Below are 144,179 nucleotides of genomic sequence, written 5' to 3' on the forward strand. Positions count from 1 at the left end.
ATGTCAAGCCCCTTGGGCCAAGACGCACTGGCACACGAGTGACCACAGCAGCTCCTATATGCTTTCCCACCACTCCCGCTAATTCTGCCCACTCTCGAGAGGATCCTCAAGGAGGGTCACAGGGTGCTGTTGATAGCCCCCTATTGGCCAGGGAGAGTCTGGTTCCCTACCCTGTACGGGTTGCTGCACAAGGAGCCTTGGTGTCTCCCTGCACGGATGGACCGCCTCTCACAGATGGAAGGTCAAATTTGGCATCCGAACCCAGTACGGTTGCAGCTGTGGGTGTGGCCTCTGAAGGGCCCGACCCACTGCTAGCAGAATGTGAGTCGACCGTTGTGCGGACCATCCAGTGTTCCCGCACACCTTCCACTAATGCGCTCTATGCCAATAGGTGGAAGCTCTTTGTAAGTTGGTGCCAAGCACGCCATCAGGAACCGGCATGTTGCCCGATACCGGGGATTCTCAGCTTTTTACAGTCTTATCTGGACGAGGGCCTTGCACCCTCCACCATTAAGGTGTATGTAGAGGCTATATCCGCAATGCACAACAGGGTAGAAGGGCTGACTGTGGGATCCCACACACGGGTGAGCCACTTTCTTAAAGGTGCTCAGCGCATAAGACCCCCTCAACGCAGTCCAAGACCAGCTTGGGACTTGCCTCTGGTTTTAAGTGCACTGTGTAAACCTCCATTTGAGCCCCTACAGGGGACGGAGCTCAAGTGGCTATCTTTAAAGACAGCCGACGTCATAGCTAAAAGGAATGCTAAGAGAGCGGGTGAACTACACGCCCTGTCTATCGGCCGGGAGTGCTTACAATGGAGCCCGATGGCACGGGTGTAACATTGTGGCCTAATCCTTCGTTTATGCCCAAGAACTTCTCCTCCTCTTCATACACCAATCAGCCCCTCAGCCTGGAAGCCTTCAGACCACCACCTGAGGAGAATGAGCAGGGCCAAGGTCACGTCGTTCTTTGCCCAGTTCGAACACGGAGGGCATACATTGAAGCGACTGCTTTCAGCAGTCGGATGCACTGTTTGTGGGCCACACTGGACATAGGCGTGGCCACGCGCTGTCCAAACAGACTGTCGAACTGGACCATGGAGGCCATTAGCAGCAGCCTCCTGGTCCCTCCCCACATCCGAGGCCACTCCACTCGGAATGTGGCTGCATCATGGGCGGCTCTACGTGGAGTTCCACTCTCTGATATCTGCGCCGCTGCCTCATGGGTCTCAACTTGCACGTTTGCAAGGTTTTATAAGGCTAATGTGGCCATGCACAATCCACTGGCCACAGCCACCCTTTTCAGCCATTCATAGGGTAAATAGGTCTTCCTCGTGACCCTGTTGGTATTAGACATCTGGGTGCTTAAAGCACCGCCTCTGGCAGTCAGGAGAAATAAAATAGAACGATGGTGTTAGGGTTTTGCTGGGATTCGAACCTGGTTCGTTGGTGTGATGATCCAGCAAACCCCCACTAGGCCACCAGGGGAATGACTCAAATGCAGAGGCGTGAGGTGGAAGTAGAAAAAGTAACAAAAGGTTTATTTATACTATGTACACTATATACAATCCAGGGCAAAAAAAAAACAAAAACAAAAACAAAGAGTATAATTCAAAAAGAAAAAGGCAAAAATGCTAAAGCTCAGAAGATCCACAAAACACAGTACAAAGGAAACTGGAGATAAACATAACAGCACAAAGACTCCGTGACAAGAGGACTGAACTCAGGGGTATAAATACACAAACTAATTAAGGACACAGGTGAAGATAATTAGGACTAACAGGCAATTAACAAAAACACAAAACACAGGAACAGTGGCGGCCTCTAGAGGCCAAAATAAACAAGACACGAAAAGGAAATAACAGCGGCCTCTAGAGGCCAAAACAGTCCAAGTCCTAACAGGACCCCCCCTCTAGGAGCGTCTCCTGACGTTCCCAGGGCGATCCGGATGGGCCGAATGGAAGTCCCGACACAGTTCTTTATCTAGGACATCCCGAGCAGGAACCCAGCAGCGCTCCTCAGGACCATAGCCCTCCCAGTCCACCAGATATTGCAACCCGCCGCGGACCCGGCGGGAGTCAAGCAGGCGATGCACAGTGAACACAGTCTGCCCCTGGAAGATGCGGGGGGGGTGGGGGGTTCCTAGGGGCAGGGGCATACGTAGACGTCAGTACAGGCCGTAACAGGGAAACATGGAAAGTGGGGTTGATCCTCAGAGTCCGGGGCAACTGGAGCCGGTAGGAGACAGGGTTCACCCTGCGCACCACCTTGAAGGGGCCAATGTAGCGAGGAGCAAGCTTGTGGTTCTCCACCCGCAGCGGAAGGTCCTTAGTGGACAGCCAAACCCGCTGCCCAGGGCGGAAAGTGTGTGCAGGTCTTCTGTGGCGGTTGGCCTGAGTCTGGTTGGTTCTGGAGGTCTGTATGAGGGTCTTCCTGACCTTGCTCCAGGTCTTGCGACACCGTCTCACATATTGGTTGACCGAGGGCACCCCCGCGTCCTCCTCCTGGTCCGGGAACAGAGGTGGCTGGAACCCGAATTGGCACTGGAATGGCGACAGCTTGGTGGCCGATGACTGCAGGGTGTTGTGGGCGTACTCTGCCCATGGCAGCCAGGTGCTCCATGATGTCGGGTTATCCATAGCCAGGCCTCGCAGGGTGGTTTCCAGGTCCTGGTTGAGCCTCTCCGTCTGACCATTGGACTGTGGGTGAAACCCAGAGGAGAGGCTGGCAGTGGCTCCGATGACCTTGCAGAACCCGTGACACACTCGGGAGGAGAACTGGGGCCCTCGGTCTGAGACGATGTCCTGTGGAAGACCAAAGACTCGGAAGACATGATTAAATATAAGTTTCGCTGTTTCAAGAGCAGAGGGGAGTTTGCACAGAGGTATGAAGCGGCAGGCCTTGGAGAATCTGTCAACAATGACCAAAATGACCATGTTACCTTGTGACTCAGGGAGACCCGTGATGAAGTCGACTGCCACGTGGGACCAGGGACGCCGGGGAATGGTCAGAGGATGCAGGAGACCCTGGGGACGCTGTCGTGGGTTCTTGGTTCTGGTGCAAACCTCACAGGACAGGACAAATGACCTTACTTCCTGCTCCATGTTAGGCCACCAGAAACGTCTTTTCAGGAAGTCCAGGGTCCTCCGAGCTCCCGGGTGGGCGGTGAGAGGGGAAGAGTGACCCCACTGGAGAACCTTGGCCCGGGCTTGATGTGGGACGTACAAGAGGCCCGGTGGCCCCGTCCCAGGACCGGGGTCCTGGCGTTGGGCTCGTCGAACAGCCTCCTCAATACCCCAGCGGACAGGGGCCACAATCCGGGACACCGGGATAATAGGCCCGACTTCATTCTCCCTGTTAGTGGCAGAGAACAGCCTGGACAGTGCGTCAGGTTTGGTGTTCTTGGAGCCAGGACGGTACGAGAGGGTGAAGTCAAACCGACTGAAAAACAGGGCCCACCTAGCCTGTCGAGGGTTCAGTCTCTTGGCTTGCTGGAGGTACTCCAGGTTCTTGTGGTCAGTCCAAACCAGGAATGGATGTTGCGCTCCCTCCAGCCAGTGCCTCCACTCCTCAAGGGCCAGTTTGACCGCTAACAGTTCTCGATCCCCCACATCGTACCGGGACTCCGCAGGACTCAGGCGGTGGGAGAAGTAAGCGCAGGGGTGCAGCTTTCCTTCCGAACGTTGAGAGAGTACCGCGCCGACACCACTGTCCAAGGCGTCCACCTCCACGATGAATGGTTGGGAGGTGTCCGGGAGGACCAGAATGGGTGCCGTGCAGAAGCGGGCCTTGAGGTCTTTGAACACCTTTTCTGCCTGAGGAGACCAGCCATAAGATCCACCTGTCCCTTTGGTGAGGTCTGACATGGGTGCTGCCACAGAACTGAAGTTCCTGATGAACTTGCGGTAGAAGTTAGCGAATCCTAAGAACCGCTGAACCTCCTTAACGGACTTGGGAGTAGGCCAGTCCCGGACGGCCAGGGTCTTGGCAGGGTCCATTTGGAGTTGGCCTGTCCGTACAATAAATCCCAGAAAGGAGACCTCGGGAACATGAAATTCGCATTTCTGGGCCTTGGCGAACAGATTGTTCTGTAGCAGCCTCTGGAGAACCTGGCGGACATGGTGGCGGTGCTCCTGCATGGTCTTGGAAAAGATAAGGATGTCATCGAGGTAGACAAAGACATACAGGTTAATCATGTCCCTTAAAACGTCGTTGATTAGGGCCTGAAAAACAGCTGGTGCGTTGGTGAGTCCGAAGGGCATCACCTGGTATTCGTAATGCCCAGACGGGGTGTTAAAGGCAGTCTTCCACTCGTCTCCCTGTCGGATACGGATGAGGTGGTATGCGTTCCGTAGGTCCAACTTGGTGAAGACGGTGGCGCCTTGGAGCAGGTCGAAAGCAGTGGACATCAGCGGAAGGGGATATCGGTTGCGCACAGTGATCTTGTTCAGGCCCCTGTAGTCAATACATGGTCGAAGCCCCCCATCCTTCTTGCCGACAAAGAAGAAGCCGGCACCAGCAGGTGAGGTGGAGGGTCGAATGAACCCAGAGACCAGGGCGTCTTTGAGGTATTCCTCCATAGCCTTGCGTTCTGGCTGAGAGAGGGAAAACAGTCTGCCACGAGGAGGGGTAGTCCCAGGGAGCAAGTCGATGGCACAGTCGTAGGCCCGGTGCGGAGGAAGAACGGTGGCCCTGCTCTTGCTGAAGACCTCCTTGAGATCCCAGTACTCTGTGGGAACTTGAGATAACTCGGTGAGATCAGGGGGCTCGGCAGGGGACACAGGAGAGCTAGAGAGCAGACAAGAGGCATGGCATGCAGGGCCCCATTCCACAACCTGGCTAGTTACCCAGTCTATGCGAGGGTTGTGGCGAGTAAGCCAAGGAAGGCCTAGAATAACTGGGAACTCAGGTGAAGGAATCAGGTGCAGGGATATTTCTTCCTTGTGACCTTGAGACTGGAGGAAGACTGGAGAAGTAACTTGGGTGACTCTTCCATCACCTAACGCTTGGCCATCGAGGGCAGACACAGACAGTGGGACTTCAAGAGGTGCAGTAGGTATATTGATGCTTTGGGCGAAGTGAATATCCATAAAGTTCCCAGCCGCCCCTGAGTCTATCAAAGCTTGACAAGAGTGGACAGACTCACCCCAGGAGATGGAGACCGGGATGTAGATTCCTTGACCAGGGAGTCCGGGAGAGAGGGTAGGCCCCGTCACAACCCTCCCTTGGCTGGACGGGGCGGTCCTTTTCCCAAGAGTTCGGGACATGATGCTCGGAAGTGACCAGGCTTGCCACAGTAGATGCAGCACTTGTCCCTCCTTCTGCGCTCCCTCTCAGATGCGGAGAGGCGAGTACGACCCACTTGCATGGGTTCTGGACAGTCACTGAAGGAGGTAGATGGTCTCCAGGTAGAGGTAGGGAGGCTGGGGGGGCTCAAGGCTTGGTGGCGTTCTCTCATCCTGTTGTCCAGACGAATAGCATGTGAGATGAGGGTTTCGAGGTCACTTGGGGATCCAATAGAGGCCAGACCGTCCTTGATGGGGTCAGACAGACCATGGTGGAAGGCTGACACCAGGGCAGTCTCGTTCCATCCACTTACTGCTGCGAGTGTTCGGAACGAGATGGCGTAATCTGCGATGCTTCCTCCTTGCCGGATGGACATGAGCTTTCGGGCTGCGTCGGTACAGATGTCTGCCTGATCGAAGACCCGAAGCATCTCTTCAGAAAACAGCTGGAAATCAAAGCACTCAGGTCCCTGTCTTTGCCAGATAGCAGTAGCCCTGGCTCGCGCCTTACCAGCTAATAAGGTGATCACAAAGGCAATCGTGCGGCGATCCGTAGTGTAGGTGGTAGGCTGAAGCTCAAAGGTGAGTTGACACTGGGTAAGGAACTCTCGGCACTCACTGTGCTTGCCATCATACCTCTGTGGTGCAGGAAGGCTGGGTTCGCGAGGTGAAGAAGGCAGCATGGCAGGAGGCACTGGAGCAGGAGTGGGAGCTGGATCAGGAGCAGGAACTGGATCAGGAGCAGGAGATGCAGGCAGAGATGTCAGCTGTGCCAGGGTTTTCCCAATTTGCTGAAGCAGTTCCTCGTGGCGAGCAAGGGCCTCACGTTGGCTGGTGAGCGTACGTCCATGAGCGTCCATGGTCGCTCCGAAGCGTGTCAAAGCTGCCATAATTCCCTGAAGGTTGGCCGGGTAGACAGTTGAAGCAGCCTCTGCTGAGTCGGTCATGACGGAGTCTTTCTGTTAGGGTTTTGCTGGGATTCGAACCTGGTTCGTTGGTGTGATGATCCAGCAAACCCCCACTAGGCCACCAGGGGAATGACTCAAATGCAGAGGCGTGAGGTGGAAGTAGAAAAAGTAACAAAAGGTTTATTTATACTATGTACACTATATACAATCCAGGGCAAAACAAAAAAAAAAACAAAAACAAAGAGTATAATTCAAAAAGAAAAAGGCAAAAATGCTAAAGCTCAGAAGATCCACAAAACACAGTACAAAGGAAACTGGAGATAAACATAACAGCACAAAGACTCCGTGACAAGAGGACTGAACTCAGGGGTATAAATACACAAACTAATTAAGGACACAGGTGAAGATAATTAGGACTAACAGGCAATTAACAAAAACACAAAACACAGGAACAGTGGCGGCCTCTAGAGGCCAAAATAAACAAGACACGAAAAGGAAATAACAGCGGCCTCTAGAGGCCAAAACAGTCCAAGTCCTAACAGATGGTTACGTATGTAACCGCGGTTCTATGAATTTCGGATGACCGCCAGAACTTGGCCGTCACTCGGAAGGCTGATGAGAAGACTGCCAAGAGAACGCTTCTGGGGTGAACGCACCTTAAGTACCTGTGCAGTGACATACGTCACCCCCTGTTGCAAGCGACCTTGTTGGTATACACACACTCGAACTGCATGCGCATGTGATGGACATCCGGGTGCTTAAAGCACCGCCTCTGGCGGTCATCCGAAATTCATAGAACCGCGGTTACATACGTAACCATCATTTTGTAGGTATTTCCGTAGGTCAGATATGGGTATATTAAGCTATTATATATGGTGATAAAAGGTTTGTTGAGTGAGAAAATGTTTGATTTTTCCCATAAGTCCAATAGTTTTAGATATTTTATTAAATAACATGGCTATATGTGGTTTCCAGGTCAGTTTGTCATCTATTATTATGCCTAAGAATTTAGCTTGATACTCTTGAGAAAGGGGTATACTTTTTAGTAAGATTTTTGCATTATTTCTATTGTAGGTTTTATTTTTATTACAGAAAATAAGGGAGTATGTTTTTTTGGCATTGACAGATAATTTGTTAGCCTCGAACCAGATAACAACTTTTTCTAATTCTTGATTAGCTAGTTTTATTAGAGTACTAAAGTTTGATTGTGAAAGGAAAAGATTGGAGTCATCTGCAAATAAGATAAAGATGATGATTGTGGAAGCTTGTGGAAGGTCATTGATGTAAAATAGAAATATTAAAGGTGCTAAAATTGATCCCTGTGGTACTCCGCATTGTACTGTTTTAAGTGTAGATTTAGTGTTAATTGTTACATATTGTTGTCTGTCAGATAGATAAGAAGAGAACCATTTTAATGCGCAGTCATTTATGCCATACCGTTTTAGTTTGCTTAGTAGAATAGAATGATTTACTGTGTCGAATGCTTTAGATAAATCGAGAAAAATCCCAATGGTGTACTCTTTGTTGTTTATAGCTGAGGAAATTTTGTCCATTAACTGAATCAGTACCATAGAGGTGGAATAGCCCTTTCTGAAGCCATATTGGTGTTTGTATAGGATGTTATTATGATCTAAATGTTTCAGAAGATGGTTATATATTAGTTTTTTGAGAACTTTAGATATACAGGGGAGGACAGATATGGGTCGATAATTGTTGATATTAAGTGGATCACTACTTTTAAAGATGGGAGTTACCTTTGCAACTTTTAGTGAGTGAGGAACAACTCCATTTTGCAAGGAAAGAGTAAGAATGTGTGTAAGAGGGGCAATGATATAGGGCAGGGAAAGTTTTAGAACTTTAGCACTTATTTCATCATGCCCAGCAGCTGAATCTTTTAGATTTTTGACGATGTCTGTGATTTCGGCATTAGTTGGTGGTATAAAGGTCGATAAATTAGATTCTACTTGTAAGGTAATGTAGTTCAGAGGGTCCTGTGGTCCTTTTTGTATTTTGCTTTCTAGTGAAGGCCCAATATTGACAAAAAAATCATTGAATTCATCACATAGTTCTTCTTTATTTTCGATAGTTTTATTTCCAATTTGAATTTTGTTTGGACCGGGTGTTTTTATTTTGTCACAATTTAAGATGTCATTTATCATTCTCCATGTTTGTTTTATATTAGAAGCAGCTTCAGTGATAGTAGTCTTTCTTTGCAGTTCTAAGGAGATGATTTAGCTGATTTCGGTACTTTTTGTAGACACTGTGGTTAAGGGGTGTAGGGTTCTTGACGTACTTAGCATAAAGTTTGTTTTTTCTGCGTATTGATTTTAATATTCCGCTACTTAACCAAGGGTTTTTTTGAGAATGGTTGAAATTTTTTGCGTTTTTCTTAGGAAAACATTTTTCATATAAAGATCCGTACGTTTCAAGAAACTGATTGTAAGCTTTCTCTGTGTCTGCCTCGCTAAGTATGTTGTCCCAAACTATACCTGATAGGGATTCTGTAAATTTCTGAATGTTTGTCATGTTAATGAGACGGTAAGATATTTTGTCTGTCTTCCTAGTTGGTTCCACTAAATCAGATACAAGAAATATCGGAAAGTGATCCGATATATCTGTTACCATAATCCCAGCCGTGTAGTCGATGTTAAGTGTGTTTGTGTATATGTTATCAATTAAGGTAGCAGAGTGTGGGGTAATCCTGGTGGGCTTGTATACAAGAGGGAAAAAGGAGTTAGAGAAAATGTTATTAATGTGATCAGTAGTAGGGAAATGCGAGGTTTTAAGTAAGTCTATGTTATAGTCTCCAAGAATGTAGCAAGTACTCTTTTCTTTGTTGATGATATTCAGGCGTTCTGTCAATTGGTTATTAAATTGTTGAATGTCTGTATTAGGAGGACGGTATACGCAGCCAATGACGATTTTTTTCCCCTCATTACCATTTGAAAACAGTTCAACAAAAATACACTGCGTGCCTGATTCATTGATTACAAATTCCAAGTCGTTTCTTTCTATATAAGATAAATCATTTCTTATGTATAGAGAAACCCCCCACCTACCTTGTTCAGTCTACAGTGATGAATGCTTTTATACCCGGGTATGTTATAATTGTGGATTGTATTTTCAGTTAGCCAAGACTCTGTGAGAGCAATTACTGAGAACCTTTGTTTTATATAGTATAGGTATTCATTGAGCTCCTTGAAGTGGCGCGGAAGGCTCCTTACATTTAAATGAAACATAGAGAGAGAATTGCTTTTTCTTGATTTGCATGTATTGATGAATGAGTCATTGTTGTAATACTGTGTGGTGCTCTTAAAAGAACTATAGTAGTTATTAAAGAAATTTAAATCAGGGTCGAGAGATGAAAAGTGTGATTCATAAACATTTTCATTTAAGTCAAAGGGGTTAAAAACTAGGGTACATAAGTCAAATCAAATCAAGTTTATTTGTATAGTGCTTTTAACAATAACCATTGTCGCAAAGCAGCTTTACAGAATTTGAACGAATTTAAACATGAGCTAATTTTATCCCTAATCTATCCCCAATGAGCAAGCCTGTGGCGACGGTGGCAAGGAAAAACTCCCTCAGACGACATGAGGAAGAAACCTCAAGAGGAACCAGACTCAAAAGGGAACCCATCCTCATTTGGGCAACAACAGACAGCCTGACTATAATATTAACAGTTTTAACAGGTATAACCCTCAACTGTCCTCATGGGGCCATCCTTCACAGGAGCGGTGCGATAAAACTCCGACCAGACACAGGGCACCAGGATGGATCAAGCAGGTCCGAGGGGCAGAAGAGGCCAGCATCTCAATCCCAGGATCAACATGTAACTCAGAGGGACAGATTGGGGGGGAGAGAGAGAGAGAGAGAAAGAAAACACGTTGTTAGGTATGCCCTAAAAATGACAAGTATTAAATCTGTGTGGTAGGCTCTCAGAGACGAGAGTCTTTACATCAGGCATAACACACAACAATGGCATGTTAATATGGTAAAATATATCATGACCTGCTCTGGCTGGATGCTTGATTGGGTGATGGGAGCACACTCCTCAGCAATGATGAGATGCAGATGGGACCCTTAGGGCTGGCCAAGACAATTCAGTTACATTTCACCGGGTCTGGGACATGCGACAGAATGTCTGACGGCTGATTTCCTGCAGGCTACGATAGCCAGTCGAGGTCTCCACCCTCTCCACCAAAAGATTTCCTGTTGACTCCATGTAACTCAGAGGGACAGATTTGGGGTGGGGGGGAGGGAAAGAAAACACAGGTGGTTAGGTATGCCCAATGTCACCTGAATAAGTAGGAACAGTATACATATTGCACCGAGTACAAGCAGGGACTCCGGCAACTAACTATGACAGCATAACTAAAAGGAGAGAGCCAGAAGGTAACACAGGCATGAGGGAGCCCCGGGACATAAAGCAGCCAGCCACTACACCATCAACAAACTCGAGTGAGCAAGCGAGTGGGGACTGACAGCATTCATACATCCCAGTTTACCAAAACACTCTATGTCTGAGGACCCTCCAGATCTACTCCTTTACCTCATAAACACCATTAACAAAAGGCTTGACTACACAGATATGTTTTCAGCCGAGACTTAAATGCTGAGACTGTGTCTGATTCCCGAACACTACTTGGAAGGCTGTTCCATAACAGTGGGGCTTTGTAAGAAAAGGCTCCGCCCCTGATGTAGCCTTCACTATACGAGGTACCAGCAGATAGCCTGCACCTTTTGATCTAAGTAGGCATGGCGGGTCATAGAGGAGCAGAAGTTCACTCAGGTACTGTGGTGCGAGACCATTTAGTGCTTTAAAGGTCAATAGTAGTATTTTATAATCAAAACGAAATTTGATTGGGAGCCAATGCAGTGTGGATAAGACAGGCGTGATGTGGTCATATTTTCTAGTTCTAGTAAGGACACTTGCTGCTGCATTTTGAACTAACTGGAGCTTGTTTATGCACTTATTGGAACATCCAGACAGTAAGGCATTACAATAATCCAACCTGGAGGTAAAGCATGGACCAGCTTTTCTGCATCATGCAATGACATTAAATTTCTTATCTTTGCAATATTTCTGAGATGAAAGAAAGCTATCTGGGTGATGTTATCAATGTGAGTTTCGAATGAAAGACTGGGGTCAATAATCACTCCGAGGTCTTTTACTGCTGCACGTGAAGAAACAGAAAGGCCATCCAGAGTTACTGTGTAATCAGAAAACTTACTTCTAGCTGTATGTGGTCCTAGTACAAGTACTTCAGTCTTGTCAGAGTTAAGCAGAAGGAAATTAATAAGCATCCAGTGTCTAATGTCCTTAACACATTCCTCAATTCTATTAAGCTGGTGTCTCTCATCAGGTTTTGCAGAGACATACAACTGTGTGTCATCAGCATAACAGTGGAAACTAATACAATGTTTACGAATAATATCGCCCAGAGGTAACATATATAGAGAAAAAAGCAGTGGACCCAAGACAGAAAACTTGTGGAACACCAAACTTTACCTCGGTACGTCTAGAAATATCACCATTTATATCAACATACTGATAACGATCAGTTAGATAAGACCTGAGCCAGGAGAGGGCCATTCCCTTAACTCCCACAACATTTTCTAGTCTATCCAGAAGAATGGAATGATCAATGGTATCAAATGCTGCACTAAGGTCAAGCAACACAAGTAGCGAGACACAGCCCTGATCAGACGCCAACAGTAGGTCGTTTACTACTTTAACCAGTGCTGTCTCTGTGCTATGATGAGGTCTAAATCCTGACTGATACATTTCATGGATGTTATTCCTATGTAAATATGAGCATAACTGCTGTGCCACAGCTTTTTCAAGGATCTTGGAGATAAAGGGGAGGTTTGATATTGGCCGATAATTGGACATCTGACAGGGATCAAGGTCAGGTTTTTTAATCAGGGGTTTGATAACTGCTAGTTTAAAGGATTTGGGTACATAGCCAATCATAAGAGAAGAATTTATTATTTTTAGAAGCGGTTCAATTACTCCAGGCATTATCTGTTTGAATAGATGTGTCGGTAAGGGATCTAGTACACAAGTTGAGGCTTTTGATGTAGAGATTAATGAAAGTAATTCAGTTTCTTTTAGGGGAGTAAAACATTCTAACTGATGATCTGATACAGTTATATTGTTAACTACAAGGTCACTTTCATTGTCTAACCTTAAATTAGTAGTTTGAATTTTTTGTCGGATATTCTCAATTTTGTCATTAAAAAAATTCATGAAGTCGTTGCTACTACATACTGCAGGTGTGCATGTGTTGATAGTGGACTTATTCCTGGTTAATGTTGCTACAGTATTAAATAGGAATCTAGGATTATTTTTGTTATCTTCTATTAGGGAGGAGAAATATGTTGATCTCGCAGCACTAAGAGCTTTTCTATACTTCAGGAAGCTCTCCTTCCAAGCTAATTTGAACACTACCAATTTTGTTTGACACCATTTACGTTCCAATTTTTGAGTGGTCTGTTTTAATGTGCGAGTGTCATCATTATACCAGGGTGCTAATTTTTTGTCTCTGACCATTTTCCTTTTTAGAGGAGCTACATTATCTAAGGTATGGCGGAATGTTGACTCTAAGCATTCAGTTGCCTGATCAAGTTCTGCAGGGGCTGACAGTGACCCAATCAAAGTTGACAGCTCTGGGAGATAATTTATAAAGCTCTGTGCAGTAGTTGATGTGAAAGTATGTTTAATACAGTAGCGTGGTGAGGTGCATATATTATTACTCAGACATATTTTGAATGAGATGAGACAATGATCTGAGATAACTTCAGACTGTGGAAGTATGACTATATTGTCTACGTTTAATCTGAATGTTAGTATTAGATCAAGGGTGTGACCACCATTATGGGTCGGTCCTATGACATTCTGCTTAATCCCGACTGAATCTAAGATGGACACAAACGCTGTTTTTAAAGGGTCTTCTGGGTTATCGAAGTGAATATTAAAATCTCCGACAACTAAAGCTTTGTCTAAGGAAATAACCAGATCTGAGATAAAATCTGCAAATTCAGAAAGAAACTCAGAATATGGCCCCGGGGGCCTGTAAATAATAAGCAATGGAATTAACTGGGTAGACTTATTTTTCGAGGCTACATACATTATATGAGTATGAAGAACTTCAAATGTATTAAATTTATAACCAGGTTTGTGTGTTACACCTAGATAATCGTTATAAATAACCGTGACACCTCCTCCTCTGCCAATTAGACGAGGCTGGTGTATATAACTGTATCCAGGAGGACTCGCTTCATTTAATGCTATATATTCATTTGGCTTAATCCATGTTTCTGTTAAACACAGTACATTAAACTCCTGATCAGTAATGAGTTCATTAACCATTAGCGCTTTAGATGCAAGAGATCTAATATTTAATAGCCCCACCTTTAGATCAAAGGTGCTGGCAGCAGCTGTACAGTCAGTATGATCTAATTTTATATTGATTAGGTTACTGGAACAAACTCTCTGAAAATTTCTACCTTTTTGTTGAGCTCGGGGAACAGACACAGTCTCGATTTAGTGGACCCTGAGTGACGACTCTGTGCAGCTAGCAGACAGTCGGTTTAGCCTGTTCGTCTGCTCCCTGGCCTTGGCTCTGGATTGTCAGAAATTAACTAGGCCTGTTCTGAGACTATGACCTATGCTGCAGGAAATTAGAGCAGCACCTTCCTGAGTGGGATGGATACCGTCCTGCCCTAACAGGCCAGCAGTGCCCTCAAAATTAGCCCAATTATCTATAAAGCCCACACTGTTTTCAGAGCACCACCTGGACAGCCAGCAGTTCAGCGACCATAACCTGCTGTAAACTACATCGCCACGCCGCATTGGGATGGGGCCAGAGCATACTACAGCATCTTACATCGCCTTCGCTAATTTAAACACCTCTACAAAGTTACTCTTAGTAACCTCAGACTGACGAAGGCGTATATCATTAGCTCCTGCATGGATAACTATCTTTGAGAACCTGTGCTTGCCTAGGACCCTAAGATTACCTGCTATGTCCGGTGCCCTGGCTCCCGGTATACACCTGACTAAAGCTGCTGGTGCCCCTAAAGGCTGAGCTAATTTCACGTGCCGTATGATAGAGTCCCCTATAACCAGAGCTCTTTCAGGTTTCTCAGTGGGTGCATCACTAAGGAGAGCAAACCTGTTCGACACGTGACGCGGAGAGGAGTGGTGCTCCCGTGGGCAAGCCTCAGCGGTAGCTTTGGCTCTATGCTTATGCCGCCGAGCCGTCACCCATTCGCCCCGCTGTAAGGGCTCTAATGCCGGAGTTGGGGGATTGCTAACTCCACCTAGGGCGTCCAGACTTTCCCTAACAGAAACTACACTGTTCTCACGCTCACTAACTTGCTCTAAAGCCTGGACATGTGCTTCTAGCACTGTAATCTTCTCCGTCAGAGAGCTAACTAATCTGCACTTATCACAAGTAAAGCTAATAGAGCTATCGCTAGTGACGGAGGAAGAATGACTAAACATCCTGCACTCAGCACACTGAACAGGCTGAAGGTGTGCCATGATGAAAAGATTCATGTACCTTAAATGAAGATCTGTTGATATTAAAGCAGATCAGATGTGGATGGCCTCCGCTTGTGGACTTTACACAGGAGGAGAGAAAAAGAAAGCTTCCGGTCTCGGCATTCTTCTGAAAAAAGAAAGAGAAAAAAACGGGAAAAAAAACGGAAAAAGGAAAGCGAAAGTGAAAAGTACAAAAATGAAAGCGACAGTACAATAAAAATGAAGAGGATACTGGAAATTTATTTGTTTATTAAGTCACTGTTACTTATTTGTGAAGGTAGAGATGGCTGTTTTTCAGTAGTGGAGATCATGGGGTTTGATTACCGGTGTGGCAGCAGGGGCGTGGTCAAGCGCCGGTCTGTGACAGGAGGGCGGAGTTGGGGAAGGTAAGTGGCAGAATCGCTACACCTGAGTGTAATTAACCTGTGTTTTGTGTGTGTTCTCCCCAGTGAACCGCCCTACTTAAGGAGGGAAAGGGAGAGCGGAAGGGAGCTTCTTCCCCGGCAGAGACGACAGTGTGTGTGTGTGTGTGTGTGTGTGTGTGCGTGTCTCTGCCTATTGGTTTAAATATTGTTAGACTGAAAAGTTTGGCAATAAAGCCTTCTGAGAACCTTGATCTCTGTCCTGCCGTCCTCTGTGCTCCACCCACACGCTACTCTTGCTACAGTGGTGCCAGAACCCGGGAAAAGGTGGAGCATCAGTCCTGCAGCCCCATGGAATCCTCCCCGTTCGTGGACTTGGTCCACGCCCTCGCCACGGCTCAGCAGAGCCAGCACCAGGCACTCATCACGCTCCGGAAGGAGCAGGAGCGCCGCTTCGAAGCCCTGGTGCTGGCTCAGCAGGAAGATCGAGCGGCGTTCCGGCGTCTCCTCACGTCGGCGGGGTCCACCAGCGCCCCGGCCACGGGCCCGTCTCCCCTCACCTTAACTAAGATGGGCCCGCAGGACGACCCCGAGGCTTTCATCACGTTGTTCGAGCAGGTCGCCGAAGCCTCGGGGTGGCCGATGGAGCAGCGCGCGGCGCGCCTCCTCCCCCTCCTGACGGGAGAGGCGCAGCTGGCCGCACTACAGCTCCCCGCCAATCGCCGGCTGGCCTACGCCGACCTTCGCCGGGCTGTCCTCCAGCGCCAGCGCTTCCGCACGCTGTGGATGGAGGAAGTCGGCAGCCCGTTCGCGTTCGGCCAGCAGCTCCGGGACACCTACTGGCGGTGGCTGAGGGCCGAAGATCGCGACACCGAGGGAATCATCGACCAGGTGGCGCTGGAACAGTTTATCGCCCGCTTACCAGCCGGAACTGCGGAATGGGTCCAGTGCCACCGCCCGGCGTCGCTGGATCAGGCTGTGGGACTGGCGGAGGATCATCTGGTGGCTGTTCCGGCGGCAGGACAACCACCGACATCGTCTTCTCTCTCCTCTCCTCTCTCTCTCTTTCTCTCCCCCCTCCTCCCGTGTCCCGTCCTCGCCCCATTCCCCCACCACAGAGGCGGGGGCCGGCTCCACCCCAGCCGGCCCGCTGCACCCGTGGTGCCCTCCCGTTTCTCCCTTCTATGTCTGTCTCTCCCCCCCCTCAGGTGAGTGAGCCTCAGAACACAGCTGCAGAGGGAAGGCCCGGGCCGGTTTGCTGGCGCTGCGGGGAACCGGGCCACCTGCAGCAACAGTGTGCAGCGATGGAGGTGGGGGCGGTGGTGCGGATCCCCGACGCGCCAGAGGCTGCCCTCGATCGGGCCGGAGCGTATCGCATACCGGTAAGTGTACAAGGGGCTACATATCAGGCGTTGGTGGATTTGGGCTGCAATCAGACCTCGATCCGCCAAAGCCTGGTGCAAGACGAGGCATTGGGGGGAGCACAAGGGGTGAAGGTGTTGTGTGTGCACGGGGATATTCACAGCTACCCGTTGGTGTCGGTCCACATACATTTCAGAGGGGAAAAATCAATAGTGAAGGCGGCGGTTAATCCTCGCCTTACCCACTCTTTGATCTTGGGGACTGATTGGCCGGGATTTCGGGGTTTGATGGCATGCCTAGTAAAGAGTGGGTCCTGCTGGTTGATAGGGGAGGGTCCCGGTGTCGCTTTGGCTGGAGCGGCGGTCGCAGAGCCGTCTACGTCATCTCCGCAACAGAGTGAGGAGCCCCCGGCCCCTCCTCTTTCTATTGGGGAATCCCTCACGGATTTCCCACTGGAACAATCGCGAGACGAGACTCTGCGACACGCGTTTGACCAAGTGAGAGTAATCGATGGTCAAACGCTCCAGCCGAACGCCACCCCGCCCTTCCCCTATTTTTCTATTTTGAAGGATAGGTTATACCGAGTGACGCAGGACACTCAGACGAAAGAGCGGGTCACCCAGTTGTTAATTCCAAAGAGCCACCGGGAATTGGTATTCCAGGCGGCTCACTTTAATCCCATGGCTGGACACCTCAGGCAGGATAAGACACTCGCCCAGATAATGGCCCGATTCTATTGGCCGGGGATTCGCGGCGACGTCCGTAAGTGGTGTACGGCGTGCCGCGAATGCCAGTTAGTAAATCCAGCGGCCATTCCAAAAGCGCCCTTGCGCCCCCTACCATTAATCGAGACCCCGTTCGAAAGAATTGGAATGGATCTCGTCGGGCCATTAGACCGGTCAACACGTGGGTACCGCTTTATATTGGTTCTGGTGGACTATGCAACGCGATACCCGGAAGCGGTGCCTCTTCGCAATATCTCAGCACGCAGTATTGCAGAGGCCCTCTTCCACGTCATCTCCCGGGTTGGAATCCCGAAAGAGATTCTGACTGACCAGGGCCCCTCGTTTATGTCACGAACACTGAGCGAACTGTATGGGCTACTGGGTATTAAGCCAATCCGCACCAGCGTTTATCACCCACAGACGGATGGTTTAGTTGAACGGTTCAATCGCACCCTCAAGAATATTATCAAAAAATTCGTAAGTGAGGACGCACATAACTGGGATAAGTGGCTCGAACCCTTGCTGTTTGCAGTGCGAGAGGTCCCCCAAGCCTCCACGGGGTTCTCCCCATTTGAATTATTATATGGGCGTAAGCCGCGCGGCATCTTAGATGTACTGCGGGAAAATTGGGAGGAGGGACCTTCACAGAGCAAAAATGAAATTCAGTACGTTATGGATCTGCGCGCAAAACTGCACACGCTCACCCACCTAACTCAGGAGAATTTGCGGCAGGCCCAGGAATGGCAAACCCGCCTGTACAACAAGGGCACGCGCCTTAGAGAGTTCACTCCGGGAGATAAGGTACTCATCCTGTTGCCCACATCGAGCTCCAAATTAATCGCCAAGTGGCAAGGACCCTTTGAGGTCACAGGGCGAGTCGGGGACGTTGACTATGAGGTTAGGCGAACGGACAGGGAGGGGGCGCTACAGATCTACCACCTCAACCTGTTAAAACTCTGGAAAGAGGAGGTCCCCGTGGCGTTGGTGTCGGTAGTTCCGGAGAAGGCGGAGCTGGGGCCGGAGGTCCAAAAAGGGACATTGGCATCTCGTACCTCTCCGGTCCCCTGTGGAGACTACCTCTCCCCGACCCAACTCACGGAGGTCACCCAGTTGCAGGCCGAGTTTTCGGATGTATTCTCGCCCCTGCCCGGTCGCACTAACCTCATAGATCACCACATAGAGACGCCCCGGGGGTGGTAGTGCGCAGCCGTCCTTATAGATTACCCGAACACAAAAAAAAGGTAGTTCGGGAAGAACTTCAGGCCATGCTCGAAATGGGCATCGTCGAGGAGTCCCACAGTGACTGGAGCAGCCCGGTGGTCTTAGTTCCTAAGGCTGACGGCTCGGTCCGGTTCTGTGTGGACTATAGAAAAGTCAATGCGGTGTCTAAATTCGACGCGTACCCAATGCCTCGTATTGATGAGCTGCTCGATCGACTAGGCACGGCTCGCTTTTACTCGACACTGGATTTGACGAAGGGATATTGGCAGATCCCCTTGACTCCATTATCCCGGGAGAAAACGGCCTTTTCCACACCGTTCGGCTTACACCAGTTCGTCACACTTCCGTTTGGGCTGTTTGGGGCGCCCGCTACATTTCAGCGGCTGATGGACCGGGTCCTCCGGCCCCACGCCACCTACGCGGCCGCTTATCTAGACGACATCATTATTTATAGTAATGACTGGCAGCGGCACCTGCAACACCTGAGGGCCGTCCTTAGGTCGCTGAGGCGGGCGGGGCTCACTGCCAACCCGAAGAAGTGTGCGATTGGGCGGGTGGAAGTACGGTATCTGGGCTTCCACTTGGGTAACGGGCAGGTGCGTCCCCAAATTAATAAGACAGCAGCGATTGCGGCCTGCCCGAGGCCCAAGACCAAAAAGGGGGTGAGACAGTTCCTGGGGCTGGCTGGCTATTATCGTAGGTTTATACCTAATTATTTGGACGTCACCAGCCCGCTGACTGACCTCACTAAAAAGGGGGCGCCAGATCCGGTCCAGTGGACGGAGCAGTGCCAGCGGGCTTTCTCTGAGGTAAAGGCTGCACTGTGTGGGGGGCCACTTTTGCACTCCCCTGACTTCTCTCTCCCTTTTTTGTTGCAGATGGATGCGTCGGACAGAGGGCTGGGGGCCGTTTTGTCCCAGCAGGTGGGGGGAGAGGACCGCCCAGTGTTATACATCAGCCGAAAGCTGTCAGTGCGTGAGGGGCGCTACAGCACTATCGAGAAAGAGTGCCTGGCGATCAAGTGGGCGGTCCTCGCCCTCCGTTACTACCTGCTGGGGCGCTCTTTCACCCTCTGTTCAGACCACGCGCCCCTCCAGTGGCTCCACCACATGAAGGATGCCAACGCGCGGATCACCCGTTGGTATCTGGCGCTCCAACCTTTCAACTTCAAGGTGGTCCACAGGCCGGGGGCGCAGATGGTCGTGGCGGACTTCCTCTCCCGTCAAGGGGGGGGGGGGAGTCAGCTGCGGGCCGGACGGGCGCCCGGCCTGAGTCGGGCGGTGGGGGTATGTGGCAGCGGGGGCATGGTCAAGCGCCGGTCTGTGACAGGAGGGCGGAGTTGGGGAAGGTAAGTGGCAGAATCGCTACACCTGAGTGTAATTAACCTGTGTTTTTTGTGTGTTCTCCCCAGTAAACCGCCCTACTTAAGGAGGGGAAGGGAGCTTCTTCCCCGGCAGAGACGACTGTGTGTGTGTGTGCGTGTCTCTGCCTATTGGTTTAAATATTGTTAGACTGAAAAGTTCGGCAATAAAGTCTTCTGAGAACCTTGATCTCTGTCCTGCCGTCCTCTGTGCTCCACCCACACGCTACTCTCGCTACAACCGGCGATGACTTAGTCGAGTCTGGTTTCTTCATGTGTTGTCCCTCCTTGGTATGTCTCTTGATGGGTGCACGACCAGCCGATCGTACCGTAAGTATCCCACGTTTCCTCTCTCTCTTGTTGCCCACATTTCCAGGAGGAGTTCTTTCCTCTTTTGGCATACTGCTTCTGAAAAGTCTTCGTTGATGTAGATGTTCGATCCTTTGAGGTACTTTGCTCTCTACATGATGGCTTCTTTGTCTTTATATCGGAGAAGTTTCACAACAATGGGTCGTGGCCGGCCGTCTTCCTGGAATTTTCCATTACGATGAGAAAGTTTGATTTCAATCTTAAGTGGGTCAAGCTTGAGTTTGTCCTTGAGGATTTCTCTGGCTTTCTGTTCACATTGGTACCAGTTCTCTTGTTTGTTGTCAGGAACGCCGTCGATCAGAATGTTATTACGACGAGACTGGTTCTCCAAGTAATCGGATTTATGAAGGATCGTGTTGATGTCAGCTCCTAGATGATCTATTTTCATCTCACCTTCCTTGATATTGTGGTTCTGGTCATGTTGTTTTGCTTTACCGTCTTGGATTTCTGCCTGGGAGAATTGTAGACTGTCCTTTATTTACTGCACCTCACAGATGACTGTCCATTCTTTTGTTGTTAGTATCCATTACTGTTGCGATAAAAGACTGAAAGGTGGATTGTTGTCTCATCAACAGGTCCTCATATTTTGCCCTTTGTTGATCTAGCATTTCTTTCTCAGTACCAAGAGTGACTACGTCCTCATCATTTAGTTGTTTTTGTCCTCGAGTAGGCATGGTATCGATGGTATGTGGGAATTTAGAGATCACACAATTCCTACCTGGGTAGATCTAATTAGCGGAATCCGATGTAAATTTGGCGGGAGTCGGGATGGACACACCACGCCGCGGGGGCTCCTTTTAAGCCCGCTAAGGTTAATCTGCGTGAAACAGAAGTGTAGACAACTCGCTGCCGGGCTCGCCAGGCCGATCACTAGTTGTTGGGACAAAACTGGCTTCAAGTCGCTTCAAATTGCAAATGACGGTTTGAAAATGATCTCCGTGGTCCTTGAATGTCCAACTTACAAGGATGTCTTGTTAGTTGAAGTAAAAGTCGTAAAAATTCGCCTTTTTTTTTTTGCTGATAGTTACGGAGCTGTAAAAACCGGCGTCTTTAACCTCTGGCGCATGCGCACTTCCAATGTTAATGTTATTAAGAAATGGCAGTTAACAAACAGTGGAGATCAAGGTGAGGTCTGGAAGATGAAGAAAACTTTCTGAAAGAAATGCTCATTGGATTGCTAGAAAGGTAAACCCCCTGTTTGACTGCAAAAGACCTTCAGAAAGATTTAGCAGACCCTGGAGTGGTGGTGCACTGTTCTACTATGCAGAAACACCTGAACAAATATGACCTTCATGGGAGAGTCATCAGAAAAAAACCTTTCCTGCATCCTAGCCACAAAATTCAGCGTCTGAAGTTTACAAATGAACATCTAAATAAGCCTTGTGCATTTTGGAAACAAGTCCTGTGGACTGATGAAATCAAAATAGAACATTTTGGCCACAATGTGCAAAGGTATGTTTGGAGGGAAAAGGGTGCCAAATTCCAGGAAAAGAACACCTCTCCAACTCAAGCATGGGAGTGGATCGATCATGCTTTGGGGTTGTGTTGCAGCCAGTAGCACAGGGCACATTTCATTGGTCGAGGGAAGCATGGATCCAAATAAATACCAGCAAATTCTGGAAGCAAACATCACACCATCTGTAAAAAAGTTGAAGTTAAAAAGAGGATGGGTCCCTACAATAAGACGATGATCCAAAACACACCTCAAAATCTACAATGGAATACCTCAAGAGGCACAAGCTGAAGATTTTGCCATGGCCCTCACAGTCCCCTGACCTAAACATCATTGAAAATCTGTGGATAGATCTCAAAAGAGCAGTGCATGCAAAACAGCCCAGGAAACTTGTAGAACTGGAAGCCTTTTGCAAGGACGAATGTGTGAAAATCCCCCAGGTAAGAACTGAAAGATTATTAGCTGGCTCCAAAAAGTGTTTACAAGCTGTGATACTTGCCAAAGGGGGTGTTACTAGGTACTAAGTATGCAGGGTGCCTAAACTTTTGCTTTGGGCCCTTTTCCTTTTGTGTCATTTTGAAAATGTAAAAGATGAAAATAAAAAAATTGTTTTTGCTTAAAATATAAAGGGAATGAGTCATCTTTAACTTTATGCCTTTTGGAGATCATTTCATCTTCAACTTGCTTAACTGTTCACAGTAACAGCAATTTTGACTAGGGGTGCCCAAACTTTTGCATACCACTGTAGACAGAGATGTTTTTGCTTATTACATTCAACAGCTAATGGGCCATACAACACCACAAGCCACACTGCTAGTTATGTTACAGTAACAGCTAGCACAAACATGCCAGATGTTGGATTAGCATTGTTTATTAGCATGTTGGGTTTTTCCATTCTAATATCCATCCATCCATTATCTGTAACCACATATCCTGTTCAGGGTCGCAGGCAAGCTGGAGCCTATCCCAGCTGACTATGGGCGAGAGGCGGGGTACACCCTGGACAAGTCGCCAGGTCATCGCAGGACTGACACAGAGACAAAACCATTCACACTCACAGTCAATTTAGAGTCACCAATTAGCTTAACCTGCATGTCTTTGGACTGTAGGGACAACCGGAGCACCCAGAGGAAACCCACGCAGACACAGGGAGAGCATGCAAACTCCACACAGAAAGGCCCTCATTGGCCACTGGGCTCGAACCCAGGACCTTCTAGCTGTGAGGTGACAGTCCTAACCACTACACCATTGTGCTGTCCCCATTACAATATATTCTAGCATATAAAAACTTCCTGTATAATGACTTTCAAAATCTGGAGAATTATTTTTTATCCACTTCTGTTTGATGTTAACCAGATGTAGAGAGGTTTTCCAGTTTTGCAAACAGGATTTAATGGCAAATCCAAAGGAGCCATGCAGCAACACTTAGACCACCACTGGTTTTCTGTTGCGGTAACAGCTAGCATAAAACTTCCATCTTGAACATTAGCTTTTTTTTTTTTTTTCATTACAATAGCAGAATGCACAAGACCGCTTCAGGTGAATGGCTCCCGAAAGATTATTATTACTCACTTCACGTGTCCTGCTTGATGACTACCAGACAAAGTGAGCTTTTTTCACTAACCCTGTCGGCTTTAAATGAACATCTGTTTTTTTTCAACATGTTTAGCTTACCCTGAGGACACAAATGGCTCAGCTCTATTAAAACAAGTCTGAGCGGAAGAATTCACACCGCTTTATGATCATGATAATGTAATGCATGCTAATCATTTTTTTTGCCTTTCTTGAAAGCTTAGCAATAATGAAGGGAATGTCAGAAGTATCATTCATGTAGTCATCCAGCTGTTCTTCACACACAGAAATCCTTTTCACAGAAATTTGTTCAAAAGAATGTGTATTTTTATGATGCAGTCATAAAAACAGGGCAACACGGTGGTGTAGTGGTTAGCACTGTTGCCTCACAGCAAGAAGGTTCTGGGTTCAAGCCCAGTGGCTGACAGGGGCCTTTCTGTGTGGAGTTTGCATGTTTTCCCTGTGTCTGCATGGGTTTCCTCTGGGTGCTCTGGTTTCCCCCACAGTTCAAAGACATGTGGTTAGGTTAACATGGGGATGGCCTTGGGCTGAAGTACCCTTGAGCAAGGCACTTAACACCCAACTGCTCCCCGGGCCCACTGCTCTGGGTATGTGTGTGTGTGTGTGTTCACTGCTTCAGATGGGTTAAATGCAGAGGCTGAATTTCATTGTGCTTGAGTGTGCATGTGACAAATAAAGGCTTCTTTTTGATCTCAACTCCATCCCATGACACCAGTTATCTTAACTACAGTGCACAAGCCTCCACTGTCTTGCCAAATGCACCAGGGATGTTAAAGAAATGACTGAATACAAATTCTAAGCCGACAAAGGTCAGCACACCCAGGAGCAGTAAACCACGCAATGCAAAGAACCCCAAAAGTATTCACATTAGACTCTTGTCTAAAGTGCACATTATTGTAAAATATAAATAGAATATAACTCAATCTTGTCCTCTATCCAGGGCCAAGACTTTACAATGTAAATGAGAACTTGTATTGTTTAGCTAATAAGACCCTAATGCACTAATTACCTAGCATGTTGTCTAGAAGAGTGCATTGGGACTATTTGTATAATCCCATTCCCACCCACTCCTAAGAAACTCTGACCTATTCTGCCTGTTCCCGCAAATGCTTTTGACCAATCCTGCCCACTCCCACAGAAGGTCTGACCAATCGTGCCTGCTCCTGCTGCAATGTTTGGCCAATTCTGCCTGCTTCCACAGAAGGTTCGACCAATCCCACCTGCTCTTGCAGAAAGTTTGACCAATCCCACCCACTCCCCTTGAAAGTTCAACCAGTCCCACCTGCTCCTGCAGAAATTTTGACAAATGCCACCTGCTCCGGCAGAAAGTTTGACCAGTCTGACCTACACCTACATAAATTTTGAATCCCACCCACTTCCACGGAAACTGACCAATCCCACTGTCTCCCACAGCATGTTTGACTGATCCCACCCACTCCTGCAGAAAGTCTGAACAATCCACAATAGTTATTATTGCAGGCACCTTTCCATAATATTTTCTGAATTGGTCTTATTTCTCAAAATATCTGTGCTTTAGAGTAGAAAAGTAAAAATCATCTATATCTCTGACTTTTTTGTTGGGTTCAATGGGGTCCGGGTCCAGTGCATACCTCTCGACTCATGTAGGCAGGATTGGCCAGTCAGATATGAAGCTTGTGGGGGAAAAAGAACCACCATATAGAGCATTTTTGGCATGGTGCAGGTGCAGTTTTTCCAGTCTTCAACTGTCTGGTTTCTCTGTGCCCTTTCTGTCAGCTTGAACTAGTCTGGCCATCCTCCTCTGACCTCTCATCAACAAGGCTGTTTCATCTGCAGAGCTGCCATGCACTGGATGTTTATTTTAACCAATCTGTGTAAACTCTATTGACTGTTATGCTTGAAAATCCCAGGAGATCAGCAGTTTCTGAAATATTCAAACCAGCACATCTGGCAACAACAACCATACCACAGTGAAAGTCACTCAGATCCCTTTTTTATTTTTTACCCTGTTCTGAAGTTTGATTTGCAGTCTAACTGAAGCTTTTGACCTATAGCTGCATTTATGCATTGCACTTCTGCCACATGATCGGCTCACTGCATAATCCTATTAAAGTGGACATGAAGTGTAGATACTGTATATATCAAGAGAGGAGTGGGAGTTACACTTGTTAGGAATAGGCTCAAAGAGAGATGAATTATGTAATAGTGAGAGTTCTTAGAGACCCTTCATCTCCTAGCTGTTTATAGTTGAGAGAGGAGTAAATGTGTGGAAATTTGATCATTTCTTCATATTTTAATACTACATTTCTTTTGTCTGGAAATTATTCATAATCAAGGAGAACCTCGACTCGGTCAAAGGCTTAACATTTTTTTTTTCACTGAGCAATCAGCATCTATTTTTGTGGTCTGTTCCTGCATCATAACTGAATGCACTGACAATCCTTATCCCTTTAGTACGGTGGCAAGGAAGCCCTTATCAAAAATAAGTATACTTCAAGTTCATTTTATTAAGTATACTTAAGTAAAGTTAAAGTATATTTCCTGAAAGCAGATATGCAGAACCTTTATTTTTAAATAAATTTCTGAGTGGATAGTATTTCCATCCTTGACTTGTATGCTGCATAAATGGGAATAAAAAATATATTTTTTTTAAAGTTAAAATCGAACACAAAGTTGGCATTCGAGCTGCTCCGCTGAGCTAGCCAGCCCTGAGTGTGTGACGTCACAGTGGTAACTGGTTTTAAGGCCGAGGCCTTTTACAGCTATAGACCAAAGTCATATAAATAAAAATTTATGGTGAAAGTAAGAAATACCGTTACCGACTTGCTCAACTAAGACTGATTTGACTTCATTGATTGTGGGTTGACTCTCATTAAAACAGGATAGGTGTTATAACTTATGCAACATACATGTACATGCATGCATTTTCACTGATAAAACGTAAAAGGCTAATTAAATAAAATCAGATGAACTGGGCCAATCACATTCTGAAGCAAATTAAATAATCTTATACCTGTAACTTAAATACACAATGCAAGTTACATGTATTAATCTAAATGCAGGTAAACAACAATTGTTGTTTTTGTTGTTTTTTATCCAAATGAGAGTTGGAGCTTACCCGTCAAGTCAAGTTTATTTGTATAGCAACAATAAACATTGTCGCAAAGCAGCTTTACAGAATTTGAACGACTTAAAACATGAGCTAATTTTATCCCTAATCTATCCCTAATGAGCAAGCCTGTGGTGACGGTGGCAAGGAAAAACTCCCTCAGACAACATGAGGAAGAAACCTCGCGAGGAACCAGACTCAAAAGGGAACCCATCCTCATTTGGGCAACAACAGACAACATGACTATAACATTAACAGTTTTAACATGAAGTCAGTTTCATTGAAGTTATAAACTCTTCACTGATGGAAACTTGAGTGCAAAAACTGTTCATGACATCTGCAGTCCTAAAGTTAGCAAGTCAACTGTAGTCCTCAGGCATAAAAGCATTACTGTAAGTGTCCAGAGTGTCCTCCAGGTGTGACTTTCAACTGTCCACATGGGGCTGTCCTCCACAGGAACGATGTGATGAGACTCCAACTAGACACAGGGCAGCAGGATGGATCAGGCAGATCCGAGGAGCTGAAGAGGTCAGCATCTCGATCCCAAGACCGACGACATGTAACTCAGAGGGACAGATTTGGGGGGGGAGGAGAAAACACAGGTTGTTAGGTATGCCCAATGTCACCTGAATAAGTAGGAAAAGTATACATATTGCACTGATTACAAGCAGGGACTCCAGCAACTAACTATGACAGCATAACTAAAAGGGGAGAGCCAGAAGGTAACACAGGCATGAGGGAGCCCCATGACATAAAGCAGCCAGCCACTACACCGTCAACAAACTTGGGTGAGCGAGCGAGTGGGGGACTGACAGCGTCCATACATCCCAGTTTACCAAAACACTATGTCTGAGGACCCTCCAGATCAACACCTTTACCCCATAAACACCATTAACAAAAGGCTTGACTAAACAGGTATGTTTTCAGCCGAGACTTAAACACTGAGACTGTGTCTGATACCCGAACATTATTTGGAAGGCTGTTCCATAACTGTGGGGCTTTGTAAGAAAAGGCTCTGCCCCCTGATGTAGCCTTCACTATACGAGGTACCAGCAGATAGCCTGAGCCTTTTGATCTAAGTAGGTGTGGCAGGTGATAGAGGACCAAAAGTTCACTCAGGTACTGTGGTGCAAGACCATTCAGTGCTTTAAAGGTCAATAGTAGTATTTTATAATCAATACAAAATTTGATTGGGAGCCAATGCATTGTGGATAAGACAGGGGTGATGTGCTCATATTTTCTAGTTCTAGTAAGGACTCTTGCTGCTGCATTTTGAACTAACTGGAGCTTGTTTATGCACTTATTGGAACATCCAGACAGTAAGGCATTACAATAATCCAACCTGGAGGTAACGAAAGCATGAACTATTTTTTCCGCGTCATGTAGTAACATTAAATTTCTTATCTTAGCAATATTCCTGAGATGAAAGAAAGCTATCCGGGTGATGTTATCAATGTGAGTTTTGAATGAAAGACTGGGATCAATAATCACTCCAAGGTCTTTTACTGCTGCATGTGAAGAAACAGAAAGACCATCCAGAGTTACTGTGTAATCAGAAAACTTACTTCTAGCTGCATGTGGTCCTAGTACAAGTACTTCAGTCTTGTCAGAGTTAAGCAGAAGGAAGTTAATAAGCATCCAGTGTCTAATGTCCTTCACACATTCCTCAAGTCTATTAAGCTGGTGTCTCTCAAGTTTTGCAGAAACATACAACTGTGTGTCATCAGCATAACAGTGGAAACTAATACAATGCTTACGAATAATATATCACCCAGAGGTAACATACAGTATATAAAGAAAAAAGCAGTGGACCCAAGACAGAACCTTGTGGAACACCAAACTTTACCTCAGTATGTCTAGAAAAATCACCATTTACATCAACATACTGATAGCGAGCAGTTAAATAAGACCTGAGCCAGGAGAGGGCCGTTCCCTTAACTCCCACAACATTTTCTAGTCTATCCAGAAGAATGGAATGATCAATGGCATCAAATGCTGCACTAAGGTCAAGCAACACAAGTAGTGAGACACAGCCCTTATCAGACGCCAACAGTAGGTTGTTTACTACTTTAACCAGAGCAGCAGTGGCGGCTCCTGAATTTTTTTTCGGGGGGGGCAATTTTCCCCCGTTATGTCTACACAGACCATAAATGTCCACAGGACTGAAGTAAATTGACCTAGGTAGCAAGTCAACTGTTCTACAGAATGTTCTGAAAATAGATTTTGTACTTCAAACTCCATGACTAACAAGAATTTTACAGACTGTGCAACTTAAGGACAAACAGGAAAGTGCACTTACTGTAACAAAACTGTAAATACTTGGCTAACATAACAATAGCAGTTGAATGAATAGATGAGTGGATCTTTAGATCTTGCAATTACTGGTATTTACCAAGGATATTACCAAAGTGCTAACTCTTAGAGCAAAATGTGGCAAATATAAAAATGCACATTGAAAACATCAAAAGTGAACGGATTCTGTGACTGTATGTGTGTGTGTGAGTCACGAAGTCAACCAAACCCAGAAAAACACCACGGTGACTGGAGCCCTCAGTTTCGTCTTTGCCTCGTAGAGCTAACTCGAACACTCCACAAAATTTCACGCATTGGGTGAGCCGGTTTAATATGTGCCTGTTCTTGCTCACCTCATCGTTGTGGCGGTGAACTGCTAGCCTGTAGCCCTCATCTGGTTGTGTAGCGATGTTCACTCTCCCAAAAGCCGAAAATTTCAGGCAGCTGCCCATGTGAATCTTTGATGACTCATGTTTTTTTTTTTTTTTTCTCTGACAAATGATGCATGTCCAAAACTCCAGTGACCGTCCAAGCAGTGTTGTCCATGGAGCCACCTCCAGGGTGGAAAAGTAAGCAGGGGGAGCAGAAAACCGCTGAGGCGTCCTCGCAGCCAGCTCGCCAGGATTTGCGCTGGGACCATGTTGAAGTAAAACCTCGAGTATATGATTTCCCCCCCTTGTTGAAATTTGTTTTATGTTTAGATTTGGTCGAGGGGGGTCCAGCTTGTTTTGTTGCCAATTTAGCTCGATTTGATCGCTGACTAAATGGAACTTCTTTTAAGGACCGCACTGAATTGCTTTCCGCATCCATCTCACCTCAGAAACTGAGCGGATCGAATGCAACTTTGCCGCGCTTCGCAGTGACGTAAGCACGTTAGGGCAAGCCCCCCCGGAACCCATAGAGATTGCATTGAAGTGTCAGTCAGGAGAAAAAAAATATCTTAACATGGGACTCTATCAGTGAACTCTTGGGCGATTTTCAGCGTGACTGAAATCGCCCCAAAAGGGGCGGTACTCTAGAAGCAAGACCACCCTGATTGGACAATCACTACGTTTACATGCACATAGAGAGAATCGAATTTCTGCCGTTGCTCGACTGAAATCGAAGTTCAAAATGCCATGTATACACCTTAATTCGGCTGAAATTGAACTGAACTTGATTTCTCGGAATCGAGCTACACAACCTAGTTTATGCGATTTCTGCCGAGCTACTTTGTGCAATGTATACCCTATCGAGCTAGTTGTCGAGCTACTTCCGGAAGTGACGAGTGACGAGACCACAAGCGGGAAACACAACAGCCTCGGTCGGCATGACAACAGTAGTAGCGAGCAGCAGAAGAGGTCAGGAGGAACAAACGAAGAAGAGAAAATGGCGATGTAGAGCTCTCTGAAGTGTGGGTGGAGCACAGAGGACAGCAGGACAAAGCTTCTGGTACTAATAGGCTTTTTATTGTCAGACTTTTCAGTTTAACAGCCTACTTTTATTCTTGAGAGAAAAACACGCACATGCACGCGCTGTGTTCTAGTCCCGGGATGAGCTCTCCCCTCTGCTCTCCCTCTGCCTCCTTAAATAGGGCGCGGTTACTGGGAAGACACACAAACACAGGTTAATTACCATCAGGTGAAGTGATTCTGCCACTCACCTTCCCTGGCTCCGCCCTCCTGTCACAGACCGGCGCTTGACCACGCCCCCACTGCCACAGGCAAGCAGAAACGTGCACTTCTGGAGCAATGAGGAGACAGAGTTCATGCTCATTCAGATTAAGGAGTTGAATATATTAAAATTCATGGACGGGAGAAAAACGCGCAATGGAGAACACGGAACTGATAACTTTGTTTACACTCTTGAATAGCTCTTCTTCATGACGACAACCGGAAGTGTACCAACACGATGGGGCGTGTTGCGCCACCTGTGGCTCGGGTGCACAATGCACCTCACACAATAGCCCGATTTCATTGTGTGCATGTAGGATTGGATTTCTCTGGCACCCTGCTGGGACCTTCAGCTCGATTACCGACAGCAGCTCGATTTGGATGTGCATGTAAACGTAGTCAATGATACCCAGAGACAGATTAAAACGGCCTTGAGCAGCGCTGGTGAAAGTTTGTTTTAAAAAAAGAAAAAAAAAAATTTTTTTTCGTTTTAGCAGTGCGTCACCCAATCGCCCTTATGCACCAGCCGCCCTTGCAGAGTGGTCTCTGTGCTATGATGAGGTCTAAATCCTGACTGATACATTTCATGGATGTTGTTCCTAGGTAAATATAAGTATAACTGCTGTGCCACAGCTTTTTCAAGGATCTTGGAGATAAAGGGGAGGGGAGGGATCAAGGTCAGGTTTTTTAATCAGGGGTTTGACAACTGCTAGTCTAAAGGATTTGGGTACATAGCCAAATCGTAAGAGAAGAATTTATTATTTTTAGAAGCGGTTCAATTACTTCAGGTATTATCTGTTTGAATAGAGGTGTAGGTAAGGGATCTAGTACACAAGTTGAGGCTTTTGATGCCAAGCTTAATGAAAGTAATTCAGTTTCTTTTAGGGGAGTAAAACATTCTAATTGATGATCTGATAGTTATATTGTTAACTACAGGGTCTGACCTTAAATTAGTAGTTTGAATTTTTTGTTGGATATTCTCAATTTTGTCATTCAAAAAATTCATGAAGTCATTGCTACTACATACTACAGGTGTGCATGTGTCTATAGTGGACTTATTCCTGGTTAATTTTGCTACAGTATTAAATAGGAATCTAGGATTATTTTTGTTATCTTCTATTAGGGAGGAGAGATATGTCGATCTAGCAGCACTAAGAGCTTTTCTATACTTCAGGAAGCTCTCCTTCCACGCTAATTTGAACCCTACCAATTTTGTTTGATGCCATTTACATTCCAGTTTTTGAGTGGTCTGTTTTAAAGTGTGAGTGTCATCATTATACCAGGGTGCTAATTTTTTGTTTCTGACCATTTTCCATTTCAGAGGAGCTACATTATCTAAAGTATGGCGGAACGTTGACTCTAAGCATTCAGTTTCCTGATCAAGTTCTGCAGGGGCTGACAGTAACCCAAAGTTGATAACTCTGGGAGATCATTTATAAAGCTCTGTGCAGTAGTTGACGTGAATGTACGTTTAATACAGTAGCATGGTGAGCTGCATATATTATTACTCAGACATATTTTGAACGAGAGGAGACAATCTTAGATAACTTCAGACTGTGGAAGTATGACTATATTTTCTACGTTTAACCCGAATGTTAGTATTTGATCGAGGGTGTGACCACCATTATGGGTCGGTCCTATGACATTCTAATTAATCCCTACTGAATCTAAAATGGACACAAACGCTGTTTTCAAAAGGGTCTTTTGGGTTATCGAAGTGAATATTAAAATCTCCGACAACTAAAGCTTTGTCTCAGGAAATAACCAGATCTGAGATAAAGTCTGCAAATTCAGAAAGAAACTCAGAATATGGCCCCAGGGGCCTGTAAATAATAAGTAATTGAATTAACTGGGTAGACCTATTTTTCGAGGCTACATACATTTTATTAGTATGAAGAACTTCAAATGTATTAAATTTATAACCAGGTTTGTGTGTTACACTTAGATAATCATTATAAATAACCACGACGCCTCCTTCTCTACCAGTTAGACGAGGCTGGTGTATATAACTGTACCCAGGAGAACTAGCTTCATTTAATGCTATATATTCATTTGGCTTAATCCATGTTTCTGTTAGGATTGATGGAGGTGTGGTGAAATTAGGATCCAAGAGCAGAACACAGACAGTAATCTAATAAATAATGATTTAATTCAGGGAAAAAAGGGCGTGGCAAAAAGTAAACAAACAGGACAAAAAGCAAATGGCAAAAATAGTCCGGACAAAATGAGACAAACAAGTTGACAAAAACATGAGACAGGCAAAGACAAAAACACTAGTGCAAAAAACCATGAACAAGAAAAGACCCTTAGTGCAAGAAACCAGAAATAACCCTTAGTGCAAAAAAACATGACCCAGAAGAAAGCTAGTGCAAAAACCATGAACAAGAAAAAGTAGCTAGAGAGAAAAACCATGAGAAGCAAGAGAGGCACAGAAATGGCTAGAGAAGCAAATGAGACAGTCTGGCAAAGTCAGAGTCTGAGAACGGCCTTTAAATAAGCAGCAGTAAAAACCAGTTCAGGAGAGAAGGAATTCCTGTCCCGGATCTGGATCGGTGCTGGCGTGAGCGATCTGTAATCTCCGGAGTGGATGTCCGGGGCGGAGCATGACAGTTTCAGTTAAACAAAGTACATTAAACTCCTGATCAGCAAGGACGCGTTATCCTAATGGGCTTCATGGGCAGCTGCCCAGGGCCTCGGCCACTAGGGGGCCTCGGAGGTAGTGAGATCGGAAAATATGAAACTATATTTTCAGAAGTTTTGATCATATTGATAACATTTTTGATGCATTTCGCCACCCGTAAGGAAGCCCACCTTGTCCTGTCGCATAAATCACCCGTCATTGTCAATATGATCACTGTCCACCATGTCTTCACACGCTACGCCAGCTTGAGTTCAATGATTTAATTAATGACTTCGCTTTCCAGAAAAGTAGGAAAGTGCCCTTGTAAGTTGACCCATGGCTGTCAAACTGAATGCGCAAAGCTGTGTGCCACTACTGTTTGGGACATTGTGTGTGTGAAAGGATGAAATGTTTCACATAGCCTAACATTTTGAGATTTATTTCTGAGAAGCAAGATATTTTTCTTTCTTTGTTATCGCTCTTTGTTTTCACAAGTTAAAAGTCACCTGGATTCCAAAATAAAAACGAATGGTTATATACCAAATGAATGTTCTTGTTCTGAATACTAAAGAAACTGTTGTAGGCCGAGGTGATGTTCTTGACATGTTGTTCATTGACTCACTCATTCAAAGGCTTCTTGAGGCTAAACTTTAGTTAACCAGACTTGTTAACCATGATGTCTGATGGCTTTTTTTCACCATGCAATTGCCTATTTCACCATTGCTTTTTCTCAATTAAATAGGTGTTGATGGATATAAAGTTTTATCGTTCAATAGTATTTCTAATTGTGCCACTGTCATTATTTAAGTTTCTGTGTCTAGCTAGATAGGCACGTCTGAGGGGGTGAATTTGCTGAGCGCAGTTGACAACAGGCGGGGGTGGGGCCTCAGGGGGGTGTCTGCTCAGGGCCTCGGCTAGGGTTAACGTGGCTCTGTTGATCAGTAATGAGTTCATTAACCATTAGCGTTTTAGATGCAAGAGATCTAATATTTAATAGCCCCACCTTTAGATCAAAGGTGCTGGGAGTGGCTGTACAGTCAGTATGATCTAATTTTATATTGATTAGGTTACTGGAACAAACTCTCTGAATATTTCTACTTTTTTGTTGAGCTCAGGGAACAGACACAGTCTCAATCTAGTGGACCCTGAGTGACGACTCTGTGCAGCTAGCAGACAGTCGGTTTAGCCTGTTCGTCTGCTCCCTGGCCTTGGCTCTGGATTGTCAGAAATTAACTAAGCCTGTTCTGAGACTATGACCTATGCTGCAGGAAATGAGAGCAGCACCTTCCTGAGTGGGATGGATACCGTTCCGCCCTAACAGGCCAGCGGTGCCCTCAAAATTAGCCCAATTATCTATAAAGCCCGCACTGTTTTCAGAGCACCACCTGGACAACCAGCAGTTCAGTAACCATAACCTGCTGTAAGCTACATCGCCATGCCGCATTGGGATGGGGCCAGAGCATATTACAGAGCCTACTACCCATCTGTGTTCTCGCTTCTTGAAGGCTGATCTTGTGGTCAATTGTTTTGAAACAATCTGACTTTCAGTTGTTCGTTCAGTTCTCCATTCATTCACTTCTTCCATGTAAGGGTGAGATGGCAGGAATATCCAGTTTAGAAATAAGATGGCTGGTCCACTCATTCTCTCCATACTGTGTATTCCGTTATTACTGCTCGGCTCAGGCAATTACTAAAACCCGGGACAGAACAGGATGTCACCAGTTTTAGCAACAACCGCGGGGAGGTCACTCCTGGAGCGATATGTCCCATCCTGTTCTGTCCCGGGTTTTAGCTCATGCTCCAGGAGGACTGGTGCAACTGAACTCACTTAAAAAAAAAATAAATAAATAAATACTTTCCTTTTCTTGTTTTATTTTTCTTTAATTGTTGGGACTGCTCCCTCTTTCAATACAGGCTTATAGCCAATGCTCCTCAACAGATCAGAGGTTTCGTACAAGTCTTCAGTAAAATGTGCAGAGCAGAGGAGAGACCACTTCATCGCCACCTAATGTGTCCGTGAATTTCTCACAAAATGCATCCAAATCTTTGCAGTTTGAACATTTTTGGCCCATGAATACAACCTAAATCCACCTTCTGTCATGTTGCTGCACCAGCCAAAAACACATCTACGTGGCATGGCAATAAATTAGCTCAAAATGGAGGATCGGAGTTGCAGTCAGCTCTGTGTTTTAGTATAGCAGAAATGGTGATGAGGCCAATAGACTTCCTGCTGTGATGTTACAGATGTCAAGGTCATTCACTCAGACCGCTACCTATATAAATCACTTTAATCATAAAAATTATTATTTTAATTTATTGTTAGTGCTTAAAACTATTCCTGTGCCATTCTTGAGGTTTCAAGGCATTTATAAACAAAAGTGAGGCCATGGCTCTGCATACATGCTTTAAGTATACTTTTGTGTACCAAGTATACTGATGTCAATGTACTTTCAGTATAATTGTAATTAGACTAATCTAATACTTCTTGGGACTAAATTGGCCCACTTAGTTTATAAAAATATATTTTAAACCTAAGAGAAGTAAACTCTGAGTATACAACTAGTATTTTTTTTTTATTTTGTACTGCAAGTATACCACAAGTAAACTTATATACTAATAGTTTGCTAGTTCTATACTTGTAGTCCACTCTTTAGGTTCTGGGGGACAACATACCCCGCTGTCCTCTACTCATGGCGGCTTGTGTAGATTTAGCGACCAGGTGCTCCTCTTTAGTTAGCAGCTATACATTGAGAAGGACTTATACCCGAACTGAACTTATCACCGTCAAACAACACTGGACCGGCTGGACCCCGGAAGGGTTTGACTTGTTCCCGGAGAGAATACACCGGCGAGAACGGACAGAGAGGAGGCGATGGTGGCGCTGCAAAAGACGCCTGAAGCGGGGCAAACGAGCCAGCATTAGAGCTAGGCTAACCAAGACCCCACAAACCAGCAGTTCCAAGTGTTTTTCTCGCCAACGTCCGTTCCCTGGCCAACAAGATGGACGAGATTAAACTACGGGACGTTAACAACCGGATAGACATCATGGTGATAATGGAGACTTGGCTGCATGAAAACATCCCGGACCTAGCTGTGGAGCTAGCAGGTCGTACAATCTTCTGGGCGGACCGCACATCAGACTCGGGTAAGATGAGAGGAGGAGGTGTGTGCGTCTATATCAACAATAGTTAGTGCATGGACACTGGCGTTATTGAGAGACCTTGCTGTCCAGACTTAGAGTTTTTACTGTTAAAGTGCAGACCTTTTTATCTGCCCAGGGAAATCACTCAAATGTTTGTAGCTGCTGTGTATATCCACCCAAGAGCTAAAACTAATGTATCTATGAGCAGGCTGCATGATAGCATCAGCAGGCAGCAGAACAAACACCCAGAGGGCTTTTTCATCGTGGCTGGGGACTTCAACCACACCAATTTAAAGACTGTGCTCCTCAGATTCTATAAGAATGTGGACATTAAAACAAGGAAGGGCAGAATACTAGACCAGGTCTACACCAATATTTCTGGAGCCTACAAAGCCCGCCCCTCCCCTCACACACTCATGCTGCCTTCACGTGGTATGAGAAAGATGATCCTTTCCACTTGTGAAGTGGAAATTATGAGTGCATTGTGTTCAAGTGCTTTTGTTGTCATAGTTAAGTGAAACATGGCAGACCCAGAGTTTACCCTGACCTGTTTCTTGGCTGCAACTGCATCTCGTTGTGCGAACGAGCACTCACCTGATTCAGCAGATCTGGGTGGAACTATTTGCAGAGCAGTGGTGAAATCCTGATCCATGACCAACCTGCCATCTCCTTCCCGTTGATACAGAGTTTGGGCTATGGGCTGGGTCATGTCCTGGTCCCAGTACAACATACTGTCACTGGCGTACACTACAGACCAAATAAAGTCACGTGAGAAAATTGCATTCGAGCACGGACCACACAGTACTAGCCTACAGGAGGCTATAACGTTATCCTCGACTGACTGCTAGCTTGCATCTGCTTTTTAAAACCAAATAATAACGGTATTTTTAAAGACGGCAACAAGTATAAATGATGTTATTACAATTGTGTATGCCACAGCATTATGTAGGCTACAAACTAACCAACTAACAGCAGTAGAGGATGTTTAAGAATGCAATGCTTACCATTCACAAAACTTTCGCTACTCTCCGCCATGTTGAAAGGTCAAAGTTTATCTCATCTCAGCAGCTCATGTATCAAAAAATTCTTCCAGCTTTCCAGTGGAAATTACGACGTGAGTGGGTGTTCATGTGCAATTTTGACATCGTTTTTTGGTATTTACTATAATTACCAGAGGATGTGAAGGCACCATCAGGCCATCTTTCCCTATTCCTGACACCAGCTTACAAGCCCCTCATCTGCAGGTCTAAGCCACAGTACAAGTCCATGCAGTGCTGGACTGAGGAGGCCACACTATCCTTGCAGGACTGTTTTGAGGACACCATATGGGAGCTCATTGAGGAACCAGACACTGAGCTCCACACCTCCTCTGTACTGTCATACATCAGTTTCTGCATGGAAAATATTCCCCAACCAGAAACCCTGGTTTAACACCAATATCAGAGCATTACTCCAGGCCAGGGATTCAGCACTGAGGTCAGAAGATGGGGAGGCCTACAGGAAGGCTAGAGTTGTCCCCCACTGACATTTCTCTTCCAGACTAACTTAACATTTTTTTCTCCTGCTTTGAAGAGGACAGCAAACAGGCAGAGGACACACAGCTGACACCATCAGAGCATGACCAGCCCCCCACCATCCACCAACACCAGGTACTGCGAGTCCTGCGAGGCATTGACACCAGCAAAGCACCAGGACCGGATGGAGTACCAGGGAGGGTGCTGAAATCATGTGCCCATCAGCTTGCTGCTGTATTTACTAACATCTTTAACTGTTCACTGCAGCAAGCCATAGTCCCCACCTGCCTGAAAACTGCCACCATAATCCCCGTGCCCAAATCCTCTGCCATCACAGAGTTGAATGATTACCGGCCTGTGGCCCTGACACCAGTGATTATGAAATGTATGGAAAGACTGGTGTTACAGCATGTCAAGGCCCATATTCCACCTGGCTTTGACCAACATCAGTTCGCCTACAGGTCCAACAGATCCACAGACGACGCCATCTCCATCGCCCTCCACACCGCTCTCATCCACATTGAAAGTCCCAAAACATACATTAGGATGCTGTTTGTTGACTTCAGTTCAGCATTTAACTCCATCAGCCCCAGCCAACTGATCACCAAACTGCAGACACTGCAACTTGGAACCTCCCTCAGTCTGTGGATCAAGGACTTCCTGACTAACAGACCCCAGCATGTCAGGATGGGCACCTCCACATCCTCCACCATCATCCTCAATACCGGTGTTCCTCAGGGCTGTGTTCTGAGTCCAGTCTTGTACACGCTGTACACCCACAACTGTGTCGCCACCCATGGCTCCAACACCCTCATTAAATTTGCGGACGATACAACCATTGTTGGATTGATCAACAATGATGATGAGGCACCATACAGGGAGGAGGTCCAAGCACTGGCGACCTGGTGCACTGACAACCACCTCAACCTCAACACCAAGAAGACAAAAGAACTCATCATTGACTTCCGGAAGACAAGGACCACACTACACTCAGGCCTGAGCATCAATAGGGAAGAAGTGGAGCGGGTCAAAATTCAAGTTCCTTGGACTGCATATCTCAGAGGACCTGGGCTGGACTGTGAACACCACCCACATTATTAACCTTCCTCTAGTGTTAGGGTCGGCACTGACCCGTTTTTAGGTTTAGCATGCATAAAAGTACTACATAAATTTGTTTATTGCATCAAGACTTTTTGACTTTGTCAGGAACTTTTAAACAAAATAAAATCCAAAAAAATAATTTTACTAAATTATAAAATGCTCTGGTGAAAATTGTGACCTTTGTGTTGTTAGGGTCAATTTCGACCCAGTTAAAATATAAGATTATAAAACAATAATAAATGCCAAAACTGAAATCATAAACACACAATCAGCCAACAGCCTACAGCCAGCTCTTCCTCCAACCACTTGAGCTTCAGTCAGGGGCTTTTCTCTTTGCCTGTTTGACAGAACAAACAAAGACAGACATGTCCAGGCATGTAAGGCCAATTGAGTTTAGAGTTGGTGACTTGCAGAGTACACATCCCCAATTTACAGCATGCAACAATGAGAAGAGGACTGAATGTAAGCCAAGCTCTGGATCATATCTTTGCTGATAATGAGGCAGAGGACACAGAGCAGTATAGATGAGCAGGTCTCTGAGGAGGAAGATGATGTGGCGTATCAACCGGAAGACACAGACACATCTGATCAGTCTGATGAGGAGGTCACCGGTGCTGAAGCTGCTCCTGCTGAAACATTCAGACCCAAAAGTGGCAACATCTGTTGGAGCTCAGTACCTCCTGACGTACATGGCAGGACAGCTGCTGCAAATGTCATCAAAATGACCCCTGGGATCACAAGGTTTGCTGTGACGAGAGTAAGTGACATCAAGTCATGTTTTGATCTGTTTATGCCATTGTCACTAAAAAAAGTCATAATTGCTATGACAAACCTTGAAGGAAAAAAAGTCCATGGCAACATGTGGAATGACATATTGATGAGGAATGCCTGGATGCCTACATTGGAGTTCTTCTCCTTGCTGGAGTGTACAGATCCAGCAATGAGGCCACTGATAGTCTCTGGGACGCATCGACAGGCAGGAATATTTTTTGAAAAAAAAAAAAGACTTGTTTCTTGCCCTTTTCTTGAAGTAAATATATATGGGTCGAAATTGACCCGAAACACCATAGATGTTACTATAGTTGATAATATTAAATTTAAAATCTTTTTTTTTTTAACATTTAAGAGATGTGATCTAATACCCCTCAGTAATAGTCAGGCAACAGAACAACCTTTTATTTGTTTACATTATTCTCTTGTTCATTTGACCACTTTTTTTATATTGAAAACGAGGGGTATGCTGTTAAAAGAAAGGCCCAGGGGGCCACAACAAAAATATTAAAACCAATCTTTTCATGGATAAGGGAGCGTAACAAGGTAACCAAGAGATAAGAAACACATTGGATGATAAATAATTGTTTTTAGGGTATTTTATGGCTGATTTAAGACACGGGTCAAAACCGATCCATTAACAAAGAGATAGTAACAGAAAGCTAACACCCGAGCAAGGTTAAAAAGGCCCAGCAGCAGCTCTTTTTCCTGAGAACACTGAAGAGGAACAAACTCTCTCCACCTCTGCTGAAAAACTTATCACTGCACAATAGAGAGTGTCCTGACCTACGGACAGTGTGGTATGCCAGCTGCACTGCATCTGAGAAGAAACAACTGCAGTGGGTCATCAAGATTGCTCAGTGGATCGTCGGCTTCCCATTCCTACGCCTAGAGGAGATCTACTCGAGCCGGCTCCTTCGATGGGCCACAAAAATCCAGGATGACCCCACCCACCCAGGACACTCTCTATTTTCCAACCTCCCCTCTGGCAGACTCAGTCATGAGAGCCCTCACCAAGAGACTGAAGAACAGCTTCTTCCCCATGGCTGTGAAGAGACTGCTGCAGGAATCATGACCCCACACACACACACACACACACACACACGCACTACTACCTCCCAGTCAGTGGACAATAACTCTTGCACCTCAAATATAGACTGCACTTTTAATCCAGACTAATATATATATATATATATATATATATATATATATATATATATATATATATATATATATATATATATAAACATTTTATCTGCACTTTACTGTTTACTCATTACACACTTCTAGTCCACTTTTTAGTTTACTAAAGCATACTTCATAGTGTACTGGGAATATACTATTGGTTTACTCTTCTAGTCCACTTTTTAGTTTATAAAAGTATACTTTATAGCATATTGGAAATATACTATTAGTTACTGGTTATATACATCTAGTCCACGTTTTAGTTTTGAACTATACTGCAATTACCCTTCTGGGTATACTATTAGTTTTCTAACCCTTACCTCATGCACACTACCAGTAGACAACTTAAGTGTTTTGTACCTTAAGTTACAATAAAGTTATAAAGATAAGAATTCACAAAATAACAACAGATACTCAGGATTAAGAACATATTCATTTTCTTTAAAAATCAAAATTTACTACAGGGCAAGTACACTTAAACATAAGGCATAAATATTTTAAAACTTTATTACACTTTTGTTAAGCACATCTTGATCAAAAGTTTAAGTATAAGCTTATACACTTACTTTTCTATATACTTTTCAGTTTAAGCCAAGTATACTTATGTATAACTTTATTAAGTATATCTCTGATAAGTAAATAAAAAGTAAATTGAACACATACTCTCTTATTTTAAGAAGTATACTAGAAGCACACTTGAATAAACTTATTTTTTTGTAAGGGAGTTCAAAGCAAAATTACAAAATGTGAAAGATGTTTACATTTTATAAAACAAAATTACAATAGCAAAACACTTTTACCAAGGATAAAACAAATTTACATCTTAGAAAAAAAAATTGACAAGATGTGAAACACTTTTATGAGCGCTGAGACAAATTTACAAATGGCAGAACACTTTTACCAGTCCCGAAACAAATTTACAAATGAGAACCCTCACGGAAGGGGAATGTACCAAATACCTCAAAAAACCCGGAAGTACGGTGGGCGGGAAGTGATGGCGTGAGCGGTCAATTCGTGTTGTCTTGTTCCCTGTGGGCTTGGTCCTTCTGTCTGGTCCATGTCCTTTAAAAATTCTTGAGACCATCCACACGAAAAGCAAAGCTGCATTAAGGGGTTCATGTGTTTTCCAGAAAAGAGGCAAAACATCATTCGGTCACTGTCGACATTCTGTCACCATAAACTCCGTAGAAGACAACACAAATTGACCGCTCACTCTATCACTTCCGGGTCGCTCGTGGCATTTGGTACATTCCCCTTCCATGAGGATTTGCATTCGTAAATTTGTTTCAGGACTGGGAAAAGTGTTCTGCCACTTGTAAATTTGTCTCAGTGCTCGTAAAAGTGTTTCGCATCTTATCAGTTTGTTTTCTAAGATGTAAATTTGTTGTGTCCTTGGTAAGTGTTTTGCTAATGCAATTTTGTTTTGCACTTCCCAGCCACCGTACTTTAGGGCCTTTGAGCAATCTAATTTCTTTTGTATTTTAACTTTTAAATAGTATGTTTTTAGTTTTCTGACCCATGGCTTGAGTTTGAAGTTGTGAGCTGACAGTGCTATAAAACCTGTCAGCATTTGGCAGTCCACATGCTCTTTGTGAGATGAATGGCTCACAAGTGGAATAGCTGAGGTGAAAACGGGGGTATTGGAGAGAAAAGGCATAAGGAGTGTTTTCAGTTTTGACATAGTGACTTTGGCCTCCAACAAAGCAGTCAAGACATGTAGAGTGTTCTTTTTTTTTGTATGCTCACGTGGATGAGCTTACCAGAGACGCACAACATCATGTTCATTGCCTTGCCCTCTCTTCATAAACACACACACACACACACACACACAAAAAAAAAAAAAAAAAAAAATATATATATATATATATATATATATATATATATATATTTCATTCAAACCAGATCTGTATACAAAAACCACACAGTGAACACTCACTATATAAACACACATCAGCTGAGAAAAGGCTGAGGTGACCAAGTGGTACAAAAATAGTATGTGCCATATATTGAAAAGGGATGAACTCTGGCTCTTTCAGAGGCAAGTGTGTAGTAGTACATGTGGGTTTATTTGAACAAACACTATTTGCCTCAGTATGGTCAATGACATGATTACAATTCATAAAAACTACAGAAGGTCAGACAAAAATGAGTTCAGCAGCAGTTAGGAGTAAATTGCACTCGCTGCACAAACAGTACTATGTGTGCTAAGACCACACATAATGTGGAAGATGCTTAGAGAGAAGTAGAGTCGGTGTGTGTGTGTGTGTGTTGCATCAGATGGACTCAGCAAGAAGATAAGCTGCTTCTCTGTGTCCACACACAGCACATACCGGTAGGTCTGTTACACAAAGAGCTGACATGTGAGGAAACACTTCATGGCAGTACTGCAACTGCGAGACACATTTACAGCACTGTGCAAAAGTCTCAGGCACATGTAAAGAAATGCTGTAGACCAAAATAGCTTTAAATAATTAAATGAAATGTTTCACCATAAAAAAAATACTATAAACAACAAACCATAGGTGCTAAAGAAGGCAACTGGACTTGCTTGAAATTCTTGAAGATGTTTCCCCTCTCATCCGAAAGGCTTCTTCAGTTCTGTCTGACTAGTGGGGAGTTCCAGGTATGTATTTATCCTCTAGTGGACCAAAAGCAACCCTAAGGAGAGTCATTGAGGTCACATGGGTCGTTGAGTCATCCTGTAGGTGTTAGGGTCACTGGAGGCCAGGTGCGAATGGTGTTAGCAGCCTAGAGAGTCGTTAAGGTGATCTGTGGGTAGTTGGCTCTCTCTGCAATCATATGAATCATTGAGTCTTGGTGTGGATGTGTATTCAGTTTTCTGGGAAGTGTGCCAAGGACTGCACTGTAGGTGGCTGATAAGTGGTGTCTCAGATCACCTCCTCTGTTCAGCGATGGTCCATTCCTACAATGGATAGTCCAGAAATGTAGGGAATGACAATGCTCTTGCATATGTTGCTGTTTTCTTCCCTGTCTGTTATGTTTCTTTTTCTGGTCTTGACGAAAGCCCACTTGGGATACCTGCACTTCTGAAGTGCTTCCTTGATGTCTGTTTGCTCCTTCTCTTTTCACTCTACCATTGTAGGATAATTGTTTTAGTATAGATACACAGGTGATCATTGAAAAAAAAAAAGTATTAAAAATAATTTCAAACTTCAAAAGTGGCATGCAAATGTAATAAAGGCACGGCACAGACTTGTGCTACTTATCTATGTTGAGACACAAAATACTTTGTTTTGAAATAGATAAAAAAAAAATCACAATTCCACCTTACCTTTGAACAGTTTTAGACCAAACTTCATAGCATCTTTAGTGCTTTGAGGAACAGCATTTAAAGTGGTAGGCATGTTGTGTAAATCAAATGGTGCTAACCCCCCAAAAATCCATTTTAATTCCAGCTTGTGATGTGAAAAAACAGGACAAACACCAAGGGGGATGAATACTTTTGCAAGGTGCTATACATGTTTGTTGTTGTTTTTCACCAGAACCAAAGCAATTCTATGCCATTAAATTTCATCCACAATTCTATATTTGCTGATTTGCTTCTAGATATTATAGTAGCATTAACTAAAGGACACAACAACTCAAACTGCATTTGCGATAGACAGATAAGATTTCAAACTACTCAGGCTACTCTGCCACAATGATAACTTCTTTTTTTCCCCTCTGGTATGTTTGGGCAGCTGGAGAGTATGACCCTGAGAAAGAAAGAGAGCATGGATTCACTTAAAAGACCTAATTAAAGGTTCCGTGTAATGATTTCAGCCCCTCCATCCTCAGCTTACAGGCCTTTTGAGTGGACCATGTACCCTGGCCATGGAGTGTTGTTCATATTGACAAAGGATTCATGTCAATTGTAAACAATTATTTTAGAGAAGAGTTGATGCTTTTGTGTGGAAAGGGTGTGATGCCCTTGGTCTTGGGCAGAAGATTTCTACAGTGCTTCTGGATCCCTGCACTCTGGGCTGCGTGCTGTGTCACGCTTCGGTTTCCCTGGCATGTTAGCCAAGAACATGCTGAGGTGTTATGTCCCAGTATGTGTGTGCTTGTTTGTGGCTTGTCTGCTCTTTGTTCTCAATTGTTCCTTTAGGTCGCCTCAAAGGCGAATGATTGGGGTAATTGGTTACTCCGCCTACGAAATATGATTGTTGCTTCACCCTATAAAAGGGTTCCATTCTCCATTGTGCTTCTGGATCCCTGCACTCTGGGCTCAACTCCTATGCATGCAAAATTAGGGTTTTAACGAAATCATAATCAGAATTCTATTCCACAGTGAGTGCTGCATAAACATCCTTTGCCTTTCCAGTTAATACGCACTGCAGTAACAGCATCCAGACTTCACCGGGCCACCTTAAAGGAGAACTGAAGTCATTTTTAAACTTGCTTTATTTCTTAATTAACGTGTTATTCAATTAAGTTTTCGGTTTTAGTAACCTTATATTGTGATTCGTATTGGCAACTAATGGCAATTAAATATTATGCTTATCAGCCTATTTGGTTTTTAGCCATGTTGAATTTAGTTTGTTTGGTCCATGACAGGCATCACTTATCCGTGTGATCTTCATGAGACTTGTGCGAGACTTTGAAACGTGAAGTGTCAGCCAGGTGTCGCCATTTTTAAAACTGTTTTCCAAATGAAATATTGCACAAAAACAAGTTTAAATGGTGATTACTGCCTATTTTTTTTTCAAACTTTCCTGATTGCTATTAAAATAAACAAAACATCCAGCTTGATTACATCAGCATTCGAAAGAGGGTGCACGCATCTTTTGACAATGTTGGCAGATGTTGGTCACTTTGATTTCCACTGTACGTTTTACTTCTGTCCTACGATGTCTCACACAGGTCTCAACGAATCTCGTTTACCTCCATTGCTTTGACATATGGACTGATATATTACATAGCATATTTCAAACACTCATAACTTGCTATAGCAGTGACAAAATAGCTATAAAAAATGCATTCCTATATCTGATAAAAGATGATAAATAGAATTTTGATAAAAAAAATTACCTTCAGTTCTCCTTTAAGATAATGGCAATGCGTTCAAAGTGTGCAAAATATTTTTCAACCTCACGTTCACTAAATAGACGAACTATACGGATATTCTTGCTCACATCAAATGTTTGATCAAATGAAAGTATAGGCTGGTCTAATGGAGGAACTGGAGAAATGCCTAAATTTGTAGCTCCTGGAGCATTTAATTGAGCAGCTGCCTGTGCAGACCTAACAGGGGAAGAAGCCAAAGAACTAACAAAAGGAGGAGGAGCAGAAGGAACACTGGGAGGGAAGGTAGGCTTCCTTACAGCCAACTCTAGTTCAAGTTTTTTCAATTCGAATGTGCAATTTTCACATTCACGTTCTCATTGAAATTCCCTTTTCCTCTCATTCTCTACTGCTTCCTACTCCAGTTTCTTCAGTTCTAATTCTCTCTTGATCTCAAGTTTCTTTAGCTGAATCTCCTAATCCAGTTCTCGTTCTCGGAGACCCCGTAAATCATGGTCAAATCTCAGTTTTGCTGCATCTAACTGCATTTTGTGCTCTTGATGGGCATACTTGCATATTTTCAAATTGATTTCAGAACTCAAGTCTTAGGTGAGGAGGCTTGAGGAGACCCTGGGCCTTCATCACTAGCCACAAAGACATTCTTCTCCACTAAGCCCTTCTCTACAGCTTTAAATAAAGTTTATTTTAATTTTCTCTCCTTACTAGTGAGATTAATCAAAAAGTGCTCCGCAATAAGCACAAGCTGCTCTTTCGTACAACATAATAAAAAATCCTTTGAAGGATTCTTGTAAAATCCCTCCACTAAAAACATGCTTAAACATGAAGTACCCTATATTGTAAGGGAAAAAAAACTTCAAAACTACCAGTCTAGCCTGCCACAAAAAAAAAAAAATTACTCTGCCATTTATTATTCACGAAACCAAGCTGTCACCACCACAAAAGTTACACAAAACGAAAAAGAAATTAAGGGAACAACCCAGCAACCAACAAAACTTTAGGCTTCAGAAACTCTGGTCCTAATTACCTATTCAAAAGCCTAAGGCCCCGGTCACACTGCCCGAACTTTGCTGGAGCGTTCCTGGAGCGGTGAAAAAAATTCATCACCGCTCGTAACTGTTCACCACCGTTTAACAAAAGTTGGCCCCCGTTAAAGCAACGCCGTATACGCTCGGCCACCGCTGATGTTTCTCGAGGGGCCCTCCTACCGCTCCGAAAGTTTTGAGCTGCACAAAATATTGCGAGCGGTGAGGAGGGGGCAATTTTCCACCCTGGCAAAGTTCACCCCCGCTCCACCAATGCCCAGTCAAAGTTTGGCACCACTAGACGCAAGTTTGTGGACGCTTGGGTCCGCTAGGCCAACGCAGAAATCTTGAACGCTGGACCACCGCTCCTTCGCCAGCGTTGCCCGGGCGGCGATTAAACGTTGCACAAACTTCGGTGGAGCAGTTGTAAGCGTTTTACGAGCGGACACGGGGTTGCTGGAACAGTGTCGGGCGTTGAAGCAGCTATCCATGGCGGCGATGAACTTTGGTTTGACGTTGGTATAGAGGTGTCGGAGCAGGACCAGAATTTGGCTATAAATACGGGGAGAAATGGACCAGGAGCTCATTTGGAATCGAGCTGCCGTTGAGTTCAGACCTCATCTATATCAAATTTGCTCAAAGTTACAGTAAAACTGTATCACCATGGATGCTGAGAGACTTGCTATGATTGGTGCTAAACCAACTTTATACCCCCGCCGAGCCAAAGCCCGCATGCGCAGAACGCCGCTATACCAACGCTCGCGTCACCGCTAAACCAATGCTCGCTACCGCTAAACCAACGCTAAAGCAACGCCGGCTTCAGCGGTGCACCGCAAAGCCAATGCCCGTGTTTTCGATTTTTTTCCCATTTTGTGCGCGGTGACGAGCATTGTCGAAATTCGGCCCCCCCCCAAAGCGTTCAAGGAACGCTCCAGCAAAGTTCGGGTGGTGTGACCTGGGCCTAAGCTGAGCCTTTCCTAATCTTCGGAAGTGTACCAATTGAAGGACACTTTAAATGCTAAACATCACGAGTTGCCTTTTAACCAAAGTCAACTCTTCCAACAGCATACCTCCCCCCAGAGTAGCTTTCAAAAATTAAAAAGGAAAACTAACAAGCAAAACAATAAATGCAGTGCTCCATCGGAAGGATTTAAGCAACCCAGCTGGTGACACTCTAACTTACCAGAGTTTCCAAGATCAATCAGCTTCCTTCAAAAAGTGAAAAACAAAAAATGCCAGAAGAATACCAGAAATGCCAGATTCCCGAAAGAAAAAGAAAAAAAATTCCAGATGGCCTCCCAATTTTTGTTACGTTCCTGTCTAGGGTCAGGAAATGTAAACAAAAAGGGGGTTGGTAGTGAGGGCCTGGTGGAAAAACAAATACGGCAAAACACGATTATGATAATGTAAGTTTATTCACGAAAGATAATAAAGATAAGAAAAATAAACTAAGAGAGATAGAACTAAACCAAAGACTTGCTAACAGAAAAAAAACATCCAAAAATAATAACAATTATAATGATAAAAACAATCATGCAGGTGTTCTCAGCATGTTCTTGGCTGACATGGCAGGGAAACCGAAGTGCAACACAATGCGCAGCCCAGAGTGCAGGGATCCTGAAACACCACCCCTGCACAATGGAGAACGAAACCCTTTTATAGGGTGAAGTGCCAATCATATTCTGTAGGAGGAGTAACCAATTTCCCCAGTCATTCGCCTTTGAGACGACCTAAAGGAACAATTGAGAACAGAGAACAAAGAGCAGACAAGCCACAAACAAGTACACACATACTGGGAAGTAACAAGTATAAGATGTCAAGGATTAGAACTATGATAGTACGCAAACAGTCACAAAGGATATCTCAACTTGAAGTAGCTGTTTGACTTCAATGACATGGAAATGTGGGGTTTTTTTATATAATTTTGATGAGGTTAAATTACTGCAAAGATCACATTTGATGAAGAGTTTCAGATTAACAGTGAAAAAACAGCCAGTCTCCATAAAGCTGTCTAAAAATCTTGCTAGTGAATGTGAAACAGTGAATGTCATGTTTTGATCAAGTTGTTGCATAGTTACTATATTTGTTAAAGGGGAACTGAAGGCATTTTTTTTAAAGCAAAATTCTATTTCTCTCATTTTATTAAATATAGGAATGCATTTTTGATAGCTATTTTGTCACTGCTATAACAAGTTATGAGTGTTTGAAATATGCTATGTAATATATCAGTCCATATGTCAAAGCAATGGCCGTAAATGAGATTCGTTGAGACCTGTGCAAGACATCGTAGGACAGAAGTAAAACATACAGCAGAAATCAAAGTGACCAACATCTGCCAATGTTCCCTGTGTCCAAAATCACTCACTCATTCACTTCTCCCTACATAGGGAATTACTATATAGAGGACTATATAGTGAACTCATTGGTAAAATGAAAAAAAAAAAAACGCCTTCGGACACTGGTCCGTCATGCTGGTATTTACATCATTACTGTTGCACAATTAAAACGTGCCAAGTCAGGTGGCTGGTGGGTTTTCAAAATAAATACATGCACGTATTTTTGTGATACAACCCCAATTCCAAAACAGTTGGTATGCTATGTAAACTGTAAATAAAAACTGAATATGATGATTTGCAAATCATGGAAACCCTATATTTCATTGAAAATAGTGCAAAGACAACAGATCAAATGTTGAAACTGAGAAATGTTATTGTTTTTTGAAAAATATATCCTCATTTTGAATTTGGTGTCAGCAACACATTTCAAAAAAGTTAGGACAGGGGCATGTTTACCACTGTGTTGCATCACCTCTACTTTTAACAACACTCTAAACGTTTGGGAACTGAGGAGACCAGTTGCTGTAGTTTTGAAAGAGAAATGTTCCATTCATGCCTGTTATACAATTTCAGTTGCTCAACAGTTTGGGGTCTCCTTTGTCATATTTTGCACTTCATAATGTGCCAAATGTTTTAAATGCGAGAGAGGTCTGGACTGCAGGCAGGCCAATTTAGCACCCAGACTCTTTTACGACAGAGCCATGCAATTTTAAAGGACCCATGGCATGGTGGTTTGTTGATGCTTTAAACGGGCTCGTGGAGGCTTCCGGATGTTATATCTGCAGCCTTTCTCGAAATGAACCCTCGGCACATAGATATAGCCTCCTGGGAGAAAGCCCCATTTCAGCGCTTTTCCCAGTGCGTCATTTTGCTAATGAGAAGCAGGAGGCAGGGAAGGGTAGAGGGTGGGGGCGGGTCTTATCATTAATATTCATGACATGTAAACGTGTTACCTCTGATTGGCTAACAGCACTGTGACGCTACCTCCAGTGGGTCAGAACAAGCAGATGTGGGTGTCTTACTATGGCGAGAGAGAAGGAACAAACCGCGAAGGGAAAAATACAGCGTGCTGACATCATTAAGGTGCGACGCGAGGAAATAAAATAAATTCAACAAATGTTTGGGTTTTTACTGAACAAACAAACAAATAAAATGAACGAGTGACTTAAAAAAAAGAATGTGGGTGTCTTTGTAAAAACTGTTTTGATTGGCTATTATAACAGAGCATGCTGCATGCTTTTTGGTTTTGTAGCGCAGAGTACCTGGCTAACTGCAGGAAGCGGTTAGCTGCACAGCTAATGTAGCCATTGCAAGGCTAACGTGGCACCGATTTTAAAACACGGCAAAACATAAGCTCATAAGTTACAGTCAATTTCCAGACTAAACTCAGTTTAACAGAGCATGCTGCATGCTTTTTGGTTTTGTAGCGCAGAGTACCTGGCTAACTGCAGGAAGCGGTTAGCTGCACAGCTAATGTAGCCATTGCTAGGCTAACGTGGCACCGATTTTAAAACACGGCAAAACGACTTAACAGTTATACACTTACTTGTTCGCTGTTTGTGGCTGATGTGGCAGGGATGCTTGGTACGGACCCAGGCTTCAGTGACAGTTGATGTGCAAAACCTGCCCTGTACTGTCCCAAGTTGTGGAAACATTCCTCAGGAAAATGCTTCCGACAAACATACACCGTCTTAGGTAGACTCGACGGCGTATTATTGAAGTAAATAAAATTAAGCCACTGCGTCTTCAGGGGCTCTCCCGTCAGCAATAAAAACGGACTCTTTTCTGTGTTGTCACATCCATGTACAACGCAATTTCCATGTTTCCCTCGCTTAGGTGATGCCATGTTGTGTCCTCTATGATCTCCTCGCTACAACTGGGTGGGCAATTCATACAGTGGGTGGGAATCCAGAGGGGGGGCGTGGGGATCATCTCCCTTGCTGACGTAGTAAAGGGAAGAGTTTATCAACGCGCCGTTTTGACGCGCCATTCTCAAATGTTGGGCATAGTTTGGTTTACACATTATGAAATTTCTAGCCACTGGGGTGACTTAAGAAGGTCAGAGGAACTCATTTTAACGTTAAAAAAACCTCAGAAAGTGAAAATTTCATGCCATGGGACCTTTAATATGTGCAGAAAGCAGTTTGGCATTGTCTTGCTGAAAGAAGGAGGGCCTTCCCTGAAAAAGGTTTTGTCTAGATGGCAGCATATTTTCTGAAACGTGTATATATCATTCAGTATTCATGATGCCTTCCCAGATGTACAAGCTACCCATGTCATGTGCACTAATGCACCCTCATACCATCACAGATACTGGCTTTTGAACTGTGCACTGATAACAAGCCGGATGGTCCCTCTCCTCTTTAGCCTGGAGGACGTGGTGTCCATGATTTCTAAAAAGAATTTCTACTTTTGATTCGTCAGACCTCGGGACAGTCTTTCACTTCGCCTCAGTCCATTGTAAAAGAGCTCGGGCCCAGAGAAGGTGGTGCTGTTTCTGGATATTGTTTATATCTGGTTTTAACTTGCATTTGTGGATGCAGTAATGAGCTGTTTTCACAGACGATGGTTCTCTGAAGTGTTCCTGAGCCCATACAGTGATTTCCACTACAGACACGTGTCTGCTTTTAATGCAGTGTCTCCTGAGGGCCTGAAGATCACAAGCATCCAATGTCAGTTTTCAGCCTTGTCTCTTGCATACAGAGATTTCTCCAGATTCTCGGAATCTTTTAATGATATTATGTGCTATAGATGATGTGATCCCCAAATTCTTTACAGTTTTACATTGAGGAACAATATTCTTAAATTATTGCACTGTTTGCCCACGCAGTCTTTCACAGAGCGGTGAACCCCTCTCCATCTTTACTTCTGAGAGACTCCACCTCTCTGGGATTCTCTTTTTATACACAATCATGTTTCTGACCTGTTGCCAATTAACCAAATTAGGTTTTTTTAAGCATTACATAACTGTTTCAATCTTTTGTTGCCCCGTCCCAACTTTTCTGAAACGTTGCTGAAATCAAATTCAAAATGAGCATATATTTTTCAAAAAACAATAAAATTTCTCAGTTTCAACATTTGGCATGTTGTCTTTGTATTATTTTCAATGAAATATAGGGTTTCCATGATTTTGCAAATCTTCACATTCTGTTTTGATTTATGTTTTACACAGTGTGCCAACTTTTTTGGAATTGGGGTTGTAAATCCATATTATACTGAGCGTTTTTCCCACATTAATCAATACAAAGTACCTGCATCTTTCAGGTTTTTTTTTTTAATCAAGGCTGAATGCTTTCTTCTTTGCCATTGTTTTTTTATTAAATCAAATTTGAGACTTTTAATTTGATTTCTTTCAGTGTGACTGCAATGCATGATGTGATGTATTGCTTTGGTTAGTGACCATCGGTTGTACACTACTTTTCATGAGGCATTGTGGGATACTTTGAGTGCACTATATAGGGTGTAAATAATCCTCACTAAGGTTTCGGACAGCACTACAAAATGGCGTCCTCACTATATAGTGAGTAGGGAGCGATTTCGGACACAGGGGTTGTCAAAAGATGCGCATGCCCTCTTTCGAATGTCACTTTGTAACCAGATACCAATTTTCAATAAGCCCAGAATGTTTTTGTATCACAGTTGGATTTTTTTCCCCCCATTGCACTTTTGAGGCTAAGAAGACTTTAAAATGCTAGAACCTTCCAATTGTGATGCAAAAGAAAAACATTTCAGTTCGGAAAAATTTGTAGTTTGCTTTGTGAAAGCGCCGCCATTAAAGTCGTGCCATTAGAAATTTGATTTAATACAGAACTCGGTGTTTGACTCTTTTGCTTGCAAGTTATTCTGATGGTATTGTGAAAGTCAATATAAATATGTGAATTAATGGTGAAACTGAATGGCTTAAGCTTGCTTTATGCTAGATGCTAACTGTTCTGAGTTTGCTGTCATACATCATAAAGGATCATCTTTTGTCAGGAGTTGCTGAGATCGGAAGTCTTAGAACATGTAATGTGATGAACTTACCAGCAGGTGATTTTGTGGCCAAAGATAGCCGATGCCAAAGTTCTGGTAGAGTAAAAAAAAAAAAAATGCATAAAATCTCAGTGTGAGTGCTGCTATGACATCATCATCATTGAATTTCCCCACATGACAGGCGGTCAGCCTTAGGTTGTGCTTGCTTGGCTGATGGAAATCATGTGTCCAACAAGTGTAGGAAGTCCTTTTTGATTCGCATGACTTTGAGGGCCAGCTGCTTGTCCACTCCAAGGAGGTCTTCCATCCTCTTCCAGCTTCTTCTTTAATCAAACATAATTTACTTTTGTATTGCATTATTTTCCATCCTGCATACTGTACACTCACCAGCCATAGTAACTTGTTCTTGATTGTCAGATTCCTGTTCTTGTTTGCAGGAGTGGAACCCAATGTAGTCTTCTGCTGTTGCATGCTGAGATGCTTTTCTGCTCACCATGGTTGTAAAGAGTGATTATATGAGTTACTATATCCTTCCTGGCAGCTCAAACCAATCTGCCATTTCCCTCTGACCTCTCTTATCAACAAAGCATTTGTTTCCACCCACAGAACTGTCGCTCAGTCAATGTTTTTTTGTTTTTCGCAGCATTCTGTGTAAACTCTAGAGACTGTTGTGTGTGAAAACCCTTAGTCTGAAATACTCAAACCAGTCCATCTGGCACCAGCTGTGAAAGTCACAGAGATCACAATTTTTCCCATTCTGATGTTTGAAGTGAACATTAACTGAAGCTCCTGATTCGTATCTGCATGATTTTATGCATTGTGCTGCTGTCAAGGGATTGGCTGATTAGAGAACCACATAAAATAGCAGGTGTATGGATGTTCCTAATAAAGTAGCCGGTGTGTGTCCATGCGCGATGTATTTCAAATATTGAATATGGCAAAATTCTTGAATCGATTCAGATTGGGTTATTTGATTCAGTTTCATATTTGAACTTTTAAAGGAGAACTGAAGTCATTTTTAAACTTGCTTTATGTCTTAATTAATGTGTTATTCAATTACTTTTTCGGTTTTATTAACTTTATATCATGACTCGTATTGGCAACTAATTGCAATTAAATATTATACTTATTGGCCTATTCGGTTTTTAGCCATGTTGAATTTAGTTTGTTTGGTCCATGGTAGGCGTCGCTTAGCCACACAATCTTCATGAGACTTGTGCAAGACTTTGAAACGTGACGTGTCAGCCAGGTGTCAGTGCCGCCATTTTGAAAACTGTTTTCCAAACGAAATATTGCATAAAAACAAGTTTATATGATGATTACTGCCTACTTTTTTCAAACTTTCCTAATTGCTATCAAAACAAACAAAACTTCCAGCTTAATTACATCAGCATTTGAAAGATGGTGCGTGCGTCTTTTAACAACGTTGGCAGATGTTGGTCACTTTGATTTCCACTGTACATTTTACTTCCATCCTACGATGTACTGATGTATTACAGGTACTGATATATTACATAGCATATTTCAAACACTCATAACTTGCTATAGCAGTGACAAAATAGCTATCAAAAATGCATTCCTATATTTAATAAAATGAGATAAATAGAATTTTGATGATAAAAATTTTGCCTTCAGTTCTCCTTTAAAGGCCCAGTCAAGCTCTTTTTCCATTTGAGATGTTAGGTTGACACCCTTCTAGCAAATGCTTTGGTGTGGAACATTTTTCTGTGCATATCCCACAGCAATCATTTTTCTTAAAAAAACATTATCACATAAATCTTCTGTAGCTCTGTACTTGATAATTCCCATGCTTGGACATTGTACAACAGACGGGAGCAGACACATGCTTTCAAGATCTTGATGCAGATACTCATGTAGAGTTCATGATCTGTGAGAATGTTTTTGTTCTTTCCATTTTTCAAAAGCTGAGGATATCCTTTGATAGAGGAATGCTGATGGTTTGTTAGAATTTGATATCAGATTCCCAAGGTATCAGAACTTCCTTATGGTTTTGATTTCAATTCCCTTAATAGTCAGTAAGCTCTTCTGGTCTTTTATGTTCTCGTCCACATTGAATGCCATCATCTCTGTCTAGAATCCTCCAATAGGAGGACAGCATATGATGACACCCACAAACTCACAAAACAGCTACAAGTGATGATGAAATTTATATACAAAACATACTGGTTTTCAAATAAGAGCAGTTTGTTGAATTGCAGCAGCAGACAATGTCTCTAAAATGCAGTGGTGAACCATTACTATTAGAGCTGGGACCTCAGCTCAGCCAAAACCTAGCCAGACACACCAATAAAAGCAACAGGGCAAACGATTTTGCAAGGGATTTGTGGCAGGGTGCCAGGTAGCTCTGTTGTGTGTAGTTGTCGATGTTGATTTTACAACCCCGATTCCAAAAAAGTTGGGACAAAGTACAAATTGTAAATGAAAATGGAATGCAATAATTTACAAATCTCAAAAACTGATATTGTATTCACAATAGAACATAGACAACATATCAAAAGTCGAAAGTGAGACATTTTGAAATTTCATGCCAAATATTGGCTCATTTGAAACTTCATGACAGCAACACATCTCAAAAAAGTTGGGACAGGGGCAATAAGAGGCTGGAAAAGTTAAAGATACAAAAAAGGAACAGCTGGAGGACCAAATTGCAACTCATTAGGTCAATTGGCAATAGGTCATTAACATGACTGGGTATAAAAAGAGCATCTTGGAGTGGCAGCGGCTCTCAGAAGTAAAGATGGGAAGAGGATCACCAATCCCCCTAATTCTGCACTGACAAATAGTGGAGCAATATCAGAAAGGAGTTCGACAGTGTAAAATTGCAGAGTTTGAACATATCATCATCTACAGTGCATAATATCATCGAAAGATTCAGAGAATCTGGAAGAATCTCTGTGCATAAGGGTCAAGGCCGGAAAACCATACTGGGTGCCCGTGATCTTCGGGCCCTTAGACGGCACTGCATCACATACAGGCATGCTTCTGTATTGGAAATCACAAAATGGGCTCAGGAATATTTCCAGAGAACATTATCTGTGAACACAATTCACCGTGCCATCCGCCGTTGCCAGCTAAAACTCTACAGTTCAAAGAAGAAGCCATATCTAAACATGATCCAGAAGCGCAGACGTCTTCTCTGGGCCAAGGCTCATTTAAAATGGACTGTGGCAAAGTGGAAAACTGTTCTGTGGTCAGACGAATCAAAATTTGAAGTTCTTTATGGAAATCAGGGACGCCGTGTCATTCAGACTAAAGAGGAGAAGGACGACCCAAGTTGTTATCAGCGCTCAGTTCAGAAGTCTGCATCTCTGATGGTATGGGGTTGCATTAGTGCGTGTGGCATGGGGAGCTTACACATCTGGAAAGACACCATCAATGCTGAAAGGTATATCCAGGTTCTAGAGCAACATATGCTCCCATCCAGACAACATCTCTTTCAGGGAAGACCTTGCATTTTCCAACATGACAATGCCAAACCACATACTGCATCAATTACAGCATCATGGCTGTGTAGAAGAAGGGTCCGGGTACTGAACTGGCCAGCCTGCAGTCCAGATCTTTCACCCACAGAAAACATTTGGCGCATCATAAAATGGAAGATACGACAAAAAAAGACCTAAGACAGTTGAGCAACTAGAATCCTACATTAGACAAGAATGAGTTAACATTCCTACCACTAACCTTGAGCAACTTGTCTCCTCAGTCCCCAGACGTTTACAGACTGCTGTAAAGAGAAAAGGGGATGTCTCACAGTGGTAAACAAGGCCTTGTCCCAACTTTTTTGAGATGTGTTGTTGTCATGAAATTTAAAATCACCTAATTTTTCTCTTTAAATGATACACTTTCTCAGTTTAAACATTTGATATGTCATTATGTTCTATTCTGAATAAAATATGGAGTTTTGAAACTTCCACATCATTGCATTCTGTTTTTATTTACAATTTGTACTTTGTCCCAACTTTTTTGGAATCGGGGTTGTAAAAGTAACTAAGTAAATTACATAGGGAAATGAATACTTAGTGAAAAATCTGAATGAAAAATACTGTGGTGAGCATGCATGGAAGAAGAGTCTGGTGACAGAAATCTTAGTTTCTTGGTCATTAGCTTGTGCTACTTGCTCTCAATAGATAGCGCTGGCTTGACCGCTTTATTAGCATTCACTAACACTACTGATGAAGGCTACACCAGCTGGAAGGTTACTTCTCTGCTGTGCCAATGGCGCTGACTCGCGGTTAAGCTCACATTGCCCTTTGAGAAGGCCTAGGGTGATAAATTTGTGGTCCCTCCCACTTTAAATCAAAATCTAATTGGTTAATTCATCGGTCACTTCCTACATAAACATACACTGCCATGGCCTTCTGCCCCAGTAGTGAAGTCCAAACCAATGAGTGAGCCAGCTCTAAACTCTTCTCAGCCTAGACACAACAAACAAAAAAATCTCATTGGATAATTTTATTTTAATGTTTTCAGGACAGTAACCCATTAATTTCTGAAGCAAATTTGATAGAAAATGAGGCCGAATTAGAAGAGAATAATTCTCATTAAATTGTGAAAGAATGAAAGCAATTAAAGAATGAAAGAAATGAAATATAACATTTGAAATGCTGATAAGTTTGAGGCTTCTCTGAAGGATTAGAAGGTCCTGATGGTTCCCCTCTGCTAAAATGTCTCATTACAGTTATCGTTTGTTAACAGGATAAAAAGGGATGTGACACTGAAAGAAACAGAGGCTGAATTACAGCTTCCAGGTGCATAGCTAGCTAATTAACATGCAAACACTATTTATATAGTTTTGACAACATGAAACTATTTTTATGCTTTCCAATTGACAAGCAACAAACCTGTGATGCAGCAGAACATAGTAGCTATCTTCATCACTTAATCTGACATGTAGAACACGTTATTTCACACATATGTTACAGAATTCCTATTGGGATCATCTCATACGGTATAATGCGACAAGTAATAATCGTAAAAGACAGCTGGAATCACAGTGTAAAACTGGCTTTAGGCATGTAATTAGGTCAAAATTTCAAAATTTCAACTGCACAAAACTTCAGATGTTTTGTGCAGTTGAAAGTTAATACACATTTAACTTTCAACATTCAATATTTAACATGAAAGATAACTCACATTTTTGCATTTGAGTTCAAATTCCTAATAGCATGATTCTAACTCCATTGCACGTTTCATATCCACAGCTACAGAGTAGCTTGAGTTCATTTCTATAGTGACAAAAATAATCACTGGTTGGAAAAAAAAGGGGACCAAAATTGGCGTGAAATTATGCCTCCTTGAAAAACTAAGAGATAATAAATGTTTGTTTGTTTTTTCTGAAAGAAAACAGGAAATAAAGGTTACTCAAGAAACTTCATCATTCTCATGTTATTGTATCATCTGAGTTTAGGCTCCATCAAACCCTCATGGCCTTATCTGATATCTGTATAGACATCCAGATGATTCAATTTTCTAGTAGTAGCGAATCAGATTGAGTGGACTAAGTAATACATTTAAATCTTAGAAAACAAAACAGATCACATGATGAGGACAGAGAGTGGAGGAATGAAAGGAAAGGAGAGTTCTGTCAGAGATGGTTTACTGGGGATGAAGATCCTCCCTTTGGATTGTTTTCATTTAAAAATAGATGATGACAGTCAGCATATGCCAGCTACATACACTCTCTCCTCTGAGAAACATAATACACACACACACACACACACACACACACAGTACTTTTCCCTACAGCCCTTTCAGTCAACCCATACTTACTTGTCAAAACAGTCTAACTGGGGCAGGGGTAGTTTCATTCTCGAGGAACAAATCTACCAGGACCCTTTTACCCCTCAAATGCTTGGTTCTACTGAAGAGACATCAAAAATACTTCATATTTTCTCACTGTAGTCAGTAAATACTGACTAGAATTGTCACACATAACTGAGAACCTGCTGACTCAAAACTCCTCTATAATGGAAGTCTGTAAGCAGTTGTTAAATTCTATCACTACAAATTTTAAAATCCTGCACCATCCATAACCACTTATCCTGTGCAGGGTCACGGGCAAGCTGGAGCCTATCCCAGCTGACTATGGGTGAGAGGTGGGGTACACCCTTGACAATTCACCAGGTCATCGCAGGGCTGACACATAGAGACAAACAACCATTCACACCATGGTCAATTTAGAGCCACCAGTTAGCCTAACCTGCATGTCTTTAAACTGTGGGGGAAACTGGAGCACCCAGAGGAAACCCATGCAGACACAGGGAGAACATGTAAATTCCACATAGAAAGGCCCCCGTTGGCCACTGGGCTCAAACCCAGAACCTTCTTGCTGTGAGGCGATAGTGCTAACCACTACACCACCATGCCACCAATCCTGCATTATATAACATTAATTCAAATCAATAATCATATGAGGAGAAGACAAAACTGTTCTTATAAATTTTTATCCATTAATTTAATTTAAAAACACTTGAGACTGAAGAACTCAATGAAACTTCAACTGCTGAGGCAACAGTAAACATTTATGCAAAACTTATTACACAAAGAAACTTTAATATGGGCGGCACGGTGGTGTAGTGGTTAGCGCTGTCGCCTCACAGCAAGGTCTGGGTTCGAGCCCCGTGGCCGGCGAGGGCCTTTCTGTGCAGAGTTTGCATGTTCTCCCCGTGTCCGCGTGGGTTTCCTCCGGGTGCTCCGGTTTCCCCCACAGTCCAAAGACATGCAGGTTAGGTTAACTGGTGACTCTAAATTGACCGTAGGTGTGAATGTGAGTGTGAATGGTTGTCTGTGTCTATGTGTCAGCCCTGTGATGACCTGGCGACTTGTCCAGGGTGTACCCTGCCTTTTGCCCGTAGTCAGCTGGAATAGGCTCCAGCTTGCCTGTGACCCTGTAGAACAGGATAAAGCGGCTAGAGATAATGAGATGAGATGAAACTTTAATATTATATTTATTGATACCCTAACAACTGCTCTTAAACTTCCTTTATAAGTGATCTACAATGGTGTTTATGCCTGCCCCATCCTGCATGAGTTTCCTAAGCAATCAGTCATAAGGAAAATTTTCTGCTAAGTGAGACAGCTGTAGAACTTGGCTTGTTGGTTAGTTTCAGTATGTTTAATAACACTTTTCGAATGAATGCAAAGGCACATTAATGATGAAAACAAACCTTAATAATTCTTGAGCTACCTTAAACTAATGTAACAAATGTAACTAGTTAGCTAATGCAACAAAAAAAAAAATTAACCAGCTAACTCATGAAAAAAATCAACTAGCAAATCTAATAAATCAAATCAATGGACAAATTCTCTAACTAGCTAATTTAACAAGCTAATTCCCAAAATTTAACTAGCTAGCTAAAGTAAAGTAATAACCTAATGTCCAAAACTTAACTAGTGAGCTAATTTAATGTATAAAACCTAGCTAGCTATTTTAACCAGCTGAATTACAAAAGTTATCTGGGTAATTTGCCAACTTATAGTTAAACTACTTCAACATACTTGGGATTTGAGATTTGTAACAAGTACTTTGAAAGCCAAAATGAATGTTTTAAAGAAAACAATTCATCTTTTCAATCATAGTTGAGCTCATGAAAATTTACTTGAGTAAAAAAAAAAACCAATTCTTTTCAATAGAGTGGCAGCTACAATTATCGACACCTTTTCAGATTTACCAATTAAAAAAAAAATTATAAAGGTGAGTTTCAGTTACAACAGTTATTATTGGTTAATTAATCAACTGGAAGACCCCCCTCACCCTTTGATCTTGTCATCTGATGACACAGCTCATTACCTGAGATGGAATTTTTTTTAGCACAATCTGCAATTTGATGAAAACCTGGACATTATCACCACAGGTAAGCAGGGTGGAAAGATCATGGACATGTTTTTACTTATCAAATTCACCGATATTTCATGATCTCCTTGTCAAAACCTACTTTGTTTCTTAGTCTTTCATTTGACAGTTGCTTTTTTGTATTTAAATGCACGTTTGAGAAGTCACGTGAGGTGTCGATAATAGTGATCACTTTCACCGGTGTCCACCATTATCAACACCCTGTGGAATTAAGTGACATTTACAGCTGTTATGGATTGATCTTTGTGTAACATTGTTGAAGTAGATGAAGTACTTTGATAAATAAAATAAAAGTGCTGTGATTTATAATAATTTTCTGATTCGTAACAGAATGGAATGATTATAGAGTATTTGGAATAAATAGAATTAAACCATAATTAAATTCTGAGCATGTAAAAAAAATACATGCTTGAAATATTCAGATTTTTCTATTCCATTCAGAAAATATTTTTTGCAGTTTGTTGTAAATATCTACCACATATTACAATATCAGTAAACATTTTATATTTTGGTTCGAGGAATGACATGAGTCCTTTGACCTGGATTTTCATGTGTCAATTGCCTGTTGACATTTATTGCTAAACTACAAAATTAGAAATTAATACGAATGATTAACAAAATGTGATCAATGAAAATGCTTAGAAAGTGGAACAAAAAGATTTTCTGACAGGTTAAACATTATCAGTTCATTTGTTTACAAACATTAGAATTACTTCCTCATTTACGTAAGCACCGACATCAATATATTTCTATAAAAATATATTTTATACCAAATATAAGTCTATGTAAAACAAATTTTAAATAAAAACTAATATTTTGTTAACTTAATATCACATACTGATTATTATTATTATTATTATTATTATTATTATTATTATTATTATTATAAATAATCATCTGGATGTTGATAACTGTGGACAAAGGTGTCAATAATTATGGAACAGTGTCACATGATCTGATACGCTAAGTAATCCGGAATCAACTCATTTTTTTTTCCAGTGGAAGTTTGAGTAATTATTTATGCACAATTTACATATTTTCTACTTTTGCAACAGCCAAAAGACTGTTAAGGTCTCGATAATTGTAGCCACCGCTCTAGTAATGAAGTACATTAACAAAGTACATAACTGAACCTTGGGTAACATCAAGAGGACATCTTTTGGACCTTTAGTATGAATCGTTATAACTTTAGAAATAATGTTAGGTACATAATTGGGCCTTAAAGTCCACTGATGTGACACCACATGTACCCTTGAGAGTGTACCACCAGATCAACAAGGAAAAGTACATTTTGTTACTGTTATTTTTGGGATTTTAGTAAACTCAGATGTTTGGGAAAGTTCACCTTTACATTATTTAATGTCTTCCTACAGCATCCCTGGTGGCCATGAATATGTAATACACAAACAAACCCCCAACTGTTTTATCTCGCTGCAACCCACAGTGCTCCAGTCCACAAAACCACAAGTTAAATTGTTTTCTGAAACAGCGGGTCGTTATTGGAGCTGGGTTTTAACGTCCCAACTTCACCGCGGCCATTTTTCATGTGGATGTCTGCAGCAGGCATCTGGAATTATAGGATATATGATCCTGTGCCCCCGATGCCTTTTTCTGATTACTCCATGGAGTAGAATTCCAAGAACAAAAGCGAAGCCGTGACATATCTGGATCATTTAGTCCAGCTGATTCGAGGTCTGCTCAAAATGAAAAGGCTGTTGAAGACTGTGATTTAATTTAGTATTCCATCTTAGATGCTGTGGCTAATAATACACACGCGTAATCCTTGTCAAAGCAGGCTCGAGCAGCAGCTTGGCGTGGGTGAACGTGTATTTAGGAGTGAGCCAGCTGAGCTCAAACCTGTAATGATTATGCAGAATGAGTGTGTTCGTGTTCAGCGTGGTGCGGAACCCCATCCCTGGATAACGCACGCATTAACCATGGCCTGTAAGTGCTTCCTTTTGCTTCAAGCAGCTGCTGCAGTCCTTTAGATACACACACATACACTTATACACTGTGCCTTAAAGGAGAACTGAAGGCAATTTTTTTATTAGCAAAATTCTATTTCTCATTTTATTTAATGTAGGTGTAGTGGTTAGCGCTGTCGCCTCACAGCAAGAAGGTCCTGGGTTCGAGCCCCGGGGCCGGCGAGGGCCTTTCTGTGTGGAGTTTGCATGTTCTCCCCGTGTCCGCGTGGGTTTCCTCCGGGTGCTCCGGTTTCCCCCACAGTCCAAAGACATGCAGGTTAGGTTAACTGGTGACTCTAAATTGACCGTAGGTGTGAATGTGAGTGTGAATGGTTGTCTGTGTCTATGTGTCAGCCCTGTGATGACCTGGCGACTTGTCCAGGGTGTACCCCGCCTTTCGCCCGTAGTCAGCTGGGATAGGCTCCAGCTTGCCTGCGACCCTGTAGAAGGATAAAGAGGCTAGAGATAATGTGTGATGTGTGATTTAATGTAGGAATGCATTTTTGATAGCTATTTTGTCACTGCTATAGCAAGTTATGAGTGTTTGAAAAATGCTATGTAATATATCAGTCCATATGTCAAAGCAATGGCTGTAAACAAGTTTCATTGAGACCTGTGCGAGACAGAAGTAAACCTGTGCGGGACGGAAGTAAAACGTACAGCGGAAATCAAAGTGATCAACATCTGCCAACGTTGTCAAAAGACGTGCACGCCCTCTTTCGAATGCTGATGTGCAACCCCGATTCCAAAAAAGTTGGGACAAAGTACAAGTTGTAAATAAAAACGGAATGCAATGATGTGGAAGTTTCAAAATTCCATATTTTTTTCAGAATAGAACATAGATGACATATCAAATGTTTAAACTGAGAAAATGTATCATTTAAAGAGAAAAATTAGGTGATTTTAAATTTCATGACAACAACACATCTCAAAAAAGTTGGGACAAGGCCATGTTTCCCACTGTGAGACATCCCCTTTTCTCTTTACAACAGTCTGTAAACACCTGGGGACTGAGGAGACAAGTTGCTCAAGTTTAGGGATAGGAATGTTAACCCATTCTTGTCTAATGTAGGATTCTAGTTGCTCAACTGTCTTAGGTCTTTTTTGTCGTATCTTCCATTTTATGATGCGCCAAATGTTTTCTATGGGTGAAAGATCTGGACTGCAGGCTGGCCAGTTCAGTACCCGGACCCTTCTTCTACGCAGCCATGATGCTGTAATTGATGCAGTATGTGGTTTGGCATTGTCATGTTGGAAAATGCAAGGTCTTCCCTGAAAGAGATGTCGTCTGGATGGGAGCATATGTTGCTCTCGAACCTGGATATACCTTTCAGCATTGATGGTGTCTTTCCAGATGTGTAAGCTGCCCATGCCACACGCACTAATGCAACCCCATACCATCAGAGATGCAGGCTTCTGAACTGAGCGCTGATAACAACTCGGGTCGTCCTTCTCCTCTTTAGTCTGAATGACACGGCGTCCCTGATTTCCATAAAAAACTTCAAATTTTGATTCGTCTGACCACAGAACAGTTTTCCACTTTGCCACAGTCCATTTTAAATGAGCCTTGGCCCAGAGAAGACACCTGCACTTCTGGATCATGTTTAGATACGGCTTCTTCTTTGAACTATAGAGTTTTAGCTGGCAACGGCGGATGGCACGGTGAATTGTGTTCACAGATAATGTTCTCTGGAAATATTCCTGAGCCCATTTTGTGATTTCCAATACAGAAGCATGCCTGTATGTGATGCAGTGCCGTCTAAGGGCCCGAAGATCACAGGCACCCAGTATGGTTTTCCGGCCTTGACCCTTACGCACAGAGATTCCCCCAGATTCTCTGAATCTTTTGATGATATTATGCACTGTAGATGATGATGATATGTTCAAACTCTTTGCAGTTTTACACTGTCGAACTGCTTTCTGATATTGCTCCACTATTTGTCAGCGCAGAATTAGGGGGATTGGTGATCCTCTTCCCATCTTTACTTCTGAGAGCTGCTGCCACTCCAAGATGCTCTTTTTATACCCAGTCATATTAATGACCTATTGCCAATTGACCTAATGAGTTGCAATTTGGTCCTCCAGCTGTTCCTTTTTTGTACCTTTAACTTTTCCAGCCTCTTATTGCCCCTGTCCCAACTTTTTTGAGATCTGTTGCTGTCATGAAATTTCAAATGAGCCAATATTTGGCATGAAATTTCAAAATGTCTCACTTTTGACATTTGATATGTTGTCTATGTTGTATTGTGAATACAATATCAGTTTTTGAGATTTGTAAATTATTGCATTCCGTTTTTATTCACAATTTGTACTTTGTCCCAACTTTTTTGGAATCGGGGTTGTAATCAAGCCAGAAGTTTTGTTTGTTTTGATAGCAATCAGGAAAGTAATCGTCATTTAAAGACCCACTGACAGTCATTTCGTATTAATTTGTAAACAAACAATATATGACTCCAAAGATAAATTCTGGTTTTAATTCTTGGTTTAACTGTCCGTTTTAAACATCAGAAGTAATTTTAAATTTCGCGCAGGGAGATTGACCTGGATATGAACTGGGGTCATTCAGAGATGCCGGAAGTGACGTCACATCAGTGTGTCATTTTTGTTTACAAGTCACTATGTTGGTTCAGTTCTCACAAGTCTTGTGATATTGAGCTGTGGTTTTGTTGTGATTTCCTTGCGTGAAAAAGTTAAATGGCGTCTAACCGAAAAGGGATTATATGTGTGGCTTACGGGTGTTCTAACACCACGTCGGAAGGAGTGAAACTCCATTCCTTTCCTTGGAAAAAACACCCTGAAACAGCAAGAGAGTGGGAAAGAAACGTTTCCAAAACAGGTGCGAACTGCAAGTCAACAAAATGGTCACGTCTCTGTTCAGCACATTTTGAGGAGCACTGTTTCACTTTGTCATCCAGAACTCGAAGAACGTTTGATCCAACTTATCCACTGGTGTTGGAGGAGTCAGCTGTGCCGACGTTGTTTGACAGGCCCGGGCCGAATCAATCTGTCAAAAGAGAAACAGATGACAGCAGACCCCCCCCGAAGGGGCGGTCAAAAAGTGAAAGTCCGGTGGTGCCTTTGCCAAAAGAGAACGAGCCAGGGTACGTGGCTATGTGTTGTTATTCAATACATGTATGTTGTTTAAAATTTGTTGTAACGTCACAAATGCGTCTTATACCATTGCATATTACTTATCAATAGGCCAAAGCAGCTAATACCAGTAATGTACAACAACTGAAAGGCCAATACCTTGTTTCATATATTTCAGGGATGCAAACAGCGCGCCTTTTGGCGGATGGCGCCTTTTTCATGGCTGAATCGTGCAGATCCAAATTTTTTTTTTTTTTTTTTTGGGGGGGGGGGCATTGGAGTGTCTGATTATAATTTCAAAGTAAATTCTGTATTAAAATTACTAAATAAGCAAATCCGTTACAGTCCATGAAACAGGAAGTATAAGGATGAGGAAAAAACAGTTTAAATCAGGAAGCTGCACACATTTGCGCAGTCCTGCCGCTCAGGCTGCACAAATGTGCGCAGCTTCCCGATTTAAACTGTTTTTTCCTCATCCTTATACTTCCTGTTTCATGGACTGTAATGGATTTGCTTATTTAGTAATTTTAATACAGAATTTACTTTGAAATTATAATCAGACACTCCAACGCCCCCCCAAAAAAAAAAATTCAGATCTGCGCGATGCAGCCGTGAAAAAGGCGCCATCCGCCAAAAGGCGCGCTGTTTGCATCCCTGATATTTAGTTAGGATAATATACATGATATATGTGTGGAGTGATAGATATAAGATGTCATCCGGCATGTTTTGAAAGTTTGTGAACCCTTTAGAGTTTTTGATATTTCTGCATAAATATGACCTAAACTTCTGGTAGCTACTGTATCTAACAGGAGCTTAGACATGATGTTTTTTGGAGTGGGACCAATAGTGTGACATGACCAGGACCATATGTTTAAGACATTATGCTGTTTAAACAGAATCTTTAATAGACGTGAGGGCAGACAATCTCGATAGCTTCCCTGCTTCAAGTTTTGTTTTCATGCAATCCAGAACGACATACACTGATGTGACGTCACTCGCCCTAGCGGCAAAAACGGGCAAATGGCTCATGGCGCTTGTAGAAGCCGGGGCAAAAAACACAAAATCGGCTCTGAAATTCTTGATTTTCTACAAAGACGACCCTTTATTCAAGTTGAGTTTTGGATATTTTATTTCACAATACAGCAATAAAACAATAAATACACATATTACGTGGTGTAAAAAGTTGTGTCAGTGGGTCTTTAAACTTGTTTTTGTGCAATATTTCATTTGGAAAACAGTTTTCAAAATGGCAGCACTGACACCTGGCTGACACTTCACGTTTCGAAGTCTCGCACAAGTCTTGTGAAGACCACGTGGATAAGCAACGTCTGCCGTGGACCAAACGAACTAAATTCAACATGGCTAAAAACCGAATAGGCTGATAAGTATAATATTTAATTACAATTAGTTGCCAATATGAGTCACGATATAAGGTTACTGTGGCAGCGAGGGCATGGTCAAGCATCGGTCTGTGAATGGAGGGCGGAGTCAGGGAAGGTAAGTGGCAGAATCACTGCACCTGATGGGAATTAACCTGTGTTTGTGTGTCTTCCCCAGTGACCGCACCCTATAAGAGGAGATGGAGAACAGAGGAAGGGAGTTTCTCCCCAACCTGGATACTTGTATGCATGCGTGTGTGTATATGTGTAGTTCAAGCTGAAAAGCTACAATAAAAGAGTCTTTGAGAACTCAGTTCTGGCCTGCCGTGCTTCTGTGCTCCACCCACCTAGAACACTTGCTACAGTGGTGCTGAAACCTGGGAACAGCCCCATGGAGTCCTCCCCCTTCAAGGACCTGATCCATGCCCTCGCCATGGCCCAACAGAGCCAGCACCAGGTGCTGGTCGCCCTCTGGAAGGAACAGGAGCAAAGGTTCGAGGCCCTGGTGCTAGCGCAGCAGGAAGATCGCCAGGCGTTCCGGCACCTACTCGCGTCGGCGGGGTCCACCACCTCCACCGCTGCGGGCCCTCCCCACCTCACCCTAATGAAGATGGGCCCACACGATGACCCCGAGGCCTTCCTCGATCTCTTTGAGCAGGCAGCAGAGGTGTGGGGTTGGCCGGTGGAACAGAACAGCGCGTGGTGCGCCTCCTCCCCCTGCTCATGGGCGAGGCGCAGCTGGCTGCGCTACAGCTCCCCGCCGACAGCCAGCTGGTCTATGCGGACCTCTGCAGGGCCGTCCTCCAGCGCATGGGTCGCACTCCGGAGCAGCAGCGGCAGTGCTTCCGCGTGCTGCGCCTGGAGGAGGTCGGCCAGCTGTTCGCGTTTGGCCAGCAACTCCAGGATGCCTGCCGCCGGTGGCTGAGGGCCGACAACTCCGATGCCAAGGAGATCATTGATCTGGTGGCGCTGGAGCAGTTCGTCGCTCAACTTCCAGAAGGAACCGCGGAGTGTGTCCAGTGCCATTGCCCAGTGTCGCTGGATCAGGCCATTGAGCTGGCGGAGGACCATATGGCAGCCGTTCCAATGGCAGAACAGCGTGTCTCCCCTTCTGTTCCTCGCCCCATTCCCCCACCGCGGAGGCGGGGGCCGGTTCCACCCCAGCCGGCCCGCCGCACCCGCGGTGTCCTACCGTTTCCAACTTCCATGTCTGTGTCTTCCCCCCCCCTCAGGTGAGTGATATCTGGAACACCAGTGCAGAGAGAGAGCCTGGGCTGGTGTGCTGGCACTGCGGGGAGCTGGGGCACCTCCAGCATCAGTGCTCAGACTAAGGAACAAATAACCCAACTTGTTATCCCAAAGAGCCGCCAGGAATTGGTATTCCAGGCAGCTCACTTTAATCCCATGGCTGGACACGTAGGGCAGGATAAGACACTAGCCCAAATAATGGCCCAGTTCTATTGGCCAGGGATTCGCAGCGATGTCCATAGGTGGTGTACGGCGTGCCGCGAATGCCAGTTAGTAAATCCAGCAGCCATTCCAAAAGTGCCTTTGTGCCCTCTGCCATTAATCAAGACCCCATTCGAAAGAATTGGGATGGATCTCATCAGACCATTAGATCGGTCAACATGAGGATATCGCTTTATTCTAGTTCTGGTGGATTATGCAATGCGATATCTGGAAGCAGTGCCTCTTCGCAATATCTCAGCACACAGTATTGCTGAAGCACTCTTCCGCGTTATCTCCCAGGTCAGAATCCCCAAAGAGATTCTGACTGACCAAGGCACTACGTTTGTCACACACACTGCCCGAACTGTATGGGTTACTGGGAATCAAGCCGATCCCCACCAGCGTTTATCACCCACAAATGGATAGCTTAGTTGAACGGTTTAATTGCACCCTCAAAAACATAATTAAAAAATTTGTAAGTGAGGACGCATGCAACTGGGATAAATGGCTCGAACCCCTGTTATTCGCAGTGCGAGAGGTCCCACAAGCCTCCATGGGGTTCTCCCCATTCGAATTACTATACAGGCATAAGCCGCATGGCATTTTGGATGTGCTATGGGAAAATTAGGAGGAAGGACCTTCAACCGGTACAACAGGGGCACGCGCCTTAGGGAATTCACACCGGGAGACAAAGTACTCGTGTTATTGCCCACGTCGAGCTCTAAATTAATCGCCAAGTGGCAAGGACCCTTTGAGGTCACATGGCGAATCGGGGACGTCGACTATGAGATGAGGTGACCGGACGGGGGGGAGGCGTTACAGATATACCACCTCAATCTGTTAAAACGTTGGCATGAGGAGGTCCCTGTGGCACTGGTGTCGGTGGTTCCATAGAAGGCGGAGGTGGAGCCGGAGGTTGAAAAGGGAAAATTGGCATCACCCACTGCTCCGGTCCCCTGTGGAGCCCACCTCTCCCCGACCCAGCTCGCGGAGGTCGCCCGGTTGCAAACAGAATTTTCTGACATGTTCTGGCCCCTGCCCGGCCGCACCCACCTCATAGAACATCACATTGAGACGCCCCCGGGGGTAGTAGTGTGCAGCCGCCCTTACAGACTGCCTGAACACAAGAAAAAGGTGGTTCGGGAAGAACTCAAGGCCATGCTCGAAATGGGCATCATCGAGGAGTCCCACAGTGACCGGAGCAGTCTGGTGGTCTTGGTTCCCAAGGCCAACGGGTTGGTCCGGTTCTGTGTGGACTATAGAAAAGTCAACGCAGTGTCTAAATTTGACGCGTACCCAATGCCTCGTATTGATGAGTTGCTCAATCGACTAGGCACGGTTCGTTTTTATTCGACACTGGATTTGACAAAGGGATATTGGCAGATCCCCTTGACTCCACTATCCCAAGAGAAAAGGGCCTTTTCCACACCGTTTGGCTTACACCAGTTTGTCACACTTCTGTTTGGGCTGTTTGGGGTGCCCGCTACGTTCCAGTGGCTTATGGATAGGATCCTCTACCCCCATGCCACCTATGCGGCCGCATACCTGGATGACATTATTATTTATAGTAATGACTGGCCGCGGCACCTAAAACACCTGAGGGCCGTCCTGGGGTCGCTGAGGCGAGTGGGGCTCAGAGCCAACCCGAAGAAGTGTGCGACTGGGCAGGTGGAAGTACGGTACCTGGGCTTCCACTTGGGCAATAGGCAGGTGTGTCCCCAAATCAATAAGACAGCAGCGATTGCGGCCTGCCTGAGGCCCAAGACCAAAAAGGGGGTGAGACAGTTCCTGGGGCTGGCTGGCTACAATTGTAGGTATATACCTAATTATTCGGATGTCACCAGCCTGCTGACTGATCTCACTAAAAAGGGTGCACCAGATCCAGTCCAGTGGATGGAGCAATGCCAGTGGGCTTTCTCTAAGGTAAAGGCTGCACTGTGTGGGGGGCCACTGTTACACTCCCCTGACTTTTCTCTCCCCTTTGTTTTACAGATGGATGCATCGGACAGAGGGCTGGGGGCTGTTCTGTCCCAGGAGGTGGAGGGGGAGGACTGTCCAGTGCTGTACATCAGCTGCAAGCTGTCGGTGCGCGAGGCAGGTACAGCACCATAGAGAAGGAATGCCTCGCCATCAAGTGAGCAGTCCTCGCCCTCCACTACTACCTGCTGGGGCACACTTTCACCCTCTGGTCAGACCACGCGCCCCTGCAGTGGCTCCACCGCATGAAGCATGCCAACGCGTGGATCACCCGTTGGTATCTGGCACTCCAGCCATTTAAGTTCGAGGTGGTCCACAGGCCAGGGGCGCAGATGGCTGTGGCGGACTTCATCTCCCGTCAAGGGAGGGGGGGGGAGTCGGCTGCAGGCCAGACAGGTCCCTGGCCTGAGTCGGGCGGTGGGGGTCTGTGGCAGTGGGGGCATGGTCAAGTGTCGGTCTGTGAATGGAGGGTGGAGTCAGGGAAGGTAACTGGCGGAATCACTGCACCTGACGGGAATTAACCTGTGTTTGTGTGTCTTCCCCAGTGACCGTGCCCTATCAGAGGAGAGGGAGAGCGGAGGAAGGGAGTTTCTCCCCAACCTGGATACTTGTGTGTGTATATGTATAGTTCAAAGCTGAAAAGCTACAATAAAAGAGAGTCTTTGAGAACTCAGTTCTGGCCTGCCATGCTTCTGTGCTCCACCCACCTAGAACACTTGCTACAGTTACTAAAACCAAAAACATAATTGAATAACATGTTAATTAAGAAATAAAGTATGACAGTTCGTGTAAGTGGGTGGAGCACAGAAGGATGGCAGGACAGAACTGAGTTCACAAAACTCTTTTATTTCCACTTTTCAGTGCAAATCTTTCTCTCTCAGCCACACACGCACGCACACACATTCCAGTCGTCTGGTTCGGGAGAAAGCTCCCTCTGCTCTCGCTCTCTCTCCTTAAATAGGGTGCGGTCACTGGGAAGACACAAACACATTAATTAATGACAGGTGTAGTGATTCTGCAAATTACCTTCCCTGACTCCGCCCTCCTGTCACAGACCGATGCTTGACCACGCCCCCACTGCCACATACCCCCACTGCCCGACTCAGGCCGGGCGGCTGGCAGGCCTGCAGCTGACCCCCCCCTTGACGGGAGAGGAAGTCCGCCACGACCATCTGCGCCCCCGGCCTGTGGATCACCTTGAAGTTAAAGGGTTGGCGTGCCAGATACCAACGGGTGATCCGCGCGTTGGCAGCCTTCATGCGGTGGAGCCACTGGAGGGGCGCGTGGTCCGAACAGAGGGTGAAAGGGCGTCCCAGCAGGTAGTACCGGAGGGCGAGGACTGCCCATTTGATCGCCAGGCACTCCTTCTCGATGGTGCTGTAGCACCCCTCACACACTGACAGCTTACGACTAATGTACAAGACTGGGCGATCCTCCCCCTCCACCTGCTGGGACAAAACAGCCCCCAACCCTCTGTCCGACGCATCCGCCTGCAACATAAAGGGGAGAGAAAAGTCAGGGGAGTGTAAAAGTGGCCCCCCACACAGTGCAGCCTTTACCTTAGAGAAAGCCCGCTGGCATTGCTCCGTCCACTGGACCAGATCTGGTGCCCCCTTTTTAGTGAGATCAGTCAGCAGGCTGGTGACGTCCGAATAATTAGGTATAAACCTACGATAGTAGCCAGCCAGCCCCTGGAACTGTCTCACCCCCTTTTTGGTCTTGGGCCTCGGGCAGGCCGCAATTGCTGCTGTCTTGTTAATTTGGGGACGCACCTGCCCGTTGCCCAAGTGGAAGCCCAGATACCGTACTTCCACCCGCCCAATCGCACACTTCTTTGGGTTGGCTGTGAGACCCGCTCGCCTCAGCGACTTAAGGACGGCCCTCAGGTGTTGTAAGTGCCGCTGCCAGTCATTACTATAAATAATGATATCGTCAAGGTATGCGGCCGCATAGGTGGCGTGGGGGTGGAGGACCCTGTCCATCAACTGCTGAAACGTAGTGGGCACCCCAAACAGCCCAAAAGGAAGTGTGACGAATTGGTGTAAGCCGAACGGTGTGGAAAAGGCCGTCTTTTCCCGGGATAATGGAGTCAAGGGGATCTGCCAATAACCCTTTTTTAAATCCAGTGTTGAGTAAAAACGAGCCGTGCCTAGCCGATCGAGCAAGTCATCAATACGAGGCATTGGATACGCATCGAATTTAGACACCGCGTTGACTTTTCTATAGTCGACACAGAACTGGACCGACCCATCGGCCTTGGGTACCAAGACCACCGGGCTGCTCCAGTCACTGTGGGAATTCTCGACGATGCCCATTTCGAGCATGGCCTCAACTTCTTCCCGAACCACTTTTTTCTTGTGCTCGGGTAACCTGTAAGGGCGGCTATGCACTACCACCCCTGGGGGCATCTCGATGTGGTGCTCTATGAGGTTGGTGCGGCTGGGCAGGGGCGAGAACACATCCGAAAGCTTGGTCTGCAACTGGGCAACCTCCGCGAGTTGGGTCGGGGAGAGGTGGTCTCCACAGGGGACCGGAGAGGTACGCGATGCCAATGTTCCCTTTTGCACCTCCGGCCCCAGCTCCACCTTCTCCGGAACCACCAACACCAACGCCACGGGGACCTCCTCGTTCCAGAGTTTGAGCAGGTTGAGGTGGTAAATCTGTAGTGCCCCACCCCTATCCGTTCGCCTTACCTCATAGTCAACGTCCCGACTCGCCGTGTGACCTCAAAGGGTCCTTGCCACTTGGCAACTAATTTGGAGTTCGATGTGGGCAACAGTACGAGTACTTTCTCTCCCGGTGCGAACTCCCTAAGGCGTGTACCCTTGTCATACAGGCGGGTCTGTCGTTCTTGGGCCTGCCGCAAATTCTCCTGAGTTAGGTGCGTGAGTGTGTGGAGTTTTGTGCGCAGGTCCATAACGTATTGATTTTGTTTTTACTTGGTGAAGGTCCCTCCTCCCAATTTTCCCGCAGCACATCTAGGATGCCGCGCGGCTTACGCCCGTATAACAATTCAAACGGGGAGAACCCTGTGGAGGCTTGGGGGACCTCTCGCACTGCAAAGAGCAAGGGTTCGAGCCATCTATCCCAATTACGTGCGTCCTCACTTACGAATTTTTTAAATATGTTCTTGAGGGTGCGATTGAACCGTTCAACTAAACCGTCCATTTGTGGGTGATACACGCTGGTGCAGATCGGCTTAATACCCAACAACCCATACAGTTCATTCAGTGTACGTGACATAAACGAGGTGCCTTGGTCAGTCAGAATCTCTTTCGGGATTCCGACTCGGGAGATAACGCGGAAGAGTGCCTCCGCAATACTGCGTGCTGAGATATTGCGAAGAGGCACTGCTTCCGGATATCGCGTTGCATAGTCCACCAGAACTAATATAAAGTGGTACCCTCGTGTTGACCGATCTTATGGCCCGACGAGATCCATCCCAATTCTTTCGAACGGGGTCTCGATTAATGGTAGAGGGCGCAAAGGCGCTTTTGGAATGGCCGCTGGATTTACTAACTGGCATTCGTGGCATGCCGTACACCACCTACGGACATCGCCACGAATCCCTGGCCAATAGAACCGGGCCATTATTCGGGCAAGTGTTTTATCCTGCCCTAAGTGTTCAGCCATGGGATTAAAGTGAGCTGCCTGGAATACCAATTCCCGGCAGCTCTTCGGAATTAAAAGCTGCATGACTCGCTCTTTAGTTTGAGTGTCCTGCGTCACTCGGTATAACCTATCCTTCATAATCGCGAAGTAGGGGAAGGACGGGGTGGCATTTGGCGGGAGCGTTTGAGCATTGATTACTCTCACTTGGTCAAACGCATGCCGCAGAGTCTCATCTCGTGACTGCTCTAACGGAAAATCCGCGAGGGATTCCCCGAGAGAGGGAGGAGGAGCCGGCGGCTCCTCACTCTGACGCAGAGATGACGTAGACGGCTCTGTGACAGCTGCTCCCGCCAACGCGACACCGGGACCTCCCCCTGTTAAATGATAGGACCCACTCTTCACTAAATGTGTCATTAAATCCCGAAATTCCGGCCAATCAGTCCCCAAAATCAGAGAGTGGGTGAGGCGAGGATTAACCGCCGCCTTCACTACAAATTTTTCCCCTCGAAAAAAAATGTGGACCGACACCAAAGAGTAGTTGTGAACATTCCCGTGCACACACAACACCTTCACCAATTGTGCTCCCCCCAATGCCTCGCCCTGCACCAGGCTTTGGTGGATTGAGGTCTGATTACAGCCAGAATCCACCAACGCCTGATATGTATCCCCTTGGATACTCACCGGTATGCGATACGCTCTGGCCTGATCGAGGGCGGCTCCTGGCATGTCAGGGATCCGAACCACCGCGCCCACCTCCATTACCGAGCACTGCTGTTGGAGGTGGCCCGGCTCCCCGCTGCGCCAGCGAACCGGCCCGGGCTTCCTCTCTGCACTAGTGCTCTGGGGCTCACTCACCTGAGGGGGGAGAGAGACGGACACAGAAGGGAGACACAGGAGGGCACCGCAGGTGTGGCGGGCCGGCTGAGGTGGCGCCAGCCCCTGCCTCCGCGGTGGGGGAATAGGGCAAGGAGGAGACACAGGAGGAGGGGAGAGAGAGAGAGAGAGGAGAGAAGAGAAGAGGTCGTCTGCTGTCCTGCCGTCGGGACAGCCGCCAGATGGTCCTCCGCCAGCTCAATTGCCTGATCCAGCGATGCCGGGCGGTGGCACTGGACCCACTCTGCGGTTCCCGCTGGTAAACACGTGACGAACTGCTCCAGTACCACCTGGTCGATGAGTCCCTCGGCGTTGCAGCTGTCGGCCCTCAACCACCACCAGCAGGCGTCCCGGAGTTGCTGGCCAAACGTGAACGGCCGCCCGACTTCCTCCAAGCGCAGAGCATGGAAACACTGACGCTGTTGCTCCGGGGTGCATCCCACCCGCTGGAGGACGGCCCGGCGAAGGTCCGCGTAGGCCAGCTGGCAGTCGGTGGGGAGCTGTAGTGCCGCGGCCAGCTGCGCCTCTCCCGTTAGCAGGGGGAGGAGGCGCGCCGCGTGCTGTTCCACCGGCCACCCCGAGGTCTCCGCTACCTGCTCAAAGAGCCTGAGGAATGCCTCGGGGTCGTCTGCGGGCCCATCTTCGTGAGGGTGAGGGGGGAAGGGCCCGCGGCGGTGGAGATGGTGGACCCCGCTGACGCGAGGAGGTGCCGGAACGCCCAACGATCTTCCTGTTGTGCCAGCACCAGGGCCTCGAACCGTTGTTCTTGCTCCTTTCGGAGGGCGAGCAGCGCCTGGTGCTGGCTCTGTTGGGCCGTGGTGAGGGCGTGGATCAGGTCGGCGAAGGTGGAGGACTCCATGGAGCTGTTCTCTTCTGTGCTCATCCCGGGTTTCAGCACCACTGTGACAGTTCATGTAAGTGGGTGGAGCACAGAAGGACAGCAGGACAGAACTGAGTTCACAAAACTCTTTTATTTCCACTTTTCAGTGCAAATCTTTCTCTCTCAGCCACACACGCACGCACACACATTCCAGTCGTCTGGTTCGGGAGAGAGCTCCCTCTGCTCTCGCTCTCTCTCTTTAAATAGGGCGCGGTCACTGGGAAGACACAAACACATTAATTAATGACAGGTGTAGTGATTCTGCCACTTACCTTCCCTGACTCCGCCCTCCTGTCACAGACCGATGCTTGACCACGCCCCCGCTGCCACATAAAGCAAGTTTAAAAATGACTTAAGTTCTCCTTTAAGAAAATCTTAAAATGCATTTTTTTTTAATTCTCATTGTATTAATCTAAAGTTGGCTTTGGGATAAATTGAAGAATCAGATCCTTGATTGCTGAGAGGAAGCAAAGAAAAAAATTACAGGCAGATAAAAAGAGAAAGAAAGAGTCTAGTTACCTTAAAACACGGGTCTTGATGTATGTCATTATAGGCAGCCGGCCTGACGCCCACACAATACCTGCTTATATGGTACCAGCCTGTATAAATTACACCTAGAACTGACAGGTGAAGGAGAGAAGACTGTGTGTCTGTGTGTGTGTGTGTGTGTGTGTGTGTGTGTGAGAGAGTGAGTGAGTGAGTGAGAGAGAGAGAGTAGGGAGGCGTTAAAAGCATGCACCGGCTAAAAATACTGCAGCTTTTTCCATGTAATTGCGACAAAAAACTAGTTAGCATGGGAACGCTAGAGAAATAATGGCATTTGGAATCAATTATGCCATCATCGTGACTGGAGCGATGGTCAAAAGCTTTGAAAATATTTGCAGAAGATTGAATGGTGGAGTTCAGAGAGAGAGAGAGAGAGCACACAGTAATTGTCACTGAATACCCTACTCAAGAGTAAAAAATCTACGGCGAGAGGCCCAGACAGCGCGATTACGTCTGTTTTTATTGCAACCGAATACACTGGTGTGGTAATTGACAGCCTGCAGGAAACTGAAACTTTAGATACAGTCATGGGTTAGATAGGAGCCAGAGCGCATGTTGAGATATCATGATGTTTAAGGATGATTAGAGCAAACAGAAAGCGGGAAAGAGAGATAGAAGGGTGACTAACAGGTGCTCAGGGAGACACTTTAAGCAAGTGCCCACCCCTCCACTTTTCTACCAGACTCTTCAAAAATGAAATCTCTATCACCGCAGTTGTCTGTTTATTGAGTAGAAGCAAGGGAGGAAAAGAAATGTGGCCTTCACTTGTCCTCGAGAAGTGTGACCACAGGGTGGAATGAGCTGTTAGTGTGTTCGAGTCATGAGAGATGGAGTTGGGTGTGTGTGTGTGTGTGTGTGTGTGTGTGTGTGTGTGTGAGGCGGGGAGTAATAAGATATGAAGTTAACAAGAGTGAAATGGCAGGAAAGGAAAGCCCACATCTCAGCAGGTTGTGTTTAATTTATGAAGCACGGCTTGTCGGAATTCAACGCACGGTACAGCTGGCATTAGGAATTCGTGCCTGAGGAGAGACAGACAGAATGTGTCAATTATGATGATCCAGGGCCAGGTGTATAAGCAGGTCAGTGTGTGTGAAAGACAGAGGGTTCAGTACTTCATAAAAATGTCATGTCTACAAGCTAGCAAGCCCTCATAGCAAGCAAGCTCGCTCCCTAGTTTGTTCCGTCTCTCTCTCTCTCTCTCTTAGTGTCGATTAGAAGATACACGCACTGCGTCCCCTCCCCCGCTCTGTCAGCACCTGTCTACAGTGGCTTCCATACATGACCCACTCTTATAGAGTTCCAATTAGACGGTCAGAGGTCAACTGGATGGAAAACACAGCAGAGCAGAGGCATTTAACGGCAGATAAATGCAGCCAGCCTGTCACAACATTTTCTCAGCACCATTCACAGCACCATTTCCTTTCCAAAGCACTCTGATGTTTCCCGACTCTGACATCTCAGCCCTGCTAATTTATGTCTGGCAGTGTCCTGGCATAGACGTGCCCACACAAGATGAATAGACTATACCATGTTAAGAGTTCCTTTCATAGCACTTTACTTACATTTCAACCAAATGGTGCTGACTCTTACAAAGCACTGACACTAGAGACTCCTTCCAAAAATGTCCTTAACAGAACCAATTGGATACTAGAATGCAAGAGTGCTGTGGTATAATCACATGTATAATGGACATTTATGAGACATTTGTGCTTGCTAGGATATGACTTGTTAAACTTCCGAATATGGTAGACCTGCCACTAACCAAGAATTGCACTCTGGGAGAGCACCAGTTCCTCATCTAACAGAGTGATAAAATCAAACTAGATGTGGTTTGAAAGTTTATTTGCAACAGCGCCTTGTTATTTCAGGACAGCTGCCAACAATGGGAGCCGCAGCTACATTCGAGCATTAGGAAAAATCATTTGACCAACATTGATCTCCACAATCTGCCAGAAACTGTATTAGACCTGAAACCAAAGGAAACCCATGAGCTTCAATTAAGGCTTGTTTCAAATGTTTATGACTCTTTAAATGACTCTTGTGGTGAGGAGAGCCTGTAACATAGTGTGTGTGTGGGGGGGGGGGGGGGGGGGGGGGGCAAAAAGGCCTTGCGATTTCTCATGCCTGGCTTTCAAGTTACAGTTCAGCGTTACACAGGTATGTGTTGTCACTGCAGGAAGTTTGAAATATACACATGTATTTGGCAACATGACTGTCACTCAATGTCAGAACTGTTGCAATCCAGATTCTAACTGTATCCCAGCTCCAGGAAGAGGAAAAATAAAATCTGGCAGGAATAATGTAGATGTATTTCATCCATGATTATTGCAATACAATACAGCGTCAAATGTGTACTGTTCATTCCAATCAATCAATTCAGTCAGTCAGTGACAGTTAATTCTGGTCAATCAATCAAGTCACAGTTCATTGCTATTAATCAATTAATCAATCGATCACTTGGTGAGTCATTCAATGATTGGAACAGTGACTGACAATCAAATCAATTACTCAATCAATCAATCAATCAATCAATCAGACAGTGAGTCAGGTCAGTCAATCAGTTTGTCGTTGAGTCAGTGAGTCATTCAGTGAGTCAGTCCTTCAACTACTGTTCTTTCAAATCAGGCATGAACTCAATGAGTCAGTAGGTCAGTCACAGTTGATTCTGATCGAATCAATTGCTCAATCAATCAGTAAATCAATCAAATCACTGAGTGAGTCAGTCAGTCAGTCAGTGAGTCATTGATAATTGAGTCAATCAACTGTCTGCCAGTCAGGTAGGTTTGAAAATTCTTGCTGAAGAACTCACAAACTATTCTACACATTTAAAAAAAAAAATCAGGATGCTCATCTTGACATTCCTTGCTATTTTATTTGTAGTTGTAATGTTGTCCAACCCTAATGGAAATACTGGAATATTTAGCCAATGAGGCTACACTGAATAAATACAGGGTGTTTAAAAAAAATTGATATTGATTGAGATGTAAATATCCCAGAAACTACATAGTCTAGGCAAATGAAACTGAACAGGCTTAATGTTGAGCAATATAAGATTTATTCCTCAAAATCCGAATGAGAAATTCAAAAGGTATGTGGATTCCATGAACAATTTCACAAATTTTCAATATGTGCGCTGCCTGAGACATGGCACATGTCAAGTCGGTAGTCCAACTCCTGCCAAACACGCTGCAGCATGTCTTTGGTACCAGTCTTTTCTGGTAACAGTGCATTTTTAGAGAATTCTCTCATAACTGCACGCTGCACAGTCTTGTTCAACTGTGTTCAAGCATACTCTAACACACAAAACACCTTTTCTTTTCCAGTGAATGGCATTTCTATACCTAAAAAGATAAACAAAAAACATTAAATATAAAATTTTGACCTGTTTCCACACATGCTGTTAAAATTTGAAGTCAATTGAACTTGAATTGGCAAAGTTATTAGATTGTGAAATTATCAATTTTTTTTTGAAACGCCCTGTATTCCAAAAATAATGAACATGGAAAAAAAGTCTTGTTTGAATGAATTCTATGTGATCTTGTGTTTGGGCCATCACTTCAACATAAGTATTATGGTACATTGCATGCTGGGAAGGCTTTTTGTCCCACATCTACCTTCTACTATTTGAAACATGCTCCTGCCTTTCATCTTCTTTTGTGTGTTGTTCTCCCCCTCTCATCCCCCTCACGTTACTTTTGTTCTCCAGCTCAAAGGACATGCACACATCCAAACACCTGTTTATTTGTGCTTGAGTGTGATGTCTGTAAACTCACTGCTTGTACTTGTTGAGTGCAAACACATGGGGATACACAATAGTGATACACACCTTCAGTCAAGAACCAACAATTTGAGGTCAGAGTTCAACACACAAACGTACAAGGATTATTGTACAATGCAAAATACATACAAATAGCTTTAAGCAGTGAGGAAGGGAGCCAAGCACTTTTTGGCCCCACTCCTTAGCAATAAAGATCAGAAGCCATTGGTACCATCAGCACTTGTTCCCATAGAAATATACTAAATTTGAAGGCAAAATCTCAAGTAATTGCTGAGATATTGCCTTACTTCCTGTTTTCACGAGCCATCCCAAGTTGCAAATGATCTTGTACCTTTTTTTTAACAGTGTATCATACTGCTAAACAGTGGCGGCTGGCTCATAGGGGGCGCTCGGGCGCCACCCTCCCAGATGTGGAGGGGAAAAAATATAAAATATATCGATATATATTTTTACAAATTTTATTATCAATGTCACTTTTACTTAATAGTGTGTGCCTACATGCGATCTGAATTATTTAAACAACATTTCCACCAACTGACTCTCATTCAATGGTGAATTTCCACCGACAGACGCGTATCATTTCTCTTCTTGGGCGCTCGGCAAAGCGCCCCAGAAGTGCAGCGGAATAGCCAATCGTGTATGGTTGCTCGGGAAAAATCATAAATATTTGGCCAATCAGCATCGCCGAATTTAATGGTTTTGGGGCGCTGAAATTTCACCCCTGCTACAGAAAATGCATCTCTCTCTCTCTGTCTCTCTGTCTCTGATGTTCAAAACTAGACTTTTGGTTCATATTGGACAATAATCAGACATCTTTCTTGTCATAGTTTGTATTCACAACAAGAGTGTCAACACTGTGTTTCGCTCCCCCTCTCACTGTCTCGTTTCACAGAAATACACCTAGCTCAGAACACACACACACACACACACACACACCTCATTTCATAGTCACTCTCTCACACAGAAATCTTACACTCACCTTAGAATCAGACACACACACACCACCTCACTCAGTCCCACACTCACCTTAGAAACCTTCCTCCCTCTCTCTCACTCACTCATTCACACAATCTCTCTCACGCGCGCACACACACACACACACACACACACACACACAGTTGATTTGTATAGATTCAGCTGAAATCATACCCTTGCTGTAAACTTCTCTCAAGAACTTGAGTATTGTATTGTATTTGAAACCATTCCTTTCCAAAGCATAAATGGAGCCTAATATAGCTGTAAATTGTTAATTTACTTTATCTGTGAAACTGCTGATTTTGAGAAGGAAATTAAATTATTATTGTGGAATTGTCATTTTCTGACTGTTCATTTGAATGCTTATACTGGACTAGGCAGGGAACTCTACTGGCACACACCAGCCCCACCAAGAATTTTTTTCACCAGCCGCCACTGCTGCTAAACATCTCACAAGCCTTGTGTAAATACAGTTGATATAAAAAGTGTACACACCCCGTTAAAATGATATGTTTTTCTGATGTAAAAAAATGAGATCACGATAAATAATTTCAAAACCTTTCCCACCTTTAATGTGACCTATAACCTGGACAATTCAATTGAAAATCAAACAAATCTGTTAGGGGTAAAAAACATAAAAAACCTATAATAAGCTGGTTGCATAAGTGTGCACACCCTTAAACTAATACTTTGTTGAAGCACCTTTTGATTTAATTACAGCATTCAGTCTCTTTGGGTAGAAGTCTATCAGCCTGCCACATCTAGACTTGGCAATATTTGCCCACTCTTCCTTGCAAAAGCACTTCAAATCTGTCAGATTGCGAGGGCATCTCTTGTGCACAGCCCTCTTCAGGTCACCCCACAGATTTTCAATTGGATTTAGGTCTGGGCTCTGTCTGGGCCATTCCAAAACTTTTTTGGGGTCATTGTCATGCTGAAAGATTAAATTCTTCTTCATCTTCAGCTTTCTAGCAGACACCTGAAGGTTTTGGGCCAAAATTGGCTGGTATTTAAAACTGTTCATAATTCCCTCCACCTTGACTAAAACCCCTGTTCCAGCTGAAGAAAAACAACCCCAAAACATGATGCTGCCACCACCATGCTTCACCGTGGGTATGGTTTTCTTTTGGTGTTGTGCAGTGTTGTTTTTGCATCAAGCATACCTTTTGGAATTGTGGCCAAGAAGTTCAACCTTGGTTTCATCAGACCATAACACATTTTCCCACATGCTTTTGGGAGAGTTGATGTGTGTTTTTTTTTTTTTTGTAAAATTTAGCCAGGCCTGGATGTTTATCTTTGACCCTACCTCATAGTTCAGACATATGGAGAATATGGGAGATTGTTGTCACATGTAGTACACAACCAGTACTTGCCAGAAATTCCTGCAGCTCCTTCAATGTTGCTGTAGGCCTCTTGGCAGCCTCTCTCACCAGTTTTTGTCTTGTCTTTTCATCAATTTTGGAGGGACATCCAGTTCTCGGTAATGTCACTGTTGTCCCATATTTTCTCCAATTCTTGATGACTGTCTTCACTGTGCTCGATGGTATATCTAATGCTGTGGAAATGTTTTTGTACCCTTCTCCTGACTGATACCTTTCAACAATGAGATCCCTTTGATGCTTTGTAAGCTCTCTGTGAACCATGGCTTTTGCTGGAGGATGCAACTGAGTAAATGTCTGACCTTTATTTGGGGTTAATCAGAGTCATTTTAATTGATATCAGGTGTGAACCCAAAAAGACTGAATGCTGTAATTAAATCAAAAGGTGCTTCAACAAAGTATTAGTTTAAGGTTGTGCACACTTATGCAACCAGCTTATTGTAGTTTTTTTATGCTTTCCACCCTAATAGATTTGTTTGTTTTTCAATTGAATTGTACAGGTTATAAGTCAGGCGGCACGGTGGTGTAGTGGTTAGCGCTGTTGCCTCACAGCAAGAAGGTTCGGATTCGAGCCCCATGGCCGGCGAGGGCCTTTCTGTGTGGAGTTTGCATGTTCTCCCCATGTCCGCGTGGGTTTCCTCCGGTTTCCCCCACAGTCCAAAGACATGCAGGTTAGGTTAACTGGTGACTCTAAATTGAGCGTAGGTGTGAATGTGAATGGTTGTCTGTGTCTATGTGTCAGCCCTGTGATGACCTGGCGACTTGTCCAGGGTGTACCCCGCCTTTTGCCCGTAGTCAGCTGGGATAGGCTCCAGCTTGCCTGCAACCGTGTAGAAGGATAAAGCGGCTAGAGATAATGAGATGAGATGAGATGAGATGAGATGAGGTTATAAGTCACATTAAAGGTGGGAAAAGTTTTGAAATTATTTACCGTGGTCTCATTTTTTTTTACATCAGAAAAACCTATCATTTTAACGGAGTGTGTACACTTTTTATATCCACTGTATATAAAAATGTTCCTGAGATATGCCCTCACTTCCTGTTTGACAAATTGGTTTGCACATTATGTACCAAACATGGCACCTTCCAGGGAATCAAGAGAAAGAAGAATCATGACTTGATGTTGAATGGTTCAAAAGCCATGAGCAGTTGTACTGATTTATGCACCTAATAGAGGTGAATTTTGACAAAAGCCTTGGGATTCCCTTAGTTTGTGGTCCATTATGCAAGAACAAAGTTCGGTCTGAATAGGCCACACTGTTGCCAAGATCGACAATCACTTCTTGTTTGGTGACTTAAACAAAAATCTGAAAAACCTTGTTCAGGTTGGTCTTACAATGTGGATTGTCCAAATTTGGTGACAATTGTACAAAATTTGTGGAAGATGTGAAAAAAAAATTTAAATGGTATGACTGAAATTAATGGGATGATATTCATTAAATTCACCAAAGAATCTGTAGAAAGTGGAATCACATTTCTACAATGTTGCATTTGGAATTATTATTGAAAAGGTACATCCACATTGCCCTATTGGTGCCAAATTCCATAAAAAGTGTGCTTAGCTTTTACAGGCAGCCTAAGGTGGGGTTTACATTAGACCGTATCAGCGGATCATCAGATTAACGTTTTTAAAAACGATTAGCGTGCACACAGCAACGCCAATACACGATTCGCGTGCACACAGCAACGCCAATACACAGATACGCTAACCACATGACTAATTCGGCACGTAAGTTGAAATGTGTCAGTGCGGCTCATCGCTTCCTCCTCAGCGGCTGCGCTCCAAATCACTCCGCCCTGAACAGAGAGTGCCCTCTGGAGGGTGCGCACTCCGACCCTGCTCAGCTCACAGAGCGCGCGAGTGTAGTGCACGAGCAGTGATTCGGGACTGAGCCGCTGTGCGAAAGTCACTTACCACTTGCAAGTGGAAGGATGGCAAGCCTAAAGACCATCATAACTACACAATGGGCAGTATTTGCATTAGTATTTGCAGTATTTTCATACTTTTATACTCTTTAATGAAAGGTGATACAAGGCGGAAGTCCGCGCCGTTTTTCAGCAGTCACGTCACATGACCAATGCCAGCGAATCAGGAAGGTGGATGTCACAGTGATGTTGTCCAATGACAACGCCAGCTAGAGCTCAGCACAGCATATCCACGTATTCTCAATGTTTACACAGCACCGGATCAGACACGATCTGGATTGAATACGTGGACCCTGGCGGATTCCCGTTTCCCGGCGTTTCCAGGCGTTTTAATGTAAACGGACAGTGCATCCGCGAAGAAAACGAGACAGATACGGTCTAATGTAAACTTGGCCTAAGACTACCATTTCAAACTGCTGAAGAAGAAGAAGAAGAAGAAGAAGAAGATGATGATAACATAATTCTAATAGGATGCCTACTCACCTCTGCTTGACCCCTGAATAGTGAAGAAGAAAAACTACAATTCTTATTGAATGCCTACTTTCTTTCTGTGCTTGGCCCCCTAATTATAATAATAATAATAATAATAATTCTTATTGGATGCCTACTCTCTTTCTGTACTTAGCCCCCAAAGAAGAAGAAGAAGAAGAAGAAGTACTACAATTGTTATTGGATGCCTACTCTCTATCTGTGCTTGGCCCCCTAATATGAAGAAGAAGACCTACAATTCCGATAGGATGCCTTCTCAACTTCTGTCCTTGGTCCCCTATTGATATCTGAATCAATCATTACTTAATTCACCTTTTTCCTGACACCACATGACCCAGTCACTGACTTTCTTCCTTAAATACCAACATACCAGACACCACATATACCGCCATCTACACACAGACCTCTGATCTTTAACCTTTGTCCCTGCTTTACTTCTTATCATATCATCTGCTACTATTTTGACTCAGTCATCACTTTATTCCCCATTTGGTTTAATTTTGTATCGTCTACCTCAGCGAGGGGCTCGACTACTGCGATCACATGAGTGACCGCTTTGATCTTTCAGTCCCATGAGCATGAACGTGTCCATCACACACCAGCCAATTACCCAATACCAGGCTTATCAATATTCATCTTACCCTTATCTACACACACAATATCCTGAAATGGGTTAAGTAATGTGAGCAGGGGGTCACATCAAAGCCAGAATCGGTCTTCATACTGATCACATTTCAGTCCTTTTTAACTGAAGGTAAAAGTGACCTGAAATAAATGAACCACTACTAAGGGGAAACATTATGTCATGATATCATTTCTTCAACATGTAACATAAATGGTTTGTTTATTTACAAATGAGTTTTATTATGGAAGCCATTTTGGCCTGAGAGAAACAAGCTAAATTAATGGCTGTTTTTTGTTGTAAATAAAATAAATAAATAAATAAATAAAAAAGACAGCAAGTATTTCTTTGCATAAATATTGGTTCCAGTGCTTTGACACCACAGTGCTGCTGAGCTCTTGATTCTAACTGGTCAGAAGGTATTGATAACTTTTCTTTTAGCAGCAGCTCCTGATAGTGGTTTCTATAATATCAACTTACACATGGACTTGGTACAGTGGACGGCCCAAATAAACAAATCATTGTTGTAAGGAGTCTCCAGTGTCAGTACTTTGTTACAATATAGATTAGACCAGTGTTTCTTCACCACTAGGCCACGGCCCATGAAACACCATCTAGCCCACGAAACACCATCTAGTCGGCCACAAATTTTTTTCAAGTTTGAAGCCAAATATGAAATAGTTCAGAGTGTCCCAAATCCGGTAGCTGGTTTGACGTACACATTTCAAGTGGAACAAAAACAGTTGTGGGTAAGTTAAGAAGAACAAGTCTTTATTATTGTTATGTTCCTCCTGTGCATTTAACCCCTGCATGCACTCACGCATGCGCGTGCATGCACACACACGCACACGTGCACACACGCACAGAACATGCATGCGCAGTGGGCAAAATAAATAAATACATTTATGGGTAAATTCTATGGATCTGTGATGCCTGCTGGAAGCAGGGAGGATTGAGACTCAAACAGCTGTGGTTTGTTTACACCCGATACTAAAACTTCTAGCATCCTAGCAACCATCGCAAAGACGCATACAAAGCCCAGAAATTCCTACACGGGCATAAACAATATAGGATTTATCTTGTAGGTGTCCTGAACCCCAGATCTTTAACCCAGCTACATATAAAAAGTTGCTCGCCTCCATGCTCTTCCAGGTTTTCATTTGTGTGTCCATGTAGAATGATGTCTGTAGCACCAGGTAGTTTGAGATGTCAGGGAACTCAATGGATGGATAATTTTCTAGCTCATAATGAATGAATAAATGAATGAATGAATGAATGAATATTTAAACACGATAAGTTGATCAGCAGAGCTGGTGGGGTCATGCATGTACAGATACAAATAATTACAAATACAAAAGACTAAAAATAAACACAATCTGGAAAAAAAACTTTTGATCATCTGTTAATTATCTTCACATTAATTAATAGTATGCATAATTATTGCTTTTGTATTTAGTTATTGCTACAATCAGATCAAAATTTATTCTACTAATGTTAAATTTAGCTAGAAAATTTTTCTTTCTTAGGAAAAATCCTTATTTGTTGAATACAATACAATACCTACAATTGCAAACAGTTTATTTTTATTGCATTTATTTAATTCCTGGGCTCCCATCTGTAACAGGGAGTGATGTTGCATCCCATTAATACACTTTACAGTAGATTATTAGATTTGAATAGAATAGATGAGCCAAAATAATTGGGGATCTTTATTACGGGCCCTGACTCATTAGAAATATGAATAGGTGGGCCTCAAAGCAGAAAAGGTTGAGAAACCCTGGATTAGATGACCCTATGGCTCATAAACATCATGCTGGAAAGAGGCTTGAAATGATCTACTGAATGTCTGGGAGAGATATTTAAAGAGATTGTGGCTGATTATGCAAAAGTCCTTTTGATTAGATCTCAGGGGATCTGGACAGTGGATTTCACTTCAATTTTGTGATTCTGACATGTAGAGTGTATTGGATGGTGGTTCATTTGGGTTAATGGAAAAGTTGTCAGAGGAATGGAAAAGTTGTCAGAGGAACACTAACATGCTTTAAGATAAGATAAACTTTATTCATCCCTCAGTGGGGAAATTTACAATTTGTTGGTTGATTGTTTTGTTTTTTCCATGTAATGTGTTAAGCATACCTTCGCTTGTCTTTCTAATGCTTGTTTCTTTCCAATTCTATTCAAATCCTCAGTTACAGTCACAGTGTTTCTTTAAATGGGCACTGAGTGGAGTTTTGAGATATGGTAAGTGCATGAAACAACCCCCCAGAACTGGACCAGTTCTTGAAGCAATTCAGAGACATCATTACAGGAAAACAATACAATTACTGATTCATCTCATATGCTACAAAACCCAAAAGAACATGATTAAAGAGTAGCCTGGAAGATGTAAAGGGGTTGTTTATTATCTCTGCCAACTTTGTTGGTGGAGATTATGTTTTCAGCTCTGTTTGTTACTTGTGAAAATTGGAGATTTTTGCAAGTATGTTGATCTGTCCATTTGTCTGTTTGTTTGTTGGTGCTCTAGCATTGTCATTTCTTGACCAATCTTCACCAAAATGCACAGTACAACTCACTAGGGTCACACAAAGACATCATTAGATTTTGGTGGGTCAAGGTCAAATCTTGTAAAAACAACTAATCAGCTATAACTTCTGTTTCTTTGTGATTTTCGCAAGTATTGTGCTCTGCATGACTTTTCAATTGTCTATTTGTCTGTCTGTCTGTTCTGAACGTAACTCAAAATGTAGTGAACGGATTTTGATGAAATTTGGAGGAAAAGTGAGACATGGACCAAGGAACAATTGATTAGATTTTGATGCAACTCCAGATATGTATGTGGATCCAGGATTTTTTTTTTTGTCTGTTCCCAACTTAACTCAAAAAGTAGTGAACGGATTTTGATAAATTTTGGTGTACAGCTTTAGTAGGTTCAAGTGATTTGATTGTGATGTTGATAATATGTGGCTTGGCAGAGGTATGCACTCTACTGAGTGCCCTTGTAGTTCATTGTTGATGTTAGAAAGCTCAGGTAGATTGTTGTACAGGTATTTGTGTTTGTTTTTTATTTTGTTCAAGTGGTACGTTGTAACTTAGGGTTCATTCTTTTGTTTATAGCTGTTTTAAGCAGTATCTTATTTTTTTAAGATACTGCTTTAAAAAAAAGACAATTGGGGAACATATGTATCCTGTTGTTTCTCATGTTTCAGGTATGGAGGTTGACGGAGACGTGGGTTATAACACATAAGAACGAGCTGAGGATCATGGGAGTCTGTGGGAGATGCAGATTTGGACCTGACGCCACTGAAAAAAGTTCTTAACTGCTCAGCTTTATGCTTCGGCTGTATTCTGCCTCACTTTGGATTAAAAAAAAAATACTGAATAAATGTAAATGCTGATCTAAATATGCAATGCTAATTGTGCGTAAAGGTAAAGCAAAGGTCAGTCTGAATATTTATGTGATGCATCTAAATGTGTACAGCTTCACAGGACTTTCTCAGATTTTTTTTTTCTCCATAAAACCTCAAGAATGACATGAACCACATTAATTTAATTGCGAATAAATTTGCGATCGTTCTTGCACTTTGCCTTCCAAGTGGTCAAAGTTTCAGGAGTGTATTTGCAACCAGGACCAGATGGAAGTTCATAGAGTACAGTATATAAGATTTTCCATTATAAAATTACATTTTCAGACAGCATTGAGCAAAAAAACCCACCCGCCTGTTGGATTTTTATTCTGCGCCGGATTGAATTTTACTCCCCCCCCCATCTTCTTCTCTATCAAGCAGGGAAAGAGGTTTTGCTCCCTGCCAGTCACTTCTGATATCTCACACCTGATCTTGCACAACTTCTCTCTCTCTCTCTCTCAATTTCTCTTTCTTTGCCCATCTCTATTTCCCTCATCAGTATCTCTGGATCCCTCTGTCTCTGACGATGATGACGACGATGTGACCCTGGCGAGACTGTGATTGCAGCTCAGGCTGGAGCACCACAGGGACGCAGGAACACTCTGGCACACACTGTTGCCAGGCAACCAGGTGAGAGCCAGGGTCAAACAAGCATGAGTAGCCTTTTTTTTCTTCTTCATCCAAAACATGAACATACACATTGTCGCACATACATATTGTCATTATAATTCCTCAAATAAGATGCTTCCTTTTTTCATTTACACATGAAAGAAGGATTTAAACACCAGTTTACACATGAACAGCAGTGTTCATTTTTCAGATAAATTAAAACGTTAATAAAACCTACAAAAGTTCCAGCAGTACACACTGTAGTATGAAAGTAAGGCTGAACACATGGAAATAAGCATTGTTAATATTATAATACTGTAAATATTTTAAACTGTAGTGGTGCAAAAGGAAATAGACATTATGCATGACAGGTTGCACAATCGCAAATAAAAAAATATTACAGAAGTTCCAGATGAGTGTGTGAGTGAGTTATATAGTTTTAGACCATAGCGTAGTTCAATTCTTGAATCTGATTTGTCAGAAGGTGTGCATAGTTCCAACTGTGACATGAACAGTAGGTTTATGTTAATGTCCTAGTACGTTATTGTTTATATAGTAGCAGCTCATACACAAGGACTTGTATGGCAGACTGTAGACACTCACCAGCCACTTTATTAGGAACACCCATCCACCTGCTCTTTTATGCACTTATCTAATCACCCAATCCCTTGACAGCAGCATAATACATAAAATCATGCAGATACAAATCAAGAGCTTCAGTTAATGCTCACGTCAAACATCAGAATGGGAAAGATTGTGATCTCTGTGACTTTCACTGTGGCGTGGGTGTTGGTGCCAGATGGACTAGTTTGAGTATTTCAGAAACTGCTGATCTCCTGGGGTTTTCACACACAACAGTCTCTAGAGTTTACACATAATTGTGCAAAAAAAAAAACATTGCGTGAGCAACAGTTCTGTGGGTGGAAACATCTTGTTGATAAGAGAGATCAGATGAAAATGGCCAGGTTGGTTTGAGCTGCCAGGAAGGATATATCAACTCAGAGCAACTCTTTACAACCGTAGTGAGCAGAAAAGCATCTCAGCATGCAACAGCAGAAGACCACATTGGGTTCCACTCCTGCCAGCCAAGAACAGGAATCTTAAAATCAAGAACACGTTACGATAGACTGTAGACTGCCTTTCAGATTTTTTAAGTTTAGGTCATAAAAATAATTTTCCCGACACTCAAGTATTTTTGTTTAGTGGACTGAAAGCTACTAAATTTGAATCACAAACTTACAATTTTATATTTTTTTTCATACAACAATTAATGAATTTAGGGCCACATAGCCCGAAGTTCTCCACTATTTTTTCCTGCTTCACCATGACCCAATTCAAGATACTACGTTATGCATCACGTGGTGGGCTTTCCCCGTTCACACAAGGCATTGTGGGATACAAATTTGAAACAGGAGAGGAAAATGGAGGACATGAATGAAACGTGAAAGACCGACTACAGTAACGAAAAGCGAGAAGAAAAGACGTTATGTTGCGAAGGAAAGGAAATGCAGGACCAAACTAATAAATACTGGCAGGCAGGGAGCACGTCAGTGTGATCAGCTGTTCGTTTAGTGACAGAATGATGTAACTGTCAGTGCGCAGTCAAAGGTAAACCTGTAGATGGCAGTAATGCAACACTGGCTGCCAGCTGCCATAAAACCAAAAAGAAGAAGGAAAAGAAGAAGAAGCAGGTAAACCTGTGCATGTGCACACTGGACTTCCTCTGTCTGCTTGACTGCGCGAAGCGAGTGATTTCATGCACATTATTTGCTCGGGAATCCCCTTAAATTAAATAACTTCCCAGTCACAGAATGGCCTGGTATTTTTTTTTTAGATATTGCAGAAATAAACATATCATAATGACCAAGTTTCAGAGGGAGCTAAATTTCACCAATTTTATGAAATAGAAAGGTCATCAAGCTTTAACAGATCATTGTGGTGAAGTTTTTTTTTTGTTAGGAGATGTTTAACATTTATGGAGGGGTTTCAGGTGTCAGTGTTTTGAAGTAACACACTGCAAAAAATTGAAAACTGAATTTGAGGAGAAAATTACTGAATACTAGTGAAATTATCTTGCTGCATGGACAGATATTTTTACTTGATAAGACATCTTAGAATAAGATATGGCACATGCACTGCTGCGACGACACTCTGTCAACTTGCTACACCACGTCCGCGTTTTGTTATTGTTTATCGTTTTTTGTACGGTCAATTGAACGTTCATTGTCATTGTTTTAGTCCAGTATTGTTTAAGCTACACACCCGGGATAAGGACACTCTATAAAGCTTTTTGGATGATATATGTTTTCCGGATTATATGCCTGTTGCTATGTATTCCAAACAACAACAGATCCTAAACAACAACTGCTTGGCGTTACTATCAGAGGATGGTGGACACAGACAACTCACCTACAACCGGGCTGAGCTTCTCCAACTACGCTCTTCCCCCCTCTGCAACGCGAAACCAGCAGTCGATCTCCCTCCAGAGATTCGTCGGAGGAAGAGAGGTAGGCGAGGAGGTGTACGCACCAGGGTGAGAAGGCGACCCTTCAGACCCCCTCTCCCCTCCATAGTACTGGCAAATGTACGCTCCCTCCGGAACAAGATGGACATATTGCATGCCAAATGCCGGGTGGAGCGGGCCTTCAGGGATGCATGTATCATCGCCGTGACAGAGACCTGGCTGGATGAGGATGTCCCGGACACGGAGGTCAGTCTTGACAACTTTTCCATCTTGCGAGCTGACAGGACCAGCCGATCGGGTAAGGACAGAGGTGGAGGCATCTGCATCTTTGTCAACAAGCGGTGGTGCACGAACATCAAAGTCCACCACACAGTCTGTACACCGGACTGTCACTACGCCCCTTCTACCTCCTGAGGGAATTCCCTACCATCATGGTCAGCTGTGTTTACATCCCACCAAGTGCTAACACCGGAGCTGCAGCGGATCTGGTAGCCGAGGGTACTAGCCACATGATGGCTAAGTATCTGGACACCCCGGCGTTCGTCCTAGGAGATTTTAACAGCTGCAGAATGGACTGTGTCATGCCCTCTTTACATCAGTATGTGAACATCCCCACCAGAAAGAACAACACACTGGACTTGTGTTATGGAAACATCGCTGACGCTTTCATTGCCCACGCACACCCACCACTCGGCTACTCCGATCACAACGTTGTTTTCCTGCTACCACACTACAAACCAGAACTGAAGCGCACCAAACCACGCATACATCACACCGCCCTCTGGTCGGAGGATGCAATTGCACAATTACAGGGCTCACTCGGGTGCACAGATTGGGACATTTTCCAGGGGGATTTGGAGCACAGGGCGACAGTGCTCACGGACTACATCAACTTCTGTGTCTCATGCAACATTCCTACAAAAGCTGTTAGACGTTTTCCCAACTCCAAACCCTGGATCATCCATCACATTAAAAACAGTTTGAGAGAGAAACATAAGGCTTTTCAACGTAAGGACTGGGCTACTGTCAACTTACTAAATAGACAAATAAAAACAGACATCATTAAAGCCAAGCACGAATACAAAGACAAACTAGAACAGGAATTCAGCACCATGAATACCAAACAAGCCTTCCATAAAGTAAAAATGCTCACAGGACAATCAGCTAGTCAGTCTCACTCAACTATTATAGATCCCACCAACTTTGCCGCCACCTTGAACTCTTTCTATGCATGGTTTGACACACAAGACCACTCAGTCACATGTGAGGAGCTTCTCAAATGACCTACCCTCGGACATACCCAGTCACCCCCCATTCACAATAGAGGATGTACAGCGGCAGCTGAGCAGATGCAAGACTGGAAAGGCACCTGGGCCAGATAACATCTTAGCCAGGGTGCTGAAGCTCTGTGCTACAGAACTGGCCCCCCCTCTTCATGCCATCTTCTGGGACTCATACAGGTCAGCAACCATACCCACCATCTGGAAAACCTCAGCTATCATCCCTGTACCTAAGAACACACGCCCCTGTGAACCCAACCACTACCGGCCAGTTGCACTCACCTCCATCATCATGAAATGCCTGGAAAAGCTCATCCTCCACACCATACTGCCAATTGTCCACCCCCTGCTGGACCCATACCAGTTTGCCTACAGGGCCAGCAGGGGGACGGAGGATGCTGTTGCATGCCTTCTCCACTCCCTCCTGCAACGCCTGGAATCACCGGACAACTTCGCAGCCATCCTCTTTGTAGACTTTAGTTCAGCCTTTAACACCATTCAACGCCACCAGATGATCAAGAAACTCTGCCACCTCAACATTCCACCACCTCTCATCCGCTGGATTCACAACTTCCTCACCAACAGACCACAGGCTGTCAGGATAGGCACAGTGACATCATCCACCATCATCACTAACACGGGAGCTCCGCAAGGCTGCATTCTCAGCCCTTTCCTCTACACCCTCTACACCAGGGGTGTCCAAACTGATCCATAAAGGGCCGTGTGGCTGCAGGTTTTCATTCCAGCCATGCAGCAGCACACCTGACTTGGCTCATTCAATCAACTGAACTGTCTTCACACAGTCAAATACTTGCAGCTACACCCACCCTTGATTAAAGGGTGGGTGTGTCAGTTGATTGAATAAGCCAAATCAGGTGTGCTGCTGCATGGCTGGAATGAAAACCTGCAGCCACACGGCCCTTTATGGATCAGTTTGGACACCCCTGCTCTACACCAACGACTGCATCAGCCCCTCACCCATCACTACATACTTTAAATATTCTGACGACACTGCCATCCTAGGTTTGCTGAGCGACAATGATTCCGTCACGGCCTATCAATCATCTATCTCTCTTTTTACCCAGTGGTGTACAGATAACTTTCTGGAACTCAATGTGGCAAAAACAAAGGTAATGGTATTTCACAATTCAGACACCACTGTTCTGCCCTCCACTCTCATCCATAATCAGAAGGTTGAACAGGTCAGCCATTTCAAGTACCTGGGACTCACTATAGACAATAAGCTGACATTTGATCAACACATCACTAACATCCACAAGAGGTCTCAACAAAGGCTCTATGTCATCCGCAAGCTCAGTGCTCTCTCTGTCACCCCTCACCTCCTGTCCCTTCTGTACTCCAGCATCATCCAGCCTATTCTATTGTACTGTTCACCCTGCTTCTATAATATGCTTTCCACCTCCAACAGAAACAAGCTGACAAAAATCACACACACAGCATCCAAAATCATTCACCATCCCACACGCAACCTTACTGAGCTCAACCTCAAAGCTGTCACATGCCTCGCAGTGTCAATAATTAAAGACTACAATCACCCTCTTTACCCACTTTTCACATTGCTCCCATCTGGTCGCAGGTATAGGACTTTAAGATGGAGACGGGCACGTTTTAGTTAGAGCTTTGTACCGTCTGCCATCCATGCACTAAACTGCCTCCCCCAGTAACCCTGTACGGACTTTCCTGGACTGGGTAAATAGTGACGGTCTGTCTGATGCAGATATATATGTTGTAGGTCTACTGTCTGAATGGTTTCTTGTCTAAGTGAGTATATTTGATTTGATTTGATATCTGTTCAATGTCTTGATGCCTGTCGCTTGTTTTGTCTGAATGTCTTCTGTCTGTGTGTACACATTTTATACCTGTTCAATGTTTAATGTTGGTTATGTCTTTATTGTACTTATATGTTGTAGCTGTTCCAAGTCTGACAGTTGAAGACAAATTTCCCTTGAGGGGATAATAAAGATCTATCTATCTATCTATCTATCTATCTATCTATCTATCTATCTATCTATCTATCTATCTATCTATCTAAGTTGGTTGCAATCTAGAACTAGGTTTAATAATCTCAGAATTGGTGTCTTGTATTCTTCTAATAGGAAATGCTAGATTGTTTAAATTATTTTCAAGATATTTTCACTTGCTAAGATATCATTTTTTTGCAGTGCAACTGTTTATTACCTCCTGCCAATTTTGTTGGATGAGGTTATGTTTTCACCTTCATTTGTTTGTTTGTCTGTTCCCAGTATAACTCAGTAAGTAGTGAACGGATTTTGATGAAATTTTGAGAAAAAGTGGGACATGGACCAAGGAATATTTGCTTAGATTTTGATGCAATTCTGAATATGTGGCTTGGCAGAGTATACACTCTACTGAGTGCCCTTCTAGTTGTGGCTGTAACATAAGTGGTAACATTAAATGTTAAATCTTATAGTAACTACAAAGCATTAAAATGTACGACATGTTGTTCCTTAATAAGTGAAACATTGTAATTGTTGGCAATTCACCGTTGTATTGTCACACCTGCGCACCTTGGTGCATGCTGACTCTCGGGCACGCTCTGGACAGCGCACGTGCCAAGCAGACTCTCTTGCATGCATAAAAGACACACACCTGCACAAGATTAAGGTGCAATCAGTGCATCTATATAAGGACTTGGAAAACACTCGCAGGTCATGATGGATTGCGTTGAGTTGCTGACACATTACCGAGCCTTAATTCCTGTTTGTTTCTCTTGGTTTCCTGATCCTTGATTTCCTGTTTCTTGTGTATGTTTCCTGTCTAGCCTTTGATAGTCTGTTTGTGCCTAGCTAGCCCTATTGCCTGTTTCACTGTTTCTCAATTTATGCTCGCCAATTTGGATTGTTTGTCTGTTTTCACTTTTCTTAATAATAAACTATATGCTGCACTTACATCCGTCTCCCAACCCATCCCTGACAGAATACTTCACCTCCTATGGATGTAGCAGAAGTCTACCAGCACACCCTTCCACTCCATTCCCAGATTTCCGTGTCTCAGCCCCTAGCCACGATTTTCCAGCCGCTTTCTGGAATGGACACCCCGGCACCCTATGATGGAGAGTAATGTCACCCAAGGGGATTCAGCCTGCAGTGTGCAATTTTCTATGTGGACCTGGAGGAGCCCAAGCCTCCAGAACCTGCCTGGATCAGTTGCATGATTAGCTGGCTCATGGGACAAGCATGCCAATGGGCTGATTACCTCGTAAGAGTAGAACACCCTTGCCTACAAAGCTTCCACATGTTTCATGTTATGCTATGGTTCCTGTATGAGACTGGCAAATTAGAGAAAGAGGACCCCCATGAAATTCTGTGGGAGGGGGCTACCATGTCAGAGGCCAATGCAGCGGCAGCAGCGGAGGCCATTGCTCCTGAGCTCCTTACAGAGACCAATGCAGTGCCAGTGGAGGAGGCCATCGCTCCAGAGCCAGTCCCACAGCCTGTTCCACAGTCAATCCCAGAGCCAATCCCAGAGCCATTGCCAGAGTTAGTGCCCAAACCAGAATCAGACCCAGTTCCAGAACTGGCACCAGAGGCCAACGGGGCAGCCTCTGCCCCAGACCATGATGAAGACGTCATCGTCCCGCTGCCACCCAGCTATAAAGATGTTATCATCCCGCCACCACCCAGCTATGAAGACATTGTCATCCTGCTGCTGCCCGGCTATGAAGATGTCATCGTCCCACCACCACCCGGCTATGAAGACATCGTCATCCCGCCGCCGGGTCCTGACTAGGACAAGAGTGGTGGAGCCTATGACAAGTCCAGAACCCAAGTCTGGTCAAATGCTTGAGCCCATGTCTAGTCCAGTGCTCGAGCCAATATCTAGTCTGAAGCCCCAGCCTGGTCCAGAGCTCAAGCCCATGTCCAGTCTGGAACCTAAGTCCTGTCCTGAGTTTGAGTTCATTTCCTGTCCAGAGCTTGAACCCACATCCTGTCCAGAACCCAATTCCTGTCCTGAGCCCGAGCCCATGTCCAGTCAAAAGTCCAAGTCATATCCAGAGCTCAAGCCCATAACCAGTCCAGAACCCAAATCCGGTCCAGAGCTCAAGCACATGTCCAGTCAAGAACTCAAGCCCAAGTCCTGTCCAGAGCTTGAACCCATGCCTGTGTCCAGTCCAGAGTCTACATCCCATCCAGAGCTTGAGTCAAGTCAAGTTTATTTGTATAGCACTTTTAACAATAAACATTGTCGCAAAGCAGCTTTACAGAATTTGAATGACTTAAAATATGAGCTAATTTTATCCCCAATCTATCCCCAATGAGCATGCCTGTGGCGATGGTGGCAAGGAAAAACTCCCTCAGATGACACGAGGAAGAAACCTCGAGAGGAACCAGACTCAAAAGGGAACCCATCCCCATCCAGGCAACAACAGACAACATGACGATAACATTAACAGGCCTAACAAAGTCAGCTTCGTTGATGCTATAAACCCCCCACCAATGGAAACCCAAGTGCAAAACCGTTCACGACAACCGCAGTCCAAAAGTCAGCAAGTCAACTGCAGTCCAAAAGTCAGCAAGTCAACTGCAGTCCAAAAGTCAGCAAGTCAACTGCAGTCCTAAAGTCAGCAAGTCAACTGCAGTCCTAAAGTCAGCAAGTCAACTGCAGTCCCCAGCCACAAAAACACCACTGCAAGAGTCCAGAGCGTCCTCCAGGCGTGACCCCCAACTGTCCACATGGGGCCGCCCTCCACAGGAGTGATGTGATGAGACTCCAACCAGACACAGGGCACCAGGATGGACCAGGCAGGTCCAAGGAGCAGAAGAGGCCAGCATCTCGATCCCAGGACCGACATGTAACTCAGAGGGACAGATTGGGGGGGGGGGGGAGAGAGAAAACACAGGTTGTTAGGTATGCCCAATGTCACCTGAATAAGTAGGAACAGTATACATAATGCACTGAGTACAAGCAGGGACTCTGGCAACTAACTATGACAGCATAACTAAAAGGGGAGAGCCAGAAGGTAACACAGGCATGAGGGAGCCCCGGGACATAAAGCAGCCAGCCACTACACTGTCAACAAACTAGAGTAAGCAAGCAAGTGGGGACTGACAGCATCCATACATCCCAGTTTACCAAAACACTATGTCTGAGGACCCTCCAGATCTACTCCATTACCTCATAAACACCATTAACAAAAGGCTTGACTAAACAGATATGTTTTCAGCCTAGACTTAAACACTGAGACTGTCTGATTCCCGAATACTACTTGGAAGGCTGTTCCATAACTGTGGAGCTTTGTAAGAAAAGGCTCTGCCCCCTGATGTAGCCTTCACTATACGAGGTACCAGCAGATAGCCTGCACCTTTTGATCTAAGTAGGCATGGCGGGTCATAGAGGAGCATAAGTTCACTGAGGTACTGTGGCACGAGACCATTCAGTGCTTTAAAGGTCAACAGTAGTATTTTATAATCAATACGAAATTTGATTGGGAGCCAATGCAGTGTGGATAAGACAGGGGTGATGTGGTCATATTTTCTAGTTCTAGTAAGGACTCCATGTCCAGTCCAGACTCTGGATCCCATCTGGAGCCCAAGCCCACATCTAGTCCAGAGTTCAGGTCCTGTCCAGAGCCTGAGCCCAAGCCCCCACCTGAGCCAAGAATCCAGTGCCACGTCAACTCAGAGCAGCACGCTGATGGCACAACGTCCAGCATCAGGCCCTCATCCCCGGGGCCAGGGAATATGGATTTCAGCTCCTGGAGGGAGCTCTGTCATACCTGCGTGTCTTGGTGCATGCATCAGACTGACTCTTGGGCGTGCTCCAGATAGCGCGCACAAGCCAAGTGGACTCTCATGCGCATGTAAATGACTCAGACCTGCACAAGATTAAGGTGCAAGCAGGACTTGGAAAACACTTGCAGATCACAAAGGATTGTGTTGAGTTTGCTGACCCATTACCGAGCCTTAATTCCTGTTTGCTTCTCTTGGTTTCCCAATCCTTGATTTCCTATTTCTCATGTTTGTTTCCTGCCTAGCCTTTGATAGTCTGTTTGTGCCTCGCTTGACCAATTGCCTGTTTCACTGTTTCTTGATTTATGCTCATCTATTTGGATTGTTTGCCTGTTTTCACTTTTCTTAATAATAAACTATGTTCTGCACTTACATCCATCTCCCAACCCATCCCTGCCATGTATAAGCAGAATAACTTCAGACTGTGTATCATAAACTGTCTTGTGTTTTGACAGTTGACACTGACACTGGAGACTTTCTTTACATACAGAAAATGTACAGACAATTTTACCATGTCATGTTTTGTTATTCACTTATTTTCTCAATTTCTTTTTAAGCATTTAGTTTCCGTTTATTAATTATGAATGAGCTGTTATGATAGAAAGGTTACTACTGTCAGAGTTTCTGTTACAGAAAATTAATCAACACCTTGCAGGCGATTGAAATTGAGAATTTAACAAAACACAGCGTGATACAGGCTATTTGAAACAAGTTCGTTCGAGGACTTCTCGAACAAACCCAAAGGAATTTAAATGATCACATGCTCTTGAAACTCATTCTCAGCATCAGTAAAATGCGCCATGAATTTCTGATAAGTGATGGAATAAAAATAGTTCCTATTCGTGGACTCTCATGCCTAGCCACTTTTGTTGAGATTTATGTCCTATGGATCGCTGCAATTTATTTCTATTTTGGTCTGTAAGAGATACGGGTATGATTTATTTTTTTTCCCCCTCCAACAGTTTGGGCAAGAACAATATAGTGCATCACGTAGAGAATCAATATTTTTCGAACAGGATGTCCTAGTGAAAGCTGCCAGGAGCTGAGTAAGAGATAATGTGATTAGAGTGAAGAGTCTCTGTGAGTGAGCCCCTCCATCTCTCTCTCCATCTTCTGTCCATTTTGGTCCACAGAGAAGCCTGACAGGACAAATTAAGAACCTCAAAGCAACACCGTCCCTTCATCTTTGCTGTCTTTTTTTCACTCTTGCTCGTTCTCTGTCTCCATCTTTATTCATAGCTTCACTTTCTCTGGTCAAGGACAATGTATGTTGATTTATACTCGAGAAAAGCAGTTTGACCTCAGCTGACCTCATGCTGTCAATGACCCCCATACAGTGTGTGTGTGTGCGCGCACACAATTTATTCTGCAGTTACTGGTATGCCAAGCATGCGAATTCTTTTGGGGAAAGTGATAACTACTTACATGGATTTACTTTCTACTTCAAAAGAACATTCAGCTTTAAATGTTTTTTCACCAATGTCTGATGTGAACATGTGAACTGAAGCTCTTGACCTGTATCTGAAAGATTTTATGAATTGCACTGATTGGTTTATTGGATAATTGCATTGATGGGCAGGTGTATCCTTTATAATCAGTTATGCTAATAGAAACCACATTTCTAATCTTATAACCTGTTTTTTTTTAAATATTCAAAACCAAATCTCAGTTTCAAGATGACCTTCATTCATGAAATGTGACATATTCCTCCCTAGTTTGAAGGATATTTCAGGAGGTTTCCCAAAATGTTGATTATTTTTCAATTGACATTAGCTGCTACACTGAAAGATGGCTTTCAACATATTTGTATGAGTGTGTGGTATTTTCTATTAAAAAAATGTTCTATGCAAGTCATCCTCTTGAGAGCATCTTCACAGTGAAATAAATGTTTTAATTCATGTATTAAACATTAAAAGAAAATATTTCTGGTTTTATTAAGCTTGCACTTTATGCACATGGAAGCACATAAGTTATGTTTTGAATATGAAAATGAAATTCATGGCCTGCATAGAAGAGCGAAGAAATCAATGTGTTCATCTCTCGTGTCTTGGTTGAATTCAGACCCTTAGCATTTGACCTCAGACTTTTGGCACTGAACTACTGGATTTATCAGTCATTCTGTTTAGTTAGGTTTAGGTTATAAAGATCTCTGCCATATATTTCTATTTTTCATGTTACATATACAAGTATGACTTTGCCTCAGCAGTTTGAAATAAAATTTGATTATTTTCCAATTTTTTAAGAACACACCATTGTGTAGGTCAGGATTAAAACCAGGAGCTAGGACAAACTAGTAAACAAGGCTCAAATAAATGATAATCAACAGGACGTTGCAAAAAGACAAAGACACAAGAGGGTATAAATGGACAAACTCATCAAGGGAATGAACTTAGTATAAGTGGACACAATCAGGGAACAATCCAATCACAGAACAGAGGTGGAGACAAGAGTCAAAGTTCAAACAAAACATACATGTTCAACAGAAACAAAATAAAAGAGAGCAGGAATTTGTGATAACAATAACCCTTATCAGTTTATTGTTATGTAAAACAAGTTAGCTCCAGTTATCACTTACACTACCAGTCAAAAGTTTGTACACACCTTCTACAGTGGTGCTTGAAAGTTTGTGAACCCTTTAGAATTTTCTATATTTCTGCATAAATATGACCTAAGACATCATCAGATTTTCACACAAGTCCTAAAAGTAGATAAAGAGAACCCAGTTAAACAAATGAGACAAAAATATTATACTTGGTCATTTATTTATTGAGGAAAATTATCCAATAGTACATATCTGTGAGTGGCAAAAGTATGTGAACCTCTAGGATAAGCAGTTAATTTGAAGGTGAAATTAGAGTCAGGTGTTTTCAATCAATGGGATGACAATCAGGTCTGAGTGGGCACCCTGTTTTATTTAAAGAACAGGGATCTATCAAAGTCTGATCTTCACAGCACATGTTTGTGGAAGTGTATCATGGCACGAACAAAGGAGATTTCTGAGGACCTCAAAAAAAGGATTGTTGATGCTCATCAGACTGGAAAAGGTTACAAAACTATCTCTAAAGAGTTTGGACTCCACCAATCCGCAGTCAATATTAGGTTAATTAGGTTAGGTTAATGTGGGATAGCCTTGGGCTGAGGTGACCTTGAGCGAGGAACCTAACTCCCAACTGCTCCCCGGGTGCTGTTAGCATGGCTGCCCACTGCTCTGGGTATGTGTGTGTGCTCCTTGCTCACATGTGTGTGCATGTGTGTGTTCACTGCTTCAGATGGGTTAAATGCAGAGAGGAATTTCACAAGCGTGTGATGAATAAAAGTTGTTGTTGTTCTTCTTCTTCAGACAGCTTGTGTACAAATGGAGGAAATTCAAGATCATTGTTACCCTCCCCAGGAGTGGTCGACCAACAAAGATCACTCCAAGAGCAAGGCGTGTAATAGTTGTCGAGGTCACAAAGGACCCCAGGGTAACTTCTAAGCAACTGAAGGCCTCTCTCACATTGGCTAATGTTAATGTTCATGAGCCCACCATCAGGAGAACACTGAACAACAATGGTCTGCATGGCAGGGTTGCAAGGAGAAAGTCAATGCTCTCCAAAAAGAACATTGCTGCTTGTCTGCAGTTTGCTAAAGATCACATAGACAAGCCAGAAGGCTACTGGAAAAATGTTTTGTGGACAGATGAGACCAAAATATAACATTTTGGTTTAAATGAGAAGCATTATGTTTAGAGAAAGGAAAACACTGCATTCCAGCATAAGAACCTTATCCCATCTGTAAAACATGGTGGTGGTAGTATCATGGTTTGGGCCTGTTTTACTGCATCTGGGCCAGGACAGCTTGCCATCACTGATGGAACAATGAATTCTGAATTATACCAGCGAATTCTAAAGGAAAATGTCAGGACATCCGTTCATGAACTGAATCTCAAGAGAAGGTGGGTCATACAACAAGACAATGACCCTAAGCACACAAGTCATTCTACCAAAGGATGGTTAAAGAAGAATAAAAAGTTAATGTTTTGGAATGGCCAAGTCAAAGCCCTGACCTTAATCCAATCGAAATGTTGTGGAAGGACCTGAAGCGAGCAGTTCATGTGAGGAAACCCACCAACATCCCAGAGTTGAAGCTGTTCTGTATGGAGGAATGGGCTAAAATTCCTCCAAGCCGGTGCGCAGGACTGATCAACAGTTACCGGAAATGTTTAGCTGCAGTTATTGCTGCACAAGGGAGTCACACCAGATACAGAAAGCAAAGGTTCACATATGTTTGCCACTCACAGATGTGTAATATTGGCTCATTTTCCTCAATAAATAAATAACCAAGCATAATATTTGTTTTATTTGTTTAACTGGGTTCTCTTTATCTCTCAATTACCTGTCAATAACTTCAACTAAACATTTCCGGTAACTGTTGATCAGTCCTGCACACTGGCTTCGAAGGACTTGTGTGAAAATCTGATGTTTTAGGTCATATTTATGCAGAAATATAGAAAATTCTAAGGGGTTCACAAACTTTCAAGCACCACTGTAACTCAATGTTTTTATTTTTATTCATTAAAAGGCACTTCATGTCTTAAAGTAATGATGGACGTCGTTTCTCTTAGTTGAGCATTTCTTAACGTAATGGAGATTACTAGTTGTAGAATAGGGCTATTTACTGTATTTTTTTTATTATTTACTATTCGAAGGCAAGAAACTCATCCACTAATTAACTTTTGACAAGGCACACCTGTTAATTGAACAATATTCTGGGTGACTACCTCATGAAGCTGGTTAAGACAACGCCAATAGTTTGCAAAACATCAAGGTAAACATTGGCTACTCTGAAGAATCTGACATATCAAACATTTTGCTTTTTAACACTTTTTTTTGCTTACCACATAATTCCATATGTTATTTCATACTTTTGATGTCTTTAGTATTGTTCTACAATGTAGAAAATACAAAATAACAGGAAAAACTATGAGTGAGTCGGGGCGTACAAACTTTTGACTGGTACAATGTTATAGTAGTTGTTCTCTTATCAGCCTCTCTTTTTTCCTCTCTTTAACTACACTAAGTGTGTCATGTTTCCATGAAACCAGAAAGCACAAAGCACTCTATCCTGAAAACTTTCATTTGGTGGAAAAGTATTTATAACAAAGATTTTTGTAAATAAAAAAGAAGTCAGTCTTTGATTCTGAACAAGAATACAAGGGGACACAACAACTGTAATTGTTTGTATATACCGTAGGGTTGTGTATAGACAGTGAAATTTCTGTTCGTGAATAGAAAATGACAGAGACAGAAGCCGTAATCTTGTTAACGGTCACCTCCATTGACATCTCATGTGACAAATCTTAAGCAAAGATTTCCTACATATCAAATCCACCAAAATCACTCCGAGAAAACAAGAGAACTCTTCTGGATTGTGCATGAGATTAGATTGCACAGTCATGCTGACCGTATGCTTCCACACAATACTCTAACACCGAGGATACGACAGCTGGTGAAGAATACATGTGGATTTCACTCGTGATCAGATTACAGACTGCAGACACACAAAAGCACATGGTCATGCACAGGACTCTTACTAGATAAACAGATAAACAGTGAGATACCAAGACTGCACAATTACAAGGAATTTTACACAGTGTTCCTTAAACATTGCAAAAACGCAAGCTTTGCACACAGCTGTACACTGATCAGCCATAAAATTAAAAACACTGACCGGTAAAGTGAATAACATTGATTATCTCATTACAGTGGCACCTGTCAAGGGGTGGGATATAGCAAGAGAACAGTAAGTTCTTGAAGTTGATGTGTTGGAAGCAGGAAAATGGGGCAAGTGGAAGGCTCTGAACAACTTTGACAAAGGCAAGTGTGATGGCAAGGTGTACTCTCTGAAATTCTCTCTGCTACAGAAGAGCTACTGTAGAACAAACTGCTGAAAAAGTTAATGCTGACACCTTTCTGTTTTCAGCAGTATGAACTTTTTCAGCAGTTTGTGCTGTAGTAGCTCTTCTGTGGGATTGGACCATATGAGCTAGCCTTCGACACTCATGACCCTGTCGCCAGTTCACTGGTTGTGCTTCCTTGGACTGCTTTTGCTAGGTACTAATCAGTGCATACTGAGAACACCCCACAAGATGTGGCATTTTGGAGAGATGCTCAGACCCAGTCATCTAGCCATCACAATTTGGCTCTTGTCAAAGTCGCTCAGATCCTTAAGCTTGCCCATTCCTGCTTCCAACCCATCAACTTCAAGAACTGACTGTTCTCTTGCTGCCTAATATATCCCACCCCTTGACAGGTGCCATTGTAATGAGATAATCAATGTTATTCACGCCACCGGTCAGTGGTCATAACATAGGCTGATGTAAAATGTAAATGTAAAAAGTGAAACAAAATTGACATATTTTAGAAAATCCAGTAATTTTACTGACCTGACCAAGCTTCTTATAAAGGTAGGAGTAATTTCTACCTCCTGGACATGATGAATTTCTGGTGGCCTCGGAAAACCTACTTCACTCGGTAAGATTTTGAGATTTTCTACTACATCCTATATGTATACAGTATATTTCTGAAAGCTACGCACTTTCCTGACATGAAATACATTTCTCTCTTCCATGTATCTGAATGCATGAGCTAGCATTTTTAAGTTTGTTTAAACTTTAACACTTCATGTCAATGAAAATCAGTTCTCACTTTTCTTTTTTCACTTATTTCCTGATACTGCTCATCGACCTCCAGAGAACACACCTACTGTACTTTACACAGATACAAAACAAATATTATTCTAGCTTGTCATCTTACAGGGATACAGGTATAATTTACAATTATCTGTAGTAAAGAGTTTTAAAATCCTGTGCAATGATCAGAGTGCATGTTTTTGTTTACATGGGTCTCTTATCAGTCCTTTTATCGACACTCCCTAATACCCCAATACCCCTTCACTCCACCCCCATCTCAGTCTAAAATTGGTCAGTGCCCAACACAACCAGATAATTCTCCTATGAGCAAAAAAAGCATGTTGTGTTTCAAAAAATGTAATAGTTTATTATTGGCAATTTATGATTAGAAGCAATTTATTAGTGCTGAAGGGGTAACTGGATGAAGAATTAGCAACAATGCTCCTTAATAGGTATGTAACTCCTGTATAAATCAGTATAAAGCTCTGAATTATTTGAATGGCATGCTTTATATAACAAATCAAGTGACTTAATTTTGTAGTTGATTATAGGACAGCAGAGACACTATCATTCTTATAAGAGCCTTCGTATACATGGATGGGAAAAGGGGTGGGCTCGCAGAGTGTGTATATACACACACACACACACACACACACTGGTGTGTATATATATATATATATATATATATATATATATATATATATATATATATATATATATATACACACACACACACACACACACACACAGTGAGAGTAAAAAGTATTTGATCCCTTGCTGATTTTGTTGGTTTGCCCACTAATAAAGACATGATCATTCTATACTTTTAATGGTAAATGTATTCTAACATGGAGAGACAGAATATCAAAAAGGAAATCCAGAAAATAACTTTAAAGAATATATATTAATTGATTTGTATTTCATTGAGGGAAATAAGTATTTGATCCCCTAGTATGCATTAGGAGTTCTGGCTTTCACAGACCAGTTAGACACTCCCAATCAACTTGTTACCTGAATTGAAGACACCTGTTCTAACTAATCACCTGTATGAAAGACACCTGTTCACAGAATCAGACAATCAGACAGATTCCAAACTCTCCAACATGGGTAAGACCAAAGAACTCTCTCAGGACCTCAGAGACAGGATTGTTGACCTGCACAAATCTGGAATGGGCTACAAAAACATTAGCAAGATGCTGGGTATTAAAGTAACAACCATTGGTGCAATTGTGAGAAAATTTAAGAAGTATAACATGACCATCAATAGACCTCGGTCTGGTGCTCCACAGAAGATTTCACCTCATGGGGTGGCAATGATCATGAGAACTGTGAGAAATCGGCCTGCAACCACACAGCGGGAGTTAGTGAATGACCTCAAGGCAGCTGGGACCACAGTCACCAGGAAAACAATTGGCAACACTTTGTGCCGCAATGGATTAAAATCCTGCAGTGCCCGAAAGGTACCCCTGCTTAAGAAGGCACATGTGGAGGCTCACCTAAAGTATGCCAATGATCACCTCAAAGATGTACAAAGTGATTGGGAGAAGGTTCTGTGGTCAGATGAGACCAAAATTGAACTATTTGGCCTAAACTCTACTCGTTATGTGTGGAGGAAGAAAAATGCTGCCTATGACCCCAGGAACACTGTGCCCACCATCAAGCATGGAGGTGGAAGCATTATGTTTTGGGGGTGTTTCTCTGCCAAGGGCACAGGGCTACTTCACCGCATCAGTGGGAAGATGGATGGAGCCATGTACCGTGCAGTCCTGAGGGACAACCTCCTCCCCTCTGCCAGGAAGTTGAAAATGGGCCGTGGTTGGGTCTTCCAACATGACAACGACCCGAAGCATACAGCAAAGGCAACAAAGGAGTGGCTCAAGAAGAACCACATTAAGGTCATGGAGTGGCCCAGCCAGTCTCCGGACCTCAATCCAATCGAAAATCTATGGAGGGAGCTGAAGGTCCGAGTTGCCAAGCGACAGCCCACCAACCTTAATGATTTAGAGAGGATCTGCAAAGAAGAGTGGGCCAAAATTCCCCCTGATATGTGTGCTAACCTTGTGGTTAACTACAACAAACGTCTGTCCGCTGTGCTTGCAAACAAAGGCTTTGCCACCAAGTATTAAGTGCTTTTGGCTAGAGGGATCAAATACTTATTTCCCTCAATGAAATACAAATCAATTAAAATATATTCTTTAAAGTTATTTTCTGGATTTTTGTTTTGATATTCTGTCTCTCCATGTTAGAATACATCTACCATTAAAAGTATAGAATGATCATGTCTTTATTAGTGGGCAAACCAACAAAATCAGCAAGGGATCAAATACTTTTTACTCTCACTGTAAAATCATTTGTACCCTATTTAACTCTAATTATTTAACCATTAGAGACCTAATTTTGACAAATTGTCCCTAATGATAATCTTTAATATAATCATATCAAGTATATACTCACCAGCCACTTTATTAGGAACACCCATACCCCTGCTGTTTTATGCAGTTATCTAATCAGCCAATCCCTTGACAACAGCACAATGCATAAAATCATGTTGATACAAGTCAAGAGCTTCAGTTAATGTTCACTTCAAACACCAGAATGGGAAAAACTGTAATCTCTGTGACTTTCACTCTGGCGTGGGTGTTGGTACCAGATGGACTGGTTTGAGTATTTCAGAAACTGCTGATCTCCTGGGATTTTCATACAGAACAGTCTCTAGAGTTTACACAGAATGGTGTGAAAAACAGAAAACATTGAGTGAGCGACAGTTCTATTGGTGGAAACACCTTGTTGATAAGAGAGGTCAGAGGAAAATGGCCAGATTGGTTCAAGCTGCCAGGAAGGATATAGTAACTCACAGAATCACTCTTTACAACCACAGTGAGGTAGAAAAGCATCTCAGCATGCAGTAGCAGAAGACCACATTGGGTTCCACTCCTGCAGCCAAGAACAGGAATCTTAGAATAAAGATCAACTTCCTATTAAAGTGACCGGTGAATGTAGAGGATTCTTTTATTATTAACCTATCTAACTTTTTTTTACACATTTGTGAAGATTATTTGAGAAAGGCAAACAGAATTAATTGTATTTGTTTTGAAGTCAATAATAAATAACAAAACCTTTCTCAGTTCACTGTTGATATTTTTCCACCACTACCTGAACTTTCTCTCTAAATACAACAAGTACACTCTTTCATCATCTTGCATACATGCTCCATTGCCATGTTCATAAATTATGATCAGGGCAATTAAACTACAGAAAATATCTAACGCATAAAATACCTACAGTGAATCAATAGTACAAGGGCCCAAAGTGATGGGATCTCTTCCAGAAATTAAATATAAAGGTATCTGGAGTATACTCAGTGTACAGTGGGTTATTGTAAGGTAATGTTTTGTGAAAATATAGTGCATAATGTAGTGTGTGGTTTGTGGTTTTATGATTGGTATAATGTTCATTAATGCTTTAAACAGGAACACATTGCATTTGCCTCATATATAATCTGTATGGTACAGTTAATTTTGTCTTATGTATCTCGAGCCCACTTCATGCTGTAATGGCATATGAGTGTATAATAGCATACATGATGTGTTTAGGTTAGTGAGAAGCCTGTGACCTCGAAAGCTAACACCTTCACAGATGAGAAGCTCCTAATGCATTATGGACCAAGACAGCAGGACCAGATAATGGCACAAAAATAGTTGTTGTATTTATCCTTTTTTTTTGTCAATTGGGACTTTATTTAATCCACTATAAGGCTCTTCTTTGATTTATTTATTTATTTATTTATTTATTTAATGTTTTTTTTTCCAGTGGTGGCCATATTGAATGAAAGCAGTTTAAGTGGATATAAGATGAGTAGGCTGGCATAGATGACAGTTAGCATGATCATCTCTACTCTAGTGCCAGCTTGCTCCTTATTCAAGTCTTTGATGCTTTGTGTCATTAGGCACACAAAAGTATCCTGCTATCGCTACCTTTATGCTCACAATAAATAGCATCTGGTTTACCTTGTTCACAGTGAAAGCTTTGGTACTTCTGGATCTGTTTATAGGCATATTAGGTGAAAATTCAAATTCAATCCATATTGCTTGAAACTGCTCACATTGAATTCAGAATTGAATGCTAAACAACACATTTTTTACAGAATTAAAATATGTTTATCCATTCTTGAGACATTATAAATCAAAGATTGAAGAAACAGCTTAATTTTTAGAAAGTTGATGTAATATTATGTATTAGGATAACATGGTCCAAAATGGACCTAATTAATGAGATTATTTTTTTTTTCTTTTTTTCTTAATAACTTTCTTATTTTCAAGATATTTACATGGAAATAGGCAGGCACATAGATGGTTATATACTGAATACAACATTTGAAAAATTAGTAAAAAAAATAAAAAAATTTTGAAAATTAGTATTTAATTAGCATAAAGGGTGAATGCATCCCAGTCAGGAATGTCATTTGCATCTACAATTCTCTGTCAAAATAAAAAGTAATAAAATATTTCTCATACACTCTGTGCTCTGTAGGCCTTTGTATTTCTCAAAAGTAGGGCGTACTATTGTTTATATTCAAGAATATAAATTATTCTTATTCCAATAAATATCCACAGCTTTCAAGGCTAACCTTGAAAAAACTGTGTGATCCACATCCAATAAACAATTCCAATTAATTTAATTGAAATTGACACAATTCTGACTTCTGTTTTTTTTTTTTAAATATCATTCCGACCACTAAGATCTCAATATTTTTCATCAAAACAACTACAGTTATATTCTAACAGTTATTTATTTACATGAATCAGTTTGATATGAAAAAATAAGTAGGTAAAGCATAACATCAAAACTAGCAGATGGATTAATTTTGCTGAATACTTCATCAGAAACAGTGAGAGCTAGGGAACATCTCTACAAAACTTATCTGATTAATATTCATGAGTAATCCACTCAAACTCAGAGGAGAGCTTGACCACTTTCCCGTGACTCAAAAATCACGGGCAGCTTCCTGACGTCATGAGAGCAGAGATTATTGTACTCTGTTGTACCACCTTCAACCTGCCGTTACTCCCAAAGTACTGAAGAGATCTTAACAGGGTAAACTTCTTTGGAAAGGAGAAATTAACTTTTTAATGATACTATTCACAATAGAAAATATTCAAGAGTTAAGAAATGACAGACTTGGAAACTTAGATGATCGTCTGCATGCACAATTTTCACAGCACAGCCAACGAGCATCTGATATGCCTACTGTTTACTGCTAGCAATCTACAGTACTGTGCAAGTCTTCAGCACATGTAAAAGAAATGCTGTAGACCAAAAATGGCTTAAAATAATCAAATTAAATGTTTCAACATAAAAAATACAATAAACAGCAGTAAGCCATAATAAATCAAACAAAGTCAATATTTGGTGTGAGATGACCGTTTGCTCTAAAATAATAAAGTAGTCCTGTCAGAGTGCAGACACTTATGGATGCAGGTGCAGGGGAGACCGGGGGCTTCGCAAACAGCACACTGAGCCAAATTGTACAGCAGGAATCATAGTCTGGAAGCGAGCGAGGGTCAGTCGATCAGCAAACAATGCAACAGAGAGTGGGCAAAAGACAAAGTCGAGGATAAATGTAAACATGGGTTGAAAAACAAACAGGTATAGTTAGACATGGGGGTACTAGACGATACTTTGCGAAGTGGGGATGTGAGAGCTGAGTCTATATAGGTGTGCTAAGTAATTGCTGGAAGAGAGACAAATATAGTTAGTCAGGTAACAGAGGGTGCTGTGACTCTTGGGACTTGTAGTCCAGAGCAGCGATGTTTGGAGGCTGCTCCGAACTTGTGCTTTCAGCGCTGTTACTGACAGACCCCCCCCCACTATCTTTCTTGGTCATCCTCTCCTTCTCGGTGCAGGTTTGTTAGAGTGTTGGCTGTGGAATTCCTGTGTTAAGAGTGGGTCCAATATGTCCCTGGAGTTGACCCAAGTTTGTTCCTCAGGGCCATAGCCCTCCCAGTCTACCAGGCATTCTCATTGTCCCTGTCTGCAGTGGGAGTTTAGGATTTTATTTACCTGGTAGATGGGTTCGCCCTCAATGTCCAGTGGGGGCTCTTGGTTGGGAGTGTCCATGGCTAGGGGACCTTGTATGGCTGGTTTAAGGCAGGAGACATGAAAGGTAGGTGCCATTCTGCTGTGAAGTGGGAGTTCTAGCCTGTAGGATACCTCATTGATCCTGTGCAATACCTTGTATGGGCCAATGTAACAAGCTTGCAGTTTCTTGCATGTATTTGGCTCCCTTAATTCCCTTGTGGAGACCCATACCCACTCTCCTGGAGCATATTCTGGGTTCTCACTTTTGTGTCTGTCCGCATATTGTTTGTATTTGACATTTACTGCTTGCAGTCTCTGGTGAACCTCCTCCCACACCTGCTGGCTTTTCTGGAATCAGGCATCGATGGTGGGTAATTGGGTGGGTGTGTCATCCCAAGGGAACAGGGGGGCTGATAGCCAAGTATGCACTGGAAAGGTGTTAGTTGAGTTGCAGAGTGATTAAGAGAATTATGTGCATACTTGGCCTAGGATAGAAACTGTGCCCAATCCTTCTGGTTTCTCATGCAGAAAATTCTCAAGAAACACCCCACCTCCTGGTTAGCCTGTTCCACCTGGCTGTTGGACTGTGGGTGGTACCCAGACATGAGGCTTACTGATACACCTAATCTCTCCATAAAGCTGGACCAAAATCTAGAAATGAATTGAGGACCCCAGTCACTTACGATATCTTCTGGAATACCAAAATAGAGGAAGACATGATTGAAGATCAGTTCAGCAGTCTGGAAAGTGGTAGGTAGGCCAGGAAGTGGAATGAGTAATAGAGCTTTGGAAAATCTGTCTATGATTACCAAGATGACTCTGTTGCCCTGTGATAATGGTAGGTCTGTGATAAAGTCTATTGGAATATGTGACCAGGGTCTGTGAGGCACTGGGGCAGGGTATAGTTCTCCGGTCGGTGGGGCACGTGGTACCTTGGCCTGTGTGCATACTGAACAGGAGGACACAAACTGATTAATGTCCAACATCATGTTCTCCCACCAATATTTGTTCCTGATAAGCTGATATGTGCAATGGCTGCTGGGATGACCCTTGGCAGGAGCAGTGTGGACCCAGGTAATGAGCCTCCCTCTGAGGTCAGATGGAACATGTTGGAGTCCGGGGGGGCAGTTCTCAGGAATGTTAGAGGTCTGCGACTGCTGGATCTCCTTGTCAATGTCCCAAGTAATGGCTTGTATGAAACACTCTGATGGAAGTATGGAAGTGGGTTCCGAGGTATGGGTAGGGGGGTTATGGATTCTGGAAAAAGCATCTGCCTTAGTATTTCTTGACCCAGGGCAGTAGGATATTGTGAACTGAAATTGAATGAAAAACAGGCCCACCTGGCTTGCCTTGGGTTAAGCTGTTTGGCAGTCTTCAGGTATTCTAGGTTCTTATGGTCAGTTAGAATCATGAATGGGTGTGCTGCACCTTCCAGCCAGTGTCTCCAGTCTTCCAAAGCCAGTTTAATCGGTAGGAGCTCTCGATTACCAGTGTTGTAATTTCTTTCTGTGGGTGTGAGTTTCTTAGAGACGGCAGCAATGGGGTACAATTTTGGCTTTTCTCCGAAGCGTTGTGAGAACACCCCTCTGACTCCTGTCTCTGACGCATCTACCTCTACAACAAATGGCTTGGTAGGGTCAGGATGTTGTAGGATAGGAGCGGTGGTAAATGCTGCCTAGAGCCAGTTGAAAGCCTCCTCAGCTGCTGGGTTCCACTGGAGATGATGGGGAGCATTCTTTAACAGAGATGTTAGGGGAGCAGCGATGGTGCTGAAGTTTCAAATGAAGCACTGGTAAAAGTTTGCAAATCCCAAAAAGTGTTACAATTCTTTGACAGATGTGGGTATGGGCCAAGAAGTGACAGCTGAGACCTTTGCCTGGTCCATGCTTACTCCCTCAGAACTGATTATATATCCAAAGAAAGAGATCTGGTTGGCATGAAATTGGCATTTTTCAGCTTTGACAAAAAAAGTGGTTCTCGAGCAGACGGGATAGTACTGACTGGACATGTTCTAAATGGCTTTTCTTGTCTGAAGAGTAAATTAAAATATTGTCAATGTAGGCAATGACAAATTTACCCAACATTTCCCTCAAGATGTCATTAATCAGGCACTGGAAGATGCTTGGAGCCAAAGAAAGGCCATAAGGCATCACCAGGTACTCAAAATGGCCGGCGGTGGTGCTAAAGGCCATCTTACATTCATCCCTTTCTCGGATTCTTACCAGATTGTATGTGCTGCTGAGGTCCAGTTTGGAAAATATCTTTGCTGATCTTAATTGTTCTAAGGCTGCGGGTACCAGAGGGAGTGGATAGAGATATTTCACACTGATTTGATTAAGTCCTCAGTAATCAGTATAGGGCTGGAGGCCTCCTCCCTTCTTTTCCACAAAGAAGAAGCCTGCAGATGCTGGAGAAGTGGATGGTCTAATATACCCTTACTTTAGTACCTCCTGCACATAATCTTCCATGGTTGCTTGTTCCTTTAGGGACAAGGGATAGATTCGGTTATGAGGAGGGTAAATGCCTGGGAGGAGGTCAATAGCACAATCATAGGGACGGTGAGGAGGTAAGCCACAAGCCTTACCCTTACTGAAAACCTCCTTCAGGTCCAGATAACAGTCTGGAATGTTATCAAGGAAATCAGGTAGGGGACTCTCCATGGATGTGGATGAGATGGTGAGCTGAAGGCTTTGTAAACAGTTCTTGAAACATGCTGATGACCACTGAATGATGTCCTGCTGCTGCCAGGAAATTAAGGGGTTATGGGGTTTAAGCCAGGGGTATCCTAGAATGATGTTGTGGTTAGCAGTTTGGGTGATGAGTAATGAGATGTGCTCAGTGGGAGGGCCCCTACCTGAATCTGGAGAGGAGCAGTGCGAGTAGTGATCAAACCCTCTCCAATGGGCCCCCTGTCGATGGTCTTTGCAGAGTGACAGTGGGCAGGTTGAGTCGTTGGACAATTGAGTCATTGATGAGATTACCCTCAGCCCCTGAGTCTATGAGTGCAGAGAGGACACAAGTCAAATCTGGCAGAATCAAGATCACCAATAATTTGAAAGATCATTTTGGAGGGCTGGTTATGGAACTCATCGGGTTGGGCTGTTCATTGACTGGACAGGCAGTAATTCTCTGAGGTTGGCGGACTGGGCATTTGGCTGGCCTCACCACAATAAAACCATAGCCCCTCATGCCATCTTCTTTCTCTCTCAGATCATTGCAAACATGTGCAAGAGACCTCCATGGGAGTAGGAGTGTCTGGGGGTTGAGAAGGCAGTGTAGAGGATCACAGTGAGGGCCAGGTCTGGAGGAGGTGGTCCAGATGAATGGCTAAATTGATGAGGCCACAGAGGGATAAATGTTCATCACGACAAGCCATCTCGCTCAGTACCTCTGGACACAACACTTGGTGGAATGTGGCTTTTAATGCGGGCTCATTCCACCCGCTGCCAGCAGCCACTGTGTGAAATTCCAGTGCATACTCTGACTCTTCTGTCTCCCTGTTTAATACTGAGGAGATTCTCACTGACCCCTATTCCCTATGGTTCGTGGTCAAAAAACCCATTTAAACAGTTCAAGGAACCAATAGGACGTGGTGTTCTCCACCATGGCCTCACACAGCGCTGGCCCACATTAGAGCTTTTCCTGTGAGTAAGGTGAGAAATTTAGCAATCTTTTGCTTGTCAGAAACCTCAGAGAATGAAGAGAAGTATAGGGAGCATTGAAGGAGAAATCCTTTACATTGTGACACTTCACCTGAGAATTTTTCAGAAAGAGGACTGAGCTGAGCTGCACCAGCGGGAGATGCGGGGCATGTTAGGAGGGCCTGTGACATAGCAGCAGCAAGCTGCACCATCCTGGTGTTGAGGTCACAAAGCATCTGCTGATGTTCACCTAACAAGTGCCCTTGAGCATTGGGTGCAGTCTGCTTCGACTCCTCTGTTGCATCCATAGTGAGGCAAAGTATCCTATCAGAGTGCAGGCATTTATGGATGCAGGTGCAGGGAAGACCAGGGGCTTTGTAAACAGCACACTGAGCCAAATCATAGAGCAGGAACTGTAGTCCAGAAATGAGCAAAGGTCAGTCGATCAGCAAACAATGCAATGGAGAGTGGGCAAAAGACAAACTTGAGGATAAACGTAAACATGGGTTGTAAACTTGAAATCAGGCAGAAAACAAGCGGCTCAGTATAGTTAGACACGGGGGTACTAGACAATATTTTGTGTAACACTGTCTATTGTACATGAGCTAAGGTGACTGTCATGTACTTTCAATTTAGGCCAAATCAGAAGATATAGTTTCGCTCAAGGAGGATATATATGTGACACGGACAACAGTTTGAAAACGGTAACAAAGATGTATTCTTTATTGGCAGAAAAGCCACTCTTCAATTGCACCAAACTGAAGAGTTCAGTTAACGACTGAATTTATATTTCTCCATCAAAACCCAGTAACCAACTTGAGATATACTATTAAACAGGCTCAGTTGTAAACAACAACAAAACAGATGCACAATATGGAAAAAAAAGAAAAGAAATAATACTGTTCAAAGTGCAAATAAAATAGAAAAATGGGCCCAAAATAATAAAACAAAGTCCAGTGAAGTCAGTCATACAGTCATCCTCAGTTCGTCCGTATCCAATGTGGGGGTGTGTATTAGTCCTTCAATGTACAACTGTTTAATTGTTCATATACTTGTTCATCTACCCAGGTAGTGTGATTTTGTAGCTTATCTGTATGATGTGATAGATGTGCTTTCTCCAGATGCATGATGAAGCTGCCTCCGACGTCACACCCTCCACTCATGTAAGCTGGTGTCCTGCTCCACATCCCTCGGGTCCGGGCTCTGGCTCGCCATCCCAATCAACTCATACACAACCAAAAAAAAAAAACCAACCAGAGTTTTCTCTTGACAAAACACAATAACACAGTGATGTCCGGCAACCCAAAAACCTCCTCACAGGTGCAGATACCTTCTGGGATAATTAACTTAACACGAAATAAAGTTTTAATCACTCTTCATCTAGCTATCAACACAATGTGCTCTCTCTCTTGGCTGTAGTATGTCTGCTAAGAACTAAGAGCACAGGTGGCGCTTGTGCGAGTGAATGCCTACCCTGCTGGTGAAAATAAGGAACTACAACTACAAACTCATTCAGACTGTATAGCTCAACATGGTTAAACTGGACATATTAGGGATTAGACTGTGTGTGTAACTAAAGGGCGTTACATCTGCAAAGTGGGGAAGTGAGAGCTGAGTATATATAGGCATGCTAGGTGATTGCCGGAAGAGAGACAGGTGTAGTTAATATTCAGGTGACAGAGGTCACTGTGACTCTTGGGACTTGTAGTCTGGAGCAGCCATGTTTGGAGGCTGCTCCGAACTCATGTTTTCAGCACCATTAATGACAAGTCTCAGGTAGAATGAGTGCAGTATTATAAGGAAATGAGCTGTAGGTTTTACTGAGCATCTTGCAGAACCAGCCACAGTTCTTCTGGACACTTTGACTGTCACACTTCCTTCTTAATTTTGCATCAAAACCCAGTCTCCTTCACTATGTTTTCTTTTTTTAATCTAAAAGAGTAGTCTGCTACTCTTATGTAATATGCTACTCAGATACAAACTTTTTTTCTGTAAGATTTAATTTTGTGCTGGGAAATGAACATTTGGAACTCTAAGATGTTTTTGTACTGACTCGATAATGTAGAAGTCCATCCATCCATTATCTGTAGGTGCTTATCCTGTCACAGGCAAGCTGGAGCCTATCCCAGCTGACTATGGGCGAGAGGTGAGGGTACACCCTGGACAAGTCGCCAGGTTATCACAGGGCTGACACAGAGACAAACAACCATTCACACTCACACCTATGGTCAATTTAGAGGCACCAATTAACCTAACCTGCATGTCTTTGGACCGTGGGGAAAACCGGAGCACTCGGAGGAAACCCACATAGACACGGGGAGAACATGCAAACTCCGCACAGAAAGGCCCTCGCCGGCCACGGGGCTCAAACCCGGACCTTCTTGCTGTGAGGCGACAGTGCTAACCACTCCACCACTGTGCCGCCAATGTAGAAGTCATAAAATACAAATCTATAACAAAGTTTGTATGAAAAAAAATCGGGTGCCTAAGACTTTTGCACGGTGCTGTAGTTCAATATGTTCTAGCAGTGGTGATAAAATTTTTAACTAGTGCTTTGTTTATTTTTTGCAAATTTACCTTAGCAGGGTTTTAGCTTGACTATATTCCTCAACTCTGGCTTATTTGTATTAGCATGACAACGTGTTATTGACTTTTTGCCTGCACAATAAAAGGATGGAAAAAAACAGATTTTTAAAATTGTTTAACAAATAAAAAAGTAATTGGTGATATTGTGAAGCTTTCTGTAAGGAGACGTTTGTGTAATATTCACTGAATGAGTCCCCAGTGTCAGTGCTTTGAAACATTCAGAGGTAAAGCCGTAACTTTGTCATCCACCATACGAAAGTCTTTAGGAAAGGTAATTTTGCACCATTTGTGATTTCTCAGTAACATGACAAGCTACATTTTAAATAAATAAATATTTGTTTATATTTGATCTCAGTCAAAGCTATGAGCTTCAGTTTCATGTAAGGAATAAAACATAAAACATGATAGGGATCTGCTGTTCTAGGAAAATAAATAAATAGGGGCTAGAGCTCCTCCAACATAAGTAACATTAGGAACTAACTTGTCTTCGTGACATTCCACAATTATAACTATAAGCGGATTTTTAAAATGTGGCTTTTTCTTTATTAAATAAAAAAAATATGGTAATCAGTGGGAAGCTGGCGTGGTGTAAGAGGGATAAAACACTTTGTGATATGCTGTTTTTGATGGTAGCATTATTCCTAATGAACTTAACATTGTTCATATAAATCATTAGTTTTGTCATTGACTATTTTTCTAGAGCAGCACACACCCAAGTGTTTTATTCCATACTTGCAACTTGTTTGCAGTGATTTAACTGGGGAATGAATTCTAGCATTTGACCTACCATCTGTATCTTTTCTCCTTTAATCATAGGTTGGTGGAACAGAAATTTCAATTCTCTATGATTTTCAATGGATGCTGTTTACATTGACCATGACACTTTGCAACACTGTTTGATAAAAGCTTTTCACACATCCCAAATCTGCTGCATGTCTGTCCTTTTGTGCTTTTCTGTTTGGAACAAGCTGTCAAAGTGTGACTGCTTTCAATGTTGCAGAAATGGAATCAATAAGAGTTGGCTGAACTCTGAAAGTCAGTCTTTGACCTCAGTCAAAGCTATGAGCTTCAGTTTTATGTAAGGAATAAAACATAAAACATGACAGGGATCTGCTGTTCTAGGAAAATAATCAAAGATGGGGTGGCATGATGAAGAAGAGTGACTTGCCAGCTTGAAGTTGTTTATTTTCCCATACAGCATGTACCTGATGTGTATTAATCCTCAAGCAATTTGCCTTACTGAAAACTTACTGATCATTGACATCAACACTTTCCAAACATCATATTCAAGAGTTAAAAGGCTATCATAGGTGTGAGGTTTCAATGATTTGAAATTTTCCAGCATTTTTGGTAGAATGGTCATATGAGCTGATTTGAGATGATTAACACATACCTTTACTTCTTGATTGTTAGTAGATATTTAAAAATAAATGGCTTCATGGATGATCTCAATGTTTGTTTCTAAGAGCACCTCTAAAGAAAAATGGCAGCACAAATAATTGAGTATAGAAAGCTAAATTGTAGGTTGATTAAATCGAAAATGACACAGAAGGGGGGCGGCACGGTGGTGACTAACCACTATAGCCCTGTTGCCTCACAGCAAGAAGGTCCGGGTTCGAGCCCCATGGCCGGCGAGGGCCTTTCTGTGCGGAGTTTGCATGTTCTCCTCGTGTCCGTGTGGGCTTCCTCCAGGTGCTCCGGTTTCCCCCACAGTCCAAAGACATGCAGGTTAGGTTAACTGGTGGCTCTAAATTGACCGTAGGTGTAAATGTGAGTGTGAATGGTTGTCTGTGTCTATGTGTCAGCCCTGTGATGACCTGGTGACTTGTCCAGGGTGTATCCCGCCTTTCGCCCATAGTCAGCTGGGATAGGCTCCAGCTTGCCTGCGACCCTGTAGAACAGGATAAAGTGGCTAGAGATAATGAGATGAGACACAGAGGGGACAGTAATTGCAAAATGGAAAGAGACACAGCAGTATACACTTGAAAAAGACAGATATCTAAAACAATATCCAACATTGTCCAAAGTTCACAGATTTCACTCTCGTATGGAAAGTTCCTATGTTTAAGTTTATTTCTTAGGGACCAGGTACAAAAATCTTTAATCTCACATGAGAAAAAAAAAAAGTTAGCTACTGCTAATTTATATACATTTCATCTCATCTCATCTCATCTCATTATTTCTAGCTGCTTTATCCTGTTCTACAGGGTCTCAGGCAAGCTGGAGCCTATCCCAGCTGACTACGGGCAAAAGGCGGGGTACACCCTGGACAAGTCGCCAGGTCATCACAGGGCTGACACATAGACACAGTCAACCATTCATACTCACATTCACACCTACGGTCAATTTAGAGTCACCAGTTAACCTAACCTGCATGTCTTTGGACTGTGGGGGAAACCGAAGCACCCGGAGGAAACCCACGCGGACACGGGGAGAACAGCTTGTTTATTCTCCTGGCCTCTCCCTCCTTGGTGTATCTCTTCAACCGGGTGGCCAGAGCTGTTAGTCGCTGTTTGGCAGTTTCGAGTGCCTCTGGTATAGAGAGTGAGTTGTGCTTCCTGGGTGCCCCTTTATTCACCATGTCCCCTTTCTGTAGTTCAGCTAGCTGACTAACTTCTCTCCATGCTGCCTCTAATCGTCTCTTCCATGGTGGATACTGTTTGTTATGTCCCGAGCCCACCTTGTGTCCAAGCATCTCCATGATTACTATTGCTGTACTGTGTATCAGCTTGTTGGTCTCAGTGATGGTTCTTGTGGAGATTGTCTTCAGAGCAGCATTCACATCTACTAGTAGATCTTCTGAAGGTACTTGGCAACTTAGCTTCGGTATTCGTCGGGGGCTCCAGGTTTCCAGTTGGGTCACGATCTTCCTTCTCAGGTTGTTAGCTGTTGGGGCTTGGTACCCAATCTCTGGTTGTGGGGATGATGATGACATCTCCCCGCTGGCCTGTCTTCCTGGCTCCCCCTTGCCATAGCATCGTTGTGATAGTAGATTTCGATTACAGATGTTGGAACACTGGGCTAATAGCTGTTTCTTTGTTAGCCTTGATTGTGGGTTTCGAAGTATCCAATGGTCCCACATTCTCTGCATGTATCCCCTCTTTCTGGGATTGCTTGTATAGTAGCATTCCAGCAAATCCGTATTTTCTGTCCTCGTCCATTGATGTCTTGTTCCAGTAGCCCATTTCTCATCAGTTTGCCCTGGTTCCCTTGCAACTGACGCAGACCTTGTTGACCCGGGTGACGTCTGAGCCGGTATGACTCTATCAGTTATGTCTTCACTCATTCCTGAGGTAGGCTGATATATCATGAGGGGTCTTGCCTAAGGGCCCTTACTGGATGATGTTTTGCCCCAACCAGGATTCGAACCCCGATCTCCTGCATCGTAGTCAGTGAGCATTACCACTGTACTATCCAGCTGATCAGTGTGTATGTATGTATATATATATATATATATTGATCAGCCATAACATTATGACCACTGATAGGTGAAATGATTGTCTCATTTCAGTGGCACCTATCAAGGGGTGGGATATATTAGGCAGCAAGAGAACAGTCTGTTCTTGAAGTTGATGTCTTGAAAGCAGGAAAAATAGTTAGGTATAAGTATCTGAGTGACTTTGACAAAAGCCAAATTGTGATGGCTAGATGACTGGGTCTGAGCATCTCCAAAATGCCACATCTTGTGGGGTGTTCCCGGTATGCAGTGGTTAGTACTTACCAAAAGTGCTCCAATGAAGGACAACTGGTGAATGAGCAACAGGGTCATGGGTATCCAAGGCTCACTGATTCATATGGGACATGAAGGCTAGCCCATATGGTCCAATCCCACAGAAGAGCTACTGTAGCACAAACTGCTGAAAAAGATAATGCTGGCTAAAACAGAAAGCTGATTGGTGTAGTAGCCTTTTGCCCACAGTAGTTTACAATTTCAAGGTTGTAAACAAAAAAACAAGTTAGAAGGTTTTTTTTTTTAAATTTTTTTTTTTTTTAGGTCCTGACTCTGTGGTTTATGAAGTGGTTGATTACTTGAGTGAGTTTGTATTAAATCTCCATTTTAACAGAATAAGACATAATACCCATCACTGTATAATAACCATTGCTTGTATTTATAAAGAAAGTTTGTATAATGACAGCTAATCGCATTCTGCTAGTTTGTTTCATATTTGCTGTCATTTAAGATATTAGAAATAAAGCTATTGTTTGCTAGCTTTGCCCAGTGTCAGCCATTGTATTGTGTCCACTGGCCAAGGTGACATTTTCAGCCACCTTACCACCACTGGCCATTTTCTTGGGTCATTGTTGGTCCACCTTTAAATCCACTTGTGCCAAAATTTGTTCTATAAAAAAGGATAGGAAAGAAAATAATTTTCCTGTGCTCTAATGTATGCATGGAATAAAGGCTTTTCTTCTTCTTCTTCTGGTTTCCTTTCTGAAATGGGACCTAATTCACCAAAATCATTGTGCAATTAAAAGCAGACATTTTTTCCCCAGTATGAATATTTCTTGTAATTTTACTTTACAGATGTTATATAAGTTGTGCTACATTAATTTGCAGAAATAATTTGAAGTTGTGCTTCAAAGCTTCTTTGCGACAATGTTTATTGTTAAAAGCACTGTACAAATCAACTTGACTTGATTTGCTTCAATTTTTACCACATGTGTGGTTAACATTTAGAAGCTTCAGTCTGGAGGGTGGCATGGTGGTGTAGTGGTTAGCGCTGTCACCTCACAGCAAGAAGGTCCAGGTTCGAGCCCCATGGCTGGCGAGGGCCTTATTGTGCGGAGTTTGCATGTTCTCCCCGTGTCTGCATGGGTTTCCTCTGGGTGCTCCGGTTTCCCCCACAGTCCAAAGACATGCAGGTTAGGTTAACTGGTGACTCTAAATTGACCGTAGGTGTGAATGTGAGTGTGAATGGTTGTCTGTGTCTATGTGTCAGCCCTGTGATGATCTGGCGACTTGTCCAGGGTGTACCCCACCTTTCGCCCATAGTCAGCTGGGATAGGCTCCAGCTTGCATGCGACCCTGTAGAACAGGATAAAGCGGCTAGAGATAATGAGATGAGATGAGCTTCAGTCTGGACCATTAGTGTAGGAAAGTACCCAGGTAGCAAACTGGGTGCCAATGTAATTTTGTCTGTTGACTTCCAGCCAGGGCAGCACGGTGGTGTAGTGGTTAGCGCTGTCGCCTCACAGCAAGAAGGTCCTGGGTTCGAGCCCCGGGGCCGGCGAGGGCCTTTCTGTGTGGAGTTTGCATTATCTCCCTGTGTCCGCGTGGGTTTCCTCCGGGTGCTCTGGTTTCCCCCACAGTCCAAAGACATGCAGGTTAGGTTAACTGGTGACTCTAAATTGACCGTGAGTGTGAATGGTTGTCTGTGTCTATGTGTCAGCCCTGTGATGACCTGGCGACTTGTCCTGGGTGTACCCCGCCTTTCGCCCGTAGTCAGCTGGGATAGGCTCCAGCTTGCCTGCGACCCTGTAGAACAGGATAAAGCGGCTAGAGAGATAATGAATGACTTCCAGCCACCTGTAAATCTACCTTGCCAATATAAGTTCAACATTGTTCCAATGTCAGCCATTTTGTTTTGTCCACTGGCCAATGTTGGACCATCAGGGTCAACAGACTTTCAACCACCTTGCCAACCTTGGCCATTTTTCTGGGTCAATGTCAGTTTAAAATCAGCCATTTTCTTGGGTCAGTGTCGATCCACCCAATTCCATTTGGGTCCAATGTTGTTTTGAGTTGTTTGGTGTGAACGTAGGGTTAAGGATCTGCAAGAGCCAGGAAAAGTAGCTTTAGCTAACTTTATGTATGTGACCCAGTTTTTGATTAATATGTTGATATGCCACACTGACCATGCACTTCTTCTATGGAATATTCTAACATCAAGGACAAGATGGTTGGTGAAGAATGCATGTGGCTTTCACTCGTGACCAGATTACAGACTGCAGATGCACAAATACACATACAGTCATGCCAAGGCCTCATACCAGATAAACAACAAGAGACTGACTGGAATGCAATTCATGGAGGACACGTAAATAATGTTGTGTGGATATCAGGCAGTGCTATGATTCTTAGGCTTTCCAAAATAATGACCACTACAGATTGAATAATAAGACCCAATAAGACATGACAATATCTCATCTCATTATCTCTAGCCGCTTTATCTCTAGCTGCTTTACAGGGTCGCAGGCAAGCTGGAGCGTATCCCAGCTGACTACGGGCGAAAGGCGGGGTACAGCCTGGACAAGTCGCCAGGTCATCACAGGGCTGACACATAGACACAGACAACCATTCACATTCACACCTACGGTCAATTTAGAGTCACCAGTTAACCTAACCTGCATGTCTTTGGACTGTGGGGGAAACCGGAGCACCCGGAGGAAACCCACGCGGACACGGGGAGAACATGCAAACTCCACGCAGAAAGGCCCTCGCCAGCCCCGGGGCTCGAACCCAGGACCTTCTTGCTGTGAGGCGACAGCGCTAACCACTACACCACCGTGCCACCCACATGACAATATTAGAAAAAAAAAAACTTATCAGATTATAGTTGATCGATACTGAATTCTTGATTCTGATTGGTCTGAAATTGTTCAGTAATTTTCTATAACAAAAGCTCTAAAAGCAGAGCTGGCTATGCCACTTGTGTCATGGATGTTCCTAAACATGTATGACCTAAACATCTGTCTTGCTTTTGTGGTATTTTTGTTTTTAATGTAGACCTGAAATCTGAGATATGACTAGAGGGCATAAGACATTTTCAACTGCATTTTTAACTGTCAAAGGAAAATATAAAAAAAAAAATGTGCCCCCCTTAAGCAGAGCTCAGTGGAACAGAAACGTCCATTCTGTACAATTCTCAATGGATGGTTTTTATATTGACCATGACCCTCTGTAATCCTGTTTGATCAAAGATTTTCACACATCTTAAATTGGGAAGATGTACTATATGTCACTCACTTGCTGAAAAAATTGAAACTATATGAGAAAACATGGCCAGACTATAAAAGAAAGGGAGTCAAGGTGAGGTGTCTCTTCTTCAACTTTTGTTTTGTGACCTTATACCATGGTGATGTTGAATTATCTAATCTGACTGGTTAGAATGTGTTGATCCACTTGCTAGCCCTGTGATGACCTGGCGACTTGTCCAGGGTGTACCCCGCCTTTCGCCCGTAGTCAGCTGGGATAGGCTCCAGCTTGCCTGCGACCCTGTAAAACAGGATAAAGCGGCTACAGATAATGAGATGAGATGAGATCCACTTGCTTAGTCATGCAATTATTCAATCAGCTAATCATGTGGCAGCAGAACAATGCATCAGATACAGATAGAGATCAAGCTACAGGTCAAGAACTTTAGGGAATGTTCATATCACACCTCAGAATGGGGGGGAAATGTGATCTCAGTGACTTTAACCATGGCATGGTTGTTGGCATCAGATCGGCTGGTTGGAGTATTTCAGAAAGTGCTGATCTCCTGGGATTTTCACATACAACAGTCTACAGAGGTCAGAAGAGAATGGCCAGACTTGTCTGAGCTGACTAGAAGGTTATAGTAACTCACATAACCACTCTTTACAACCGTGGTGAACAGAAAGGCATTTCAGAAAGCACAATGCATTGAACTTTGAGGTGGATGTACTATAACAGTAGAGGATCTCATCAAGTTCCACTCCTATCAGCCATGAACAGGAATCTGAGGCTACATGAAGCATCAAAACTGAACAGTTGAAGATTGGAAAAGCATTACATGGTAAAGTGGTTGGTGAATGTAAGTTGGTTAATGTTTCTAAAGTAACAAATTACTAAGAGGTGCTATATGGCTCATGCTCCACATAGTAACTTAAGTTAAAAACAAGGTATTTAGCAAAGAATATACTGTAATATACAGTATGATTTTTGTTAAGGCAAAGTTTTCTGTCAGAAGACATGAATTTATGAATAAGAATTATGAATTTCAAGTGCAATGTATTATTTTACATGAGAAATACTTGGAATTTGGAATGAGATTGGTTTAACACCGACCATGGACTTTCACACAATATTCAAACACAGAGGACACGACGGCTGGTGAAGAATTCATGTGGCTTTCACTCATGATCAGATTACAGGCTGCAGACACACAAACACACACAGTCATGCCGAGGACTCATACCAGATGTGAGATAAACAATAAGAGACTGACTGGAATGCATTTTGTATGGGATAACATTTGTTGGCTTTTCAGAATATTCCAAAAATCTACTAGTACGATGAAGTACTGTCCTTATTTCATTGTTTATCAAAAACACATACAAACGTTTTCCACATGGTATAATGTACCATTTGAAAAGAAACATAGAATCATTAAATATGACTGAATAAAGTAAGACAAATTTTGAAACTGCGTGTACGTGAATGAATTGGTGATGTCATACTGCTTAGTAATCAATAAATCAGTACCGCATCCTTCATAAAGAGGCTATGTAGTCTATGTGGTGCTTGAGTTGAGGCCAGAGAGCAGCCCATTGAAAATCAGCCAATTGGAGTCAATACAGAGCCAAAAGTCTGCACATACTATATGAAGTTTTACAATGCATTCGTACATGATGCTAAAAGACAGATATGTCTAGCCATTCCTCATTAAAAACCTATAACAATGCAACCCACACATTATTATCTCTTAAGATAACTTATTCTGTACATGTACCGTGCATCATGTAGGCAGCATGGTGGTGTAGTGGTTAGCACGGTCGCCTCACAGCGGGAAGGTTCCGGGTTCGATCCCAGCGAGGGCCTTTCTGTGTGGAGTTTGCATGTTCTCCCTGTGTCTGCATGGGTTTTCTCCGGGTGCTCCGGTTTCCCCCACAATCCAAAGACATGCAGTTAGGTTGACATGGGGTGGCCTTGGGCTGAGGTGCCCTTGAGCAAGGTACCTGACCCCTGACTGCTCCCTAGGCGCTCTAGTGTGGCTGCCCACTGCTCTGAGTGTGTGTGTGTTCACTGCTTCAGATGGGTTAAATGCAGAGGATGAATTTCACTGTGCTTGAAGTGTGCATGTGACAAATAAAGCTTTTTTCTTCTTACATAGTAATGTGAATATACACTCACCAGCCACTTTATTAGGCCCATCCACCTGCTGTTTTATGCAGTTATCTAAATCAGCCAATCCCTTGATAGCAGCACAATGCATAAAATCATGCAGATACAAATCAAGAGCTTCAGTTAAGTCAAGTCAAGTTTATTGTCAAATATGCTATACATGCTCGACATACAGCACAGATGAAATATCAGTCCTCTCTGACCCACGGTGCAAACAGGCAATGCAATAAATAAAAATAGAATAATTGAAAAAAACAAACAACAAAATAAACAGTATAAACACTCTAGATAGGAACTAGACATAGACTAAACACTCAAACAATATAAACAGTATAAATAAACAGTATAAACACTAGATAAGAACAAGACATAGACTAAACACTCAGACAATATAAACAGTGTAAACACTAGATAAGAACTACACACAGACTAAACACTCAGACAGACGATATAAACAGTATAAACACTCTAGATATGAACTAGACGTAGACTAAACACTCATATACACACATAAATTGGTTCAAATAACCAAACAGTCAAGGGCACTTGAGGTATAGCAGGTAAACATGAAATAAGCAGTATAATTAATGTTATCTTCACTTCAAACAACAGAATGGGAAAAATTGTGATCTCAAAATGTGACTTTCACTGTGACATGGATGTTGGTGCGGAAAACAAAAAACATTGAATGAGCGACAGTTCTGTGGGTGGAAACGCCTTGTTGATAAGAGAGATTAGAGGAAAATGGCCAGATTGGTTTGAGCTGCCAGGAAGGATATCGTAACTCATATAATCACTCTTTACAACCGTGGTAAACAAAAAAGCATCTCCGCATGCAACAGCAGAAGACCACATTGTGTTCCACTCCTGCCAGCCAAGAACAGGACTCTTAGAATCAACAACAAGTTCCTATTAAAGTGCCCGATGAGTGTCGTGTCCCTTTAAAATTATTTAAGGTACAGACATGGACCTTAAAGACCACATCTTTAAGACACTTTTAGAGTAATAGCTTAAAAGGTGCATTAGGTAAAAGATACATTCTAAAGGTACACATTGATGGCATCACTCCAGTGACCAAGCAACCTGAAAAGTACACCCATTCTATAATTTTTGTTCCTCATGAGTTGGTATGTGATGCTAGCTTTTGCTCATTTAACTTTTGATTTCTGCTCAATTATTTTAAATGGCTAAATATTGGAAAGTTGCTAACACAATTAACACAAGTTGGTAAGACTCCAGTCTCAAACTATTTTCCATATTGGCTTGGACTTGGATGATTAGCATTTATACTCAGACTTGTCTCAGTTCTGGACATTCGTCTCGCTAAATATGGTCTTGGTTTTGACCAAAAGTTATCTTTTCTTTTCACGTACACAAAGTGTGAGAAAAAACAAACAACCAAAAAAAAAAACATCACCTCATGCCATGATTCAGGCTCACTTCCATCTTGACTTGCTCTCAACCCGCTTAAGACTTGGTCTTGAGTCAATTTTGGCTCGTCCTAGTCTTGGACATGTCTTGGATTTGACAACAGTGGCCTTGACCCCAGCTCTTTCTTCAGAAGGAACCATAACATGTCTGGTTCAATCCCACATCAGAGTGCTATGTAGTTGTGCATTTCACGCTGAGAAATGTCACATTGTTTTCATTTTGCCAAGCTGCAAATGATCCTTGATTGTGAGAACAGTACTGCATACACATTAATGCAGTAGTATCAACAGTTTCCACTGCAGCTCAGCATGCTGATACAAGAACAGAGGAACCCAAGAGACTAAAAGAGGTTGGCGAGTTCTTTGTGTGAGAGGAAGTAAGTACTGTAATTGCAAGCGCTATGCATCATTAAAGACCCCAATCCTCCTGATGAGGTGTGTGTCACTGGAGGAAGCGGATCTGAAATTGAAAGCCCAGCTCAGGCTTAAAATACGTCACACATAATAAGTGTTAATGATAATGATGTATACACACAGGTACTGTGTAACAGTCATCAGCTAAGCGTTTCATTTTACTTTTAGATGGAAGCATGCCAGGGACTGCTGGCTTGTGTCCATGTGTTTTTTTTTAAATCAAGCATTCCATTCTCTGAACTGAATAATGAAAAAAAAAAGTTGAGTGGCTGTAAAGGAGAAATTACTTAAATGAGCAATTAGCAGTACAACCCATCAAATGTGTGTGTGTGTGTGTGTGTGCAGGCTGCGTCTATCTATTTGTGACACCTCCCTGCTTTGGTTTTTTTTGGCACTAGGTTTTAGACTACTGTGGATGGAAAGATGGTGAAGTCATTATTTGCTTTCTCTGGTATCTTTGGTTCAGAACTGAAGAACATCTGATGGTTGGTGTAGCTGACAAATGAGCTCTTATTCCATGTTCATTCAATAAAATACATGGGATACAAGTCGACTTTTTGGTTTATAGAATAGTTTCAGTCAAGTTCCTTGATTGCACTGCCATTTAGTCCTGGTATCTCTTAAAAATTAAAAGTTTAATTTTTAATCTATTTTTATAAGGTTTCTCTTCTGGCTGCATTTTGTTCTTAAATGGACAATAAAAGTTCAAAACAATATTTGTTTTTTGCACAGAAGTAGTAAATGCACAAAATGTGGTTAATTTACTATGCCAAGGGTATGACAACATGAAGTAAATTCTAATTATTTACTTAAAATTTGGGTAACACTTTCAAAGTGGCCCCATCAGTCAATACTGCCATATCACTGAAAACAAACAAAAAAGGAATGGGAGACTTTTCTTGGCGGCACGGTGGTGTAGTGGTTAGCGCTGTCGCCTCACAGCAAGAAGGTCCTGGGTTTGAGCCCCGGGGCCGGCGAGGGCCTTTCTGTGTGGAGTTTGCATGTTGTCCGCGTGGGTTTCCTCCGGGTGCTCCGGTTTCCCCCACAGTCCAAAGACATGCAAGTTAGGTTAACTGGTGACTCTAAATTGACCGTAGGTGTGAATGGTTGTCTATGTGTCAGCCCTGTGATGACCTGGCGACTTGTCCAGGGTGTACCCCGCCTTTCGCCCGTAGTCAGCTGGGATAGGCTCCAGCTTGCCTGCGACCCTGTAGAAGGATAAAGCGGCTAGAGATAATGAGATGAGATGAGACTTTTCTTTTTCCCATGATCTTCAAGAAATTCAGATGATGCAACCTGACATGTATGGATGTATGTTATTGTATAACATACATATTTAATAGAAAAAAACAAACAAATAATAATTATTTTAATTATTTAATTAATTTGGGTTTTCTGAAATCAATGCAGGATTAAAATTACACATACAGTACACCTACTATTTGATTACATGTCCCTTAGAACATTTCACATTAACCAGATGCTATAGACCCCTTCGCATGTTTGTAAACAAACCGACCGCTGCTAGGATGCGCGCTCAGCCTGGACTCAGAAACAATGGCGCTGCCCATAGACCGGCATTATGAGCTGTCAGATTATGCAAAACAATTGTCGTTACAAGATCGAGAATGCTACATAAATAAGTTAACTCTAACAAGTGGACATCGCGGGTGGCACGGTGGTGTAGTGGTTAGCGCTGTCGCCTCACAGCAAGAAGGTCCTGGGTTCGAGCCCCGGGGCCGGCGAGGGCCTTTCTGTGTGGAGTTTGCATGTTCTCCCCGTGTCCGCGTGGGTTTCCTCCGGGTGCTCCGGTTTCCCCCACAGTCCAAAGACATGCAGGTTAGGTTAACTGGTGACTCTAAATTGACTGTAGGTGTGAATGGTTGTCTGTGTCTATGTGTCAGCCCTGTGATGACCTGGCGACTTGTCCAGGGTGTACCCCGCCTTTCGCCCGTAGTCAGCTGGGATAGGCTCCAGCTTGCCTGCGACCCTGTAGAAGGATAAAGCGGCTAGAGATGATGAGATGAGATGAAGTGGACATCGCCTACCGGATCCATATTTAATTAAAGAGTGGACGGACGATGTTAGTAAGTTCCCTGGTATGCAATGGCCAGATATATACTCGTACCTTATTGACAAGACTTCAGTGTACACCCACAAAAAACTTTGTGCCTACAAGTCTTTAGACGCATATGATTATGTTATGTGCGGGCATGTACAGAACGTGTTTTACACTGAAATTGTTTTAATCAAATTATGCCAGTGATGTGATGGCAATGTGGCTTTAGCTACAACAGCAAATACCAACACTAAACAGCAATTTGCAGGAGGTAATGGCATGAAAGGAATGATAGTGTAAAGAGTGCAGCTAAGAGAAATCAGAGCTGCATAAAAAGCGAGAGGCAGAGACCAGAAATGAAACTGCACGGGGCGGGAGCTAGGTTAGAGCAGTCAACGTAAGTTGGCATTTAGAGTGAGGGCACACAATTTTACCTTTCCATCCTTGCTTTAAAATTGTGATTTTCGGCATACACAAATAATGATGGCACAAAATCTGGACTGCTTGAGTCAAGCGAGACCTCTCCTACAAACAAAATTGCATGCAAAGCTAAGTTAACATGCTAACAATATTCATTACATTGTGTAACTATGACCCAGCTAATCAGACAAACGTTACCAAAGTATTTTGCTACATCAATAAGCGAAGACTAGAAAGAATAAAAAAGAAAGATTTAATAAATAGCCTGATCTTACCTGTGATGAAGTGGGCGCTGCAAACCCACGCATTTTTGATAGTGCTTTCATCCCAGTCTACACGTTTGATGGCTTGTAGTCATAGACGTTGGCGATTTTTTTGGAATGGGTGAGATCCTGCTGGAATTCTGTACGTTTTAACCCCATCACTGCTACGATTCTGACACCTGACAACACCGTCGCTCAGTCTTTTTTGAGTCAAGGCTGCGTGCGCAACTTCCTCTTATGTATGAATGACGTTTACTGCGAAGGGGTCTATTGGTAGCCATCAACAAGCTTATGGCAGAATTCTGGTTGGATATTTGTCCACTTTTCTTGGTGGAATTGGTCAAGTTCAGTTAAATTTGTGTGTTTCCTGGCACAGACCTGACCTTGAAGCACAGTCCATATATTTTTGATAGGGTTGAGGCCAGGACTTGTTTTAAACTTAATGCTAGCATGCTTTATCCGTTCTACAGCCAGCTCTGATGTGTATTTGGGGTCATTGTCCTGTTGGAACACCCAGTTGAGTCCAAATTTCTGATGGTTTGAGGTTATGAGGAATTCTGAGGAAGTCCTCCTTTTCTGTTCCTCTGTATCTCTGGTCATTTTGACTAAAAAACTCCATCTTTGTCTCATCTGATAGCAAGGCTTTTCATTTGTTCATGTGGTCAGCTGCAAACTTTAGTTGAGTTTGAAGGTGTCGATTTTGGAGCAGGGGCTTCTTTCATGGAAATGTAAAACTCACTTGCATGTAGACAGTGTTCCAGCAGCTTCCAGATCATGGCAGGTCTGTGCCTTGGTGGTTCCTGCCCATCCATACCAAATTCCTCTCAGCAGAGGGTGACAGTTTGGGCCTTCTTCAGGCAAAATGGTTTGGCAAAGTGACTATGCCTCCAAAAACTTATACTTACTTACAATTGTTTGAACTGATTATCTTGGAATCTGTAGTTGTTTAGAAATGGCTCCAAGAAACATGAACTCAGATCTGCACTGAGCTCCTTGCATTTTCCAGCTGTACTGTGTATTGGTCAATCCAATGAGTGCTGTCAAACAAACCATTTTTATGTTGGCATCAACAAGATACATTGTGGAAATTTCAGCACCACTGAATTAGTCATCGAAGTGAATGGATGTACAGTGGTGCTTGAAAGTTTGTGAACTCTTTAGAATTTTCTATATTTCTGCATAAATATGACCTAAAACAACATCAGATTTTTACACAAGTCCTAAAAGTAAATAAAGAGAATCCAGTTAAACAAATGAGATAAAAATACTATGCTTGGTCATTTATTTATTGAGGAAAAGGATCCAATATTACATATCTGTGAGTGATAAAAGTATGTGAACCTTTGCTTTCAGTATCTGGTGTGACCCCTTGTGCAGCAATAACTGCAACTAAATGTTTCTGGTAACTGTTGATCAGTCCTGCACACCGGCTTGAAGAAATTTTAGCCCATTCCTCCATATAGAACAGCTTCAACTCTGGGATGTTGGTGGGTTACCTCACATGAACTGCTCGCTTCAGGTCCTTCCACAAGATTTTGATTGGATTAAGGTCAGGACTTTGACTTGGCCATTCCAAAACATTAACTTTATTCTTCTTTAACCATTCTTTGGTAGAACATCATGGACGATGCCAGTCACCCTCTGCACACCGTCATCAGCAAGGAGCCTGTTCAGTGACAGAATGCTCCTTCCCAAGTGCAGGACGAACAGACTTAAAAACTCCTTTGTCCCTCACACCATCAGACTGTACAACTCCTCTCTGGAGGGGAGGAAGGGTAACAGGAGGACAGAGGATGGGAAGGAGCAGTAGCCTAGCCTAACAATAAGCAATACCAGACAATGTGCAATATAATGCGCAATATCTCTCCTGCCGCCACCCCCCTTTTTTCCCCTCCTTCCTCCCCTTCCCCATATCTTATTCTTTTTATATTTGTATATGTAAATAATTTATTTTAATTTATCTAGAAATTTTCTTTATTTATTTTCTCTGTTTATCTGTAATGATGCTGCTGGAATCTTAATTTCCCTGAGGGAACCTGCCCAAAGGGATCAATAAAGTTTTATATAATCTAATCTCTAATGTAACAACTTGTATGCTTAGGGTCATTGTCTTGCTGCATGACCCACCTTCTCTTGAAATTCAGTTCATGGACAGATGTCCTGACATTTTCCTTTAGAATTTGCTGGTATAATTCAGAATTCATTGCTCCATCAGCTTGATGGCAAGCCATCCTGGCCCAGATGCAGCAAAACAAGCCCAAACCATGATACTACCACCACCATGTTTCACAGATGGGATAAGGTTCTTATGCTGGAATGCAGTATTTTCTTTTCTCCAAACATAATGCTTCTCATTTAAACCAAAAGTTCTATTTTGGTCTCATCCATCCACAAAACATTTTTCCAATAGCCTTCTGGCTTGTCTATGTGATCTTTAGCAAACTGCAGATGAGGAGCAATGTTCTTTTTGGAGAGCAGTGGCTTTCTCCTTGCAACCCTGCCATGCACACCATTGTTGTTCAGTGTTCTCCTGATGACGGACTCATGAACATTAACATTAGCCAATGTGAGAGAGGCCTTCAGTTGCTTAGAAGTTACCCTGGGGTCCTTTCTGACCTCGCTGCCTATTACACACCTTGCTCTTGGAGTGATCTTTGTTGGTCGACCACTCCTGGGGAGGGTAATAATGGTCTTGAATTTCCTCCATTTGTACACAATCTGTCTGACTGTGGATTGGTGGAGTCCAAACTCTTTAGAGATGGTTTTGTAACCTTTTCCAGCCTGATGAGCATCAACAATGCTTTTTCTGAGGTCCTCAGAAATCTCCTTTGTTTGTGCCATGATACACTTCCACAACTGTGTTGTGAAGATCAGACTTTGATAGATCTCTGTTCTTTAAATGAAACAGGGTGCCCACTCACACCTGATTGTCATCCCATTGATTGAAAACGCCTGACTCTAATTTCACCTTCAAATTAACCGCTAATCCTCGAGGCTCACATACTTTTGCCACTCACAGATATGTAATATTGGATCATTTTCCTCAAAATAAATGACCAAGTATAGTATTTTTGTCTCATTTGCTTAACTGGGTTCTCTTTATCTACAACCCCGATTCCAAAAAAGTTGGGACAAAGTATAAATTGTAAATAAAAGCGGAATGCAATAATTTACAAATCTCAAAAACTGATATTGTATTCACAATAGAACATAGACAACATATCAAATGTCGAAAGTGAGACATTTTGAAATTTCATCCCAAATATTGGCTCGTTTGAAATTTCATGACAGCAAAACTGTTAGGGTTTTGCTGGGATTCGAACCTGGTTCGTTGGTGTGATAATCCAGCAAACCCCCACTAGGCCACCAGGGGGATGACTCAAATGCAGAGGCGTGAGGCGGAAGTAGAAAAAGAATCAAAAGGTTTATTTAAACTATATACACTATATACAGGGCAAAACAAAAGAGAAAAAAAAAAACAAAGAGTATAATCCAAAAGAAAAGCAAAGTGCAAAAATTCAAAAGCTAAGAAGATCAAAAAAACACAGTACAAAGGAAACTGGAGATAAACATAACAGCACAAAGACTCCGTGACAAGAGGACTGAACTCAGGGGTATAAATACACAAACTAATTAAGGACACAGGTGAAGATAATTAGGCAATTAACACAAACACAAAACACAGGAACAGTGGCGGCCTCTAGAGGCCAAAATAAACACGACATGAAAAGGAAATAACAGCGGCCTCTAGAGGCCAAAACAGTCCTAGTCCTAACAGGACCCCCCCCTCTAGGAGCGTCTCCTGACGTTCCCAGGGCGATCCGGATGGGCCGAATGGAAGTCCCGACATAGTTCTTTATCAAGGACATCCCGAGCAGGAACCCAGCAGCGCTCCTCAGGACCATAGCCCTCCCAGTCCACCAGATATTGCAACCCGCCGCGGACCCGGCGGGAGTCAAGCAGGCGATTCACAGTGAACACAGTCTGCCCCTGGAAGATGCGGGGGGGTGGGGGGTTCCTAGGGGCAGGGGCATACGTAGACGTCAGTACGGGCCGTAACAGGGAAACATGGAAAGTGGGGTTGATCCTCAGAGTCCGGGGCAACTGGAGCCGGTAGGAGACAGGGTTCACCCTGCGCACCACCTTGAAGGGGCCAATGTAGCGAGGAGCAAGCTTGCGGTTCTCCACCCGCAGTGGAAGGTCCTTAGTGGACAGCCAAACACGCTGCCCAGGGCGGAAAGCGTGTGCAGGTCTTCTATGGCGGTTGGCCTGAGTCTGGTTGGTTCTGGAGGTCTGTATGAGGGTCTTCCTGACCTTGCTCCAGGTCTTGCGACACCGTCTCACATATTGGTTGACCGAGGGCACCCCCGCGTCCTCCTCCTGGTCCGGGAACAGAGGTGGCTGGAACCCGAATTGGCACTGGAATGGCGACAGCTTGGTGGCCGATGACTGCAGGGTGTTGTGGGCGTACTCCGCCCATGGCAGCCAGGTGCTCCACGATGTCGGGTTATCCATAGCCAGGCCTCGCAGGGTGGTTTCCAGGTCCTGGTTGAGCCTCTCCGTCTGACCATTGGACTGTGGGTGAAACCCAGAGGAGAGGCTGGCAGTGGCTCCGATGACCTTGCAGAACCCGTGCCACACTCGGGAGGAGAACTGGGGCCCTCGGTCTGAGACGATGTCCTGTGGAAGACCAAAGACTCGGAAGACATGATTAAACAAAAGTTTCGCAGTTTCAAGAGCAGAGGGGAGTTTGCACAGTGGTATGAAGCGGCAGGCCTTGGAGAATCTGTCAACTAAGACCAAAATGACCGTGTTACCTTGTGACTCAGGGAGACCCGTGATAAAGTCGACTGCCACGTGGGACCAGGGACGCCGGGGAATGGTCAGAGGATGCAGGAGACCCTGGGGACGCTGTCGTGGGTTCTTGGTTCTGGTGCAAACCTCACAGGACAGGACAAATGACCTTACTTCCTTCTCCATGTTAGGCCACCAGAAGCGTCTTTTCAGGAAGTCCAGGGTCCTCCGAGCTCCCGGGTGGGCGGTGAGAGGGGAAGAGTGACCCCACTGGAGAACCTTGGCCCGGGCTTGATGTGGGACGTACAAGAGGCCTGGTGGCCCCGTCCCAGGACCGGGGTCCTGGCATTGGGCTCGTCGGACAGCCTCCTCAATACCCCAGCGGACAGGGGCCACAATCCGGGACACAGGGATAATAGGCCCGACTTCATTCTCCCTGTTAGTGGCAGAGAACAGTCTGGACAGTGCGTCAGGTTTGGTGTTCTTGGAGCCGGGGCGGTATGAGAGGGTGAAGTCAAACCGACTGAAAAACAGGGCCCACCTAGCCTGTCGAGGGTTCAGTCTCTTGGCTTGCTGGAGGTACTCCAGGTTCTTGTGGTCAGTCCAAACCAGGAATGGATGTTGTGCTCCCTCCAGCCAGTGCCTCCACTCCTCAAGGGCCAGTTTGACCGCTAGCAGTTCTCGATCCCCCACATCGTACCGGGACTCAGCAGGACTCAGGCGGTGGGAGAAGTAAGCGCAGGGGTGCAGCTTTCCTTCCGAACGTTGAGAGAGCACCGCGCCGACACCACTGTCCGAGGCGTCCACCTCCACGATGAATGGTTGGGAGGTGTCCGGGAGAACCAGAATGGGTGCCGTGCAGAAGCGGTCCTTGAGGTCTTTGAACGCCTTTTCTGCCTGAGGAGACCAGCCATAAGATCCACCTGTCCCTTTGGTGAGGTCTGACATGGGTGCTGCCACAGAACTGAAGTTCCTGATGAACTTGCGGTAGAAGTTAGCGAATCCTAAGAACCGCTGAACCTCCTTAACGGACTTGGGAGTAGGCCAATCCCGGACGGCCAGGGTCTTGGCAGGGTCCATTTGGAGTTGGCCTGTCCGTACAATAAATCCCAGAAAGGAGACCTCGGGAACATGAAATTCGCATTTCTGGGCCTTGGCGAACAGATTGTTCTGTAGCAGCCTCTGGAGAACCTGGCGGACATGGTGGCGGTGCTCCTGCACGGTCTTGGAAAAGATAAGGATGTCGTCGAGGTAGACAAAAACGTATAGGTTAATCATGTCCCTTAAGACGTCGTTGATTAGGGCCTGAAAAACAGCTGGTGCGTTGGTGAGTCCGAAGGGCATCACCTGGTATTCGTAGTGCCCAGACGGGGTGTTAAAGGCAGTCTTCCACTCGTCTCCCTGTCGGATACGGATGAGGTGGTAGGCGTTCCGTAGGTCCAACTTGGTGAAGACGGTGGCGCCTTGGAGCAGGTCGAAAGCTGTGGACATCAGCGGAAGGGGATATCGGTTGCGCACAGTGATCTTATTCAGGCCCCTGTAATCAATACATGGTCGGAGCCCCCCATCCTTCTTGCCGACAAAGAAGAAGCCGGCTCCAGCAGGTGAAGTGGAGGGTCGAATAAACCCAGAGACCAGGGCATCTTTGAGGTATTCCTCCATGGCCTTGCGTTCTGGCTGAGAGAGTGAAAACAGTCTGCCACGAGGAGGGGTAGTCCCAGGGAGCAAGTCGATGGCACAGTCGTAGGCCCGGTGCGGAGGAAGAACGGCGGCCCTGCTCTTGCTGAATACCTCCTTGAGATCCCAGTACTCTGTGGGAACTTGAGATAACTCGGTGAGATCAGGGGGCTCGGCAGGAGACACAGGAGAGCTAGAGAGCAGACAAGAGGCATGGCATGCAGGGCCCCATTCCACAACCTGGCTTGTTACCCAGTCTATGCGAGGGTTGTGGCGAGTAAGCCAAGGAAGGCCTAGAATAACTGGGAACTCAGGTGAAGGAATCAGGTGCAGGGATATTTCTTCCTTGTGACCTTGAGACTGGAGGAAAACTGGAGAAGTAACTTGGGTGACTCTTCCATCACCTAACGCTTGGCCATCGAGGGCAGACACAGACAGTGGGACTTCAAGAGGTGCAGTCGGAATATTGATGCTTTGGGCGAAGTGAATATCCATAAAGTTCCCAGCCGCCCCTGAGTCTATCAAAGCTTGACAAGAGTGGACAGACTCACCCCAGGAGATGGAGACCGGGATGTAGATTCCTTGGCCAGGGAGTCCGGGAGAGAGGGTAGGCCCCGTCACAACCCTCCCTCGGCTGGACGGGGCGGTCCTTTTCCCAAGAGTTCGGGACATGATGCTCGGAAGTGACCAGGCTTGCCACAGTAGATGCAGCACTTGTCCCTCCTTCTGCGCTCCCTCTCAGATGCGGAGAGGCGAGTACGACCCACTTGCATGGGTTCTGGACAGTCACTGAAGGAGGTAGACGGTCTCCAGGTAGAGGTAGGGAGGCTGGGGGGGCTCAAGGCTTGGTGGCGTTCTCTCATCCTGTTGTCCAGATGAATAGCATGTGAGATGAGGGTTTCGAGGTCACTTGGGCATCCAATAGAGGCCAGACCGTCCTTGATGGGGTCAGACAGACCATGGTGGAAGGCTGACACCAGGGCAGTCTCGTTCCATCCACTTACTGCTGCAAGTGTTCGGAACGAGATGGCGTAATCTGCGACGCTTCCTCCTTGCCGGATGGACATGAGCTTTCGGGCTGCGTCGGTACTGATGTCTGCCTGATCGAAGACCCGAAGCATCTCTTCAGAAAACAGCTGGAAATCAAAGCACTCAGGTCCCTGTCTTTGCCAGATAGCAGTAGCCCAGGCTCGCGCCTTACCAGCTAATAAGGTGATCACAAAGGCAATCTTGCGGCGATCCGTAGTGTAGGTGGTAGGCTGAAGCTCAAAGGTGAGTTGACACTGGGTAAGGAACTCTCGGCACTCACTGTGCTTGCCGTCATACCTCTGTGGTGCAGGAAGGCTGGGTTCGCGAGGTGAAGAAGGCAGCATTGCAGGAGGCACTGGAGCAGGAGTGGGAGCTGGATCAGGAGCAGGAACTGGATCAGGAGCAGGAGATGCAGGCAGAGATGTCAGCTGTGCCAGGGTTTTCCCAATTTGCTGAAGCAGTTCCTCGTGGCGAGCGAGGGCCTCACGTTGGCTGGTGAGCGTACGTCCATGAGCGTCCATGGTCGCTCCGAAGCGTGTCAAAGCTGCCATAATTCCCTGAAGGTTGGCCGGGTAGACAGTTGAAGCAGCCTCTGCTGAGTCGGTCATGACGGAGTCTTTCTGTTAGGGTTTTGCTGGGATTCGAACCTGGTTCGTTGGTGTGATAATCCAGCAAACCCCCACTAGGCCACCAGGGGGATGACTCAAATGCAGAGGCGTGAGGCGGAAGTAGAAAAAGAATCAAAAGGTTTATTTAAACTATATACACTATATACAGGGCAAAACAAAAGAGAAAAAAAAAAACAAAGAGTATAATCCAAAAGAAAAGCAAAGTGCAAAAATTCAAAAGCTAAGAAGATCAAAAAAACACAGTACAAAGGAAACTGGAGATAAACATAACAGCACAAAGACTCCGTGACAAGAGGACTGAACTCAGGGGTATAAATACACAAACTAATTAAGGACACAGGTGAAGATAATTAGGCAATTAACACAAACACAAAACACAGGAACAGTGGCGGCCTCTAGAGGCCAAAATAAACACGACATGAAAAGGAAATAACAGCGGCCTCTAGAGGCCAAAACAGTCCTAGTCCTAACAAAAACATCTCAAAAAAGTTGGGACAGGGGCAATAAGAGGCTGGAAAAGTTAAAGGTACAAAAAAGGAACAGCTGGAGGACCAAATTGCAACTCATTAGGTCAATTGGCAATAGGTCATTAACATGACTGGGTATAAAAAGAGCATCTTGGAGTGGCAGCGGCTCTCAGAAGTAAAGATGGGAAGAGGATCACCAATCCCCCTAATTCTGTGTCGACAAATAGTGGAGCAATATCAGAAAGGAGTTCGACAGTGTAAAATTGCAAAGAGTTTGAACATATTATCATCTACAGTGCATAATATCATCAAAAGATTCAGAGAATCTGGAAGAATCTCTGTGCGTAAGGGTCAAGGCCGGAAAACCATACTGGGTGCCTGTGATCTTCGGGCCCTTAGACGGCACTGCATCACATACAGGCATGCTTCTGTATTGGAAATCACAAAATGGGCTCAGGAATATTTCCAGAGAACATTATCTGTGAACACAATTCACTGTGCCGTCCACCGTTGCCAGCTAAAACTCTATAGTTCAAAGAAGAAGCCATATCTAAACATGATCCAGAAGCACAGACGTCTTCTCTGGGCCAAGGCTCATTTAAAATGGACTGTGGCAAAGTGGAAAACTGTTCTGTGGTCAGACGAATCAAAATTTGAAGTTCTTTATGGAAATCAGGGACGCCGTGTCATTCGGACTAAAGAGGAGAAGGACGACCCAAGTTGTTATCAGCGCTCAGTTCAGAAGCCTGCATCTCTGATGGTATGGGGTTGCATTAGTGCATGTGGCATGGGCAGCTTACACATCTGGAAAGACACCATCAATGCTGAAAGGTATATCCAGGTTCTAGAGCAACATATGCTCCCATCCAGACGACGTCTCTTTCAGGGAAGACCTTGCATTTTCCAACATGACAATGCCAAACCACATACTGCATCAACTACAGCATCATGGCTGTGTAGAAGAAGGGTCCGGGTACTGAACTGGCCAGCCTGCAGTCCAGATCTTTCACCCATAGAAAACATTTGGCGCATCATAAAACGGAAGATACGACAAAAAAGACCTAAGACAGTTGAGCAACTAGAATCCTACATTAGACAAGAATGGGTTAACATTCCTATCCCTAAACTTGAGCAACTTGCCTCCTCAGTCCCCAGACGTTTACAGACTGTTGTAAAGAGAAAAGGGGATGTCTCACAGTGGGAAACATGGCCTTGTCCCAACTTTTTTGAGATGTGTTGTTGTCATGAAATTTAAAATCACCTAATTTTTCTCTTGAAATGATACATTTTCTCAGTTTAAACATTTGATATGTCATCTATGTTCTATTCTGAATAAAATATGGAATTTTGAAACTTCCACATCATTGCATTCCATTTTTATTTACAATTTGTACTTTGTCCCAACTTTTTTGGAATCGGGGTTGTACTTTTAGGACTTGTGTGAAAATATGATGATGTTTTAGGTCATATTTATGCAGAAATATAGAAAATTCTAAAGAGTTCACAAACTTTCAATCACCACTGTATATTTTTGACCCTGCATGGAAACTTTAGACCATGTGTTGATTTCAGAAAACCCAAAATAAATTAAAACGTATCCACCAAATTCTTTTTTTTCTATTAAAGATATACAACCTAAAATCAGGAAAACTTATGACAGTGTCCAGGAAAGACCTAGCCTTTGAGGAGCAATGATGGGCTGAGGATCTCCAGTTTTTCAACAAATGCATGAGAAAATTTTTGAAATTTTTAAAAACAAACAATGTTTCTCAAAGAAATATATGGAGGGTTTCAGATATTTCACCCTCTGCAGTACATAATATTGTTAAATTCAAGGAATCTGGAGGAGTTTTGGTGTGTAAAGGGCAAGGGCACAAGCCTAAGCTGAACACCCATGATCTCTGATCCCTCAGTCGGCACTCCATCAAGAACCATTATTCATCTATCGCTGATATAACCACATGGGCTCAGGATTACTTTGGCAAACCTTTGTGAAGCACTACAATATGGAGTTATCCATCCACATCCACAAATTCCAGTTAAAAGTTTACTGTGCAAAAAGTAAGCCTTATGCTGTGTCCAAAAATGGCGTCGACTTCTCTGAGCTCAGAGGCATCCGGGATAGACCATCACACAGTGGAAAAGTGTACTGTGGTCAGATGAGTCAGTATTCCAGGTCTTTTTTTTTTTTTTTAAGAAATGGATGCCATGTGTTTCAGACCAAAGATGAAAAGTACCATCTAGACTGTTACCAGCAACAAGTCCAAAAACCAGGGTCTGTCATGGTATTGGGTTGTGTCAGTGCCCTTTGCAAAGGTAACTTGCACTTCTGTGATGGCAACATTAATGCAGAAAAGTACATTGAAAATTTGGAGTCGCATATGCTGCCTTCAAGACGACATCCTTTCCAGCGATATTTCAACAAGACAATTCAAAACCACATTCTGCACATGTTACAAAGGTATGGCTATGGAAGAAGAGGGTGCCTGTCCCCTCTTTCCCCAATAGAGAATGTGTGGCGAATTTTGAAATGAAAAATATGACAATGATCACACACACACACACACACACACACACACACACACACACACACACACACACACGTACTATTGCACACCTTAAGACCTGTTTGCAGGAAGAATGGGACAGAATAACACCTGAAACGCTTCATCACTTGGTGTCTTCAGTCACTAAACATCTTGTGAGAAGGAATGGCAACATTATAAAAAGATAAATGCCTTACTGTCCCAACTTTTTTTGAAATGTGTTGCAAGAATAAGAACTGAAACGAGTGGTTATTTTGAGAAAAAACAATAAATTTCATGAGGTAAAACATCATATAATGTGCTGTGGTATTGTTTTGAATGTAATGCAGGTTAAAGATTATATACAAATCATTGTTTACAGTTTTAACTTCAATTTCAACATACCGTCCCAATTTTTTCTGATTTGGGGTTGTATGTTGTACAATCATTCTGCCATGGAAAAAGAGCAATTCAAAGAAATCATTGAAAACATGAGTGAAAGAAAGTGAAAGAAAAAAAATGTGGCACACATCTGGACTCACACTTTTAAAAACACAGAAAGGGAAAGAAAAAGGAAGAAGAAAAGTCACTGAAGTTGTCCACACAGGGGCTTGTCTGACAAAAACAATATGGGTGAGTGATTGTGCCATCGAGGCCCTCAGACATTAAAGCTTCATCTGTCACGGCGCAGGCGTTTGCAAAAATGCTGAAAATCTGGAAGCCATTTTATCGGCAGAAGTGAAAAAAGTGGGTCAGGAGCAGGGCGCCTGAATAAATCAGCAGTCAAAGGATCATTACACTTAAATAATCCGATTAAAAATCACAAACGCAGCACACCTGGGTGGGGCCATGGTGACAACAGCGGTTGATGTCAATGCCGGCTATTTGAGGCACTTCAACAAAACATACAGTTTCAAATAAATGTTAGAAGCCCACTCAACCTCTCAATCACACACAGGTATGCTCACTTGCACATTTGCTCAATTTACACACACCCTCATGCATGGCCTGTATCGTTTTCAAAGATTTTTTTTTTCCAAGGGAAAACAAATTAACCAATCAGCTCTTTAAAGGATTGAACCATTGACTTTTTTTTCCAAGTAAAGCATACCACAGGTAACCCAATCTGGCTGAGCAGAGTCACGGATTATAAAGCACAATCCA

General features: G+C 43.7%; 1 protein-coding gene across 1 annotated transcript; it reads left to right on the forward strand.

The window, feature by feature from the left end:
* Window positions 1-35,529: 35,529 nt before the first annotated feature.
* LOC132891796 (E3 ubiquitin-protein ligase RNF12-B-like) lies at window positions 35,530-98,303 on the forward strand. The gene is made up of 3 exons (XM_060929765.1): window positions 35,530-35,985; window positions 88,927-89,754; window positions 96,436-98,303. Exon 3 carries the CDS (start codon window positions 96,670-96,672, stop codon window positions 97,246-97,248), a length of 579 nt encoding a protein of 192 aa, XP_060785748.1. The 5' UTR covers window positions 35,530-35,985; window positions 88,927-89,754; window positions 96,436-96,669; the 3' UTR covers window positions 97,249-98,303.
* The last annotated feature ends 45,876 nt before the right edge of the window (window positions 98,304-144,179 follow it).

This window comes from Neoarius graeffei, chromosome 1, assembly GCF_027579695.1.
Source record: "Neoarius graeffei isolate fNeoGra1 chromosome 1, fNeoGra1.pri, whole genome shotgun sequence".
Lineage (NCBI taxonomy): Eukaryota > Metazoa > Chordata > Actinopteri > Siluriformes > Ariidae > Neoarius > Neoarius graeffei.

Bases quoted from the DNA above. Each gene is read 5' to 3' on its own strand.
- LOC132891796 (XM_060929765.1), top strand. From the start codon at position 96,670: ATGATTAGCTGGCTCATGGGACAAGCATGCCAATGGGCTGATTACCTC.